Source organism: Rhodamnia argentea, chromosome 6 (assembly GCF_020921035.1).
Source record: "Rhodamnia argentea isolate NSW1041297 chromosome 6, ASM2092103v1, whole genome shotgun sequence".
Taxonomy (NCBI): Eukaryota; Viridiplantae; Streptophyta; class Magnoliopsida; order Myrtales; family Myrtaceae; genus Rhodamnia; species Rhodamnia argentea.
The window spans coordinates 7,372,061-7,514,650 of NC_063155.1; the positions used below are offsets into that span (position 1 = coordinate 7,372,061).

Consider the following 142,590-nt stretch of genomic DNA (forward strand, 5'->3'; position numbering starts at 1 on the left):
ACAAAAAATTTAGCCCCAGGAGATAAGAAGAGCAACTCTCGGGTCAAGCAGTTTCAGGTGATACGAGGCTAGGCTCATAACCACAAACTGTAGTTAATATCGGAGGGAGGCCAGGGATGTCCAGCGGCAGGTAAGTCGCCCTTTTCAGGAAGAAAAGTGTGAATTGTATTTTTAGGTAAGCATTTACCTGTAACAGATAACATTCCGGGCTCAACCTACCGATGACTGAATAAGTCATGAAGGGATTCCACAGCACGTGATTATCACGTTCATCCCAAAAGCAGATGGAAAGGTCTTCAAGCTTGTCCCCCGTCACTTCCCGTAGTCTCGTCCACTCATCATGATGTTCAACTATAGTCAAGCATCCTCTGAATCCTAGCAGCTCAAGCTCCTCAGGTTCAATCCTTGTCATGAGGCAGGCATATTCATCAGGGGCAAAATCTTGGGGGGTTAGGAGCAATTGATCATTATTATTATGGCGTACTCCAAGGCCGAATTGGCCAACATCTTTGGCACTTGGCCTGCTGCCAAAGTCGTATACATCATTGGGAAATGAAATCAACCGAAACTTCTCATGACGTACATCAAATGATATGATGAAGTCACGTCCTTTTCTAAGGGTTTTCCAGTGACTGCCAACCATCAGGTACATCTAATCTCCTCCACGAACTCGCTCCCAACGTAGTCACTTCGAAGATACTTCGTCCTTCATTAACATATATCTGCAGAACTTTGTACTGTCCTGTTGAAGGATCGGAACCGAGTCCAACTTCATGACCGCTAATATCTGTTTCTCCTGATGTCGGTAATCTTCTATACTCCCTCGTAATGGGATTGCAAACAAAAACAGGATCAAGAGCTGACGGAGAACCTACACATAGCAATACTCGGCAAGTGCCCATGGCTCGAAATCCTTTTAGCGGATCGATGCGAATCTGTCTGACCCTGCATCGCTCTATATCCACCAAAAGAAACGGTTCTGTGGAGTCATCCGCACAAAACGGTTCAAGGATAAGCCCCGGTTGCTTGCAAATGTTGCTACTCAAAAGCTGCTCGATGAAAGCCGGAGATTTTTATAGGTAACACCAGGCCTTGCAGACACATCTGCAGCGTAGGACTGAGTCGATAGGAAGCCTGCATAAAATTTCTGACATAAGCTCTGGCGAAAAGTAGGGAATGCTCTCGTTACCACTGCTGCTTCTTTTCTCTGATTTCTCCATTTAAGACGAAATATATCAATCTCTTCTTAGCTATGTTCCTGCAAGTTACCCACAAATCAGTACCCAAGCTTAAAAAAGAAGCAGAACAAGGCAATACGGAATCTTAAAAGGATCCGTGCTTTCATTTTCACCAATTGCAAAAAGAACTGTTTTACAAATGGGTTTTTCTTTTCTACTTTGTTGTTGAGTCACTGATTGATTTCAACAAGCATAAAATCTGCACAACAAAATGTTATTCTAATCTTAAGTATGTCGATGCACAAAGCAGAGGGTAAAATGCATCACACTTCCTCAAGCTCTCTTTAGTTGAACTCTTTCCCAGCAACATCCTATAGTGCGCTACATAGTAACAGTTCACATGAGATGTAATCTCTCAAACGAACTCCCAGGACGATCCCAGGTTTGGTTAAAGAGGAAGACATGAATGTTTACAAAGGCGATTGGCACCAGCGATGAAAGAAAAGTTTTAGTTCTCGGTCATGCAGTTTCAAGAGAGGCGGGGATAGGCTCAAAGCCAGGTATTGCATCGAAAATCCGAGGGAGGTTCACGGCAAGTGCTGACCTGGAGCAGATAAGAACCTGGGGTCACATGACGTGGATGTTGGGCTCTTCCCGCAAGTCCATCTTGAGGCCTCCGAGATTCTCTCCAGTCGCTTCCCATACCAGCATTTGCTGATTCTTATATCCGACCATGTTCAAGTATCCCCGAAACCGACCGTTTCGAAATGCTTGGTCAGATGCTCGACAAGCCAGCAGATACCAGGAACGGATCCCTGGAGGCAGTGATATGATCCCTTCACTACCATCATCGACGCGCAAAGTGACTTCCCTGAAGAACGACAGGATGCAGTCGGATCAACCCTGAAGTTCATCTTCCAGTGGATGGTCTTGTTCCAGGATCTCAGATTGCATACGCATATCTGTCCGTAATCAGCAATGTTCTCCAAGCGTAATCACCTTAAACCGCATTGTCTTGCCTTCGACCTTGACGTCAGTTCACAGGATTCTGTACCTGTCCCAATGGACGATCCTTCTTCTCGACTAGGCAGTTGCCGGTGCTCCCACATTACAGGATTACAAAGACAGGATCAAGCGACTAGGGAGAAACTAGACAAAGCAATCCCCGGCAAGACCCCATGACCGAAAGTCCTTGAAGCAGCTCAATTCGAACCCGGCGAAATTTGTATCCCAGGGGATCCACCCAACCCAATGGAGCAAACCCCGGAGTTCGTCATCCGGCACACACATGGAGCAACTGTATGACAAACCCTGGGTGTCTATTAACATGCCACTCGTTGAAGACGGGATCTTCCACCAGGTGACAGCAGGACTTACGCATCTGCATCCGTTGCGAGCCTCACTAGTACTTCAAATATGATATCGAGAATGAAAAACCTACTAGGAATCTGAAGTGCAATCAATGTTTTCCATCTTTGCCCGTTCCGCGGTTGAACTTCCTTTTTTCCGGTCGTTGTTCTACAGTTAGATTTCAAGAAGCCCAATAATTTCACAACGAGATACTCTAAAATCCGAAGCACAATTCGATGAGCAAATAGTTTGGTAACAATGAATTGCATCAGAACTCTACTCTTTCGTGGATTCTAAAACAGTATAGCAATTATGAAATTCCACATAGGATCGAAGTCCTGAGTCCCAACGCACCCGGCCACCCAATGTAGTATGGTAACCTTTTTTTGGTATATTATTCCATTTGAGCTTTTGGATCATAAATACAAGCCGGAACATCAGCCTGGCATGACAAATTGTAGGGAAGCAACTTCAATCATACCCACGTTTCCGAAGCGATAGCTAAAACGAAGATATCAACCTACATGAACACCCTTCAATGACATGAAAGCCGTCAATGATCTGATCAGTTCGTAAGAACGTGAACTTCCAAGAAACAAAGATTCATGTTCCGAGGAACGAGGAAAAGAAAATCACATCACTCTTTTTTCAAATGCTGAGCATGAACTCTAGCCAGCAACTCCCGTCATCAGCCCTTGGGAGCTCGTGTAGCAGACAAGAACAGAAGTAAAGTGCACAAATAAGTTCAGATCAAATCAAATGCAGGGTGCATCTACGCGATCAGCAAGATTCTTAGCTAGGGATGCCGTTGTTTAAAGCACCCAAAATGGAAAAGAACAAGAACAAGAAATAAAGTGAACAGTCATGTAAAGCATCAATCTTTTCAATTCAAACAGAGAGATTCTCAGAGGGACAGGAAGGTATCCGACAATCCTACCAGTCGAGAGACCGACTTTGCTTAACCGTAAATGATTTTGTGCCATCTAGGGAACTTTGTTTGATTCTTAATCCATCATTGTACTATCTCTTCAACTCCTTCTAATTCGCCCAGATCGATAGTATGTGTCGGAATGCAGCAAATTGATATTTAGATTTAGAAGTTTCGGGGTGTTCACTTTAACGTGGAACTCTCCTCACATCCTTTTACGCGTAGATATTATCATACATGTACCTCAAGGGGATAGTTACCTTACTTTGATCCAGTGATGAATTGATCTGATTCACCTTTTTCCCAAATTGTAGCCTGCGAGAAGCTTCTTTTGGCCGCTCGCGACCCTAGAACAGTTGCCAAAACAGTCCTTCCATACTTTTTACACAACGGTAGACTACAATGTCGGCCCCGAATCCACATAAACCTAGTACTTGCAAAGGAATCAGATCATATTCTTGTGCTTTAATGTCCTTCTCTGAAAGTTATTGAGCATACCAGGTATCCCAATCTTACCCCATCAAGCATGACTAATTTGCTCATGATTTCCAACAATTTACTCTGTTTTTTTTTTTTTTTCAAAAGTTTGATGGGCTCTAAAATTTCTGCCAGCATAAGCGGATTTGTTTCTAGATTTGATCTCCCTCATGCTACAACAACTTAATTTCGTTGTCCCTCCTTCTAGACTGAAGAACCTGGGAAGAACATAAGTGAATTCAGAAAACAACACAAACAAGCCTTCAGTACCAGCAATTGGCAATCATATATGAAAAGAGTTATTCCTAGACTACAAGTACTTATCCCTCGTTACATTTCTGCACAGGAGCTGCTTGAATAATCACAGATTTGGCCAAACGGGGGAGAAAACACTGTACTCAAAAAAAGGTCAGACTGAAGACAATAAAAAGTTTAGCCCCAGGAGATAAGAAGAGCAACTCTCGGTCATGCAGTTGCAGGTGATACAAGGCTAGGCTCATAACTGCGAACCGTAGTGAACATCGGAGGGATGCCAGGGATGTCCAGCGGCTGGTAATTCGCCCTTTTCGGGAAGAAATATGTGAAGTGCATCTTTAGGTTGGAATGGTTACCATAGCAAGCACTTACCTCTAACAGAAAACATTCATCGCTCAACCTACCAATGACTGCATAAGTCATGTAGGGATTCCAGACCACATGAGTATCATGAAAATCCCAAAAGCAGATGGAAAAGTCTTCGAACTTGTCCCCCGTCACTTCCCATAGTTTCATCCACTCGTTATGATGTTCTACTATAGTCAAGCATCCTCTGAATCCTAGCAGCTCAAGTTCGTTGGGTTCAATCCTTGCCGGGCGGCGGGCATCTTCATCACGGACAAAAACTTGTGGGGGTAGGAGCAATTGGTCATTATTATCAGGGCGTACTCTGAGGCCGAAGTGGCCACCATCTTCGGCATGTGGCCTTATGCCAAAGTCGTACTCATCGTTGGAAAATGAAATCACCCGAAACTTCTCATGACATACATCAAATGATATGATGAAGTCACCTCCTTCTCTAGAGGTTTTCCAGTGAATGGCCCCATTCCAGAATATCGGTTCAAATACTTCATCAAAATCCTGCCAACCATCAGGTACATCCAATCTCCTCCACGAACTCGCTCCCAATGTAGTCACTTCGAAGAACCTTCTTCCTTCATTAACATATGTCCGCAGAACTTTGTACTTTCCTGCTGAAGGATCGAAACCGAGTCCAACTTCATGACCGCCAATATCTGTCTCTCCAGATGCTGGCAATCTTCTGCACTCCCTCGTTATGGGATTGCAAACAAAAACAGGATCAAGAGCTGACCGAGAACCTACACACAGCAATCCTCGGCAAGTGCCCATGGCCCGAAGTCCTTTTAGCAGATCAATCTGAATCTGTCTAACCCTGCGACCCTCAATATCCACCAAAAGAAACGGTTGTCGGGAGTCATCATGCGCACGAAACGGTTCAAGTAGAAGCCCCGGTTGCTTGTCAACACTGCTATCCAAAAGCTGCTCGATGAAGGTGGGATTTTTTGTCAAGTAACACCAGGCCTTGCATACACATCTGCAGCGTAGGATTGAGTCGATAGGAAGCTTGCATAATATTTCTGATATAATCTCCAGGGACAAGTAGGGAATGCGCTCATCACTACTGTTGCTTCTTTTCTCTGATTTCTCCATTGGAGACGAAATATATCAATCTCCTCTTAGCTAGGTTCCTGCAAGTTACCCACATATAAATACAGTACTCCAAGCTTAAAAAAAGAAGCGAACAAAGACATTATAAATGACCCAACAAGGAATCTAAAACGGGATTCAGGATTTCATTTTAAAGAACTTAGTTGGCTTTTTTTTTCCTTCGTTGTGCTGTCACTGTTAGTAATAAAAGATCGTGTAAGATGTTATTTATAAATGACCAGTATGCATCACTGCCAAATATGGTAAAGCTCTGACTTGTAAATAATCCGATTATCTTAAGACACCGCTGTTATATGACGTTATAAGGATGACCTCAATTATATCATTGTTTCCAAAACCGATTAACCACTCAAACAACAAGAGCAAATATATGAATACCCATTATTAACACACTCCAAAACCATTAACAGTCACATCGACTTGCCGTTACGCAATCAACACCTTCTCTCTCTACGGATTCTCTAGAATACAGTTACAATCTTTCTAGTCAGTCACCTAATTAGCTTCCTCAGATTTCTACCTCTCTTTCTCTCTCCCTACAAACAACCATCTCTCTAGCATTCTCTCAGACACCTAATTAGTTTCCCTCAGATTTCTACCTAGTTCACCACCACACCAGGCTTACCAGCTTGTCGCTGCAATTGTCTAGAACTCTGGAGCAGGTTGAGACTACCATAGCCACCAACATTAGGATCAGGGCTGCCATTTTGTGCATGTGGGAGACAACTCAGAGAGCGCAAGGGCAAGTGAAGTGAGTGACCAGTGCATCTAAGAGGCGTGAGCTCGAGTGCACCGTGAGGTGGTGACTGGAACAATAGAGTAAGGCGTTGCGAGGGAGCGACGATAAAAAAATGCATCATCGAACTTCCATTTCTTGTTGCGATATAATTTGAAATCCTCATTCAGCCCTCGCTGCACTTTCCAGACCAAACTTTTGATATTCAAAGGTTCACCTTCCCCCATCTACAACAGTCTACACTTGTTCCTTAACCTCCACATCCACTTGATTTTAAAATTCTCGCCAGAGATCATAAACTAATTTGTGAGCTCTAAGAGCGGTATTTGACATCCCAAAAAAGCTCGATACTGTCCCATTTTTTCACACTGAAGCAACGAAATGAGAAAACTTTGCTCTCATGTCTCAACTCTGCCGGATCAATAACAAGAACAAGATGCGATTTTTTTTAGGAGCGAAAAGAAATCGGAACTTCCAAGAACCAAACATGAATTCCCCTTTGACGGAGACAACTGCAACGAAGCAGGGAAAAAAGAGCAGCAAAACACGCATACAGATCATCAGTCACACAAGCCTGCACAGACAAAAAAAAATATAGACTTTGCCAGCAAGTACAGATTGAGGGTTAAAACAAAGGACCACCCAAGAACAAGAGGGAAAAAATTCGAGCAAATTCGGATCGATCAGACAGATTCTCAACCAATACGAACATCATACGAACGAGCAACACAAGGAAAGAGAGAAAAAAACATCGAGAAACAGAGAACACAACCGTGTCAACCATGAATCTTCTCGTTCCGACACCAACTTCATACAAAGAAAAGACAGAGAGGAGTCGACAGTTCTACCGTCAAGAAACCAACTTTTGCTCGCATTCTCGAGTTTGATCGTCCACATGGGTCGCTCAAGCGCTTCGAGCTCAGGTGCTTCTCTTTCTCGTCCACGAAGACTTCATGTCCCTCTTTTTTCTTTTCTTCTGTCGATTCTACATTCTGTCTTTATTTTAGCTTTTCATTTATATTAATGTGTTGATTGTAATTGCCCTATTAAGTTTTTGTGATAACGTTTAACAAAAAAAGATTTATATCCATACTTATATATTAAGGTCAAACATGTCATTTGCCTCGTTTATTTAACTTTTTCTTAATATACCTCCCGCATCGAAAAATAAAAAAATCGAGAAATAAGGCCATAAATACAGTTCAGTCAATTTTTGACGTTGCCACCGCTTCAAAAGATTATTGTTTGAAAGTGTAATTTGCCTCGCTTATTTAGCATTCGCTCGATACCTCTCAATTAAATAATAGAAAGCCAAAAATATGAGGGCACAAATGTAATTAAGCGCATGTAGGAGAAAAAAAAAACCCATTTATGTTAAGTTTAATTACAAATTAGCAATATTCAAAATTAATTGCGCCTTCGCGTGGCGCGCGCTTGAAATCTAGTTCAATTCAAGCGATTTCTTTTTGCCATGGGCCTTCTCCCATTCTTGCGCCTCGTTATTGGGCTTTGATTCGGGCCCAAGATGCTCAATGGGCAGGCTAGGCATGGCCCATGAGCCGACCCAACTTCATTATCTAAACCCGGCCCAAAGAAAGAGAAAACCATTTGCGCAGCAAAATTCCGGAGCAGACCGAGCCTTGATTGGATTCCAAAGGTTTGTGGCCCTGCGTAGAACAATGAAGTGTGTCGAAACCTCACCCGCTTCGAGTTATTTGGGAACAATTCGCCTCCGACGTTACGTTCAGTGAAAGCACTCGTCAGACCCAGACTTAAGGCACGCGCACATAAGAAGACGACACTCGACTCCTGAATTTAGAACCGTCCTGAAGCCGAACGCGCGGCCATTGTCTCCGAAAATTTAAACCGAAATAGAAATAATGTTGAAGGCTTAGGCAATATTTAGAGGTTGGGCATCACAAATGAGAGGCATGCATGTAAATGAACAAAACACCATTTTGATGTGATGTATCCTTTTGACACTTTATGTGTGTCTGAGTCAGAAAGTACCCAAACCTGGGTGTCACTTTGTATTCTTCCTGGGGCTGTGTGGTGGTCAGGGAGAAACTTTCCCAAGTCAAATTTTTACTGCTTCGATGGAAATTTGTTGCAAAAGCAAACAGAAAGACATTTCCTTTTTCCCCATTGGGGCAGCTTCCATGAATTCAATGCTTCATTGCATATGACAGCTGTAATTACCGTTTGGACAACGACCCAGCTACATGAGTTTTAGTTTTCTTCCGACAAGAAATGCTGCATTTTCTCAAAGTCATATATGGCAAGTCAATCACTAGAGATTTTTCAGGGTATATATAGTCAGTGTGGTGTACCACATTGTGATCCTTCATCATAAGTGAGCATAGAAACATCTTAAAGATTTGAACTTTGTGTTGTTTAACGACGGCTTCGTGAGCGAGCGTAGAGCGTTTTGGAACCAAGTTTGTCGTTTAGTAGAACATTATAGCATAGAGAACCTTTGCGATAGTTGAATGATCTTTGAATTACCTATTTTGGGTATACTTTTACATATATCGAATGTGTTTTCTTTTTGGTGGTTAGGCGGTATGCAAGCCAACTTTCGCGCACTTCAACCGGTTCACCTCCGTGTGCAATTTTAAGGACACAATTCTCCACATCAACCTAGTACGTTTTGAGTGATTTTCAAATTAGCACTCTATACAAAGCGTTACTAATGAGAAAACAATCATTCCCCTCGTGTGGTGAATGGTGATCTGGCCGTGTTTGTGTTGAAATCGGCCCGTGAAATGGTTAGTGTTTGAGCATGCTCATTGACAAATCATGATATCATGCGTGACATTTCAGCAAACGGTGGACGAAATAAATTCTCTCTATAAATATCAGCGGAAGGACAATATGAGAAGGTCAACCAAGATCCCCTTTTTATGTACTCTTTGGCCTATGTTGCATCTTAAAAGCACATGGACTCCCACATAATTCATGCATACCATTCACTATATTCACCAAGTTAAAGATGATAATACTCAAGCATTCGGGACAACAAACGGCCAAAATTGCAACCATCACCCATTTGGCCTTGGGACTTAAATGGAGTGGGGTCTTCTTCAACGTGGGCTCATTGCCTTCCTCCTCATTAAGCCCCTCATGTGCCCCATCACATCAACTTCTTGAGAGGGACAAATGAGTTGGGGTTTTCTTGAAAAATCACTTTTCTCTTTTCTCACTCACTTTGAATTTTAGCTTTGATTGATTGGGAGGATGGGTAGTGACAGTGGATCTGCCATTGGGCCCTTTCTTGGAATAGTGGGTGGCTGCTTGTGCCAATCTATCTCTCTCTCTCTACAGCTTCAATTGTAGATGGCATCCACATCTTTTGTTCCCTCTCCACCCATCAAACCCCACATGGGGGGGATTTCTAGCTACAAAACAATTGCTACTGCAACTTGGGCTAGTTTTTCAGTGCCAATTGCATCTGTTTTCTCTTTGCTCTCATCCATACAAGCATCACTTCATCTTTTCCCTATCTATTGCATAATATATGCCTCAAGCCTAATGATCATTCTCTCCCTAATGCTAGTTTCCATTCCGGTGTATGGTCTATTGCTTCTTGGACACACAACACCTCTAGGATTAATTGTTCCTTATAGAGCAACTAAGCTTTACGACGACCAAACCAAGGAGCTATCGCTTTTTAAATATACGATATTAGCAAAATATCTCGATTTGAAGTGTACTGAATTAGAGGTTTGTAGTTAATACCTCACAATGGATGTCGATGTACATAGGTATCCATATAGGAGGTGCCCGGGCGTTAATTGTCTTGCAAGATGAGCGAGCATAACTAAAGCATTGGTTGGTTGGAACATGCAAGAGAAAGGATTTTTATCCCGCAACCTTTGGTGGTTATCCGGCTTTCCACAAACCACTTAATAGCACATCTAGGCACAATGAATTCTAAGAAATCTTGTTGGATGCGAACGATATTTCAAAAGTACACGTGTCATATTCTAGACATTGCTCGTGAAAACTAATGTATACCTTTAAGGTAGGTGTATAGACCATTAGACACGTGAAACAGATTGTACAGCTTCTCATAATCATAGCATAGACAGAACTTAAATGGCAATATTTGATCACTGCACCATGCGCGTATTTACTCCTTATTTTCTGCTAAAGCCAGGTGGTGGTTGTCTTGTCCATCCATTTTTAAGAGCATAGGTGGTTCCCTGTTGCCATACTATATGGATGACTTATTGCTCTGGCACTTCGTTGGGATACAGGGACCCAACACAGAAACAAGAGACAAATATCCTTAATTGCAACCCCATCTGCTTTGCTGAATCGCACGCAATAATTATCGTGGCCAATGAATCTTTCTGAAACTCTTGGTAAATCTCAACCTTTCAAACGTTATTTCACATCATTTCATAACGAGTCTTATATATTTTCTATATTCACGTGACCTCCCTTCACGTATCAGCTTAGGTTTTTGAATTGGACTTTCTAACATGGTATCAAAGTTAATGTTATTCTTTTCATGTATGCGCGTCCACCTCTCATCAGTCAATTTGATATGCACACGAGAGGGAGTGTTGAAATATTCCCACATTAGGTCCTATATCGCTGATATTAGTTCTAAAAGAAGGGGTATTGCTCCGCCTCCATTTCACGAAATAAGTAAAATAACGTTAAAATATTCCCACATCATGTCATACATACATACATACATACATACATACATATAAAACAGCAACAAATCAAAAGAATTTTATAATTTGTAATAGCCTAATATGTTCCGTGCTATTTACAATCAGTCATTCTAATCAAAGTCTTATTGATGAGTGCCCATGCTCCCGATACTAGGGGTGAGCAAATTGACCAGTTCTACCCGAGAACCGAATCAAACCACCCAAAACATATGTCCGAGAACGGGTTCAAGATTTTCGAACAAGGTTGGAATTGGTTCGGTGTCAAGTGAATACCCACTATCGTTAATGGAACCAGTTCCAAAATCGTTTCCATTACTTAAAAAGTCAAATCCTAATGTCTTTTTCCCCTAAAATCCAACCTCAACAGTCGTGACTCAGCAACAAGGCAGCACTCCTTCGCCTTTCCTCTTAGGAATTCTTGTTTTTGGCGTATAGTGATTCTTATTATTCATCTTTTACTTTGAATCGTTTCATTTCTACTCATATTAATTTGTTGGAAAAAAATGAAACGAGAAAAAGTAACAAAAGAAAAACATGTTCTCAGATAGATCCTGAAATGGGATAGGAAAAACAGTGTAGGTTCCAAAACAAATTCTGTGGCAAACATGATATGTTTCAGGTTTTAAAAATTGGGAACCAATTATAACATGATAGCTTTCATGTTCTAGGTCTTGAACCTACCCATCCCAAAACCAATCACCCCTACCATATACTTGCTGCACATGTCCATAAGGAAGGTCCCGACATTCAAAGTACCAAACACACTCTTGCCAGAATAATCAATGCATTGAAGAAGAAAAAAAAAAGCAACGATTTCTTAAAACCAATTACTAAATCAGTGTCCAAACACACTCGTTAACGACCTCCGTCTTAACTTTTTCTATATCGACTGCCTCGTTAACATAAGCGTCACCTGGTTGGCCAGTCCTTTAAACTGATCCAAAGCTCTTGGATCTCTTTCCTACCACACAATCCAGCAGTGCAATTCCTCAGCAGCCACCCACCTCACTCTGAGCCAAAATAAATGAAATCTGGAAAGTGGTTTGCACTGGCTAAGGCAGACCACATTGACACATCTTTCTTACTCTTGAGACTAGGATTAAGAGCAATGATTTTATCAACTTAGGTTAGAAAATAACCTAAACTTGAGCAATTTGGGTGTTCATCAGATTGGGTAGACCAACCCCAACCCCAGTGAAATATGTGGTTTTAATGTTGACCAGGCGGCCTGATTCATAGCCATGATGTAAGAGTGGGCAGCAACCGAAGTTCATCCACAATTTCTACGCTGCGCAGGTGGCAAGACATGATTTAGTAGTGGCTTTGTTTTCAATGTAATGTAATAATCCGTCACTCATATGATGCTTATAGAATCAATTTACGAGGTCACTAGGGATGAACTACTGTGGTTAACTAGAAGTTTGCTATCTAAATATGTAATTATAAATTCGTTAATCACTGGATGAAACTTAACAAATTCGAATTGGCGACAGTGTTTAGGACCGTCCACATGTCCTAGGCTAAATTATTAAAAAAAAATTACCAAAAAAAAGAAATAAACTTATTGCGATGGTGCCAATTCAATTGTAAACTTTTTTTTTTTTTTGGCCAATTGAATCTTAAACCTTTTGCATTTGTGTTAATCCAGTCCATACAACCAATTTTGGCAAGAAATCGCTGATGTAGCATGACCGACTCTAACGTGACACAGTTGTCGCCGACATGGCGATAACCTTCTTCTTTTTTTTTCGTTTCACTTATGGTGGATAGTCAAACCGTATTCAATGCCATCAGCATTCATTATCTTAGTAAAATGGGAGATACCTAAATGGTGAAATAACACCCAATAAAAAAGGTATAATTTCTCTTTTTTTCCCTTCCCGTTTTTGAGAAGAGGTAGAGCAATGGAGAAAGAAGGGTGGCTCACTTAAAAGAACGAAAGGAAAAGCTTTCTGTAGGGGGACCAAGCTACGACCCACGATATGGGTGGTTGGCAAGAAGACAGCTTTCTACTTGGGAGGGTGGCTGAGCATGATTTGGTGTTCGACCTATTGACCAAGGAAAAATTATTGTTGTGGTGGAGCTTTCAATCGCTCCCCTCCCATCCATTGTGAAGTTCTATTCCATTGTTAAGGAGAAACCACGACTCGCTCTATTCGTCCATGAGTCGGAGAAAACTATGCATGGCAGATCGCTCTTGCCCAAGTTAAAATTAATCTTCATAAGAAAACGGGAGCCCGGTACCAGCATGGCCGATGCCCGACCCCAGTCGAACCCGACATATGATGATTATGGAAGCGAACGCAACTCCACCGTGTCAATACCCTGTATTTTGAAGCGTCTTAATTAGTTGGTGCAATCCACCTTCTTCGTTTCTATTTCCTTTCCATTTTTGGGAAGAAGCCACAAAAGAAATCTGCAAATTATGTTCGATGTGGCACATTTACCTTGAGTTTTTTATGTGACATAAAAAAACCCCGAATTATACTCACTATGACATATTCACCCTAAACTTTTTCTTGTGACATCAAAATCTCAAAACTTATATCCGTGTGACATATTTTCCCTCTATCAAGATTCTTTCAGATGATTTTCTAGCCAAAATGATGTTGTACTTATTTCACTTAAGCCATGTTCCGATTGCCTACCATCGTCCGCGTAGGTAGATTTTGAAAATGTGTTTTGCCTATATCATGCTCATTTATTTCGTTCTTTAATGTGCGGTAAAATAGCGACCAATCTATAGCTTTACGTGTTCAGCATTTTCATGTGGTTTCTTTTAACCAGTTTCATCATGCAAACTTTTCACCCTCCACTTTTAAGCTCTAACTAGTAATTACTGCGAGTGTTGAAGCAATAACGACCGACCATGCACACCTTTATCAAGGTTCATCTTGGGAAGATTGAACTTTATCCAACAATTAATGCAAAATTGTTTTGAGGCTGAGTTCCATTCTGCTAGCATTTTGAGGATCTAATTCTTCTGCTTTTTTAGGAAGATTTTTTAGTACGATCAGATCCCATTTATATGGTTGGAAAGCCCTATTGCTACGTTTAATAGTCGAATTAAAGGCGAGGATATGATAAAATACATCATATCTCGTATTTGGTTCTTGCCAAAATAAGATAAAGTAGGATATAATGGGGATATAACCAGGATAAAAATATCTCGTGGTGAAGGTGGAATAAAGGTGGATAGGATTTTTATCTATAATATAAAGCCTATTTCTCAAGAATAACAAATTTATTAAATTAAAAAAAATAATTAAAGACAAAATAATATTTGGATGCTACTATAAAAAAAACTCAAAATAAAAAAAATAATAATTGATAAGTGCACTAGAAGTAGTGCAATTGAATTTGAAAACTTTCAAAAAGTGCAGACGAGTCCTAAAACTTGTCAAATTGGTATAATTGAGTTATTCCATTTCGTTTAATTTCATCTAACTTGATTAACATAAAACACTAATGTTGCTTTTTTATATTTTCTTTCTCCTAGTTGGCACTGACGTGGTTAAAACATGAAGAGTAATGCTAAAACTACATCAATTTGGTCAAAATATGATTTTTTAAATGCATATTATTTAAAATTACATTAAAAATTAAAGAGAGAGAGAGAGAGAGAGAGAGAGAGAGAGAGAGAGAGAGGAGAGAAGAGAAAAAAGGCAAAAGAGGGCAAGGGCCCTCACTACCGCCTCCCCACCATCACCAAGAAAGGCTGGCAACTGTGGGGGCGATGGTCCAGTTGAGCTCGTTCCTCCTTCTTTTTTGTTAATTTTGTTTTTTTAATTTAACTTAAATAATAATTAGATTAAAAATATATTTAGACCAAAACGAGGTCATTTTGGCCTTCACGTTTTAGCCGCATCAGCGCTACATATGAGAGACAGAATAATAAAAAAATTCACGTCAGCTTTTTCCATTAGTTAAATTGGACGAAGTTAGCGGAAGGATTTAATTGCACCAATTTGACAACTTTAAAGACTTGATTGCAACTTTTGAAAGTTTTAGGACTCAATTGCACTTTTGCAATAAGTTTTAAGACTTCTTGTGCACTTATCCCAAAATATAATGGACAATTTTCATTTTCTAGTTGTTCCTATTTTATTTATATATTTGAATTTCTTTCTCTTCCCCTATATGTACATTTAGTATGTATTTATTACATATTTCAGGTGCATCAGTTTAGATTATTTTTTAATAATTTTTCTATTAATGAATGATGGAAGGGAATAAAAAAGAAAGGACAGATAAGTACAAACTAAGTAAATAAAAATGAAGTAGAAGAACCTGATTTTAAACGTACAGAGGGATCTTTTTAATTCACTCCATCTTTTTCTTCTGTGTTTCTCTTGTTCCTTTTGAAGTTTCAAAACTCCTCCTTTCTAATTTTTTGTTCACGTCAAAACTCCATGAAAATGACGAAAGAGTCAAAGTTCCTTCTCTAAGCAGCAAAAGTGTCAAAACTCCTCTTTTTCATAGCTTCAGTGTTCATGTTGAAGTTTTACAAAAGTGGTGAGAGAGTCAAAGTACTCCACTCTTCGGAATTGCAAAGTTGAATAGTCACGTATTATTTATTTTACTAGATTTGGCATTCGCTGGCTAATCTCGTAGATGTTGTTGTACCTCGTTTACACTTCTTGTCATTGTTGAACCCATTTAAGATGTAAGTCATACAATAATTATGACGGATTGATGGAAGATATCACCATTTGGGCCTTTGTGATTTTTTTAGCAGTAAATTATAGAAAACCCTACCATGCGCATTTTACATTTGCAAGTTCATTTACATCGATATGTCATTCATATAAAAAAATTTATGTAATGAGATATAAAAATATTCGGCTCTATCACTACGATTCACTAAAAAATTGATAGTATATGACAAAGTCTTCGAATTTTATATCCTATCGTAAGTAGTCCTATTGTGATTAGAAATCTAGATCATCGAACACAACCTATGTGTCTAACTTTAATTGTGACAAGCGATGGGCAATTTGAAGCCTTCTACGAAAAGTTATGGTCAAATCAATAAGTAATGTTACAGCCTTTTAGTATTTATATGTTTTTGGTTGGGAGAATTACCAAAAAAAAATCTTAAACCTATTGCAATTATGTTAATTCATTCCTGAATTTTTTTTTTTTGTTAATTCAGTTCTAAACCTTTTGCATTTGTGTTGATTTCCTCCATTTTCCCGGCAGGCTCTGACCTGGCTAATTTCTAATGATATTTTATTTTTTTAAAATTATTTTTTTATTCTTTTCTTTTCTTTTTCATTTTTTTTTTTTTTTTCTCTTTTTTTCTTCCTTCTTCCTCCGGTCACCAAGCTTGGCAACAGACTAGAGGAAGAAGGAAGAAAAAAAAAGAAAAAAAGAACATAAAAATAATTAATTAATTAATTCAAAAACATTTAAAATATTATTAACAATTATTTACGTCAATGCCGGATGGTTAGATGGACTAAATTGGCTTAAATACAAAAGGTTTATAACTGAATTGATACAATTGCAACAGATTTATGACTTTTTTTTTTTATAATTGTCCCCTTTTTGTTGAGTCCTAGGCATTGTTTTCTATTTCTAAAGTCATTTGAGTTGAGTGTCAATGTTTTCATCTTGGCTAATTTCTAGTCTTTATCCGGTGAATTTGAAGGTTAGGAGTCTTGGAATTTGTCTATGCTTGGAGAGTAATTCGAAGTTGAATCTATTTAAACCCTCTAAGGATGCATTTAGTTTAACTTTGGCGGAATGCCTCTGGAAAAATGCCAACGTCTTAAACTATTTACCACTGAAACTAAGCAGCTACTGAGGCAAATAGGCCGTCGGCCACTCGCGGAGGCCTTCTCCTGCCAAGTTAGGGTTTTCATGACATTTTCGGAATTATGAAAGTCAAGCAAGAGCAAAGTTTGAAGGAAACAATTTGTACTTGCATTTCAAAACTGCAGCATTCCAAAGAACCTTCAAACCTGCCTTGGGCTAAAGGTGTTTAGAGACATTCAGAAATGCAATTACATTTTATCAATGTTCCCCAAAAAACGAACCGAACGCCAATTGCATTTGCCCAAGAAACTTTAAAGCGTCAAAACCCTTTGGGAATGCTAAATCAAACAAACCATAAGGCTTCCTTGAGGGTGAGATTTTTTTGATTAGTGAATGTCATTATTGAACCCTTGGATTATTCCGCGACTTTGCATCTCTTTAGTGAATTTCACTAAGTGTCAAGTTATATGCCATGTATCCTAGGGTGATGCGCATATTTCTTTTCACATTGGGTTAATATTACGGAAAACTCCAAACTAGTACACTTGTGACAAATTTACCCAAAGTTATTTTTTTTATCACGAAAAAATCCTAAGCTGGTATACCTATGACAAATTTACCCTAAACTATTTTTTTGACCACCAAAAATCCTAAATTAATACTTTTGTAACAAATTTACCCTAAACTAATTTTTTTGACTAAGAAAACCCTCAAACTGGTACACCTATGACAAATTTACCATCCGTTAAATTGGATTAATACCATGAAAAATCTCAAAGTGATAAACATGTGACAAATAGAGGGTAAAAATCCTAAACCGGTACACCCATAAACTACCACATGCTATTCAACTTAGCAATTTGACGGTTAGATTTAACGAAAACTAACGGAAGACAAATTTATCGGACTAAGGCTTCACTTCAAGCAAGCAATTGTTCTCTTCAACTTGGGGCAAACTTTTCACAAGTGTACCACTTTGAAATTTTTGGTTGCCAAAAAAATAATTTAGAATAAATTTGTCACAAATATATCGGTTTAGGGTTTTCCGTTGTATTAACTCTTTCGCAGTTGATTTTTCCTCTCAATCTCACACCACTCTAGTATCACATGCACTACGTGATAAAAGAGAAAGTAATAGGTAATTTTAATTTTTTATGCAAGGGTAATTTTACAAATAATAGAAAGTGAGACAAGAGCAAGTTCTCGCTTCAATATATAAATATCTCTATTTGACAATTTTCTCCTCCAATCCCGACTAGAGAAACTCTCTCCAACTTTATCTCTAATTGATTGGTTACAAGTTATGGACATCCCTCACGTGTAGCCAATGAGGCGTTGGCTGAGTTGGTGAGATCCCTGGGCCTTAGACAGTTAAAGCGATAAGGTCCCGGGTTCGAATCTTCCCGATCGCGTCTTGGGGGATTTAACTGATGGCATTGGTGCTCAAACCCCCACCATTCCAAGGAATAATCCATTGCACGTGGGAAACCTCGGTTATCAAAAAAAAAAAAAAAAGACATCCCTCACATGTAAACTCAATTGAAATTACATACGGGCGATGACTACGCTTGTAACCCACTTATAAAAATATGATTAAATGAAGTTCCCTCCAACAATGTTTGTAGGAAAATTCCACATGCAATGCATGAAATTAAATTTATATGTACTATATTTCGGTTAGTATCTCTATGTTTATTCAAAAAGTCAAGACATAAATAGAGCATTCGGGTGTAAAGTCTAATTCCAAAAAATAAAAAATAGATGAAACATCTGAATTTTGTCACTTTATTTTAGGAAGAATTACCAAAAAAAATTATAAACCTATTGAAATTGTGTCATCTTAGTTCTAAACTTTTTGTATTTGTATCAATTCAATCTATTTGGTCCGCCGGCATTGTTGTGGCGCCGACGTAAATTTTTTTAATTCTTTAATTTATTTTCCCAAAACCCTAAGGGCTGGTGAGGGTGCGCAGCCCCTTGCCTAATCGCAGGCCTCACCTGCCCTTAGGGTTTTGAGGAAAAAAAAAAAAAAAAAATCATTAAAAATTTAAAATATTATTAAAAAATCTACGTCAATGTTAACAGTACCAAGTCGGTTTCGGTCTGCCAAATGGACTGAATTAGTACCAAAAAAAAGGGTTTGGGATTGAATTGACATAATTACGATAAGTTTATGACTTTTTTGGTAATTTTTCCCATTATCTTAACAAGGTGTCATTTACTTTGACAAAGCTACACTCTTTTATGTTACTTTTGTGTTACCAAAAAAAAAAAAAAAAACAATCTATGTTACTTTTTTATTTCCTTGTTTCGATATCTCAAATTCTCAATTGAATACTAAGTTGGTGAAGACTTAAATGTTTGTTTTCTTTGGCATGAGCATACTAATGATTCTTCATTTCTATTTTATTTTGAATTTTAACATCTTAATTAGAATAATAACTTATTTTATTTCTGAATTTATTGTATTGTATTCTTGGCAAGTCATCGCTGTAACAAATGGGATCCTCGCGCTTCAATGCAATGAGAAGCGTAAGAACTTTTTAATTAATATATTCAGTTTCCTTTTTTCTAGTTTTAGGAACCTTTGACCGTACAAAACATCTTAATTAAGACTTTTTACTGGGAAAAGATATTAACTTCACATGTCAATCATCTTGATTACTTCACCAATTTAGTTAAGTGCTGGATTTCAGGCAGGCGTGCAGCACGTAATCTTCACAGTGGAAACACATGGTTGTCTTTAACCAAGATTTGTGTACTCTCCCCCTTTTGGCCAAAGTAGATATCACGTCCATGAAGTGGATTTGCTCACAAGGTCAACATTTTATTTAATATGTGGAATCTCTTGGGTTGAAATGATTGCAATTGCATGTAAAAAAACTAAAAGTGGCAGCATCAAATTCCTACTTAATTTGTTCCCCTGACTTAATTTGACCATTCAAAGTCTCTGTTCCCATGATCTTCTAGATCCTTTCTTGACATGTATTTCTCTCATTGGCCACCCTAATTTCTAAGCTGGGCATATTTTCTTCCTCTACCGAATATTCTATTGGGTTAGTTTTTTTTTTTTTTTTCAATATTGCGCCGTCCGTGTATTTCGTTTCTTAAACAACCTACGTCAGATACCATCGATATATAGTTGCAATGTGGAAAATAGACAAATTATCAAACTGTAGATATCATTCTTACACCGACAGTGGATTTAATAAGAATTCAAAAAATGGTTCATGTTTAAATGCAGTCTACGTCCAAGTTTGCCACCCTTCTCATCTGTATGTGTGTTGATCTCAGCTGCAAACACCTAACAACAGTAGTTGAGTCTTGATATGAGGTTGCACATGTGAGCACCCAGTAGAGAGAGAGAGAGAGAGAGAGAGTTTTAGCTAAGGTCTCATTTGTGAGTCAAAATTATAAGCGCTATATTTCTCTCAATTCCCAATTAGAGAAGCTTCATCTCACCATGTCTCAAATTGATAGGTTACAGATCATGGTATCACCTATATTTACATTTAATAAAGTTTGTACATGAGTGATGTACAGTTCATAGCCTATCATTCTCAAATATGGTGAGACGAAATCATATAGACAAAAACATGATCCTAGTTACATAGCCTAAAGTATTCTAAATATATATATGTATATCAATCAAGAATTTTTCTTCCGAAGAAAAATATGATCGTTCTTATTTAATTATCACTTTTTAAGACATTCCTATCTCTATTTTTCTCCCCTATTTGTGTTCTTTTGTAACTTTCAAGTTGCATTTTCCTTGCCATTTCAAAGATCGGTGAGGAAAATGTGAATGAGAAGGATTGAAACTTAAAAAAAAAAAAAAAGCAGCATAAAATCATATAAAAGGAAGATTCCAATCCTTGACTTGCTTTAAGGATATGTGCTCTTTTTTCTCCAATTGAACCCTGTCCACCCATCCCACGTTTTCTCAAAAAAGAGGAGACATGTTCTTTCATTATGAATTGGGTGGAGATAATCATTCCTGCACTCTCTCTCTCTCTCTCTCTCTCTCTCAATTATATAATAACGGCAAGAAGAAAAATGTGATCCACAACATGCACTGATTAAATATTTTGTCAAAGATCCTGTATTAGGCAATTTTTTCCTTTGGACTTGTCTACCTTAGGTGATCCATGATTGACATGTCTCTTTCTTCTGCTAATTTGGCAAGAGCTTATTAGATAAGCCAAAGCCCTCTTGTAGATGAATTAGACTCGACGTAACTTCATATAGTAACATGTCAAGCCACAGAAAAATCAGTAAATTGAACGTGCGGTCAATATCTCAACGTATCTGAATTCGACATGTTGAACATAAAACATAAAACTCGATACAAACTCCGCACGGTAATCACGTAGAGACACATGTGTTGACTTGGGTCGTGACCCATTTGTAGAATTGTAGCGACAATCCTTTCTAAGATTCTAGAGGACCCAAATCGCAATTTTCTTTTTACCCCACTTCCATCGAATTGGTTGAAATGTCATGAAAAAGCCCTTTAATTTGTGGAACCAATAGTGTCCACTAGGAACAAACGTTGGAGATGTTTTTGTGACATAGACACACACATAATTTCAACAAAAGGGATGGGGACCGTTAGGTGGAGTTAGAAGTGAGGGTAATTATAATAGTGGGGCCTGTCTTCTTGATCCCAACATAAGTGAGGGATTGGAGTTGAGATTGACACTGCATAGAGATCCCTTCTGCATCGCTCTCACTCTATAATTCCTCTCTCTCTCTCTCTCTCTCTGCCCCTTAAATTTTGCATGGAGCCTTGTGAATGTTTTTCTTTCTGGCTCCCAAGAGAGCGGAATATTCTTTCTTTATGGTTCTCAAGGGGGATTTTTCTACTAATGGCATGGACCTTTTCCCATAAATCATCATTTGACACCATACTCTTGTGCCCCTCTTTTTGCACCCCCAATGGATCTGAAAAAACCCAATAGTGGATAGCTCGTGTTCCCCTCCTTTTTTGCCTCGATTTTCCTCGGATTGTTTGTGTGGATACACAGTGGTTTTCGTTTCTACTGCCGCATTCACTTAAGTTATTTACCAGCTTCGCCTCCAGAATAAGATCTTGAGATTTCTTTTTTCCCGGTTCGGAGAGTGAATCGTTTTCATCGAAGCGTCAAAGAAGTAAGACGGTGATCTGGACTCGGGACTCATTACAAGACGTTCGGGTTTTTCACTTTCTCCCTGCCGTGATTTTGTTGCGGGACGAATTGCTATGTCGATCTTTATTACAGAGAAAAAACAAAACCAATGGTCTTAACAAGAGGATGCAGCTTAGGATTTGGGGTAACTGTCATTTAGGACTGTCTTCTAGTGAGAACATCATTGCAAAGGGACCACTTTTATAGTCTGGGGCAAAAGAGAAAAAAGAAAAGAGGGTTTCTGCATAATCACACTGCATAGTGTGGGAGAGAGGAGATCAAAGTTCCGTACTTTGTCTGAACAAGGCAAAAAGGAAGTTTAACTTCCCTCACCTCTGATTTGCTTCCTCTCTCTCTCTCCCCGCCTCTCTCTCTCTAAAAATAGCAACCACTAGACTGATTTTCCCATGAAGTTTGGGGACATCTAATATCTTTTCCCTGATATGCTCTCTCAGTCTCTCAAGTCTCAACCCTATTTTCTCTCTCCATCATTCTCAGTCCTACTGTTCATTCCACAGTGCTAAAGTTCTTATCTTTTTCTCTGATTTCTCTCCCCCCTTCCTATTCCCTTTCTTGCCACTTTTGATAGGCCTTCCTCTCTCACCGTCCCCATGATTGCCTTTCTCGTTTTGATTTCTTCAACAGCAACAGCCCCTTTTCCTCCTCCTTATTCTGTTTTTTTCTGGATTAATCTACCGTTCTTGGAGTGAGAAGATACTCTTTCTTGGGTCTGTTTCTTGATCAAATACAGCTTCGAGCTTTTGGGTGCTCCTTCGCTTGATCTTTCTGACATGGGATTCTCTTCTTATTGCAATTTGACGCTTGGTCTCTGTCTTTTCCAGTCCATTTCTCCTTAAGGCTCGAGCGTTCTTACCGGGATGGTTAATTTGGTCTGCTTTTTTTGTAGCCACTTTCTGTGCACAAGTAGTCACTCGACTGTTTCGTTGTTTGGCAAAAGGAAGTTCGAGGTCTGTTAGTGTATGCCATAGACAGTCTTTCTTGGTGGAGTCTGATGTGGTCGGTGTGCATTGAATTCGACTAATCTCGAATCTGTTATCTCTCTCTCTCTCTCTCTCTCTCTCTCTCTCTGATTCGCTCATGGCATCCTGGAGTTTCAGTTCTGGGGAGAAGGGGGTTCAGTCAGATGGGACAATGTCATCCTCTGATGCTCTTGCAAGAAGTAAAAATGCTTTCTTGAGTTGGGAACTGAGAACTCCATCTGGTTTTGGTAATAACGGCATGCTGGTCTCTGCCCACCAGGCAAACCATAGCATTGGCCCAGGTTTTGGTGAATTAGGATTTCAAGACATGGCCAAGCAAGTCCCCAGGGATCCAATCCGGGATGTCTGGTGTCCCAGAGTTGGAGGAGGAAGAGACATGAACCCAATCATGGCCTCTCCAATCCATTTCCTGTCCGATGAAGAGTCCTCGAAACTCACAAGCTTTGTCATGGACTCCAGCAGTAGAGACTCCTCACTTATTGATTTGAAACTCGGGAGGTTTTCCGATAACAGGGACCCGCCTAAATCTAGGCTCCCCGTCCTGTCGTCGTCCGAGTCGTCCACGGCACCGAAGAGGGTTCGAGCGGCCGGGCCGAATTTCCAGAACTCGTATTGCCAAGTTTATGGCTGTAACAAGGACCTTAGCTCCTCCAAAGACTACCACAAGAGGCATAAAGTTTGTGAGGCTCACTCAAAGACTTCAAAAGTCATAGTGAGCGGCATTGAACAGAGGTTTTGCCAGCAGTGTAGTAGGTTGGTCTTATTCACCAATCCTTACTTTTCTTGCAAGATTTTCTATATCATTAGCATGCTTTTAATTTATGGCACTACATCTGTGAATTCAACCATGTGGCTAGTATTTTAGTTTTTTGTGTTTATAGTTGCCTGATTTAGTTCTTGTCAGGGATCAAATAGTGCATTCATAACTCTGTACTAGTCTCTTTTGAACTCTTTACGGTTTGCTCTTTGCGGCATGAGCATGAAATGGACTTCTTTCGCCTTTGAAATTGATTTCTCTTCCTTGATCTAACTATTTATCGTCAATTCCTTGCATTTGAGCTGAAAGAATGAAAGAGAGACAAATCTGTCATTCAAATTCCTAATTTGGTTAGATGCCTCTCTCATTTGACTGAGATTCGACAAAAGATAATTTTTACTGTAAAACTAAGCCAACTCGTTCAAGAATGCAATTATATGAAATCTTCCATAGGGCATCGCCAGTTTTATCTAAAATCCCTATGACTTTCCCTTGTCCAATTGCTTCTGTACTTGTTGCTACTATAATGAGTTCAAGCTTTTGACTGTCCAGGTTTCATTTGCTGGCTGAATTTGATGATGGGAAGCGCAGCTGTCGTAAACGTCTTGCCGGCCACAACGAACGCCGTAGGAAGCCCCAAGTCGGCATTCACTCTGCAAGGGCTGGAAAACTCTTGCAGCCATATGGTGGTATGAGCATAACTTCTACACTTGAGAATCTCAACTCTTCCCTTCTCTCTCTCTCTAGGACAAGTACTGCATGTTCATGTCTTTCTCCTGCACAAACCTTCGTCACATCATCCTTTATCTGATTGTGCTATCCTATCCTTACTCATGGAGCTTTTCTCCTCTGGAGTTGTACTGACAACACTCTTACAACAAGTTTGAATTTCACTGAATGTCGACCCTGTGCTGATGATCATTTGCTTCGGAATCCATAAGAGAATATCGGTTTCTCCTACACTTGTTTGCTTTGGAATTCATCAAAAAACATTGAATTCCACTGTGGGTAAAGTGCCATTGATAGCTTTTGTTTGGATTATGTTGCAAGGCTGTGCTGTGGCCTGGTGGTCCAGTAATCAGAAGGTGGCGAAAATGATAGCTGGTAGCTGCAATTGAACACCTTACCACTCTGCTATCACGTGAAATTAACCCAAAAGATTAATTAATTTATCCCTATTGTGGCATAGATTTAGGAGTTATCTTTAGGATTCCCCTGAACACTCCTATGAAGCCGGAAAAATTTCGGAAGATGAATCCATCCTTGGATCACACACTCATCTAATTCCCTTGTCAAGATCAACCTGCGAGGCACCCTTATACAGTAGTGGAAAACAGAAGTCTTTCAGGCAATGCTGGAATGATTGTCGTTAACATGCTTAGAAACACCTGGTTCCTTTCTGCTACTATTTTGGTAGTGTACCGCCTCATGATTCTTCGTAACAACACCTCATCGACGGTTTATGCATGATTTCCAGGAAACAGGTTTCAAGGGAATGTGTTCGCGACTACGTCCTTTATTTGCCAGGACATACTCCCTAGTGGCAGCCGTCTGCCTCCTGAGAAGTTTAAAGCCGATGACTGGGGCAACCGTGTTAAAGCGGAACATGGAACTGATTACGGTACACTATCGGTAGTGCATCCCAGATCGCCTTTCCCCTCTTACGGTTTTGGAAAACAGCTGCCTCCATTCCTTGATAGTAGAGGTAATTCCACCTCGGTGAGCATTTTTGGCGAAGGCAGCCGATTTCAGCATGATGCCGAAGGAACAAATTCCGGTTCGCGTTCCTTGTTTCCTGACCCCTTGGGGAGTGAAGACTATGGCATCTTCGACACCGAATCGACGGTTCAAGGATTGCCGGGAGTTTCAGAATCTGGTTGTGCTCTCTCTCTTCTGTCATCTCACTCTCGGAATTCTTCTGGCCAAACGTCTGGGATTCCCATGGACCAGCCCCTGATCATGCACGGCGGCCATTCGCGGTATGGCATGGGCCCGGTGTCCGAAAACCTAATGGGGGTCAACTCTTTCACTCTGGAAAATGGAGTGTCGGGCAAGTTCTCTTCATCAGGAATCCATTCTGCAGAACCAAATCAAGGCTCGATCCTAATCTGTGACAACGAGAACTCCAATTACGAGATCTCGGGAGGGTTTGTACATGGATCGAGTCTTTTAGATGCAAAAGACCATCTTCCTAGCAGAGACGATGGACCGACTATCAATCTGCTTCAACTGTCTTCACAACTTCAGCGCGTGGAGCATCAAAGACAATCAATGCACGTGAAGCCGGAAAACAACGCTTTCTCTTGCCTCCAGACAACTTAAACCTTCCCAAAATGAAGCTTCACGAAGTGGCAAGGCAGTACTACAACGTCCTGGTCTTTTTCTTTCTTCCTCCTCTGTCAGGTTCCTCAAAGTCTGTTTTAGAACTCGAAAGGATGAAGCGAAATGTAGTTCCTCACACTGTCTATGCAACTCTAAGTGTTTTTCAAGCTTAAAGGTGCCGAATAACTGTTCTTTGAGCGCCGTAATCTGGCGGATAACTCAACCAGTGTGACTCCAATTGTATGAATTGCCAGATTTCGATTTCAGGGTCGAAGTTTTTTTGGATGAAATGCGCTCCACTTCCATGGATGCAGGCAATTTCCATCCCCATGTTTATCCATTTTACCGACCATTGATGCTTATATTATCATATGGAGGTCGTCTTTCTCCGGTAAACATAAATGCTCTTTGCGATTTCACCAGCCAGTTTATCCTGTGGCGGACCGTTTTTCTTTTTTCTTGTTTCCTCAGTTCATAGCCCTTTTTACACGCGAACGTTCAGCAAAACCTCGCTCCCGGTGAGACCGGCTTCTCAAGAATTAGAGCCTCCATGACCAAAAGCTGTCAAAGTTCCGAAACAAGAAGAAGCACCACCTATCTGAGAGAGTTTGCAGATCGAGAGTAGCCATGCGGCGCTCCTTCACAAGCTTGATTTTTGGATGTATACGGTTTCGTTCTTTCTTATACCATGCGAAATCTCCTGAGAAATGTCCAAAGTCAGATCAGTGCGAGGCAAAGCTTTGGATAAAAAAGAATGTGACCATGATACCATGTTGTTCACATTTCTTCCAGTCCTTCTCTGATATTACTCTTTTTCTCTTTCGCTTTCGAGATGCTGTACGGTTTACGCTAAGAGCCTATTTGGTTCAGCATTTGGCCAAGAGACTTTGAGAAAATGCAAATACCTTTGGCTAAAGGCCTTTTTCAAAATGCAAGTAGTGGGCGACGGCTGGCGGCAAAGAAAGTAGCGGGCGACCGACGGTTGCGGGGGTGGGAGGGCGAAGGGGGAGGGGGAGGGGGAGGGGGGGGCGGCGGCGGACGGCGGGCGGCGGCAGCGGGCCGGTGGGCGAACGATGGGTGGCGACTGCCGCCGGTAGATGGCGAGCGGCTTGTGGGCGGGCGGTCGGTGGGCCTACGGCAGGTGGCCGTGCAACGGCGGCAACAGGTGGCCGGGCGATGGCGACAACAGGCGGCTGGGGGCGGGGGGCAAGCGGGTGGCGGCAAGTGAAGGCGACAAAATTAAAAAAAAAAAAATTAGTTGCATTTCGCAAAAGTCTTTTAGCCCAGAGTACCTTGAGGTGCATTTGCATCTTCTCAAAATGAGCCAAAAAATGAACCAAATACCATTTGCATTTGGCCAAGGAATTTTAGAGCCTCAATGCTCATTTTCAATCTTGAACCAAACGGGGCCTAAAACAAAGGCATTTTCCCGACCAACTTTCCTGCTGGGGTGGACCGCAAATTCGACTTCAGACCACGCCTGCTCGGTTAGAATCAGGATGCTCGCAAAAGATGGAGGGGGTCTGTGAGGTTACATTGTCATGAGGGGTTTTTCCAAGTGGAGCAACGAGTGAAACTGACGATACTAAATAAAATTTTAAAATGATTGTGCTCATACAAAACGTCAAGGTCGTTGTAGTATAGTGGTAAGTATTCCCGCCTGTCACGCGGGTGACCCGGGTTCGATCCCCGGCAACGGCGTTTTCCCCTCTTTTCATTTTTCCCCATCTTTTTTCGTTTGAAGATCTGAAATTGCAGGAGTTAACTTGTGAATCGAGTTTAGTGGCAAATATATTTCGAATTCGAATAAGGAAATTGCATTCAACATCGACGGTGAAAGTACCCAAAAAAAAAATCATGAACTTATTATATCGGTACCAATTAAATTCTAAATCTTTTAATCACACTAATTTAACTATAAACTTATTGAATTCGAGTTTTATAATTTTTTTCGTTATTTTCTTTTTGGGCCTCGTCTATCCAAAGTTCGCTCTGTGTTCCTGGGGATCTGTTGAGCCCCTTCCTTGCCTTCTTAAAGTGCAAGTAAAACCAAGAGGCCGGTTAGACCAGAATAGGGTTTAAAATCGACCATGAAAGCTTTAGCAGTTAGCTACCATCTAAGTAGTATCAACACGCAACACGACACTACTCGACATATCATTTCTCAAAAAATAGAGAATTTCAACACGTTGGAACACATTGTACATTATATGTGTATTTATACATATATATATATATATATATATATGATAATCTAAATATGTCGGTGATGAGTTTCTACTTCTTCTTATGCTAGGATTTACGATTAGCTTTTCTTGGGGTTGGTTGGGTGTATTAATTTTGGGATGGCTGGGTATATGACTTAAATATATATTTTTTTGATAGATTTATATTTTGACCCATATTTTATTGAAAATACGTAAAATTGACCCAATGCTTGTCGAAATAGCGTGTTGGGATGCTGGACTCGCGTGTCGGGATGCTGGACTCGCGTGTCACTGGCGTGTCTGAAGTGCTAACCACATTTCGGTCGCATGTCGAAGAGTATCGGAAAGTGTCGAAGTGTCCGACGCAACACAAAGGCCCCCGGAGAGTGTCGGTGGTTTCTAGGCTACCATGACTAAGAGGACCAGGTCTTGGGAGGTTCACAGGTCACTTTTGCAACTGGCCAAATCAAAGATTCTCTCTGAATATTCAAAGTTATAATGAAGATGATGATCATGATAATAATGATAATGATAATAATAATAATAGGGTCAAACGTGTGTTTCTTGCAATTAGCGTGAGATCTGCAAAAGCCACCTAGAACTTGTGACCATCGCATCTGATTGCAGCACCAAAGCGGGTTAAATTGAAGACAAAAAATTTGTTCTGATGACTAAACCAATGACATCTGCTCAGTGCTAAATTTCAATCAAACCAGATCAACTTCAACATGGTGTAGTTTCTTTTCTGAACCATCTTTGTGGAATTCTAGACTGTTGATGAGTCTTCATCACAAAGGAAGTTGAGGACTTATTCCAGCTCTGATCTCACCCATCAACCTGTTCAAAAAGTCTTACTTGATACCAAAAGCCAGAAGATCTCTGATCAATCATTAGTAGAATATGCCTGAGGAAAGTGAGGAGCAGTTTGCATTCTGTTGATGACTAAATTTTAATCAAGAAGGGTCTCAAAGTGATCGCACCTGTTTCGTGTACTTTGTGCTAATGTTCATGTGTTGCGCTCCGATATCACGAGAATTTCGCTTCGCATTCAGATTGGTATGTGCTTAGGAAAAGTTATGCAGACTTGAGTGTATACACGTCGTGTATTTTCTTCTTCTTCCTCGTCCTGTGGTGATATGCGATCGCCTTAGGGTACTATACCGATCCAGTTTTTGAGTAGGCCAATGTGACAAAGCTGCAAATAAAGAATTAGATTTGGCACTTTGCACTTTGCATCTGTCAAGAGTCTGTGAGAAGCCTACATCAAAGGGAGTTGACAAAGGGTTTATTTTAATTCCAGACATTCTGCTTTAATTTGATCAGCTGAGATTGGCATCTGAAACTCTTAATCAATTGCAACCGACATATCATATGCAGAACACAAAGTATTAGACGAGAAAACGACGTTAACAATTCACACGGTGCGCAACAACACAGTAGGTGAGCCATCTTTTGAAAAATCTCAAGTTTAGGCAGCATAATTTGCATAAATAGTCAGATGGTGAATATTAGTGAATATTGGACCTGACAAAATATTCACTATTGGCATTCTGTGGAAGCCAGGAACGTTTGTGAACCTGAAGAATGGCCTGCAGAAGCAAACTCCATCACATTCTCCTTTCTGTTGTATGTGTAATCCTGTTTTCCTATGCAGGTGAGCGGCCGATTATAATTTGCTTCTTATGTTCACAAAATGTTAATCTTATTCACGCTCAACTAGTGGGAATTTTGCTGACTTTTGTTTTGGCGTCGCCTGATTGTAGGGGCTTATGATCCCCTGGATCCCACCGGGAACATAACGATGAAATGGGACATCATGTCCTGGACCGCCGATGGTTACGTCGTAAGTAATCTTCTCCACCAGATCTCATACATAAGATATACTGATAAAGTTGCAGGAGACAACAGAATAGTATTGCACAAATAAAGGGAAACTTGAAAGATGGTAAGATTGTGACATACTGATCAAGCAACAGACTAATATGTGCAAGCATTCCGGTTTTTTGTCAACGTTATCAGGCGGTGGTGACAATGACCAATTTCCAAATGTACCGACACATAATGAGCCCCGGATGGAAACTGGGTTGGGTCTGGGCTAAGAAAGAAGTGATCTGGTCCATGGTGGGAGCTCAAGCCACTGATCAAGGAGACTGTTCCAAGTTCAAGGGGAACATACCGCATTGCTGCAAGAAGAATCCCACTGTGGTCGACTTGCTTCCCGGGGTACCTTACAACCAGCAGATTGCTAATTGCTGTAAGGGCGGAGTCGTGGCGTCGTGGGGACAGGACCCTTCAGCTGCGGTCTCATCGTTTCAGATCAGTGTCGGGCTTTCCGGTACTTCAAATAAGACGGTGAAACTGCCCAAGAACATCACGCTGGCAGCTCCTGGAGGGGGCTATTCTTGCAGCCCAGCAAAGATCGTTCCATCTTCGATTTTTATGTCGCCAGACGGTCGCAGGAAAACTCAAGCGCTAAGTAAGTCCAGGATCGAGATTCTTATAGCTAATTAAAATCATTCCATTAACTAGGGCGAGAAGAAAGCAAAAAAATCTGAAGAAAGCGTCGAAACTTATGGCTCGATTGCTTAAAAACAAATAAATGCGATGCACTTGCAGTTGTCTCCTACATGTATTAGGACAGTCACTTCATCTGAAACTGTAGCATCTGCCTTCTGAATTTCCTGCTGATGGCGAACCATCTAATATGTTGCCGGGATTTGCAGTGACGTGGAATATCACATGTACATACTCGCAGCTGGTAGCGTCTAAGTACCCGAGATGCTGCGTCTCCATGTCATCTTTCTATAACTCCACGATTACTCCTTGTCCAACTTGTGCTTGTGGCTGCCAGAACAAGAACAAATGCGTCCTGTAAGCTCATTTGCTATCTTAAAAAGCGTCGAGTACAGAGATGCATTGGCATTCCGTTCATTTTCTTCTATGACTTAGTGTAGCACGTGATTTTGCATACATAAGTTTGAGTTATATTCTAGTCCAGGGGATACAAATTCTCATTCATCTTTTGATGCAGGAGTGCTCCGAAGATACAAAGCGTCGTTACACCGACAATTGACAATCCAATACTGCATTGCACAGAGCATATGTGCCCCATCAGGGTCCATTGGCACGTCGAGACCAACTACAAGGAGTATTGGCGCGTAAAGATGTCCGTGACCAATTTCAACTACTTCATTAACTACACTCAGTGGACACTCGTTGCACAGCATCCAAATCTGAACAATGTCACCCAAGTTTTCAGCTTCGTCTACAAGCCGCTCGTCCCATACAGATCCATGAGTAAGTCTCACAGAAGAAACATTTGCTTCTGTAATATGCATTTTCTTTGGTAAAGAAACACTATTCGGCAATGTTATTTAACCGCAATTTCTTCTGCAGATGACACTGGCATGTTCTATGGAATCAAGTTCTTCAATGACCTCATCATGGAGGCAGGGCCGGATGGTAACGTGCAGTCCGAGATGATTCTGCAGAAAGATGCTTACACGTTCACGCTCAAGGAGGGTTGGGCTTTTCCCCGGAAAATTTATTTCAATGGGGAGGAATGCATGATGCCGTCTCCTGATCAGTACCCACGTTTACCGAATTCTGCCCCGGCGAATCTATTTCCAGTGTCATTACGAGCTGCCCTCTTGGCCATTTGTCTTCTAGTCTTTTGCTGATGTCTCAATAATCTTAACGATCACAACGGAAGGATGACAAGAGTTTAGTACTGGGATCAAAGCGTGTCTGATTCAGAATGGATGAAGATACGAGTGAACATGATTGATAGTTACTAGGGACATGTATGAAATTGATCTGGCTATTGTTTGAAGTATAAATGAAAGATTGGGAGGCAGTTGCACACTTGTACGGGTACTATCGCGACTGTTTTGACATAGCATTAGGTCATCAGCAGATGAGCTTGTTCTGAGTTTTTAAGAATGGGCTTATCTTTCGAACATTCCTCTGCCTCGAGGGAATAAATTTTCGGGCACGGTTTGTTAGCTTCACTATGCGACCAGTCTTTTCTTGGAACTCGGACGACAAGTTGATTGGTTTTCAACCATACTCATGCTATCGATAGCCGAAATCAGTAACCTTATCAGCTCAAGTTGAACCGGTTGACTTTAGTATGTACCAGCTTAACCCTCGACCATTGCAACGCTGCAGGCTGCAGAGTATTGCATAGTGCAATTGCTGGAGCAAGAACATGTTGATGCCGTTTCTTCGTTGAATCGGTATCGGAAAGCTAGATAGTCTAATCATATGATGTCATATACTCCAGAACATTGAGTTGATATGAAATTTGGCAAGACGAAATTAGCGGTTGTGGAGAAATTCGCAACTGATCCTTATCTCAACTGTATATCATGCCAGACAAAATGTAACTAAAACTGGTATTTTGCACCTGAATTTCAGATTTGAAGACCTGATCGAGTGGCGAAATAAATAGCAATAGTCCTCTCAGTAAAGAACAGAATCCCATGGCAATTTTAGAAAATTTCACCAGAATTGGTGTGTAGTTCCTAATCTGAAATTCATGGATAAGCCCATAATAGTGAACCTGATGCCAAGATCATCGCCGCTGCATAAAGAGTGGAGGTAACTGATCGTTGACTGGAGTTCGGCAACCACGGGTAAGCATCTGGAGGTGGCATGACGCAGTCGTCGCCATTGAAGTAAATTCTACGAGGGAAAGCCCATCCTTTATCGAACGTGAAGCTGGACTTGTCCTTCCGGAATAAAAGCTCCGATTGCACATTCCCGAAAGGACCAGCTTCCATGAGCAGATCATTGTAGTACCTCACCCCCCATAACATGGCTGTATCATCTGCAAAGAAAAAACAGAAGCTCAACTCCAAAACTGTTCATCAGCTTAGCGACATTAGCAAGGTCTTTAGAGGCATGACATACTTAACCCGGCATAAGGAGTCAGCGGCTTGTAATTGAAGCTAAAGATCTGGGTGAGGTTATCGAAGTTGGGATGCTGCACGACCAGGTTCCACTGGGTGAAGTTCATTCTGTAGTTGAAATTTGTGATGGTGATCTTCACTCGCCAGTACTCCTTATAATTGAGCTTGACGTGCCAATGGACACGGACCGGGCACATGTGGCTGGTGCATTGTAGTAGAGGCGTGTTGACGGATTTGCTCCGATGAGAAACAACAGAAGCCAAGTGCGGCGAATCAGACCTGTAAGAGTGTGTGCCGGAAAGCAGATCGATGAGTTAAAAGCAGGTTGGTACAAGATCCTGAACAGAAGTCTCGAAATGACACGATTCAAAGCAAAGTAGGAGAGCTCACCGTATGCAGCTCCCAGAATCCGTCGTTTTGTGTTGGCAGCCACACGTACATGGCGGACAATTCACGACTGTATCGTTGTAAAATGATGAAAGGGAGACGCAACAGGTTGGCGTCTTTTGTGCGAGAAACTGAGAATATGTGCAGGTGACATTCCAAGTCACTGCCAAAAACAAGCATTTCAAATGTCAGATAAATTCAGAGTGAAGCATTGCGCTTCATTTGATGTTAGAATTGGCTTACTCATTGCCTGCGTCGCTCTTCTTTTATCAGGCGACACGAACCTGGTCGGCCGCACGAGCTTCGGATACCCACAAGTGTACCCTGGCCCCGGGGCTCTGAGGGTGAAGTTTTTGGGCAATCTCACAGTCTTGTTAGTAGTCCCAGCGAGGCCCACGGTGACCTGAAATGCGCTTACAGCATTTAGCGGGTCCTGAACCCATGAACTTAGCACTCCTCCTCTGCAGCAATTCGCTGTCTGCTGGTTGTACGAAGTCCCGGGCAGCAAATCGACGATGGTTGGATCTCTTTTGCAGCAATGCGGGATCGACCCGTGGAACCTTGAACAATCGCCTTGCTCCGTGGTTTGGCCTCCCAACATGCTCCAGATCACTTCTTTCTTGGCCCATGTCCACCCTAATTGCCATCCTGGAGCTTGAATATGGCGATATTGCTGGAAGTTATGGATCGTAACCGTGGCCTGTTTAAACCAGTGAAGACACATCAGGAAACCCACCCAGGAACAAAAGGTATCTGAATTCATCCTTACGCTCACCACATAACCATCCGTTGTCCAGCTCATTATGTCCCATTTGATCGTGATATTCCCGATAGGATCAAGCGCATCATATGCTTCTGCACGGCAATCAATCCAGGAAAACATGAATTTCGATCCCCAAGGGCAAAAACCCTGTCGCATCTCGATAGTCCAGTAATCTTTCGATATAAACCATAACAACAGCCTGTTAAGGAACTGCGCTTTTTCTTGTCGATATCATGCCGAATGCGCTCTAGGATCAAGTCATGTAATAGGTAAATAAAGTACATTGCCTCCGGCACCGATCATCCGAACATAGTGGTATTGTGGACGTCCTTAATGCCGCATACATTCTCTATGTTAAACATCTCTTAATCATCAAAAGTATTCACGAGGGGATCGGGGCGAATGATTCGAATTTTTGGTTTAAATTCAGAGAAAATGTTCCCGTAATATCTGAGGGATGCATATCTGCCTTTCCGGGGCTAATTTCACAAGAACATCATGAGAAACTTTTTCTCAAGCACAGTTCCTCCAAAAGTCAGCTTATCTAGGAAAGCAAGAAAAGCAATGCAGTCTGGAAAATCATGCAGTTCTCTAGTACTAGAGTCTCTCAGCTCTCTTCAAGAATCATATAACACAGAAACCAACCGAAACCGAAACCTCATGACACAGCATCAGTCGCGTTGCCAAGAACAAATGCATCAAGAAACAGCATCGGGTTTTAACGAAAGAACCGCATGAAAAGCATAAAACAGAGAACATTATCAAGCAAGAACCACCGACCTGTGGAAGAAATGCCGAAACAAGAAAGCAGAAACAGAGAGATGATGGCCGAAGCCATGGAGAGGAGAGGCCCCATCCTCGAGCAACGTTTTGCTCGCTGCAAGTTCAAGATGTTCACGTAGCCGTTCACTGGCAAAAGCCTCAATTCTGGAGGCAGAGAGATGTGAAAATGTGAAGTTGTTATAGAGATTTCATGGCTTATGCTATGCAAATGCTAGTGAGAAAGAGAGAGAGAGAGCATAATGAGAAACCATTATCACTTCTCGATACTTTACGTAAGGTAGTCACTAGTCACAACATATGAGTGTATCACCAATTTTTCGCCATAGCCAAGATATCCCGCAGGCGCTTTCTTGCAACGAATCACCCTTTTTTCTCTCTCGGGGGCCTGAAACCTTTACTCGCCACGTTTAGCCGACTGTGACCTTACGCCGGGGGGCTCGATCCCAAGAAAAGGGTGGAAAAGAAAAAGAGACGGAAGACGAAAAGGCCAAGGTTTTTTGCTTAGTCCTGCAAAAGCATAATGTGTTTTGGATAACATTCACTGATCTAGTTCATATTAATGCAATGCATCAATAATGGGGTGAACTTCAATCAACTTTAGTGTTAATTAAGATAAATAAATAAAAAGAAGATTGGAAGCTCAGTTATTTCGAACCACACGATTTCCCAATCAATGAGTGTTTTATGTAAAACATGCTATGATAGTGTGTGAATCTATGGTTGAGATTGTACCGTTCTTGACGGTACTGTCTGAGAAGTATTTCGCAAAATGATTAGTGTTGAGGGTTTAATGCTGGTTTTCATTCATTTCAGACAGGAATAAGTTTGCTTGCTAAGCAAGGAATTTTTATTCTTTCTTCTTCTGCATCATCTTCTTCCTTTTTCCCCCCCATTTGAAGTGGTGAGAGAGAGAGAGAGAGAGGAGAGAGAGAGAGAGAGAGAGAGAGAGAGAGAGAGAGATTGCTTTTGTTGCTGAACGGTTGAATTATTCTTTCCCTTGGACTGTGAATTATCATCTCCTTCTTTACTGCTGTTCACATAATTTGGGAAATCTTGATTGGTTTTGTGGTCCACGTAAAGCCATTTTTAGGTTCCCAAAAGAGCTAAGAAGACAACCGGCCACTTCCCTGGACCCGGATCCTTGGACCTAAAGAACTTATAGCTGTTGATCGTGTGAGTCTATATGATCAATTGCTCTGATGAATTCGATCTATGTGGACCTGGCTTCGGGCGAGAATTCGCCTCTTTAGAAGCATCATTTCTTGATAATTTCTCTATTGTGGCGGGATTGGAGAATATGCAGCGACTAAAGATTTGGACACATCATAAAAGGAAAAATACCAAAAAATTCCTAGACGTATTGCATTGTTACCAATTTCTAAGTTTTTCAATTGCATCAATTTAGTCATAAACCGTTTCACATCCATGCCAAGTGAGTCCATCCGGTCGGTTTAGGCCTGAAATTGCTAATGTAGACGTCGGTCATTCTACGTGGTGCAATAGGTGCTGGCGTTGACATTTTCTAATATTTTTTTAAACGAAATTTAAGTTATTATTATTATTTTTCGTTTCTTTTTTTCATAAGACCTGCGCTAGATTTGAAGGAGAACCGCCTCCCTCGCGCCCGGCAAGGTCACGAAGGCCCTCACGGCAAGCAAGGGCTTTCTAGCCCTTGCCCAATGGCCAGTGAAAGAAAGGAAAAAAAAAAAGGAAAATAATAAAAAAGAAAAGAAGAAAATCAAAATTTCATTTAAAAAAATCAAAAGATACTATAATATTATTAAAAATGTCAACGTCAACATCAATCACGTCACTAGGACAATCGAGCGTCCTAAATTGACCGAATAGACTCAATTGATACCAATGTGAAAAAGATTAATGATTAAATTGGTAAAATTAAAAGGCTTAAGATTGAATTGATACGGACGTAATAAATTTACAACTTTTTTTTACACTTTTTCCCGTCACGAAAAGAACCATTTTTTTACTCGGTGTTAACCGGAAACTCTCAAATGTCACGACCAAAAGAAAATCGAGCATCAGTAAATGGACTCATTACTTGGCCTACTTTTTCCACATTCGGTTAACCCTAACCCTGATTGTCGTTGGTCCTCACTCCATGTGTTACTTCTCCATTTGTTGTGGGAGCTCTCAATACGGGAATTACTTTGATGAAACGCTTGATCACCAGCATGATTGTGCGTGTAACCCAAGTTTACTACATAAAAAAAACAAATTATTCCAACTGTCATAACTGCTGATGAGCATCATCACTAGTGAAGACCTCCACGTTTGATGTCAATGTCAAATCATATCGTCCAGCACTAATCTCAAAATGATGCTTTCACCGAATCAGAAGTCATTGGACGCAACGTGCGTTGGACCTCAGCAAGTGCTAAAACTAATTTATCTAAATTTTCAGATGTAAAATTTGAAAATATTTCTTGAGATAAAGAGAAGAAAAATATTTTCTTTTAATTTAAAGGATAATAATAGAAAATATGAATTTCACGTCGTTTTCGGATGGTTATTATCGGGTAGTCACATATAGTAGCAAGAGCGACCCGCGTCTAAAGTGAGTCATCAAAGTTTCAAATCCTACATTGCTAGCATGTACTTCGCACAATGCTTGTTAATCATTTCGCTGGCGACATATCCCCGGTTAACAAGCACCGTACTGATCTCAAAATGATGCTTTCACGAATCAGAAGTTGTTGGATGTAACGTGCGTTGTAAGGCTGTTCTGGGCCAACGGCTTATCAGCACAAGGGCATATAAAAGCTCAATCCATTGCTCCTAACAAATGGGCCTGAGCTAGCTCCATTTTGCAACTTGGGACTGTCTAGCAATGGCCACTTGAGCCCAAAAGAATTGAAATGGGGCCTCAAAGGCCCGTGCAGTCTCCGATCGTGTGACCGTTCGACGGCCGGCCGGCCGGCCAACTCAAAAAGAAAATCGGAGAATTTCCTATGAATTAGAGGTCTCGCCCTCTCGTGGTGACCTTCATCACTCTCTCGCGAATTCTCGAGAATTCCGACTTTCTAACAAGTTCCCGCTTCATATATACAATTCTCTCGCTTTTAAGATATACCTTACAATGGTATAAACGGGTGAACTTGTATCCAATAGACTACTCAAACGTAGAGAGATTAGGGACCGAATAGTCAGCCCTCCCTATTATATCGACAAAAGGACACTACGAGTGCCAATCTTTGTGTATAGTACTCACTTTAGTGCAAATATTTTTTTTTATCACTTAAGTGCCAATTTTTTTGAAAAATAGTTATTTCAGTGCCAACTCCAGTGAGCTTCGTCGAAAATCTAACACGGCATCTACATGGCTCGCCGGAGATTCCAAGTCAGCAATAAAAAAAAAAATCAAAAGTTAAAAAAATTAAAAAAGCTAAAAAAATAATCTTAAAAAAAATTGTGTTGCGGCGGTTACGACTTGGAAGCTCCGGTCGCCATCGCCCACTATCACCAGCAATGGCTGACGAGGGTAGGGAATGTCCGACGGGGATCACCGAGTGGCCGCCGACACCCGCCAACCTCAAGTGTGGCCGCGCTAGGGTTGACGGGGCATCGCCATTGCAGATTTGGGTTCGGCTCAACCTCGCCCAATTCTGCGAGGTCCGGCCTCGCCTACCACTTGAGGACCCCGTCGGCCATCCCCCCACCCTTGCCAACCATTGCCGGCGATGGTGGGGGGCGGCAACTAGGGCTTCAAGCCCTCGCCGTTGCAACAAATTTTCAATTTTTGTTTTTTCATTTTTTTTTAGTTATTCAGGTCATTTAATTTTTAAAAAATATTTTAGCTTTATTTTGTAAAAAGATATTACACGTGTCATCCACGTGGACTTATTATTTTAAAAAAATTTACCACATGGACACCATGTGGTTTGACCTTTTTTTTAAAAAAATCCACAAAAAATTAATAAAAAATACCACGTGTATTGTTTGGCCGGAATTGATACTTAAGTAATCGTTTTTTGCTAGAATTGACACTTAACTGATCTTTTTTTCTCCGATGTGGCACTTAAGTAATCCAAAAAAAAAAAAATATTGACACTAAAGTGAGCATCGTACACAAATATTGACACACCAAGTGTCTTTTTGTCCTATTATATCTTAGTCATTGTCTGCCAGTGTCGGTGTCAACCAAGGAAACGGATCCTATGAGATGAGTGCTTTTCGATTAAGAGACACAGCCAGTTTGAACTTTAGGACGGGGATGGCCCCGATCTGGGTAACCGGCCGAAATGACGAGACGTGTGAGAATTCTTTGAAACTACAGAACGTCGCATGATGTGCGAACAATATCAAAAGAATTCCCACCATCATCGATAAGTCCAAACCGGGCATTTGTTATTGCACAAATAGCATTGTTGTCGTCGAGAGGGAGGTAACTGTGCGCAACTAAGACTGGCCTAATGTTCTCAACTTAATCGATTGATTCTTTTTTTTTTTTTTCTGTTCTTACCCACTAACTGATTTTTTATTGTATGCACGAAATTAATTTGGTTGTACTTAATGATAAAAGATATGTGAATGTATAACTCCAAGTCAAGCTCATGTAAGCTTATGTACTACTAAAAACTTCTTTAAAGGGATGAGGGGGTAGGCCTATGAACACTCAACATTTACAGAAACCAACGTCTCTATCGTATTTACGGATTTAAATGTACTTTAGTAGGTAAAGAAAACGATATTCGGCGAAAGAAGCCCCAACTTACAGAATCGAATAGCGAAGAGATTATTATATGGTCTCGAAGCATACTTGTTCTTGCGCGCTGCCAGCTACCACGTGCTTTCAGAGCCCGCGACGCTTTAGGGTCGTAACGAATCGCGCTTTGCGAGCAATTAGTCCTGATTCATGCGATTGCTAGAGCCATCATCATGGTCATTGAAAACAAATGCTAACTAGAGCACATAATTAGGGCATGCGTGTGGATCCCATTCTCAAAGTAAGAAGGGGGGTCCTCTTCTAATGGACATGAACATGAGAGATTGATTGATTGCATTTTTTTTTTAAATTATTATTGTGCTATATCATATGATTGTTAAATAATGAGACCTATCCAAGACTATAGTGACCTTGGTCTTGTGCTCCAATCTCAGATGGCAAAGACCAGCTGGTGGCTTAGGGCTCATGAATCAACGTCAAGCATCTCATAATTAGAAGCCAAAAGGGAGCAAGTGGCTAAGTTCTCTCCCCTCGTTATGGTCCACATGAGAACATTAGAACTAGGGCAAAAAGTTAAAAATAGAAAAATAAAATAACAAAGGGTTTTCGTTTTTGGACGCCGTTTGTTTCGAGAAAAAATGAATGGTTTGCAAAATATCTTCCTAAAGATGATCGCTTGTGTTACTTACAAAAATAAATAAAAGAATATTTTCATCGTCCACTAAATTTTTTTTAGACAAAGTTATTGTGGATAATGAAATCGTTCTTAATAAACTAATTGTTTCAAGCAATAAAAATATTGTTTTTTTAATTTTTTTTATTTTTCGCGAAATAAATGGATTCTTAATATTTTTTTCAACATGCTTAAAGCTGGTGTTGGAGAAGCATCCAACAAGGGAATATATGTATGATTACGATCCATGAATCATCATCTTCATAATCATTATCATTCCCATGGAAACTTTACTACGCATGCAAGTGTGTTCAGGAACCTCTCTCTCTTTTCTCTGGCTAAGAATCGATTCATCTCTCCCTTTCGAGTTCTTTAATGAAACCGATTTGTGGTACCAAATGGGGTTTTGTAATAATTGGTGATGAGGACGACGACGGCGACGATGGTGACCGGGGAATTGCTTTGTTCCCATCTCTAGGGTTCTTGAGCCTCAAGCCACTCGGGCATCGAGTTTGCGCGACCATAGCGGGCCGGATTCGTTTCGTAACTAATAGAATTTGAACGCGTGATGCCAAATGCATTTTTATTAGGTCGGTTGATCAAAACAGCCGTGGATCTCATGAGCCCATGCCTCAAAATTTCCTTGCCAAGCTACATGAAACAGATTTGGGAAAAACCTTGCTCACGGTATCTAAGCAATTCTTCCTGAAGTTTTTACAGAACTTCCCTCTTGTATCATCAAACTGTTAACCATTAATACAACACCAACATTACTTGATTCCAAATTGCGAATGAAAAATTGATTAAGATAATTTCTCGAGTGACCGTGAAAGATTGAAACTGTGACGGCGTCATGACGAATTGGTCGAGTAAAAATGCTTTCATTTTTTTTTATGACTATATGTGCCAAAGAAAGTCTTTAATATTACGATTATGACCTCACAAGTTGGACAGATTTAATATTTAATCAACTTGGGGCTGCAGGCACTATATAGTCTTGTTAAATGTGGGCCTAATCTTGCTTTGTATTGGGCAAGTTAAGATATGATGAAATTAATTAAGCACAATATATTCCTTTGGCATCCGGAAAAATTAAGCTCCCTTTCTTTGGGCCACCTCCGATCACTTTATAGCCATAGCATAAAGCAGGGCGTACTTTACACATAAACCAGATATTATAATGTGAGACGAAAAATTATCAAGTGCACCCGATCGCGCTCTAGTTCGTATCTGAACCGTTGAAGACGATGGGCTTTTTCATTTACTCAGTGATAGGACCCTCCGAACTCGATAAATTATTGAGCAAATATATGTCCAATCCGAGAAAACAGCATTAGATGACAGCAAAGCGAGTGCTTCGTTATTTTCGTAGTTCATTTGACTCTGAGTTATGTTATGAAGGCATGAAAAGCTCAAAGAAACATCAAGCGTTAAAATTGAAGTGTTTTGTGGATGCTGGTTGGAAACATGACATTGATAGCAGGAAGTCGACCAACGGATGTCATTTTCTTATTTGGCGAAGCTGTGAGTTGGATACGCAAGAGCTAGAGCACAGTTGTTTTATCTAGTACTATGGCAGAGTACATGACTTTTACTCATGCGTCTAAAGAGTGATTTAGATGCACAAATTACGTAAAGTGCTTGGTTTTGCACAAGGACAAGTGAAGATTGGATATGATAGCCAGAGTGCTATATTCTTGGCTAAGAATCATCGATTTCATGTAAGAACAAAGCACATCGACATACAATATCACATCATCCGAGAGAAAATAGAATAGAAAGTTGCAGAGCTGGAGTAAGTTGACACACAGGTGAATAGTGTAGATTTTTTTGACCAAGGCCGTGAGTGCGGGAAAGTATGAATGGTGTATAATTGAGTTGAGTCTAAAGAAGCATCTTGAAGTATTCACCAAGTGGGAGACCCGCAACTAAGCGATCAAATGAGCTTTAGTGTTTTTGGAGCATGACATCTCCCGTTCCATCGAAACCACAGAATAGATCGGCTCGCGGGGGTCGAATTTCGGTGGAGTAGAATAATATCGTCCAGGTGCACCTAAATTTATGTCCTTGTGGATGTCGAAAATTTAGAGGTTGTGTCTAAGCCCCAAATGAAGTGATGAAAATGCTTCCATGTCAAGATAGCCAAAATTAATCATCGGACTAGGGTTGGTTTTAACCCCCAGTACAGCTTTCGTACGGCCGGACGCCCTTGGCTTCAAGATAACACTTGAGACCACCACTTAGATTCTTGCATATGTGTAAACAATTCGTGGTGTTGCTAGAGAGAGAGAGAGAGAGAGAGGGAGCTAAAGGAGAGGGAATAAGAAGGAGATATGAGTGTGAATGGGAATCCAAAAAAATGAAAGGAACCAAAGAAAAAAAAAATTAAAGATTTAGGGGATAAAAGACGGTATCGGTGTTATAATTATTTTACAACATGCACTATAATGTCATTATTTTCTAAAAAGCAATTACTTAAGCGATTCCAATGATAGAAAATTTCATATTCTTTACTGGAGTCGCTGAAATGGATGCTTTCAAAATATTTTTGCAGTGAATTGATCGTTCATTTTGTCCTTAAAGTTTTGGCACGAGACACTTTAAAATTGTGTGGACCGTAATTGTGTACCGATCGACGATGTAGACCATATCAATTTTTCACAAATTGAGAATTTGGGATTTAATTGGTTCCCAAACGTTCGCGAGTATTGATCCTCACAGTTGACCATAGACAAGTACTCCATTAATCCATTTCCATAAGGCTCCAAACTCTGTCGTTCAATCTACAACAGAGCAAGGTCAGAGGAAAAACAAATGCGAAGACACGAATAATGCGAAATTTTACTTACTTCATTTTTTCTATGAAAAAATATATATCTTTGTGATTCCAAATGGACATAATGTTTGCTCCATGATCTTGGTTTTAGGAAAAAGTGTCAAAAAAATCATAAACCTATTGTATTGATGTCAATTTAGTCTTAAACATTTTATTGATTCTAATATAATCATAAATATTTTGCATTTGTGTCAATTGAGTCCATTCAATTAATTTTCGTCAGAAACCTCTCACGTGAATTAGAAGTGATCGATTCCAAGATGGATGACTCCCACCTTAGAACTAAGAACCGCCCGCTAAGGACCGGTTCCTTAAAATGGAAATTGTGAACCATCACTTGTTCCATGGACCCACCCGGTTCTTGGGTGGGCACATGAAACCGGTCTTACCAAGCATCTAAATAAATTAAAAAAGATTGTACGCGATTGAACCAATGAAGCCATTCTCAATTTTCCATGGGATAAAGAGACAGACATGATCGTTGCTCGTGCACTTGATTTCGTTGACGAATTTACGGAAAAAAATCAGCAAGCGCACCACTAACGAAGATCACATAGTGTTCTTTAATGAGTAAAGAGTTTGCCACAAAGTTCCGAAGCTTAATCCATAATCTTACATCACATATCACACATGAATCAGTTTGCCACAAATTCGCGAAAGCAAGCAAGCAAATGACATAAATCAACTTCTCAACAGAGGAAAAATGAAGTTAAACACTAATCTCCTTTTCTCAAGAGTAAAAAAAAGCAAGCAATTTCTCAAGCTTTGAGAGCTCATGAGCACCGAAAATAAACCAACTTCTCAAGCTTTCAATTTATGTCTATATTATATACATAGGTTCGGCCTAGTTGGTCCGGGTGGGTGGTTCGTACTTAGAACCGGAAACCGAATCGATACCCGTCGATTCTAGCAAATCGGAATCGAGAACCGAACTAGTACCCTATGCGAACCACCCAAAACCAACCAATTGGGTACGATTCAGTCTGGTTAGAGTGGATCCCGATTTTTTTACTCATCCTAACGTGGACGTCGACCATCTTACGTGTATGGTCAGTCCTAATGGGAACATTTTCAAATTTTTAATAAGTTTTTCTTTTTCCCTTTCTTTTTCTTTCCCTATTCTTTTTTACCAATACCGCCGATCACTAGTGGCATGTCGAGAGGGCTGGCCTTGCCTGCTAAAGATGAGGGCCGGCCTCGCCATATCTAGCGATGCTAACCCATGTGACCTCCATTGCGGCCACCTATGCCGATCCATTCGACCTTCGCGAATGGTGAAAGAGAGAGAGATGGAGAGACACAGTGACGACTTAAGTGGGCGGGGGGCTGGTGTTGACGAGGGCTAGAGGCGCAATAGCAAGGCTTCGTCACAGCCTCGACCCGGCAAGGATGACCTCGCTGAGTCTCATCCTCTCCCAAGCAACACCCGACGAGGCCTCCCCCGGGCGAGGACGGCCTCGCCAGATCTGGCAAGGGCGATGCTCGTCCTTGCCCACATGAGGCCAGCTGTCCCGCCCACCAACAAGTAGAAGAGGAAAAAAAGAAAAAAAAATACGAAGACCTGAGTGATGAAGAAAATTTTACTTACTTCATTTTTTCTAAGAAAACTAATATATCTTTATAATTTCAAATGGACATAATGTATGCTCCATGATCTTGCTTTTGGGGAAAAGTGTTGAAAAAGTACCCAACATATTGTATTGGCATTAATTCATTCCTAAATATTTTATTGGTGCCAATTAAATCATAAACCTTTGCATTTGTGCCAATTGAGTACATCTGGTCAATTTTGATTGAAAATCGCTAACGTGGACGTCCGTAATCCTACGTGGTACAGCTAGTGCTAACGTAAAATTTTGAAATACTTTTTTCAATTATTTTTATAATATTTTGAATTTTTTTATTTTTTTCCTTTCTTTTTATTTGCATCTTCTTTTTTGCTAGTGTTGCCGACTAGCCACACACCGGGAGGGCTAGCCTCACCTACTTGAGGGCGAGCGTCGGCGAGGGCAAGCCTCGCCATATTTGGCGGTGCCAACCCATGTGACCTTCATTGCTAATGCCTAAGCTAACCCATGCGACCTTCGCGAATGGCGAAAAAGCGATGGAGGGACGCAACCATGACTCAAGTGGGTGAGAGGCTGGGGTTAACGACTATTGAAGGCGAAATGGTATGGCCCCGTCGTGGCCTTGACCAAGCAAGGGTAGCCTCGCCAAGCCTCATCGTCTCCTAAGTGATGTCCAGCGAAGCCGTCCCTAAACCAAAGCGGCCTCGCCAGATCTAGCGATGGGAGCCCTCACCGACGGTCGCATTTTGCCCGGTCGAGGCTGGCTAGCCCAACCACCATAAAATAGAAGAGGGGAAAAAAAGAAAGGAAAAAAATAGAAAAAATATTTTATAATATCCATGACATGTCGGCCAAGCCACATGGGAAGGCCGACGTTCACGCCAGTGATTTTCGATAAAAAATTGACTAATGAACTCAATTGGCACAAATGTAAAAGATTTATTGACATCAATAAAAAGTTTAGAACTCAATTGACATCAATATAATAGGTTGATAACTTTTTTTTTTACTTTTCCCATTGCTTTTGAGTTGAACAAAAACAAAGAGAAATAGTGGCGGAGTTAGAATATCTGGTATGTGAGTTTTACTTTTGGCTGGGAAAAGTATCAAAAAAATTGCATTAGTACCAATTCAATCCTAAACCTTTTATTTGTGCCAATTTAGTCCTAAACATTTTATATTTATGTTTTGTCCATCCGGTTAATTTTGGTCAAAAATTGCTGATGTGGACACCAATCGTCCCACGTGGCATGGTCAATGCCGATACGAGCCTTTTTTAAAGTATTTTTTAATAATTTTTTATTATAAATTTTCTTTTTTTTTTCTCTTTTCCTATTTTTCTTTCTTTTTCTTTACCTCTTCTATTTGTTGGTGATTGGCCATGACCGGGACGGTTGGCCTCGCCTAGATGAGGGCAAGCGCCGATGAGGGCTCCCCTCGTCAGATCCGGCAAAGCCGACCTCGGCCAAGCCAAGGCAGCCTCGCCGGGCATCACTTGGGAGAGGACAAGGCCCAGTGAGGCCTTCCTCACCTAGTTAAAGCCACCCTCGCCTGGTCAAGGCCGCGATGAGGCCTCGCCATCGCGCCTCTAGCCGTCATCAACACCGGGCCCTCGCCCAAGCTAAGGAGGCCTTGCCGGTGCTCGCCCTCAAGCATGCAAGACTGGTCCTCCCGACATGCTACCAATGGCCCATTGGCAGCATTGGCAAAAAAGAAGAGGGAAAGAAAAAGAAAAGAACAAATTAAAAAAATAAAAAATTGATAAAAAAAATTTTAAAAAACTGTTTAAAAATATCCACATTAGTGCTAGCCGTACCACGTGAAACGATCGACATCTATGTCAAGCATTTCTTGTCAAAATTAGTCAAATGGACTTAACTGGCACAAATACAAAAAGTTTAGAACTAAATTGGCACCAATAAAAGATTTAAAATTGAATTGACACAAATATAGTAGGTTTAAGAATTTTTTTTATACTTTTCCCCTTTTGGCTCACGTCCCCGTTTCATTAGATTTCTAACTTTAAAAATTTTAGAGCATAATTCTGATAAATGATCAACTCGATACCAAAAAATTTTTGGCAATATCACTTTCATGTCGCAACTTTTTTTTTCCCTTTAAAACCTTCATTTAAGTGACTTCGACAGAATCACGTCAGATTTTCTAATAAGTCCCCCGATCAACTTAAACAATTGCTTTTCAATAATTGCGGCACTTAGATGGTCGTTCGAGAAATTTTAACTTGAAAGTGGGCGCCGTATTAAAGTTATGACATTGACGCCGTCTTTTTCCCTTGGAGAGATCGGCCGCAACGGATATAAACCATTATAAAAATAGGAGGGTTCACGTGAATATTCAAATCCCACTTCCATCAATCTTTTCTGTTTATAGGGTGGCAAAAAAGGAGCAAAGCTTTTTTCCACAGCACAGCTTCCCTCAGATAATTATTCTCTCAAAAAGGATTTGCATCTGCCAAAGCCCAGAAGAAAAGGGAAAGGAGGGTGTGTGTGATATGATATGATATGACTGAGCCATATCTTCAATGATTTGTGTCTAGGTTCTTATTCCCCAATCATTCAAAAGTCTCTATGCAAGTGATGATATAATTATAAGTGGCGAGCTAGGGAAAATCCCTAAAAATAAAGATAAAAAATAAATAAAAAGGACATTCTTAAATGTTGCAATTGCCCCTTAATTAAGGAATCATTTTTTTGAGAACAAGCTCTTTTGTTCCTATCATTTTTAAATGGCGTTCAAAAAAGGGGTTTCGCAAGAGATAAAGATGCGCAAAGTGAGGAGGAGAATATATGAAGAGTGAGTGGCATTGAAAAGGAAATGAGTGCTTACATTATTAAAATTGTTGGTATCGAATGACTGAGTGGGGGAGCGACCAAATACTCCCTAACCCTAACTCTAGACAACCTATACACACATGTATGTATAGGCTATTAAACTTAGGTGATTATGCTCAGGTTTTCGTGACATAACTCTTACGAGCACAAGGGAAGGAAAAAAAAAACTAATCTTGGCGGGAGAATATTACGCGGTGCCTCTCCGATATGCGCATGTATGTCTATGCGCATGTTATCCTTTCGGAATGTTCTTTTTCTTTTCGGACAATGATACAAATAATTCCTAAATTTTAGTCCAATGTACAATGTGATTTATGAACTTTTAATTTGTTCAATATGGCCCATGAACTTTATTCCAATCTACAATGTCGATCTCGACTTTGAATTTGTCCAATTTGGTTCATGAACTTTTTATTTTATTCAATCTAGTCCCTAAACTAAGCGAAAATGTCCCATGTTGCTGCCGAACTTAAATTAATGGAAAGGCAACATTTAACATTTTCATATCGTTTAGGGATTAAATTGAACATGTACTAAAAGTTCAAGAGTTACATTGGACAAATTCAAAGTCCAAAGACGACATTGTACATTGAGCAAAAGTTTAGAAAATACATTGCATATTTGATCAAAGTTCATAATTTTTATACCATTAAATTCATCGAACAACCAAATAAACAAAGTTAACAATTCTAATGGGCTGCTTCTTTAATAATAAGGTTACCTATAAATGATTTTTGAAAATGACCATGCATGTCGTGACCCTCTTTTTTTCATAAGATCTTTGGCTACGTTTGGCCTTCAGAATTTCTAATCGGGATAAGACTAGATAGGATAGGATAAGAAATTCAAAGATTTTATCATATCCGATCTACTATTTGGTGAAATAGAAATATAAAGTCCGATAACTAGAGAGGTAAGGCACAGCTAAGATCAATTTTGTTTTGCTTAAACATTATAATACTTTAGTTATCATTGAACAATGGTTTGTGCCATCTAAATTCGAGCACAACATCGATTGAGCAAACTTGACAGAACTAGATGTCTTAATTTGAAGTCAAATTTTGAGAATGACCCAATGGCCTTGCTAGTTTCATGTTGAGTAAGTAAGCAAGTGCTGAACAATGGAATTTTTCAGCCTCTTTTGACAAATTGAAAATGCACTCATGCATGTAGTCTACGAGAGCTACTTTGAGATTCGATAATCAACTTCAAGCTTTTCATAATATGTCGAGACCCCTTTCGAATGTTGAAAAAGTTTAAACAATTAAAAAACGAGGTCGTGGAGATACCGACTTTGCTTGTTGAAGACCCCAGCTTGGTGCCGATAGCTGGAGAGGCAACCCGGCATGGCGGAGAGGCGACCTATCGCGAAGGAGAGGCGGGGAGGCGAGGATTATGGAAAAAATCTGGTTCTTCTCATCTCTGCTCTCTTAAGAAATCACATATCGGTTTATCCCATCCCCTCTTTTAGGATATATTTATCCAGGCTATACCTAGGAGTGTGCGGTTCCGGGTTCCGCACATGATCTACCTAGAATCTAGAACTTACTCGTCTAATACATGTTCCTCATTTTTTTGAAAATTGGAATCTGCCATACATATCTTGGAACCTAGAACCTGCCATGTCACGGGTTCTAGAGTCGATTCCAGGTTCCACTCGGGTTCCACATGTATTCTTAGTTAAACGATTGTAGTGACTAATCACATTTAATGACCACTATCCGTTGCTAAAATTCACTAATCACAACTCATATTTAGACACACGAAAAATATGAAACATTAATAAAGTAAAGTTTCAATGATAAAGTGGTTCCAAATTACACATCCATTATTGAATTTTATGAATATTGCGGGATGACGTGAAGACATATAACAAAAAAAAATATAAAAACTTGCTCCAGTTTCTAGGTTTCGATTCTAAATTCCACCTGGAATCTGGAATCTATCTATCAGAGCAAATTTCCTAATTTTTAGAACCTAGAACCTATCCTTCAAACTTGAAACCAATCAATTCTCCGGCTCTTCAAGTTTCGGATTCTATCCGGTAACCATGCTCACCCCTAACTATACCCTTATATCCCCTTCTATTCTATCTTGAACATCTGCCAAACACAAGATGGAATAAAATATGTCATATCCTAATTTTTGTCTTGACCACGATCAAACTCAACCTTTGATCTTATTACGTATGGAGAACAGGCGCTGCCCCCCCACACATTTGTTCCGAGCTCACAGAAAAGAGCACAAGTTTTGTTCGATTATCAGGGTTTAGGTTTTCCATTTCTGGCTTAATCGCTGTCTTAAGTGCACGTAAATTAATTACGTTTCGCTTCGTTCGTCCTTAGAGCAGCTTGCGGGATTCGGCGAGTCCCCGAGCCCCTGACGTGCCCCTCACGAGCTCCATTAAAAGCCAGCAGGAAGGAACACGAAGACAACGACATCAATGGCATCTTGCCTGGTTTCCAGAATACACATACACGTACAGATTCCAAGCTTCCAAAACAATGCAACTAGCCACCATCACCGTCATTTCCTCACAAGAGCGAGCACGGACCTTGCAGCACACAGCACCGGATTCGAACCGGACAAAACCCACCTCATGAAATGGGCAAGGGTCGGTCAGTCGTTCAATCGGGACTTTTTCGGGGCATCGACCTGATCGAGAAACACGCGAAAATGGGCGCAACACACTCGAAAAGGGCCTTAAACACTGCATATACATATTATGGAAGGTTCGTGTACAAAAGAGGTTCAAAGGCAAAAGAGAACAAGCACCGTAAAGAAGCCGACATCCACATCTAGACCAAGCAAACATTTCCTTACACCGACCAGGAGAGAGAGAGAGAGACGACGCCCTTGCAGAATCCAGCACCAGCAGAAACCATATATTCCTAAGACTAAAAATCCGATGTTTGATCAAACCTAGGAGGAGAAAAAGAGAAAGAACGCAGCAAAAGGTAGTAGACAAAGGCTAGCTAAGCCTATCAGTAGTTTTGACCTCCCCATAGAAAGAGTTAACAAAATTATGGAGGAGACCCCACAATGCCAAATCCATCATCAACCATCTCAAACCCTAGGAATGGCCTTGCACACCAGGGAATGTTTCATCTCCATCGACAGCTTCAGGCGCTCGGACAAGTCCACCCCGCGATCCGGATAGCTGACCCACTTGAAGTTCTGCAGCAGCTGCGCGAGCCAGAGCTCCACCGTGGCCAGCCCCATGGCCTTGCCTGGGCAGACCCTCCTCCCGGACCCGAACGGAGCGAGCCTCAGGTCCGACCCCATGATCCCCACCCCGCCGCCCTCCTCCAGAAACCTCTCCGGCTTGAACTCGCCCGGGTCGGGCCAGACCGCCTCGTCGTGGGTTATCGCCCACATGTTCACCATGGCCGTGGTCCCGGCCGGGATGAAGTGGCCGCCGACGTGGGTGTCGTGGACGGCGAGCCTGGCCCAGGACAGGAGCGGGCCAGGCGGGTGCATCCTCAGGGTCTCCTTGACAATGGCCCGGAGATACGGGAGCCCCGGGAGGTCGGAGTCCGCGACGGCCCGGGCTGCCGAGCCGAGGGCGGCGTCGATCTCCGCCTGGGCCTTGGCCTGGACGTCAGGGTGGAGGACCATCCTGGCGAGGATCCATTCCAGGAGGATGGCCACCGTGTCAGTGCCTCTGAAGATCATTTCCTGATCAAAACATGCCCAGACAACAAAAAAACAAAAATGATTTCACCTTTCTGCTCTCATCAAAACAAACAAACACCACCACCTCGCCAATCCCTCCTTACAACGCACCATGCGAGATCACCAAGCAGGAAATAAAGAATAAACGAGCGAAAAGAACATGGCCAGCAGCACATAAACAAGGAGATGGATAAGGAATGAGAACAAGATAAAAAGGAGGTGATCATGGGCCAAAAAAAAGAAAATATTCAGATTCTCGACATCTTGGGACGTCCACAGGAAAAAAAAAAGCAGAGGAAAATGCCGTAAGCATCCATCCACAATGAACCAGAAGATGCAAAAGAAGGCTGGCCAGCACAAAGCATTCCGCATGAAAAGGAGAAAGAAAACCTAGGAAACGCATCTAAACGCCGAAGTATCCCGACCACAAGATTTTTTTTTATATTGCATGTCTGCTCTAGGAGGAATCAGACTATGACTCGAGACCATGAAGAACCGACGCTGTTCTGGAACATATGATTCTTTCTGGTAGGAAAACGAAGCGAAGCAGAACATGTAAAGTCGAGAATGGAGTTACCCAGAGAACGGCAATCATGTCGGCGTCGCTGAGACGGTTCTCCTTCTCCAGGTCGAGCAGGACGTCGACGAAATCTCCGGACCCATCGTCCTCCTCGTCGTTGCTCTGACCTCTCGCCGCCTTCCTCCTCATCCTGTGATCCTCGATGATCCGACCCACGAAGGCGTTCACCTTGTCGCGGAGCTTCCGACACCTCCCCCTCAGGCCCTGCAAGTCCAGCCGGCGGAGGAGAGGGAAGTGGTCGCCCCAGTTGAACACGCCCAGCAGCTCGTACCCTTCGCTCACCAGGCGCTCCAGCTCGAGCTCGTCGCTCCTCCCATGGCCGCCGCCATTGCGGGCGCCGAAGTCGTAGGACCTTCCGAACACGGTCATCATCACATTGTTGAGCGAGCAGAAGTGCAGCAACTTCCTCACCCCGACCTCGCCGCGCTCCTCCATCAGGCACTTGATCTCCGCCACCATTTGGAGCCCTATCTCGGCTCGGAACCTCCCGAAGGCGGCGACCCTCCTGGGGCTGAACAGGTGGGTCGCGGAGATGCGCCTCAGGTTGCGCCAGTACTCGCCGTACGGGGCGAACCCCATCGCCCGGTGGAACAGGAGCTCGTACGCCGACTCCTTCACGGGTCGGTCGGCGAAGGCCGAGCTGTTCAACATCTCCTTGGCAGTCTCCGGTTCGCTCGAGATGACGAAGCGGGTGAACCCAACCGAGAACGCCATCAGCTTCTTGGCCTCCAGAGCCCTGGAGATTTCGTCGAGGACCCGGTGAGTCAGGGACCCGGTGAAGGCGAAAACGAGGCCGAGGACCGGTACGCCGGACGGACCCGGCACGGACGTGGCAGCCTTGGCGGGGCGGGCCTTCGCGAGAGCCCAGGCGAGGCCGCCGGGCCATAGCCAGAAGGCGAAAATGGCGGCGAAGAGGACGAAGCAGAGGGAGAGCTGGAGGCTGAGGACGGGGTGGGGAGGACCCGCCTGCAGTGCGAGGAGGCTGAAGGCCTCGTCGGGTGACATGACCATGGTGGGGGCTGTTGAGGGAGACGAGGAGACTGCTAAAGATGGCGGAAGAGGAAGAAGAAGAAGAGGGAAAGGAGAGTCCAAACGAAGAAGTGGTGAACAGAGAGAGTGAGAGAGGGCGTTTATATAGGATTAACTATTAAGGGTGCGTTTGGTTTAACTTTTGGAAAAGCCTTTGGAAAAAGGCAAAGCCCTATGGCCTAAAAGGATTTGCTGAAATGCAAAGACTGTTGGATAAATTATAATTAAAAATTACTTTGGGAAGTAACTTTGGAGAAATGATGTTTGGTAAACATATTTGTGAAAAGTAATCCATTTAAGTTTTTTTTTGTTTTGCTTGTTTAAAATTGAAATAAAAAACGACGACGGTAACTTTTATATTTTCATTTTGAGAGTAATACAAAAAACATATTAACAAATTAGTTTTTATTTGTTTGGTCAAACTATTAACAAATTAGTTAGAATCTTCCAATTCCTTTTAAGATGCCAAAGGCTCGCTCAATTTCTAAACGACGCAAGGAATGGGTACGTTAAACACTTCTCGACAACCCGTATGGAAATTTTAATTAAGTGCTGATGCACTAAGCTCTTATAATAAGCATATAATAACTAGAAATTCAAGTAGAGTCGATCGGGATAAGTACGAATAAAGATTGCGCATGTAATTCTACCGGAAGCTTCGCAAGTAGTATACATAAAATCGCAATTGAACACCAGTAATCGCTGATTGGGTCACCAACTTGATCACAAACTAAAAATTGATCAGCAAAAGCAAACAACATGCGACCAAAGTTTCCATAGATACTCAATCTAACATAAATATTCCGATGACCATTCCTCGACACAAGGGTACAAGCACCAACAGTTCTTGGTCATGACCCAGCAATACCAGTCCTGTTTGTTCAGTGTAAAACCTTGCCTCCGTTCCGCGACCATCTCTAGCATCTATGAAAACCTCACTGTTCAACCTTTCTGCACCATCCAACCAACAAAAAAAAAAAAACCCTGTCTGCACCCATCAAGTTCACCCATTTTGGCTTCCTCCACCCAACATCAGCCTAAGGCACTTTTTAACCCTTGGGCCTCTCCCTTCTTTAACCAAGGGTAGAACCGTAGAGCAGACAGTGAAAGAGCGATTTGACCAATTTCCCCCCCACACCGCCACCCAGCCTTTTTTTTTTTTTTTGGCCTTAAAAAAAAGTACCATTTTTGCCAATTGATTTTGCAAGAAATTTGCCTTTTTGATTGTAGACCGTGGCCATCCGGAACCGGGGGCCCGGAAGCAGCCCGAAACCAGCCCGTTGACCGTGCATACGGTTTCGACCTATTTAATTTATAAATAAAAAAAGGGCCAATGACTCTTTCCCCCCCTCCCCCCCTCTAAACAATTTTTTTTTTAAGTTAAATAACCATCTCCTTCTCTATAAATACCTATCTTCCCATTTTCATTTTTCTCATAAATCCTCTCAACAATTCTCTCAAATTCTCTCAATTCGCTGAATTCTCTTAATTCGCTGAATTCTCTCAATCCAGCCTCAATTCTCTCAATTGAATTTCCGATCAATTCTCTAAAAAATGGCAAGTGGAAGTAGAAATACTGAAAATGCCAAGATGGCGATGGGAGATTCCGAGTATCCTATTCCTAAATATGATCCTCATGAGTATACATATTGGGATGACGACGATGATAATATCAACGTTGTTCCCATTTCGAACGTCGAGCACGTCCCAATACGAGAAAGTCTTCATCTTCCTACCGGTGTCGAAGAAATGTCGACAGCAAATGAGCCCGAACAGAAAGGCTGAGAGAATGCATCCGACTTGTGGCTACACTTTGACAATGTATATGATGAAAGCGAAAGTAAGTACAATATAAATTGTAAATATTGTTCGCAAACATACAAATTACCAAAGGAGACGGCTACGGAACATTTCTTCGGCATGTGACGAAAAAACATCCAACGCAAGCGGAGATCAAAACTGGGCAACAACAAATTTTCGGGTACGCCAATGTTAATACTCGTCTTTTATTCCGTTACAATGATGCAATTTATAAACAAACATTAGCTGAATATGTTGCCCTTGGTCATGCTCCATTTACTACTGGTGAAAATTTTAATTTGAAATATTTTATAAATACTGCGTTGGTTCCGCAAGAACCAACTATTCCGAAAAGTACTCTTAAAGGCGAACTTTTGCATCTTTATAAAAAACAAAAAAAAAATCTTTGGCAAAATTTTTTGTGAAATTCAATAGACGTGTGCATTTAGGTAGCGATATTTGGAGTGATCCTCGACAAATTCATTCTTATATGGGTGTCACATGTCATTGGATAAGTGACGACTGGACCATTCAAAAAAGACTTATTGCATTTCGAGTTTTTTATGAAAAGCATTCGACTCATAATATTTATAGAATAATTAGACAAGTTTTAGAAGAATATAATTTGATAAATAAAGTATTTTCAATTAGTTTTGATAATGTCACTGCAAATATCGCTTCCATTCCCGAATTAGAAAATATTTGTAAATCCCCTTTTGGCCGATAATTTTTTCACATTAGATGTGCTTGCTATGTTTTAAATTTATATGTACAAGATGGTTTACGAACTCTTGAGACTTCTCTCTTCCCAATAAAGGGTGTAATTAAATTTTTATGGAGTCGTATCCATTTTATGAAAGCATTGAGAAAATTTTGTAAACAACATGGGAGAAGGGCAAAAAAGTTTCCAAAAGATATTCCGACTCATTGGAATTCTACCTACGAGTTGCTTGTCCAAACTTTTAATTACAGAGATTTATTATGTATGTTTATTTCGCAAAATATTCCCGGAATTACTTTACTTCCACAACATTAGGACGTTTGCAAAAAAAAATTAGAATTTTTGAAAATTTTTAATGATGTTACTAATACTTTATCTGGTATTTATTATCCTACTATGAATTTATTTTTAATAGAGTGTGTTAATATTTGTGGTGTTTTTAGTGAATATGAAAAAGATACTGAATTAGCTCGGACTATTTTAGTAATGCGAAAAAATGGTTGTATTAGTATTTCAAAATTCCTCTTATCTATTTAGTTAGTATTATTTTTTATCCACGTATTAAATTAAATGGTTTACTAGATTATCTGAATGTGTATTATTATGATTGTTTTTTTTTTGTACGGATTCATAAGTATTATTATGATTGTTTACAATTGAAAGATGCAATAAATATTTCAAATATATAATGAGAGGTTAAATAATCTATAGTAATATTATATGGAGAATTTTGTAGTAGATATGATTTAAGTGATTGTGGATATTTACAATCTATTGTCTCACCAAGCGAATCTAGTGGTTCATTTGATAGAGGGTACAATATGCTTAAGAGTAGACAAAAAAAATAAAAATAAAAAAAGGCAACATGTAGTATTTTTGAATTAGAAAAATATTTAACCACTCAATTTGAGTTTCCCGATCTTGAACACAAGATGCATTTCCAAATCCTTGAGTGGTTGAAGAGTTATTTAATCGATTATCCAGTTCTCGTCCTCATCGCTCGCTGGATATTAACAACCCCTTCTTCAATAGTTGCAGTTGAACAAGCATTTACCACTGGATGATTAGTTTTAGATTCTAGCCGTTCAAGATTAAGTTCGGAGTCCGTAGAAGCTCATGCTTATGTCAACGATTTGACGAAGGCTAGATTTCGACACCAAGAGTTGGATCGATAACACAAATTCTTTAATGAGGATTGTGGAGATACCACCGCCACGGGTAGCAACGATTGACGATAAAGTAAGTTATGGTTATCAAAGGTAAAAGAACTACAAGGGTTTTGATTCTTCTATCCCCAAGAAGATATGTACGCCCTTAATGATAATTCATTAAGTTCAAGCCCATTTCTACTCTCTCTCTTTTTTCCCCAAATTTTATTACAATGTACAATTTGATTATAATGCATAATTTATAATTTATTATATTTATTTCATTATTTATTATTTTAAAAATTAAATTTAAAAAACGAAATCGGATCCGACTCGAGAATCGGCCTGGAACCGGCGGTTCCACCTTTTCTAGGAACAGGAACCGGCGATTCGGATGAACCGGCCACGTCTACATGGACCTATAAATGGAAAATTTGGTGAGGTGGGGTTGCACGAGCGGAGAATGTTTCAAGTGTTCTCAATGTGGTATGGAATGATATTGTGCGTGCTTGTTTAGAATGGGAAATGATTCTCTAATAACCGTAAATCTATAGGTCATCGCTGCGTGTTTTGCATAAAACAATCGTTGATTGAGAGATCATGTGATTGGAAATAAGCGACGATATTGTAACACTGTAAGTCTAGCAGCTTCCGGAACTATCCATGTAGCTACTTCATTTGGCACTTGCCTTTGTAGGGAGGATTTTGCGGGTGCTCGGAAAACTTGGTTGCCGAACTATTTGCCATGTGTTGAAGAACTTGCTCGGGGTCTTCATCGGGAAAACCGGCCGGCATCCTTCGATTGAATCTTCACGCGAGTTGATAGGCACAGAAGTACGCTCCGATCGACGCGGTTGATCGACCGGCCACTTGGGTTGCTGCTTATCCGGCTAAGCCATTTACCGAGGTCAGGAGTCGAATAATGATTGAGCCTGACGGCGGTGATGTGTTTCGAAGTAGGAGGAGGTGATATCTGCCACCTACTTGGAGACTACGTTTGAATGGTGTTTGAAACATCTCATGTATCATCTGCTCGTCTCATTGTTTGGTGGTTGTTCTTGAACTCATCCACATTTAGCTTTTCAAATCTTGTCTTTGAGCATGAGGAAACAAAATCTTATTAAAAAGCTTCAAACTGACCTCATCCTTCTTTCCTTTTTTAAATAGTCTTGGTGTCCAAGAGTCTTATAACGCCCAAATAGTATTAGATTCCGTTTGTTTTAGGGAGAATAAATTATTCGAAAAATATTGATACCCAAAAGCAGTTAGATAAAGCATTACTACCACTTCCTTTGCTGCCGACTTCTTTCAGTCCTAAACTTAAAAAATAAACGAACGAAAAATATTTTCATGGTTCACAAAAATATTTAGACATAAATTGATGCCCATAATTAAAAATTTCTCAACTGATTAACAATTTCAAGTAATAGAATGATTTTTTTAATAAAATATTTTCTAAATCATTTATTTTTGCGAAACAAACGAAGTTTTGATTGATTAATAATGTAGTATGCACGTGTTGAAATCCTAATACCCTTTTCAAGAAATTATTCTATTCACTGGCCTTAAGCATAACAAACATAAAAAAGGACATCAGTTGATGTCCGATCTTCTTCTTTTTTTTTTTTGGGTCAGAATGCCTTATCTTCTTAAATAGTTGTATTTAAGGCTTGCATGAGAACCATTCTGGTTCTCTAATTTTGTTCCCTGGAACAAAAAAAAAATATGAGAATCTTATTTGATAACGTAAATGATTTTAATTTTGATTTTGTTCCCGGAATCGGTTTTAGAGAATCAGAATCGGTTTTAAAGCAAAATCCGGAACAAAAAAAAAGTTGATTCTGGCAAAAAAATCACAAAACAAAATGAAGTCTCACATATCTCACTTTTCTATCAACCTCATAAAAATCAAAATAAAAAAATTCAAAAAAATTGGAAATCTTTTTAAAAATCATAAAAAATTTAGAAAATTCCTAAAAATAGAAGAAGCTTAGATTAGGCTAGTAACCTCATTTTCATAAATTTGGGCCTAAATTTCATATATTTCACTTATCTGCAAAAAATATCGCAGAAGATGATGGCATCCAATAGGTGAATGATAACATATATACTCGTAGCCGTGCGTCACAAAATATGACCATCTGTACGTGGAGCTAGAGCCAAACACCCACTTGAATTTAAGACTGAAACTGCAAAATGATAGTGAAAGACTTGTACTTCATATCAAGGAGGATAATTTGATTTTTTTTTGTCGGTGAATAATTTGGTTATTCGGCTGCTATGTTTGTATGTATTTTGGACAACGCAACATTTAAAGAAAAAAAATGAGTTCTTCATATGAAAACCGTCCCATGTTTCAATCGAACTTTAAACGTCATGTATTAAATTTGTGTTTCATTTATGATATGCTAAAAAAATAATGTATTTTAAATTATTTTAGTGTGCATTGAAAATTAGTCTTCAATTTAGGATGAAATTTTACAAAGTAGCTACATAGTTATTTGACTTAAATGAAAAAAATTAGGAAGAAAAACAGTTTATCGAAAACAGAAATTTTGTGCAGTTATCAAACATGTTTCTATTCCAAGAATAGAAATTTTGGGCAATTATCAAACACGTTCTCATTCTCTAAAACTCATCCAGGAATATAATCAGAAAAAGTCGTTTTAATCGGAATCGGTTTTTCCGAACAGAATGGTTACCATGCTGAGCCTTAGTGAACGGATTTGTCTTTCTTTATTGTATTTTTTTTTTTTGAGATTTGGAAATGTAATATAAAATTATCAATTTTGGATGTATTAAATTTGTGTAACACAAATTCGGAGTTTCGACATCAAATAAAATTTTAACCGTTCGCTACCCATAACTCAATCTTTTGAGTGAATTTCATTAAATCCTACCGAGAATGCATTTCGTAATGTGATCGAGGACTCGACTTGTGAGATATGTAGCCCCGGCGCCACCGCCATTAAAGCCATAGTCGCACCACCATCACCAACCACTTACCATCGTGGTATCACATTTCAACCATTAACTTGCTATTGTTGCTTCGCCACCAACGTCCTTGACAGATGCCACAACTGCCACCTTAAGTATCGGCCCAACGCTCCGGATTTTTGCAGCCATAAACTCTAGACATAACCGCCATCACGCTGAATCTCATTAGTAACACCCCGATCCCACGACCTCATCAGATCTCATCGCAAGAAATCCAGGAGGAGCGGCCCTCACAAATCTCGACGAATGCATCAACGTCAAGGCTACGCCAAATCCGATATCAAGATCTAGAGAGAGCTAGGACGAACCGACGGAGGACATGTCTTTCGGTTGCCGTCCGGGCGGCGACGGCCAAATCGACCGTCTTTCAATGGCGGCGATGATTATCAAACTACAAAGTCAATACTTGTTTTTTTTTTTTAGTAATTTCAATATTAAGTTAACAAACCGTCACGTTACAAAATCATTCGCGGGGAAAAGTTTTGAAACAACATCGGATATGAAAAAGGAAATCTAGGATGTCATTTTCCCATTCTTTTGTTAATTTTTTTTTTTTGGGGGTCCATCAACGGCCCAATTTGTATCACTGCCATTTATTTATTATGAGAGGTTTGACCAGGGGAGGCCATGGGCGAAAAGCATGTCAGTCATATTTTCCGTAATAAAAGCCAAGTAAGGGGGGATATCTGCAGGCTTTTGTTTTGGCTTGCGAGAGTAGCTAAAAGATCTTCACCAGGTTGGCGAATGAAGGAAAGAGAGAGAGACAATGGGGGCACCGACGTTCTCTCTCTCTCTCTCGGACAGTAGAGTAATCACTGCGAGCACAGCTTCCACAGTCCTTTCCTCTCGGCCTCCAACTTAGATGGGCGCAGGCCTAGGACGTACCTTTTGTTCCCCATTTGGAAAAACGAATTCCTAAGTCTACGCATACGTTTCGATTACGAGCTTACCATCTTGATCCACAAATTAAGAATTCCTCTGCAGCCTTGAGAGATTGAGAAATGACATCGAGAGGAATGTAATAGGAAACGTGCGATCTTATCACGTTTGAAAAAACGATGACTGCTTTGGGCAGCAGTTATCCATAACGGTTAATGAGCTGGATTAGCCTAGCCGATAATTCGAATTCAGTCATAATTTTTTTCGAAAATTGCATCGAGCTACTCTTATCATCCAAAAATGACTTCGACTAAATGATTTTCGAACTTTAACTCAATGTGCAATATAACTCATAAACTTTAATCCAATATACAATATCGTCTTTAATTTTTTAATTTGTTCATATGATCACTAGACTTTTGATATATATTCAATATAGTCCATGAACTGCATGAAAATGTTCAATATTGTCCCCGAATAGCGAGACAACACAATTTCATCGTCATAATTTTTTTGTGAAATTTTACTAAAGAGCCCTCTTGAAACTCCATCAAGCAATCAAATATGAAAGACCCCACGTCTTTAGCTGTCGATTTTCTTTGCGACAGTCGTGATTAATGTTTTGAAAATTAGATTTTTCTCATCTTCGTAGAGAATGTTCCACGGCCAATCCTCTAAGCTACCATTTTAGAAAACAAGATAGGAAGTTATATTTTTTTGTTGGTCGAACGGTAGGAAAATATTTAACACGACCCTTTTTCGGCATTTTTGCTCGTTAAAATGCATCATACGTTCGAAAGAAATGTATTTTTTTTTTCTTTAATTAAATCCTAAAAAGGAGAAATTGGAATTTAGTATTTTTCCCAAGTCCCGGGAGGAGGAGAGGGGCCACATCATAGGATTTTTTGCGGCTTACGAGGATTTGGTTCCACAACAAACAAACCAGACAGCAGATCTTCCAGTTCCTTCACAACCATCTAGTCCCACCTCCCCTGTCCCCATTCCCGTGGCATAATCGTAATTCTCGAGCCAAACTTGGTTCTTATGCAAAATGACATCAAAAAAAAAGAAACGCCGAGTGGCAAAATTGTCATTTCGCTTCCAAGGGAAAGAGAAATGAAAATTCAACCACCTAAGTTATTTTTTTAAGATAAAATTTCAAATAAACGGAAGCATTCTTATTTTCGCAAATAAAAGATTGAAGTAGGGGTGTGCATGGTCTGGGCCGGTCCGGTCCCAGTATGAAACCGGGGACCGGACCAGTAATCCCGGTCCCTAAATTTTTGGGACCAAGGACCGGACCAAGACTGGGACCGGCGGTTCGGTCCGATCCCCGTCCTAGCTCAATGGGACCCCTAAAATCTAACCATTGAATTATAATATGCTTCATTTGCATGTTAATTTACAATTTATACCCCCATTTGAATACAAAAACACGCTAGTCCAATTTGCTCACATTCATAATAAATGCGTGTCTTTATGGTAGGTTTAACAATGACATTGGTCTAACCGCTAACACGATAAAGATATATAAATGATAGAATCGAAAAAACCTAGTTGGCGAATACATACTTATAGTGATATTGTTCACTAAACGGATTCCACATCCAAACAATGTACAGAAACAAAATACGGGATTACTCATTGAAATGAACAGCCAAAACGCATGAACAATAAGAAATTGCTACCACTATATTAAATAAACCGATTGAATCATTTCTTTACGAAAAGAACATGCCAGTGTATACTCACCACATAATGCACTGGAAAAGACCATAATAAATAAGATATACCGCATTTATAATATTGAGGGACTGTCTGAGTTTCAAGAATGTACATCATAACAATGGAAATGACTCAAGAAATGAACATTAAAAACAAATGAAAGCTTCATTTTTTTAATTGTATATATATAAATAATTATATATATTATGGGTAGTTCGGTCCGGACGGTCCGAGCCGGTCCCATCCACACCGAACTGAGGACCAGATCGACGGGTCACCGGTCCCATTTATTGGGACCGGGGACCGGACCACCCCTCTCAAGGACCGGACCAACCCGCTCGGTTCGGTTCGGTTCGGTCCCAGGCCAATCCGGTCCAATTTGCTCACTCCTAGATTGAAGTGGACATTATTTCAAATAATGACCTTAATTCATACTTAAATAAGGATTTGAAGTGGTGATGACAATTTTAATTAAGGGCATGACTTCGTTGGCCGACTAAATATTTCGACCGATCAAGGGCATTTGACAATTACTTTATTTTTTATTTTTTTATTTTTATTTTTTGTTGCCGGTTGGCCACTAGCGAGGGCGACCCTCGCCCGGCCATAGGCGAAAAGGAAATAAAAAACAGAAAAATGAAAGAAAAAGAAAAAAGAAATAAAATAAAAAAAAAATGTAAAGAAAGAAAATGCCCATGATTAGTTGGAAGGTCATACTCTTATTCGAGACTATCATGACCATTTCGAGTCTTTATTTGAGAAAATGAAGTTACTTCAAACTCTTATTTGAAATAATATCAACTTCATATCATTATTTAAGAGAACAAGGACACTTTGTGTTCTCATTTAAAATTTTTTCATCTTTTTATTACCTCGCACCAAGCTGCGTCCTGTTTCGGTCTGCTTTGTTCGAGCAAATTTCACTATTTCTTTTTCCAAATTTTGAAAAATAGAAAGAATCATTGAAATTTCTAAAATGTTATAAAAAAAAAATCAGATGTCAATTTAAGGAGACTATTATACCCCATCGAATAGTTTCAGATAATTCGTGTTCAACAAAAATTAAAGAAAAAATTGTAGATTATGGAGCTTTTTTTTTTTTTTTTCCTTGTACTTGAACCAAGATCATATAAACTCAATTCATCGTTTTGTATGAAAGCTAAATGAAAATTCGATTGTGGTGTAAGACGAAAGAAGTTACAATACGCTAATTGTCGATCCAGATGGGTGACCCCCTCTTAGTCGGTCGGCGGTTGAAGAGGCTGGTGGAGGAATGGAATGAAATGTTGAGATGCATGTTATTTCAATGGATGGAGTGATCTTTCTCTCCCTCTCTCTACGAGAAAAAAAAAAAAAGGTGGGATCAGCTCCTCTATGCGACGAGGGTCATACACTCTTTAAAAAATGTTATGTTTGAGTTAGAACTACTTCGTTCGCCCCGATTGTACGAGCCCGTCATCGCAGCCTCACCAAGCCCGCTATAAGTCGAGAAGTCTTTCCCCCACAGGACAGCAAATATCCAAGGCACAAATTGATTGAGAGATTCGCTCACGATACGATTCGATCTTATAACAACGTTGACTCCTTTACTCATGGTAGTGTAGCCCTTCTCGCTGCCAGGTCTACAACTCTCAGCCAATCCTCGACTTCGGGAACTCTCGATCAATCCGCGAAAGACGAGCTCGGACTTGGGCGAAATCCCGCGGGTTTCGGGAGAATTATGTGTCTCTCTTCGCGGATTCTTCTTCCTAATTTTTTTTTTGGGAAAAAGCCACCAAAAATCCTAAACTATGCCCGTTGTGACACATTTACCCCAAACTTTTCTTTGCGACACAAAAAACCCTAAACTTATATGTATGTGACACATTTACCCCAAACTTGTGCTCGTGTGACACATTTACCCCAAACTTTTTGTTATGACACTAAAAACTCTAAACTTATATTCGTGTGACACATTTACCTCAAAATTTTGAGGTAAATGTGTCACGCGAATATAAGTTTAGGGTTTTTGATGTCACAAAAAAAATATTTTGGGGTAAATATGTCACACGGGTATAAGTTTAGGGTTTTCAATGTCACAAGAAAAAGTTTGGGGTAAATGTGTCACATGAGTAAAAGTTTGGGATTTTTGGTGTCACAAAAAAAAGTTTAGGGTAAATGTGTCACAGTTGACATAGTTCGGGGTTTTTGGTGGTTTTTTCCCTTTTTTTTTTTAGGGTTTTCACGTTCTTTCCCAAATGCAGCATCTCTGATATTTTTTTTCCCCCTTTTTCGCTCTCTCTTGAAGGAATATCTTCCGCACCCTATTTCCCCTTGGCAAAGAAAATCTAAGATGCAAATTCTCTTGGCTTCTTTCCCCTATTTTATACTAACGTGTTCTGTCTCTCTTGTGTAGTCATTTTGGCAGACTGAGTTGATCGGACGTGCGCGAGTGTACTGTCGAGTTGGTCTTATTCTGTTCTTTGGCGAACCCAATGTGAACTCCCCCGAATCTGAATACATGTTTTTATGTGTATCTGCCGTTTGTCTTCTTTGGCATGTTGACCAATATTCTCCAATGTCCCTGTCCTATCCTGCATATATATATTATATATATATTTGGCCTTTGTTAACTCTGGGCTGCGTTGGATCATTCGGATACTTTTACCTGTCAGGATAGGATTTGATGCAATAAGAATATGATAAGATATTGCAATATTCTTAGTTGATGTCAGTATGGGACATCGATATAGACAAGGCACCGTTTTGCGTAAACGCGAAGTTCTTCTCTCTTTCCCGTCAACCTCTGCGCCCTTGTCATCAACCCTCACGTCGGCTCGCCGTTGCCTTTTGCCGCCTCCTATTAAGCCGCCGTTGACACCAAGTGCTATCACCTTTATCGTCTCTCTCTCTCTCTCTCTCTCTGTCTCATGGCCATTAAGCTCCATGGCCATCGAGTTGAGCGCAACCGGGGAGGAGCTCCAAATCTGGACATAGAGCTCCTCCGAGGCCAAGGTCGAGTCGAGCTCTGCCATGGAATAAACTTTATGTCCGCCCATTAAGGTCCTCCACGTTGTGATTTATCGGTGAACTTCCAACTCTCGGCACAATCCTAATCGCGCCTACTAGTTTTGGGCCGCGATCTTGACATCATCCTCTAAATTTTGTCACCACCACGAGCATCGTTGGTGGCAATGAGACGAAGCTCAGGCTCGTCATTGAGCTCGACATTGGAGCGAGCTCCCATTGCCACCGTACTCTTGTGGAGACAGAGCTAGAGCCCCTCGGGGACATCCAGGCCGGCCTAGTGTGGTCACTCGTCGTCTCACCGTCGGCGGTAGACGGTGACAATGGGAAGGTCAAAATCATCGAGACATTGGTCGCTGCATTCATGGAAAAGTGTTGACGGAGGCTGTGGGTGGCGCTCATGGGCGGGTTGCGTAGGGTAGAGGGAGAGAGAAGAGAGACGAGTGTTAGGGCGATATTCGAACTTTTCCTCATCCGAACAATATCCAGACATTTCCAAATTTCGAAGTTGCCCCAGACATCACGTAAGATGAACTGGAGTTATATCCGACCAACCAAACACGGCCTGGAATTCCTTTTCTTTTGATTTTTCCGCATATATTATCTATTTTGCCTTTTGATAAGTCGAGATTCTCGACACGAGAAATGGAGTTCCCTCAAGCCTGCGAGTTCGCTCATTCTCTAGAATTCATTCCTTAACTTATCAATCATCAGCAAAAAACCAGCCTCTGACTACACGCTAGACGCGATTCCTACCCGGGCTGGGCTTGCAACGCAAAACCAACGCAGGCCGACACCTCGTTTCTGTGAGGACACAGCGACGTCGGCCACATGTGCCATAGCCCGCAATGAGACGGCTTGGCCGGATGGGAACAAGTTCGAGCCCGGAGAAGTTCACGAATCGATCGGCAAGTCGAGCGTCGGATCCGCCCTGGTAAGCCCCATGAGCTTGTCTGAAGTTGAGATCTGTCTTGATCAGTAGCTTCAGAGTTTGTTGGTTGCTGTGGTGGCAAATTTGGACTGCCCAATTGAACCGCATGCTCCTTGAAAACCAGCATTTTTCGCTGCATTACATGCGGACAGAAGCTCAAATGGTTGTTGATACCTACTCTGCATGTCTTACGATAGATTCCCTGTGTGGAGTGGTCAACGCGTATGTTGTATATTCCTGGTAAAGATCAATCTGATTCTCTAGGAAAAAGGAAGATTTGGCTAGATAGAATGTCATACAATGCAACGTCACCGAAAGAGAGAGACCTCCTCGTGGCGGAGCATATTATTAGAACAGTCGGAGTGCATTGTCAAAGCAAGCGACAAGATCAATGAAATCGCCAAACACAGACGCAATCCAACTTTATATCTGTATTCTGCGCGGACCATGAGCTAGAAACTCTGTAGCCTTCATTTACTCAAATGCAAGAACCAGGCATTGGGACACTGGCAAAACTCCATGTTTGAATCAGATGTCAGACCATCATCGACGATGGAAATGATGAATTCAATAAGTCCGGTAATACAGACTCCTAACTCTATGCAAGTCGGTATCTAATTCTCTTGTACCGCAAGGTTATTGCAGCCTTCAGCCACCGAGGGAACTCTGGATTCAAGATCTCCCTGGCAGAATCCGGGGATCTGCAGTAAAAACAGGACAATGTTAAGCAAACAACCGTCGCAATTTATAACTGAATGCACCGGAAATAAGAATATGGTCATCCCAGGTTGGCAAAAAGTGGCAGTCCATGGTCGCTGGAACCCAAGTGACGTCAGAGCGATTGGTCAGTTCACTTCACTACATGTTCAACTTTATTTCAGATAGATCTAGTCTGGGAAATCTGAATCCTTTTCCCATACGTTTTACTGAAACTTGTTTTTTAACATTACAAGGTCAGCAGTCTGGTAAGGATTGTCTCGAAACCTAAACTCTTCTACAGGTTTCCTCACCCTGAATACTGAATCTTCCGACCGGACCTGAACCAAAATTACCGGTTCGAATCACAGCTGGGTCAGGTCAGATTTCTAGGCCATCCTAGTAGATTTGACCCAATGAGTTACAACAGCATTTACAGCTGACTCCGTTTGAGAACTTAATAGTTTTTTCTTTTCAACTTCATATCAGTTCCCAATCAATGCATCATGCGAGTTAATTCATTCGTTTCTACATCATTCAGGTAGCGCCTCCATAATTGGAGTAAAGAGCTTGTAGTAACAATGCCTCAACTCCGAAAACTGAATGCAAAAAGCTAAAATTAAGTATCACACTAGTGGATTCATCAGGTACATCTTCCTGTATATGGTCCACAACAAAAGTTGTGAAGTTCAAATCTTGACTAAAAAGCAATTTGACATTGTAAACCAGAATGGCATGGCCAGTATGCCTGCCAAACACCATTTGAAACTTTCCTTGCATCTGACCTAATTGTGAGAAGTCTGTTATGACAACAATTAAAACCTCATCAACATATACATTGACTGGATTAGGCAGACCAAACAGCTGGAATGAATTTGTGAGGCCTAAACAGAAAGAATATTCACCAAATCATCTTTCCTTGAGGAAAAAGCCTACATAGCCCAACGTAATAATTTAGTAGATTAAAGATTCCTGTCTCCAGAGTTGGTTGCATATTTTGACATTTTTATCAGGCTGACAGCACAGTTATAGGTGCATATGGGGTATCGAAAGTAGTAAATAAAGCTGCAAATGACGAACAGCAATAAACAGAAAAATCCTACACTGTTATTAAGCTCGCATTGTCACATGCAAGAATTATCCAATCAGTCTATCTTGTTTGGAGAAAGGTAACACGTAAGAAGCCTTGAAATGATAAGACCATGTTGCGAAGCTGCTGCTACATCAGTCTCAGGAGCTGAACACATTATTATCTATCACCAATAATACACTTGCTAAACAGTAATAAACACGTTGCATTCGCATAATTTGCATATACTTCACTGGTTATTTTTATTTTTCTTGATATGGAAGCGAATCTCAATAATAAATACAATTGGAAGTAAAACATCAAGGATGTAGTGAACTTAGAAGCAATAATAACAAGAAAGTTTGCCCACTGGATAATATTGTATAGAAGTAAAGATATGGATATGTAAACTGTGATACATATAAATATCATAAATACCTTAATTAGAAATGTATTAAAACTAACCTATCCAGTCTACGACTTCCCAATAAAGCAACAGTTTTGGGACTGGGCATGATAAAAGATTTTCTTAAAGGCCTTCATACCTGCAACAGAATCGACAGCCTCACTAACAGATTTTACAAGAATAAACTTTGCTACAGGAGCAATGCAAGCTGATGAAATTGATACGGTAAAGTCAAAATGGAGCAACTCCATGAGACAAAATTTAAGAAGGTAACAAAGTAAAAAAACAAAGGACAAGAGTTTAGAACTAAACACAGATAAAATTAGTGCCACCGATTTAAACTAGGAAATCTAATCCTTTTTCACAATCCACCCGCATAAATATCGTTACTATTGTGTTGCATGATGACGTTTAACTCATTTTATCTGTTTTACATAGTTTTGAAGAAAGCAATGTATAAGCAACTTGACCAGAATGAGGAAGAGCAGAATCCATCTTGTTCGACATCTCCTCCATATCGGCAACAACAAACTGATACATGCTGATTTTGCATATCCCAGAGATGCAACAATTGAGTGTCAAAAACCGATCAGAAATGACAAATACATGCTGCTGCTGCGGTAACTAGAGATGTAAGATCTACATGCCAATTCTAATCTGGTTAAATCAAGGCTCTAAAGAACTGATGCCGACTTCAGAATATGCCAAATACTACGAATTCTGCGTAAAGTTCTACATACCTGTGGATGGTTCAAACAGACGTGAACCACTCACAATCCTCAGTTTGATGTATATTTGATATATACTAATGGATGAGATGCTACAACTTTCCCATCCTAACCACCCAACTCCATAAAGGACCTTATGTTTTCTGCATCATCCTTGGACTGGGGATACTTTTGCGGTTTGAAGAGTTTCCACAGTCCCACTGCATGCTGCTTCTTAGCTTCATCTCCTTCACATTTTCTGAAAATCTTTTCACACTCTGGATAAGGCTTGACATATAAGTTGTAAAATTTTAGCCTGCTAGGCTTTATCAAATTTGTCAAGCCTACTGGATCGCCTAGTCCCCCAATGGATCTTAAGTACTCAATCACATTGTATCGAGGAAGGATCTGTTTTTCAAAATTCACGCCTAAGTACTCAGGCACCTCGATTAGACACTCGACATCATAGTTCATTTCGTTTACCAAGAAATCAATCTTCCTCTCAATCTCCCCTGTCTGATACACAATCAACCTTGGCTCTTTCCATAACACTTTGAAAGCATCTCTGCGAATCAAACCATGCCTGCACAAGCAGTCGAGTCTCAATTTCACTTCAAACCCAGCTCTGAATTCACCTCCCCTGAAAATCTTCTCTTTAATCGGCTCTCGGCATTTTAAAGTCCGTAGTAGTTCCAAGCAACGGGACAGTTCCCCAAGTTCCATGCCAAGAACTCTAGGCTCTCTAAGAATCTCATCCCGAGCCACACCTTTATCAAAACCCAAATGCCTAAACTCACGCATCAGTGGCTTCAGTCGATCCTCCACACTCAATCCCATGATGCCAGGAAAAGTGCAAAACACACGATCCATCGCAGCTTTCGATATGCCGATTCCCTCCAAGAACTTGACTTTGCCCAAAATTTCACTCTCCCCCAGTGCAATAACTCCAGGAAACTCCTCCAATATCCTGCAATAAGTGCGATCCTCAACGCCTAAACCCTTCAAAACCTCGAAAATTGTACCAAATCTTTCCGGACCGACATTGAATTTCCTAGAAACCTGGAGGGTACTTATAATGCCAGCAGAAGAAACCCCAAGAAAGCCAAACTCCCGGAAAACCACCTCCCATCTCCTCAGGAAGTCATGCTCCAAAACCCCAGGACACTGACTCATCACAGAGATCACCAACCCGTTGGGAATCTTGAGCGAGGACAAAATGCTTAGTGATCTCTCAGTGTCGTGCAAGCTAGCATCGAGCAAGAACCGATTCTTCGCGAGGAAATCAGGCGACTGGGACGGAGAAAAACCATACCTTTGGAAGAGATTCGCGAGGGAGACCTGCTTCCTGTGCTGGGACTGCGAAAGAAATCGGGGGTTCGGGCTCGAGGAGTCGCCGGTTCTTCCGGAGAGATAACGACGTCCCGTTTCGCGAAATGCCAGCAACCTCAGTCGCGACCTCATCTGGTCAAAGCGGACAAGACTCCCTTTTCTTCTCGCCTGACCTCGCCGGCGCGATACTGGCCTCTTTCGAATTCAGTTGTACGTGGTGGGTTCCGAGCTCACGTTCAGCCGTTCCCACGGCGGTCTCGCCGCCAACCGCCGCCTCAACTTATTCATCGCCGCTCAAGATGCGCAGAGAGCTCAACTGAGAAACGACAGCGTTTTTCCGTTTTTTTTTTTCCCAAAAATATTCTAACTTTCATCACTATTCTTCTCTCTTTTTTTTATTATATATCTCTAATTAAACCCTCCCATTTATACCAAAAGCCTAATCAAATTCCTTTTGGATAAAATCCAGCCAAATTCGGGTGACATGGCCATTCGAGGATGCCGGAGTGTGACCTACGTGGATGTTAATTATGATTATATGAATTCATAGAAGTATAACAAAAAAAAAAAGTCCATCCAGTTATTATCTATAGTTTGCGATGGGTATTCATGCAGAAACTATTTAATTTATGTCATGTTCCGATATTCTCCGACGTTCGCACCGTTTGAATTTAGTCGGATTTCGTATTAGAAATGCTTGATTATATATTTTATTTAATTTTAGAGCTTGATAAAAAAAAGTGAAAATATATGGACTTTATGAGAACAATAGCAAAAAAGTAGATTTTTTTTAATCACTGTTTTTATTTGTATTAACCCGAATTTGAATACCAGATTTTCTGGGTATTCACAGAAAATCAGGTAGAATAGGTAATTATACCATTAGAAGAAGGCTTTGCAGACTCGACCACAGTCAATTATTTGAAAGTAGTAGCATTTCAACTCATTTTCATCATAGGTTTGGTGTCCAGCCCATTGACTGTACTTAACTATTGGGACCTCATGTTTTTGCAGCCCAATTTGTGATTCTGTTTTCTAATGATAGATAAGAAATTTAAAGGATTTCACGGCGGGTTTGTTTAGCAAAAGATAAATGGTTCGAAAAATATTTTTCTAAAAATTGAATTCTTATTTAGGCATAAATTATTGCTGAAAATAAAAATATTTTGAATCGACTAATTATTTCAAGAGCCGTAAGCAATTATTTTAAAGAAAATATTTCTCGAAAAATGAATGATTGAAAAAAAATATTTTAAAGAAAATGAGCTCTTATATCGATTAAAGAAAATGAATGAAAAAAATATTTTTACCGTCTACGAAAATATTTAGATAAAAACTGTTTTCGATAATGAAAATATTTTTATTGATTAAATTTTTTAACGAGATATGCTATTCTTTCGGAAACGCTTACATTCAAGAATCAAGAAGTTGCATTGGACCAAAAAAAAAAAAAAAAGAATCAAGAAGTTGCTTAAACCTCGTACTTCGATCGTGCCCCCAAAAACCTCCGACCGCGGAGAGAAAAACCAAAACTTTTCTGCGTTCTCTGAATTGGGCTCTTGATTTCAAAAGAGACGCACTTTGGATCCCAGGGGAAAGATGCAGAGACTCGTCTCTTTCAAGCTCGCTTCAAGCCTCTCACGAAACCTCTCGGGCACCACCGCCGCCGCCACGTCTTCGTTCCTACGCCATTCCCGCCTCTGCGACTCCTCCACCGTCGCCAGGCCGAGCCGCGCCAAGCTCGGCGTTTCTTTGCCCCGTTCCTCCTTCTCCGACAACGCTCCATGGCGGCTCCGGCCGGGAAACACCCCAGTGTCAGTGTCGGCTTATCCGAGTGCGCTTCTCGCGTCGCCGCTCAAGAGCCTCTTGAATTCCAGAGCTGGGTTTTACAGGGTTCCCTCGCCTTTCAACTCGCGATCAGGATTCAGCGGCAGTTTCGACTCCTACAGACGCGGCTGGTCAGTGGCTCCGAGTGTTCTTTGTTTTGCAATTCTTGGTTTTGGGGATTCTTGATCTTTGTTCGATGGTGAATTGGTAATGGATGCTCTGCATTTTTTTTTTGCTTGTGATTTTGTGGGGCTTCCATTACTGAACCGACCCTTTCTTTTCCTCCCGAGAGTGGATCAATGAAGAGAGATGACTCTGTTTGTCACTGTCTTGCTAGTGAAAATTGCTATGAGCTGTACTCACTTCCTTGCCATGAGCTGAACTCACTTTCAAACTAACTACATTCATTGGATTCTAATTCTCATGAGAGGGGGAATAACGGAAGGGGGAATATCCAGTCTCTTATCTTTGTTTTGTTCTGCTTCTTGACATTGGAATGTCGTCTTTATGTTCCAGAACAAGCCAAAATCGAGAAGAGAGTTATATCTGTCCAAGGACATATTCAATTTGCAACCTTCAATTGGTTATAGATTTACCATTTGCCATTTAAGTTCGGTCTCATATTCTAATTGGATCACGACTGGTCTGTTGCACCATTAGGACTCAAACCATATAAGTGGATTTCTCATCACTCGCATTGGAAATATCAGTGAATCAATTGCTTCTAGTTGGCCTCTTTGTGATCTTACGTGCAGCTTATGGTAGCTCTGGGGCATGCTTAACAATCAGAGAGTGAAGGGTATTGTGCGAGAGAAAGAAAAGGAAGATTGCGGCAAACTCCCAAGTTCTATTTTGTCTTAGCCTAGGTGATAGAGAGAAAGGAAAGGCTACTTGGATACAGTATTTTAGGTGATCGCTTGGTCTGCTGCCACTTATGGATAAGAAATTTAATGGCCACATTAGCAGAATGCTTTTTAAGTGTTTTTATTGCTCTCGTAACAAACTTAACTGAAGGTGAGGGTAATGGCATAAGCTGCTTTCGTGGCCGTACCAATGAGCGTTCTTGGACTTCCCTTGGTTAGGATTTGTGGTTTCAACCATCCAGTGGAAACGTATGGTTATGATTCAAGTTCACTTGATTGTAGACTCATGTAGCTAAAGCATAACTTTCCAAGGTATCTTTGTTTTCCAATCTGCAGGAAATCATGGTTTAGAAGGCTAACAGTTGACAATGTGGTTCTGGGGCTGATAATTGCAAATGTTGCTGTTTTTATGCTATGGCAGATTGCTGATCGTAGTTTTATGATAAAAAACTTCACTGTAAGATCTCTGTCCTAGAATTAAAGGTCTCCAATGAGATGAGACCCGAAGGCACTGATCTAAATTATAAATCTTCATTTCTCAATCTAAGTGAATCTGTGATCTTAATTGCAGATTTCGATAGACAACTTTAAGAGCGGTCGTCTGCACGTGCTGATAACTTCGGCTTTCAGCCATATGACTATGGAGCATTTAATCTCTAACATGATCGGTCTTTACTTTTTCGGGCACAATGTATGACTTAACACCTTTCATCTTCTTATTTCCTTTCAGATAAGATGCCTTTTTCTCTTAAAAGTTTTATATTTTTCTGACAATTTAAGGATTGTGTTAATTTGGATTTGGAGAACTGTTCATATTCATTTTGAAGCTTTAACAATACAAAGGCTGTAACTTTTATGCAATTTTCATTGAAGGATGGCAAGTTTTCTGGAGGGAGGGAGAGAGGCGGATAGAAATTTCTTTCTCTTCTGTTTATGTTTATGATGGGGACTTTTTTCTGAAACTTGTTAGGTAGAATTGTGCCGTTTGTGATCTCGTGCCTCAGCATATTGTTTGATTTTCCAATTTGATGCATAATATCCTGTGCCTTTACTTTTCTCTGATTAATTATGTACCTTTCAAATGGTTGTATGGTTAGATTGGGAGAAATTTCGGACCAGAATTCTTGTTAAAGTTGTATCTGGCTGGGGCTCTTGGTGGTTCATTATTCTATTTGGTGCACCATGCTTTCATGCATTCACAAGCGAAGGTAAACTGGATATATGGAAATATGTGCAGAATTATGTTGTGGGCTTGTAGTTAATGCAAATATTGATTACCTCAAACTTTGCAGGGTCAAGGAATGTTCAGCATAGACCCTTCAAGAATGCCAGGATTGGTATGTGTAAATGGAGCAACTACTATAGAGATGGACAGTAATTTATGTAAATCCAGTAGTCACGTCCCGTTCACTTTATGTTTATTCCAAGTCTTTGAATGTGAGTTTGTCGACAATCTGAAGTGGTCTAGCAAAGTTGTGCTTTACTCTGAGATAGGTGATTGCAGTTTCCAGTCCCAAAACATGGCATAGCGCTTCTTACATTTCCATACATCATGTCGAGGTGCATTATCTATAATCCGAAACAATGCTCGTAGACATGATCAGAAGTAAATCATACTTCTTGGTGCTGCAAGTGTGTGATATTATTTTCCGGAAGATCCTGGGCTCAGTTAGTAGAATAGCTTCGAAACCTGCAACTTTCCTTTAATTCGACTGGCATGTTGAATGCTTGAGTTTTATCTGACTTGTGATATCCTTTTAGGGGGCTAGCGGAGCTGTCAATGCTATCATGCTCCTTAATATATTTCTCTTTCCAAAAGCCACACTCTACTTGGACTTTATCATTCCAGTTCCTGCCATCTTACTGGTAATTCTTTCGCGGTTTTGATTAGAATGTTGTTTATTTAGGGGGTTAGTTTCGAGATCCCTCTGAATCAAATTTTAATTACTTGTTAGGGAACTTTCCTGGTCAGCAAAGATGTGTTGAGGATAATCAAGGTATGCATCGACTCTTTTTTTTTTTTCCGTACTTTCTATAGGATCAGCTAATTTTTTCATCTTAATTATCTGTCTCTTTCTATGATATTCAACATTTTGGTCAGTTAATCCCTCGATTGGATCTAGACAAACGATTGATATGTTGTAGTGTTGTGAAGATTGATGTGTAGTGATAGGTTAACTAGTGTAAAGCATGATTCTATCAATATTATAAAGAAGTATCTCCTGCAACGATGATATCAAGGGTGGTGATTTCTTTTTATTACTCAATAATTGTGAACATAAGATATGTGAGTCAATGTGATCGACATTGACTCACATTATCAATGAAGCGGTATCACTGATAGACATTCCCCTAATTTAGAACTCAGAATAGTTTGTAGAGAGATGCCCTTGGCGATGGTCGGCAATTAGTAGTCTTGCTAGTATAGCGGCATGAGGATACTAATTCTGAATTTAGAATAGCTTTCAACTTGTGGATCGTCCTTTCAAATAATAAAGATCACAAATTATGGCTTTGTAACTTATCAAGTTACCAACAAAGTGCTGGCTTTTTTGTCAAAGAAAAAGAGAGGCCGCCATGTTAGTGCACGAGCGTAGGAAACTGTCCTCTGCCATCTGAGAAAATTTTCTGAATCTGTCATGTACAAAGTGCTTGTAAACTTGTAAATTGTTTCGGACCAACAAGTCTGGAGTTAAAATCCTATATTTTTGGTTGGTTCAGGGAGACAGTGAGATATCGGGATCGGCTCACTTGGGAGGAGCTGCGGTTGCAGCTATCAACTGGGCCCGACTAAGGAAAGGGCGATTTTAAATCTTCGGCTTCTCATGTTGGTTTTGGCACGGATAACTGATTTTTTATTTTTTCCGTTCCGCTTCTTCATTTTTTTGATGGAGGTGTCAAGGTCATTGCCTCCAAGGTGTCGCTGAAAACTTATATAGCAGCCGGCAGAAACTGCTCTGGAGATTTGTTAAATTCTGAAAGAGATGACATCACAATTGACGACGAGCTCTCTGTGCTCCATGACTAATATGGTGGGAACATTATTGACGTACACAATTAGACAATCTTTGCACAATAGCTCTTCTTAGACGTCGCTGGTAGATGTTTGCTGCATGCATTGCTCGAAATATTTGTGGAGATCGTTGGTTGATTCTGCACTGGGAAGTATCAGCCTGATAGTCATTGTTGCTCGCTCTGTTAGCAGAGCACTTTGATGGGGAAGCATTTGTCAAGATGACCAATAGTACAGGCTGTGTAGGGATATGCAAAGAATATTTATTTGAATCATTAAGTAGTGAGCTCTCCGGCAACTGTCGTATTCCTTGGAAGTTCTTCACAAAGCATAGCAAGTTATTTACATGGGTCTGTTTACTAGAAACATATGACCATTCTCAGAAAAGCTATATTTACCTGCGCGCGAGCCCGAGGGATCTCATCATCTGGACCGCATGGGGTCTACGGGAAGTGAAAGGGACGCGAAACGACGCATGGGCAATATGTGACCTGGTAAATTCTCAGCAGAAAACGAAATCGTTGGCTTAAACTTAAACAGATTTAACGTCACAAACTAGCTACTCTGCATGTGGATGATATATGACCTGCAATAAATTACCTTAAGAAATGCAACATCAACATGTCGAACCCATCTGATTTTATTTATATTGGATGAACCCATGACGTAAGCAGTAACGTCAACAAAGAGCAGTTTAGATTCTCACGACACGAAACGATATGACTGACATGTCAAGACAAGTTCACATACTCAGACACAACACAAGACAAACCAGCTTTTATTTAGACTCTTTAACAGTCAGTAATGAAGTCTACTTCATGACAAACAAGGTTGGCAAGGATTTGATCCACCACCGGTCGCCCAATTTCAGTTGTTCCCATGTCCTGGCTAGTTATCCTAGACATGGATAATCCTGCGCTCGAGCTGCATATGAGAATTCGCCAAGTACAAGGTATACATGTCATAGTTTACGCTGAAACAACTTGGATTAAGTCCAGGTACCATCTTTTAGTTTTCTTTGTGCCCCATAACCTCCTAACTTTAAACCTATCCGAGTTGAAGTTGTGGAATATTCAATAATGCTCTCACTAGCAAAAGAGAAAAAGATGGAAGGAATCGAAAAGAACAGCAGATATGAAAAGAACTTTTTTAGACTTCAGCAGCAAAGTTTCTTCACAACTCGTTAGAGAGTACACTACAGTTAATCACCAAGGTCCCCACACTAAACCCCACACTAAAAACTCAAATCAATTTCCAAATTTTTTATGTGAACAGGGGAAGTCCATTCTAGGATTTAAATACGTGTGAACTGAGAGAATAGACCTGAAATGCTTCATATTCTTAATGTCTTTCAATGGTTTCGATTCAATCCTGTCGGACTCTGTACGAGCAATCACTTAACATTATGACGTGGTTATGGTGGTTAATATCTTCTCCGCAAACACATTGTTGACATCTAAGAGTTAATTTCACCTCTAGTGTTTTGTCAAGAAAATTTGCTTTATGTTACCTCAACAATGGTGCCCAAGCGCGGACGCAGAAGCTGGTACTCCTGTTGCAAGGGCAATATGCTTCATCCACCTTGATTTCTTATGTACATTACCACAGCAAAAGACCTTGCGTTTAGTAATTCCTATCAGTATGTTCAGGAGAAAAATCTTGATTTTGAAACATCAATTTCTTATGTACATTACCACAGCAAAACACCTTGCGTTTAGTTAAAAGCCGTTAATCATTCGTATTCTCTGCTATAGACCAGATTCAAGTAATCAAATTCCTTTTTTTTTTTTTTTGTTCAAGAAACACCACAGTTAGCCTATATAGGTTGCAGCAGCAACGGATCTTACATACAAAAGCCATCAACATGCCCTTATACACTACATAACAGGTGAAAGAACAATTGTAAGTTTGATGCATGGCCACATGAACCGGAAGGCAGTCTTACCTCGTTGCAATTCCTTTGATCTTTATACAGTGCTCAAACATAAATTCATAGTCTACATCTGGCAGTCCCCTTTTACAAATCCTTGAACAAACAAGATGAGTAAAATTGAGCGCAAGAGAACAAGTGAGACACTGCATTGAAGTATGTAGCAGAGGAATACAAACTAGGAGCCAGCTCTGTCAGGGTTGCTTCCATGTGGTTGCAGAACATTAGGACCAACTCTAGGAAATACTGCGCCAAATTTCTGTTCAACAGGCCCAAGGAAAAGATCAAAGCAGGTATTTAACATGCATTAGAGGGATTATGCTATCATTTACCACCCTATTCACAATAACAATTGGTAAAATCCTTCACCTAACAAGTCCATCTAACCATGTTTCACCAAAAGCCAAAAGCTTGTTTCAAAGAAGGCCTCCTTTTGGCTGGAATTGGAGCTAGTAAAACAATATCAAACCTCACCAGACTAAAAAAGTTCTGCCTTCGTCCTACAAATTTATGCAAATCGAGGAAAGGGTGATTCCATTCAATCTTGAGCTAATAAACAATTCAGGACGCAAAGGAAAGGTTAATAAGTGGATACATGTTCCTCCAGGGTGCAGATGAGTGCAAAAAGCTCATGCACAAAAGCAGCCGTTGCTCAGACAAAGAGAACCTGAGAAGTCTCACAAACAATCAAAATAAACGAAATGGTGTAGAGAAAGCATCTGTATGAGGGGTAGGGGTGTGCATGGTCCGGGCCGGTCCGGTCCCGGCATGGAACCGGGGACCGGACCGTAGTCCCGGCATGGAACCGGGGACCGGACCGTAGTCCCGGTCCCCATATTTTCGGGACCAAGGACCGGACCGGGACCGGCGGTCCTGGTCCGGGCCGGTCCCGGTCCGGTCTCGGTCCCGCCCGATGAGAACCGCTAACTATTGAAAATCTAGTCAACTTAATAAACTATGCCATGGTAAAAATATAGTGACTCGCTATGACTTTTATGATCGACGAACTTGACCAAAATGTTCGAATTTAATACCAAATCTAGCCATTACATGATAAAAACATCACCAACCGCACTCAAAAAAGCTTGCAGAGAGAAAAGATGAGCAAAAACAAGATGAAAAATAAGACTAAAAAGAGAGTTTTGAGGAGGAGAGTGCGACCGTGCAAGGTTGGGAAAAAATGGGTAGTGGACTTTTATTATTCTATTTTGTTTTCAATTTTTTTTTTGCAATTGTATATATTTATATATAAACAATTATATATTATTGGCGGTTCGGTCCAGTCCCAATACAAGAAACCCGAGGACCGGACCGCCCGGCCACCGGTCCCATTTATTGGGACCGGGGACCGGACCATCCACCTCAAGGACCGGACCAACCCGGCCGGTCCCGGGCCGGTCCCGGGCCGGTCCGGTCCAGTTTGCACACCCCTAATGAGCGGTGTATGGACTGAGTGAGTGAACCCAAGAAAGGTTTATCTAGAAGGTTGCATTGAAGCTGAAAATGAGAAAAGCGACAGAAGAGGAGTAATCGAGAAAATGCTATGCTTTCCGGGAGTGTGTTGAACTGAAGGTAACGCCTCTGTTTTCTCTGTTTTTAAGCTGGAAATAAGGAAACGCATTGGGTGGTTATAGTTTCTGATAGTGACATGTAAGATCAAAGAGAAACGCACGACGTACCCTAGAGTCCATACGATGCGAGCATCGTGTAATTGACTCATTACTCCATGTTAGTGTTGCCAATAGACAAACAAAATTTCTCTCCATGCCCCATTTGGTGTCAAACAAAATCATCCAATGTTTCCTTCTCATAACCAGCTTGGAAACAAAGAAGAGAGGCGTTACCATCAATCCAACAAACTCCCAGAAAGCATGGCATGGCCTTCTTCTCGATTACTCTTCTTTTGTCCCTTCTCTCATTTTTGGCTTCATTCTCATTTATGAACCACCCTTTGCCAGTGCAACCGTTTGTAAACCCTTCTTGGGTTCACTCACGCAATCTATACACCACTCATACAGATGCGCTCTCCATATAATTTCTCTTCTATTCATGTGTGTAGAACTTTTCAAGTAATTAAAATGTCCATGAAGCAGAACCCAAGTGTCCATTTATCCACCTTTCTTTGAAATTTCTTAATTTGAATGGAAAAAAAGGCAGAACTCTTTTAGTCTGGTGAGGTTTGATATGATTTTACAAGCTCCAGTTTAAGACAAAGGTGGCCTTCTTTGAAACAAGCTTTTGGTTTTTAGTGAAACATGGACAGATGGACTTTTTAGGGTAGGATTACCAATTTTCACTGTTGCAGTAGTGTGGTGAAATGTTATTATAATCCATATGACTTTGTTAAGTACCAGCTCCACCTTTCTTCTCGTCTATATTATTCTCTCTCCAGCTCTAATTCAAATCTGCTTGTTCCCAAGTCAATTTTCATGTACCAAGGTGGCAGGTGCTGATTTTGTTCTTCAACTGTACCAGAATTTTACCTTCATATAGCCTCTCCCATGATTATGTTCTTTAACACATATGTTAGCGATGTACCTTGTCCCACGTTGCTCAAACAAAAAAATTTTAAGAAAAAAGGAAAATTCAAGGCCTGTAAGTAGAGAAGAAAGGGGAGAAAAAGCAGTTCCTTGTCCTTTTTGGTAAGAATGTGAACATTATCCTCCAAATTAAGATTGTAACGTACTTTCACAATTTCCTTTCTTATTATGAAAATGACAAACTGCAGTGTTCATACAAGCATTGATCAAATGGTGAAGATGATATAAATTGATTCCAAATATGAAATTTTGCTTATATTAAACTTGGAGTTCTCTGATGCTTTCTTTCTGTTAAGTATAAAAGAGAATTTTTTGGGGTTAACTGGTCAAGTACATCAGGAATGTAAAAGAAACAGATCAAAACAGATTTGGGATAAAAGTCCAAGATAACATTGGAATTGCAAGGTTGACCGACTTTGTCCGGGTCAGAGCCATCAGAAGGATGTGTTACATTCAAAACAGCAACTGGACTAGCAAGGTCTGCATAGTGCTCCAGCGAAGAGGCTTCTTTTCCATGCACATCATCAGCTTCCCCATCATCAACTGAGTCCTGCTGCATAATTCTACAAGCCTTTGACTCACTATTATAATCATCATCTGGCATACCGGTACTTGAATCTCCATAAGTTCTTTCCCTGCTACAAGAATAGACAAGCAGAACTGAACCAATGTTAAGAAAAATCGACCGGCTGAATGGGAAGAACAAGAGACTCACCTCCTGGAGCTGGAAAAAGGTATAGGGACAGTGCTAGGACAGTTTCCATGGCGTATCAATCACCAAAATTCTCCGTCGCTCTCGCCTGAAAATATTGATTTGCCTCGGGCGGCTTCTGATGGTGTGAATTGATAACTATGAGAACCTGAAATAGAGTCCATAGCTACTTATGATTTAGCACATACAAGCAAGTAAAAAAAAAACGTTAACAGGGCCATAATTCTATGATTTTGACAAAGTTGCCGGGGGAAACTAACATTCTGCGGGCTCTAATGCAGGTGCTCATAGCCATCAATTCGCACAATCAGAAGCTCTCCAAGATAGAAAGATCTTTCAAGCGAGAGTGACGGAGAATTTTTGGTGATCATGCAAGGTATACAAAATAACCATATCACGACCATAACCTCGCGATTCCTAGACAAGTGACAACTCCAGTGGGACATCCATAGCTATATAATAGCAAGACTTCTGCTTCATGGACATTTTAATGACTTGACAGATTCTCTAGACAATTTTGAAGAAAATTTCCTGATTTTGTATTGAATACGGTGATTCGGTATTGAATATGTTGATTTTGTCAGTTTGTAAAGTAAAGATTTACATGGAAAGAAACCTACAATGAGATTGAATCCATTACTTAAAGAAGATACATAGATTTGACCCAGAAAAGTAAATACGTAGCGAATACGTAGACTTAACCTAGATTGTGGTACCCTCAGGGCGAGCCTTAGTGCAGCAGGAAACGGTTACTCCACTGTGATCTAAGGTCACGGGTTCGATTCACGAAACTATCCTCTCTAGAAACTAGGGGTATGGCAGCATACATGAACCCCTTCCTAGAAAGCATTTTTTCTCAATGAAAACAAAACACAAGATGAATTTTTCATGTTCTATCGTAAGTAAAGTCCTTGTTTTGGAAGAATAAAAAACTTGAACAACAAAAAATTCACGGTTCATATTGTTACCAGGATGGACATGCCCCTTCTGAACCGCGACATTGGTATGATCTTTCTAATTTGGGCACTCGTACTATCCAGGTCGCCAGAATTGGCAATCCAATCAACCCCAGCTCGATTAAGAGGTATTACATTTTTCCTTTAAGAACGTACTACAATCCAAATCGCAGATCAACTGAGCCATTGCTTCTAATCAGCTCCTTAAGAAAACAAGGCTTTTGGGAATGACTAGAGCGTAGTTTGTCCTGTTTACACAGATCAGATCCCTATAGATAGTTTGAAGACTCTGTCAGGTGTCAAATGCATATGGGACAACTTGATGAATGTACGGACGAAATTGGTTTGCGCATGGGATATGTCAAGAGGTTCAAACAATCAAAAGTAACTGCGCAAGAACCTGTTTCAAACTGATTTTGCCAAATCACCTATTTCATCTTGCCTGATGTCCTCTCATCTGCCATCAGAAATATAACAATGAGCTTGCAAGCATATGTTAGATCATATTCAGAAGCCCAAATAGAACAAATCCACCGAAAGATAGAGCTCAACTCAGAAGCAACATCATGTATTTCATCGAGGGCACCTCTTAGTATCAGGATTCCCAATTAATCTTGACAGTCAAAACTGTTTGCATATGCCACGAGTAGGCATTACAAAAAGAGCGTCACTAAACTCGCTACTCATGGGTATACACATGCATGATTTTGGTCCCCCCGACTCCACGATACGTGAAAAGATAGATGAAGTCATGCAAGAAAGGATATCAAGCAACTGAAACAGACTGCTGCTGTTATCTGGATGACAAGCAGGTACATCATTGTCCATATCCCAGACTTTTCGCAAATTTTAAAGATTAACCAAATACAAGAGGAACTCCTTGCCACGAGATCATGGCAAATGGAAAAGTTATTTTAACAAGTGTGACGTATTCAAGAATAAATACATCTGGGCCAGAATGATTTGTATAATGTAGACGATGCATTATATATAAGATATTTTATACACAATGTCACGGCCATTGTTCAGATATTATGTATACACTTGTACATAGATGTTTTTGCTGAAAAAAAATCCATGACCTATGAGTAATTTATGGCTAGAAACTATTAGTTCACAAGCATAGGTGTGAGATTCATGCTTTGATTGCTATGGAAACTTGAAGCTGGATAAGGGCAACATGTCATTATCAGCCCCACATATCGTTCTTGTTTTATGGGATCACGTCAGTCCTTGGTTGATGGACATACACTCTTTTGGAACTTCCGCATTCAGATTTGGAGCTTCATCCATCTGATCATCTTTGGCATTTGTAGAAGCCTGCAGAGAGGATTCTTGATTTGCAGGTTCCCGAGGAGGAAGACAAATATCAAAATATGATGGCAGATAATCCCATAACGAACACGATGCATAATGCAAATCAGAGCACAGAAAATAACCACATGATCAATATCACGATGTAATGACTATGAACACCCAAAAAAAGCTCAAAAGCACATAAATACTTTCTGCATAAAATAGCCAAATCCTGTTCAGTAGACCAATTTTTTGTTCTGTTGCTTTTCTTTGAATTCTTTCATCTCTTCCATCAACAATATCACATCCAGGAGGTCTAGGATATTCCATTTGGGGGTCAGCCCCCTGCTACTGCGTCTGAATTTTGGCCCAACTTGCTATCGGCATCACAATCTGCTCAATAACCACCCCTTCAAGTAGAGAAGAATAGGGAATGCTTCTTTGCTTGCCCTTTTCAGTAAGAATTTGAACATTATCTTTCAAACTGAAGATTGTAACGGACTTTCACACGTTCCTTTTCTTTAAACGTAAAATTTCTGGTACCAAATTTAATATAAAGAAGGACCAGGACGAACAGAGAATGGGAAACATACGAATTGCCAAAAGGGAGTAAATTAGCTGACGTCAAGACTCAAAACCGGAAATAAAAGTCGAAACACCACGGCAGGATACCTATGCTTCTCCAGCTAGGCAACTTGGGGCATCAGACGACGAACTAAAATAATCTCAAGAACATGACTCCAATCATGTCAACCTCCGCATGGATATATGATTCATAAACATCATACAGGCATTCATTACATGGTGAAGATGATATAGATTGATTCCACATCTGCAATTTTGCTTTCAACATGCAGTTCCCTTTCCCTTTTTTTAACTGGTCAAGTACATCAGGAGTGTAAAAGAACATATCAAAACTAAAAGGACCAATAAGAGCTCCTCAAAAGCTAAGAAAGATCAGCAATCATTGCACAAACGTTTAAAAGCTTCTAAAACAAAGAAAGTAAGAAGGCTCCAAATCTTCAATAATCTTTTCCATGAATTTCCAGCCTCTTAAAAGTTAGATTTGTGATAAAAGTTCAGGAGAACGTTGATACTGCCTGGCTGACTGACCTTCTCCAGGTTAGAGCCATCAAAAGGTTGTGAGACATCCGAAACAGGAACTGGACCAGCAGGTTCTCCATGGGGCTCCTGGGAAGAGGCTTCTTTTCCATGCATATCATCAGCTTGCCCATCAGCAACTGAGTCTGGCTGGATACTTCTAGAAGCCTTTGACTTGTAGTTGTAATCAACTTTTGGCATACCAGTACTTGAATCCCCATAAGTTCTTTTCCTGCTACAAGAATAGAGAATACGAACTGGACCAACATTTGCTAAGTAAAATCGATCAGCTAAATGGGAAAAACAAAATACTCACCTGCTGGAGCTCGAGAAAGGTACAGGGAGAGTGCAAGGCTCATTGGAAAATATAATTCGACGGAGAAGTTTCCCATCTATGACAGTTTCAATGGGTATTGATTTCCACACTTCTCCATCACTCTCGCCCAAAATATTGATTTGCCTTGGACCACTTCTGATTGTGTGAACGGATAATTATGAGAAGCTGCAATAGAGTCCATAGCTACTTATAATTTGGCTCATACAAACAATTCAAAAAAACTGTATCACGACCATAATGCCATGATTTCTAGATAAGTGAAAACACCAGTGGGAGATCTATAGCAAGGGAAAACATGTAAAACAAGCACTTGGCTTCTGCTTCGTGGAATTTTAATTACTTGACAAAATCTATGGCCGCATTGATATCTCTCTGGACAATTTTGAAGAAAATTTCCTGATTTTTTATTCAATATGGAGATTTTGTCAGTTCATAAAATAAAGATTTACATGGAAAGAAACCTACGAGGAGATCGAATCCATTTACTTAAACTGAATACATACATCTGACCACAAAAGTAAATACATACGTAGACGTCACCTAGATCGTGCTACCCTAAAGGTGACCCTTAGTGCACCGGTAAAAGGTTACTCCATTGTGACCTATGGTGACGGGTTCGAGTCACGAAAATAGCCTCTCTAGAAACTAAGGGTATGGCAGCAATCATGAACAGCGATATTGGTATGATCTTTCTAATTTAGGTACTCTTTCGATCCAGGTTACCAGAATTCTTAATCCAATGAACCCCACCTCAAACTCATTCAATTAGGAGATATTAAATGACCAAGGTATAAAGCATGCGTAACTATAGCAGTCTGTTACCTTCCCCCAACTACTTCTTTAAAATGTGCGACAACCCAAATCGAAGATCAACTAACCCTAGTACTTAAATATGGTTTTCTTGACAGGCGACGTACCTCATCCTTGTTACCATACCGTGTCTAATAGTGAACCACGATCTAGGTAAAATCTTCATATCTAAAGAAACCTAACATCTTAGTAAAATCCTAACATGTGGTAGAATTATCTGCTCAAGCTAGTGATTATGCTTTCAAAACTCCTTATTCTATTTCCATATTCAAAGTTTCATACTGGCAACCTAAATTTATGCTCACATTAGCAACATATGTCACGCTTATAACTAGGATGGAAAAACAAATTTTAGAATTCAATGACTCCGAACTTTGGTTCAAATATTGACCTAACAATGAGGTTCCTACAATATAAGTTCTTATTACATTACCTTGATGACAAATAGCACGTTTAAATTCATGAATAAGGCTAGAAAAACTAAAGAAATGCGTGCAACCTTGTCGGAATTCCTTAAGAAAAAGCACTTATTGCTCAAAAGGAGGGCATTTTGTCCATCCCCTCACAAACTCTCTCTCTCTCTCTCTCATATATTTGGAATAAGATGTTACCAATTAATCCTTACCAAGCAAAGCATGGTTGCAAAAGGGCATGCTGTAGATTATCCTAGCAAAGCATTTGTTTCTATTACAGAGCAATGTTCTAACTCTAATTGTTCAAAGACAAATTGATGCAGAATCCCATCATTGAGAAGTTTGAAAGAGGCTCGTGGGATGGAAAAGCCTTGTCTTTCCAAGGAAGGAAAAACCACACTTATCAAGAGCACTTGAGCTTGCTAGTTTACTTCCTCTCTCTTTCCTATCCTAGCATCTGTGGTGAAAAGATCGGAGGTTATTCAGAGGAAGTTCTTGTGGGGCAGTTCAGAAGAAAGACACAAAAGGTCGTTCAACAGTATGATCTTGGTCCTGTTGTAACAATGCTTTGTCTGCAAATGTCTCTGGGGACATTTAAATGGCAAGAACCACATCTGGAGACAACTCAGACAAGTCATTACAGAAAAATACACACAAAGCTAAGAGCAACAAAGAAACGATTGTTCAAAGTATGGGAGGCTTCTACATGGGGTGGGATTCTGGAAATGGAAAAGCAACGCTAGGATTCTTCCATGAAAAATGTTCTATTCATTCCTTAGTGGGGGTTCTATTCTATTTTGGCATTGTAATTGGTGCTCATCAACCCCTTTAAAGACTCAGTTTCATACCTTTAAAAGAAAGACAAGCGACATAGAAGCGATTTTTCAATCTTGGATGAGCTGAGTAAATGGTAAGATCATTTGGGATGTTGAATTGTTTGGAAACGTTAATAATAGGGAGTTGTAGGAAGTGTCTGATTTCTTTCCATGTCATAATGGATGCAAAGGTGAACCTTAAGGGTTGATTCTGTGAAATGGTCATTTACGAAAAATAAGGTGTTCACCATGTATCTTATCATCGGTGCATGAAAAACGATAAGGAAGTAAAGGATGATTCCTTCGGAGATTGATATGGATATAATCTATTTATTTATGTTTTCGTTCAGGAAGTGCCTTGGGGAAGAATCTGACTTTGGATAACATGCGAAAACGAGTGTCGGATATTAGCTAATAGGTGCTGTTGTCTCTGCAAAGAGGCAGCGAAATCTGTGGACAAGTTATCGATATACTTTGCTTGGTCTAGTATGCTTTGGAGTTTGGTTAGGTCGGCTGAAGGCATTCAGCGGGTAAGTGCAGAGATTGTGCAAGAAGAGCTAAGAGCTTGGTACGGTTTGCGCAATAACAAAGAGAACAAAAGAATTAACTCTATCCCTGTGGCTATTTTTTGGCTGATCCGGAGGGAAAAAACAGGGGATTCTTCAATGAAACAGAGCCATCTTGTAAAAGTTAGGAAGTCTTGGCTTTTCGCTTTCGACCTTTATTATACGCGGAGATTGAATCTTGATGTAAGTTGCTATTCCAAAATAAGCATAAGACATAAGGGGAATAAAGGGATAAGTGGGAATAAAATGCACGGGTTGAACAGATTTACAACACCCCCACCACAACCACAACCAAAACAGTGACCGACCTCATAATCATCTGCAGGATGGAATAATGGGATCGACGAGCCAGGATAACAAAGGAAAAGATTACAGAACTGGAGACAACAGATATCATGAAAGATAGTTTGAAGTCTACATAAGCAAATGTAGAATCGGATTACATAGTTGTATCTCCACAGCCATTCTTTCTCCCACCAACAACCCTCATTCAAGAACATGGAAGTAAACATATATCAAGTCCTGACCTGGCTGACCACAGATCGAGAGCGGCATGGGTTGATATGAGCTTGTGGATACACCACCTTGCACCAAAGCTTTATCATGTCCTAGAGTCAAATTTTGTCCTTGGCACTTCAGCTTCAGTTTCTTGCTCAAGGGTAGCTTCTCTAGCCTTCGCTTGTGTTCCAATAAGGCTAAGTAAACAGTCAACCTGTATCAGCAATATGGACATCGGAAGAATGGTAATCACGTCCATCTTCACCACCAATCACAATTATTTTGTTCTTCCAGGTTGAGCAGCTATGACTCTCACGTGGTGAAGGTGGGATACCAGTTGTCATGACGAGCAGTAGTAACTGAAGAGCATGCTAGAGGTTTGGTATTTTGAGAAGTTGGAGAACACGACATTCATGGAAAATAACGTCTTTAACCCACCACTCACATGCCCAGATGGAAACATTCACACATAGATTGCAATGGGGACTCGAGGCGAAGAAGAAATTTTGACTTTAAACAAGAATGTACCTGTGTTTAATATGAAGAGATCATTGTAATATACTTCACCGTCATCATTAGGAGATTTTCCATACCCACCGAATATGAACAGCCTTTTACCCACAAGTGCTGCACTATGACCTTCCCTTGCCTCCGGTTCCTTCCCCCTTATAATTGGTGATATCCTTGTATGAGAAGCTACAAAAAAGATTCACGTATTACATTAAAAAGAACCTGACAACTGCTATTGCGAGTTTAATGAAAAGACACGCAGATTATCAGTCGACAAGACTATATGGCTACACCAGGGGGGGAAAAGAAGACGGTAAATGTAACTCACGAGTGTCTAGCATATGCAAATCCCTGAGAAGGTATCCGTCCCATCAAACAAAAACAAATTGTCACCAACATTAGTACAGCTATGGCTGTCCCTTGGAGCAGGTGGCGTGCCTTCTATTGTGGGTTGGCTCCATGTTTGCTCCCCTGTGAGTCAGACAAAACTATGGATCGTCTCTCGTACAACTTCCACATGCCACAGAAGTTGGAAGGCAACAGAAGTTGGAAGTTCACCAAAATCCAATGGAACATGAGATCACAAATTACATTAAAAAAACAGAAGGCAACAGAAGTTGAAAGTTCACCAAAATCCATCCCTCAAGAAATTCCAGCAGTAAATATACACATCAGCAGAATGCAAATAGGAAGAAAGTCAAAATATCAGTCATAGCAGTGCCATATAACAATCACTGGACATAGAAAACAACATGAAAAATTCTCTTCCGCAAACCACGGCAGAAGAGCCAAGCCATTGATTATAATAAAATCCAACAAGCAAAGTTGCACCAAAAACACCAGCAGCTCCAAATCAGGCAGGAAAACGAAAAAAGAAAAGAAAAGAACCAATCTTTCTCTCAGCACCAAGCAAAGAATATCAATCTAAATTGATCACATTCTCTTAAAAAATGCAGCTTTGAAGTAAAACCGGAATCTCCAGAAGATAAACTCGAAGACCCACCAGTGTCAAAGACGTGAACTTGGTTGGTCTGGCAGTTGTCTTTGCCATAGCCACCGAACACGTAGAGAAACCTCCCTCCTTTGATCGCGTTGCAAGAGTGGCCCCACCTTTTTCCTGTGCCACCCGTCTCTTCTCTGCTCTGCTCTGGTCCCTGGGCTTGCGGCAACAGGACTCTCTCCCACCTCATTTTTCTTTTCCGGTAAAATCAACCGACGACACATAGGGGCCAAGAAAGCGCGAGAAAGTGAAAGCCTTTCAAGAAAAGAGTAGGATTTCGAAGTTTGCGGGCAAGAAGACTGGGGCTTAAAGGATCCAGATGGTCTCTGTGTGGAGTCATGCAGAGGGCAAGAGCATAAGACCTGAACAAATGTCGACGAAGCAGCAAAAAAACTGTGTCTTTTGTTGAAAGCCGTTTTGAAAGATGGATTTTTGCGAGGGAACGCAAGAGTTTTTCTTTTATTTTTATTTTTTCCTTGCCAAAACGATGTCATGTTATAGTGCTATCAGGAACGATACAATATCAACTGTCGATCCACACACTTTCATCATATGTTTTGCATACAACACTCATTGATTGAGAGATCGTGTGGTCATGGATAACTTACAGTACTTTTAGACTATCAGACTAGCAACTTCCGAAAGAATTTACACAATACCATTTTTGGCCCTTTATAATAAGATCAAGAAGGATGATATTAGGAAAAATTGCCCCATATATAAACTCAGTTCCAGGGCTACCACTGTCAAAGCCAAATCCAGCAAGAAAAATATGCCATTTAATTCAATGCCAAATATATTAAAATGACTGAATTTTTGTGTTCTAAAAGCGAAAATACGGACATAAATTGACTTGAGGATAAAGTAATAAAGAACATGGCATTTTGGCATTGGGATTTAGCTATTGCTCTTTTAACTTGCCTGCTTTAGTAAGCCTAAATTGTTGAAGTACATAAATAGACTTGAAATAGACAAAAAAGAAAATCTTTTGAATGCTATTAGTACTAGAGAATGATTAGAGCAAAAATTGATATCGATTCATGGAACTGAACATTGATACCGCAATAATCGAGACTCAATAATTCCCAATTTTCATCTTTTAAATTTTACTAACAGTTAATTACTGGAAAAGTTTATCTAAAATTTAAAGCTGCAAATATTTAGCTACCAAGACTTCCTTTATGTTTATGCCAAATCTAATAATGTACTTCAACAATTTGTCATGTATACCGGTTTGAAATTTCTGGCCGTTAAAAAATTAGTTTGCAGATAAATTTATCACAAATGTACCATTTTGAGGTTTTCGATGGTTAAAAACTTAGTTTGAGGTAAATTTGTCATAGGTATACTAGTTTGAGGTTCTTTGTGGTATTAACCCAACCTTTTTAGTACCTAATGTAGTCTTTAAACATTTTTTTTGTTTCAATATAATTCCTCAACTTTTGTAGTGCTTCCATTAAGTGTAAAGTCGTCTTTTGTGAATTTTCTAATGTGAATTATCAGTTCAGCGATTATATGAAGATGTTGACGTATTGAGAGAGAGAGAGAGAGAGAGAGAGAGGACGTAGAAGTTACATGTAGGACATCTGGACTAGGCATGGCAAATCCAATATTAAGTTAACGTAATATTATTAATAACTTAGCTTAAGGGGTTAATGTTTTTATTGGTATGACAACATTTATTATATTTTTATAGTTCAATAACTAAATCGAAGAAAAATTTCAGAGACCGCATTGAAGGTTTAAAGTCAGGGACCATCTACATCGTTTTCCCAAATTATAAACCTTTGTAACTTATCAACTTTTATTTGGCATGACTTAATAATATTTTAATTTATACTGATTTTTTGTTCTAATTACTTTTTATTTTTTCTAATTAAGTTACCAATGAGCTTTACCAGCTTTTATAATTACCAACTCTTGTATGAGCGTACCAACCTTACTTAAGTAGCTTACCAACTTTCTGATTGAGTTATCGACTGGATTTAACTTAACGATTCTTATTTGATGCATTTATAAATGTCTATTTTTTCGATCTTACGTTTATTAACTTTTGTAACAACTTACCAATCTTTATTTTGTAGTTTATTGACGTTTTAAAGTTGCCAACTCTTACGTAAAAGTAAAAACTTACCCAAGTTGCTCACTAACTTTTTTTCCAATTTAAGTTGGATGGCACTTTTTCCACTCTCATTATGGCTAAAACACTCCTTAGCACATTATTTTGACAATATCGACCTTTGTAGGTCCCACCTTTTCTAAGCATTCTTCATTTGTTTTTCTTCTTTCTCTTTTTTGTGCTACTTCCTTCATATCATTTATTTCTCTATTCTCTCTTTCTAAAACTCCCCTCTCATGCCAATAATAGACAAGTTTTTGACATTCCACATTGGATTCGACCAAAAAAAAAAAAAGACGTATCTCACCTGCACAAAAGAAAGTAGGCGAACACGAAATGGATTGTATGTTCATCTAGTGGAATAGGTGACATATCTCTTGTGTCTACCCAGTGGAACATGTAGCACAATCCATTTCGTGTTCGCCCACCGTAATAGGCGACATGATCTCTCTTATATGTTCACCCAGTGGAATAGGTGACATATTTTTTGTGTCTACCCAGTGGAACAGGTAGCACAATCCATTTCGTGTTTGCCCAGCGGAATAGGCGACATGATCTCTCTTATATGTTCACCCAGTGGAATAGGTGACATATTTTTTGTGTCTATCCAGTGGAATAGGTAGTACAATCCATTTCGTGTTCACCCAGTGAAATAGGCGACACGATCTCTCTCATATGTTCATCTAGTGGAATAGGCACAATCCATTTTGTGTTCGCCCAGCGGAATAGGCGACATAATCTCTCTTATATGTTCACCCAGTGGAATAGGTGACATATTTTTTGTGTCTATCTAGTGGAATAGGTAGTACAATCCATTTCGTGTTCGCCCAGTGGAATAGGCGACACGATCTCTCTCATATGTTCATCTAGTGGAATAGGTGACATATCTCTTGTGTCTACACAGTGGAACAGGTAGCACAATCCATTTCGTGTTCGCCCAGCGGAATAGACGACATGATCTCTCTTATATGTTCACCCAGTGGAATAGGTGACATATTTTTTGTGTCTATCCAGTGGAATAGGTAGTACAATCCATTTAGTGTTCGCTCGGTGGAATAGGCGACACGATCTCTCTCATATGTTCATCGGTGGAATAGGTGACATATTTCTTGTGTCTACCCAGTGGAACAGGTAGCACAATCCATTTCATGTTCGCCCAGCGAAATAGGCGACATGATCTCTCTTATATGTTCACCCAGTGGAAAAGGTGACATATCTCTTTGTGTCTACCCAATGGAATAGGTAGCACAACCAATCTCATGTTCACCCAGTGGAATAGGTGGCATGGTCCTTTTCGTGATTGCCCAGTGGTATAGGCAACACATTTCTCATTTCTTCAAATGATTTTTAAATCATATCATGCCCTGTTTCGCATCCGTCGGAAATTACAGGTAACTGACAGGCAACCATGTACCTTGAGAACCTTACTTCCAGTAGAATAGAAGTTCGAAGATCAAGGGAATTCAAGCATTATAAAGCTTTCCCTCACTTGGGTGCTTTTTGTATGCGATCCGTATGTAAGGCTCTTTTACCGCTCCGCATGAAGTAAGAAGCCTTAGCATGCATTCCTTATTGCTTGCATTTTGCCAATCATGCATTATTGCATTTGAAAATTGGGATTAAAACCCTACCAAAAATTCATCCATCATTTGCATTGTCAAAATTTAGGCTCAATTTTGTCTTTGAGCGAAACCTCTGCGAGCTTCTACTCAAAAAGGGGCATTTGTTGACACCTAAATTTTGGCTATTCTCTTTAGTCATGAATTTTTGCATAAAAATTAGGGACTAACTTTAGTCCCTAGAAAAAAAATATTCAAATCATTTTCATATAGTCTAGTTTAATTTAGCATAGGATCGGTAGCGGACATGCTTAAATGTTCAATTCAGAACCTATTTAATTTTGCTCGAGATTGATGCGGGGAATTGTTGAAAGAAAGCAACCATAGGAAAAAGAACGTTGAAAATCTGGTAAGATGGAGCATATCTTCGATATTCAAAATCAATGAGAATGCGGTTGGAGAAATATCGGCAAAAGATCAATACTCGTGAATGGGCCAACGGTGATGAACGTAGACACGTTAGTGGCAATATGGGCGAAACAGAATAGATTGCATTGAAAGAGCTCAAGTGATCTTTGTCGAAATTCTCGGAAAATCTCCACGAATCAAAACGGCTCCAACAGCTCCGTACTTTCAAAAAAGATACGAAGAGAGATTTGATTTGTTTTGAGGAAGCTCAAGTCGTCTCGGTCTATAAAAGGCATTCACGTTCCTTCTTCGTGGGGGGCTCGAGAACCGCACAGCACAAAGAGAGAAAGGCGAAGGGGCCTCGTCCAGTGTGAATAGAAAAAGGGTGTGATGGTACAAAAGGGAGCAGAAAGGTGAGGGGGGAGTCTTCCTTGAAAAAGTATCACGGTGGCAAAAAAAAAAAAGGGGGTTAGGTGAGGCTTGTCTTAAAAAAAAAAAAGTGAGTTTCGTCTAGCTAGAGAAAGAGAGAAGTGTCGGGGGAGGAGTCGTCCAAGTGAGGTTTAGAGGGAAAGCTGGACGGTAACAGAGGGAGCAGAAAAAGTGAAGCCAAGTTCAGAGAGTTTTTGACCTTAGAGGAAAAAGAAAAGAAAGCCCGAGAGGAGTCAGCCAATTGTTTTCTCCATAAACACCTCTATGGCTTCAACGGGATATGCATTCAACGCCAAAAAGGATCCATGCTGATAAAACCACGAAGCCTCTCGATTTCGCCCCGCACCGTCGCTACTTCTCTTACCCGGGCTTGTTCGAGTCAACAACCTAGCAGATCATTCATTGCGACCATCCAAGCGCCGAGCTCCCTATCCGAACCGGTCCAATCCGCAAGTCCACCATGAGCAAGCCAAATTGAGTTGCGGTTCCAAAGCCGTGCAAATCCTCACGAAAAATCAGTTCCATCCGCGACGTATTGGGTTTAAGTGGGAGGCCACGAATCTGAAATTGTTTCAGATCGGGTAAACATCCAATTCATTCATATTTTATTTCTCGTTTTTGAATTGATGCAAATATTGTGTTGATATTTCAGTTAGGCAAACTTTATCTGGTGATATCACAATATATATTAGTTGCCTATTTGAATTTTTCGACATCTTCGGCATATTTTTAGATTAGAAAACCAATTCGAATTATGGGGTGATTCCCTACCAACAACGTGCAAATTCGGACTAATCTCGACCCCGAGATTTGTCTCGATGGCACGGGGATCGAGATATCGAATCTTAACCACCAGATTTGATTCCTTGATCCAATCCGTTATCTAATTCGAATCGGAAGATATTTTCATAAATGATCATGCATGATTTGATTTGTTAAATAAAAAATAAAAAAAATCCATTCAAAACACCAAAAATATCTCATTCATGTGAATTGCATATAGTTTAGAACATTCTATTCAAGTAGATTGAACACATTCATTTTACATATGCACGTTGTTTAGGCCTAGTCGCATAACCACTATGTCATTTTCATGTCGCATTGATTAGTCATGTAATATATTTTGCCACGTCATCAAAGTTTGACATATCATATAGTTCGGCATGTCATTTCGTCATATTATTTTTTACGTGTCGTATTATACGTTATGTCATAAATTTGATAAGTCATTGATGCCATGTCGCATTCATACGTCATTTAGAATAAGGTTCATTCATTTTAAATCAGTAGACTAGTTTAGTCTAATATCATATGTCATTTAGATTAAATTCATGTCATTTTTGCATAACATGTAGGTTAGAATTCACGTTGCTTTGCATGTCATTAGGATTCAAAAACTTTAAAATAAAAAAAAACCATCATGCATTCATGTCATATTAGAATAGTCGTCACTTTTTCATCTCGTTAGAATAATTGTGTTCTCGGAATACCATCACATTCATGCATTGCATCATCCATTTAAATAAATAATAATAATTGCACCTTTGGAACTTTGAATCACAATCCTCGCAAGTTGCTGACTCAGATAATTTTCATTGAAATGAAAGGTACCGAAAGGGCGTTAATAGAAATATTAGCGTAACCAAGTTCCTGAATTCAATGAATCTTTGGTTCGTAAAAATAAAGTATTTCTCCCGATACTTTATTTAGGTGTCTAATCAGCCTACCATGAATTGATTAGTGGCGACTCCAAGTTAAATCTTTTTGTTTGTTAATTTAACCATAAGTTGCGAGTTGGTATAGTTCGGGAGGACTCGAGCTAGGTTAGTTAATTTAATTAACCTAGTAATCCATTAACCTAGAAACCAGATTTTTAGGTCGCGACAGACTTGGCGACTCCACGGGGACTGTTTAGAATTTTCAAACAAAATTTTAAACATAAGTGAACTTAGGCCCGAAAAGAATTTCATGAAGATTTTTTCAGTTTGGCAACTTTGACTGGATTCTAATTTTTTTTTAGGTGTTAAATGTTTTTGCAGAAGGGAGTTATAAGGGGAGGAGTGTCGAACCCAATTCAACACATCAAGATGTACTAGGGGCACATGAGCAGATATGTGTCTAATGGACCTTTAATGATCCAAACCTTCCAAGCAAGCTTGAAGGATGTCGCAATGAGGTGGTACACTAACCATCGGATCAACCGGAAGGATTCATGGGAAGAAGTTGCGAACCTTTTCATCAAGCATTTTAAGTTTAATCTTGATGTGACTATCACTCGAGAGGATCTAGAGAGAGCTGAGCAGAAAAAAAGTGAAACTTTAAAGGAGTATGCCACTCGTTGGAGGAATATGGGGGGACAGATTATGCCCGAACCCTCAGAACGAGACCCGATGAAGTTGTTTGTGTCCACTCTACCCCTACCGGATGAAAAAAAGTGAAACTTTATTCGTTCTCGAATGTTGGTAACGGCTGTTCGATCATTTAGCCAATTGATAGCCATGGGCGAAGAGATTGAATCTGGACTCAAGAAGGGATGGTATGGTGAATCAAGTTCATTTGGCAAGAGATTTTATGGAAAGAAGGACAAAGAGCCTATCCCGGAAGTTAACATGACTTATATGCGTAAGACACCGGCTGAAGCCCCGAACATGCAGTTGGCTCCTTAACGGACATCCGGCTATGGTCGGCAGAATCGGAGGACTAATCAACGTAAGAATCGAACCTTTACTCCACTCCCCGGGTCACTTCCCCAAGTCCTGGCTCTCTTACGAAAGAAAGGCCTGTTGTTCTACGAGCCGCAATGTCCCAATCCCCCAAAGTATTCTAGGTACGATCCCACAAAAAAGTGTGACTATCATTCTGGCGAATTGGGTCATTCGATCAATGATTGTCTTGTACTCAAGCATCGCATCCAAGATCTACTTGAAACCGGGGCATTTGCATTTCAATCAGCTAGTAAACCCAATGTGCAGAGCAACCCACTACCGGATCATTCAGGCAATATTTGAAGAATCATCGATGGAGATGGCGCCGACCCTCAACAACAATCATTTTTGAGTTTTTTTTTTATTTCCCCTACGTGGAAACTTCTACTGCTTTCTAGGATTCCCTTTTTATTTCATGTTGCACTTGAGGATTTCCATTTCAATAAGATGTAATTCGTTGATTTGATATCAATAAAATTACGGATGTTTTTCATTAAATTTTAGAATCTTGACGAAGTATCCCAAACCAACCCGATGACGATAACCAACGATTGAAAAAATTGTCATCTATGGTAAGCACTGAGAGTTGGGTTTCTCAAGAATTTTCGTCCCAAGGTGTTCAAAAAGAAATATTTAAAAAAAAAAAATTCTGGCATGCGGTCTAACCTTGTTTGTTTTTTCGATCCACCTACTATATGTTCGGGGGCAAAAGGGAACATTTTTAACTCTATGCACCAGCCTGATCATCCCAGGACAGCCCCGCACATGAATGTCGAGCATTAAAGCAAGCTAGAAATCCCGGGCTAGTCCTAGTCCGTTGGCCAGTTGTGGCAATCCATGCTTTGTCCTCAACCGATCTTTCGATCGTGCTGTATTAGCCGATAGAAGGCGGGGCAAAGCCAAGGTCACCCGACCTCAAAGGGAGTATCTCTACATAGTTCGACAAATTCTGAAGATGACATTTTGTTTTCTTCTCACAGGATCAAGAATAGAAGTGAAGCCTCCGCTAAAGGCCAAAAGTCAAACTTTCAACGTGGGACATAAGCTGGGGGCAATTCCATATATTGGGTAGCGGACGGAGCTTGTCCCAATAGAAAATTGGGCAAATTGATAGTGAATCCCAGTCTTAAAAAGGGAGTATATTTCTCCTCTACCTACTTGGCTCTGAAGGTGACACTTTACTTTTTTCTTACAAGGGCATATGACTAACCATGATGGTCGTTCTTGTTAAACAAGCCGGGGCATCTCAAAGTCTTCACTTGACTTGTTTCGTGCATGTTTCTCTTTATCTTGGGGCAGATTCGGGAACAAGCCACTTCTCGACTCAAGGAACAGACTCACCGACTTGTTTGATTCTTTTAGAAGTTCGGGGGCAATCCATGATCTCCCAATCCAAGAAGATTTTCTTACAAATTTGAATATGCTTGCATAATTTGTTCAAATTAAGAAAATGCACAAGTTTTTCATGAAACATGACAAGCTGATTCAAATTGCTACATTTTGCATACTTTAAAGATGCTCATATATTGCAAAATTCCATGCATGGTTTATTGAAAGAAAAGGTTTGATCGGACAGTCTGTTTCGTTCTTGTGAAATGATCATATTAAATGAGAGACATCAGAATAACGAAAGGCAAGCCATTTCCATATATGTCCCCGAAATTAATCCTAGTGCGAGTTGAGTGAAAATTTCCGTGCCGATAAGGTAAAGGATTATCTCGAGAAAAGTATGACGACCAAAGTGATGAGAGGCATTCATTTCTGCTATCTAAACACTACAGGTTATCCTTTGCTTAACCCCTTTGAGCGGAGATTCATTTCTTATCCCTGTCGGGAACAACCCCACATTGGGGCAATATCTCAGAAATTCAAAAATGGTTAGAATTTTTCTTGCTTTCACTTGCATCAATCTTCAAGCATATTTACTGCATGCAAATTCTGTGTTAACTTGAGTGCCTTAGAAATGATGAAGAGCATTTCTTTCTATCTCCCTACACACTATACCCTTTGTATACCCAATTTGAGCGGTAGATTCATTTCAACCCGATTGGTGATCATTCCCATGGTGAACAAATGAAAGTAGCTCAAAGCAAGCTCAAAATGATTTGGGGCAAGTGGAAGAAGCTCGGAAGAAGTCGAAGAAAGGATGCAAAAGGACTTCATCAAGCAAAGTTCTCTCTCAAAGAAGATCTCTCTCAACAAAAAAAAAAAAAAGAGAGAAGGAAGGAAAAGAGAGAAAATCCCTCTCGAAAAAAAAAAAATCAAACAAGAAGAGAGAGATCTCGAAAAATTTTGATGTGCAAAATTGCTTCTCGGAAGGAAATCACTTGAAAGGATCCCAAAAGGAGTTCGCAAATTGCCAGAGCAAGAGTCCGTGATGGAAGCCCGATAAATGATCACCAATCCCCGGTTTCCTCAAATAATAGCCCTCTTGATAAAAGTAGGCCATTCATTTCAAGCTTACCCGAACCTACGTTACAACCCTTACCGAAGTCTCTTCGGATTATGGCACTTATGTTAACGTAGAGTTTTAAGTGCTTATAAATGTTGCTCGAAGAAGTGCGAGCAAGATTTTTCTATCTCATTTTGCGGGATTCCCGACTTGTAAACCCGGAGCAATGTATGATATCAATTCTTTCAAAGCCATGACTCTCATGAGTCCATATCGTTAAACCTTTAAAATTGCATTTCGGTCCTTCAAAAGACCTCTCGGATTGGTCAGGTCATATTGATTTCGAGAATATCTAGACCCTCGTCAAGCACGATGAAGAGAGTCCGAGTGATTTTTATACCCGCATCAAGGGGTCGGGTCAAAAGCCTTTCATTGAGAGTGAGTGAAAAAAAAATCCTTTCTGATTGAAGGTCCCTCATTTAATGTGATCAAATTATCGAAAGGATGAAACTGTTTTTCTCATTGACAAATTCCCTAACGAAGTCGCCAAGCTGTCGCGACCTAAAAATCTGGTTTCTAGGTTAATGGATTACTAGGTTAATTAAATTAACTAACCTAGCTCGAGTCCTCCCGAACTCTACCAACTTGCAACTTATGGTTCAAATAATTAACAAGCAAAAAGATTTAACTTGGAGTCGCCACTAATCAATCATGGTAGGCTGATTAGACACCTAAATAAAGTATCGGGAGAAATACTTTATTTTTACGAAACATCGATTCATTGAATTCGGGAACTTGGTTACGCTAATATTTCTATTAACGCCCTTTCGGTACCTTTCATTTCAATGAAAATTATCCGAGTCAGCAACTTGCGAGGATTGTGATTCAAAGTTCCAAAGGTGCAATTATTATTATTTATTTAAATGGATGATGCAATGCATGAATGTGATGGTATTCTGAGAACACAATTATTCTAACGAGATGAAAAAGTGACGACTATTCTAATATGACATGAATGCATGATGGTTTTTTTTTATTTTAAAGTTTTTGAATCCTAATGACATGCAAAGCAACGTGAATTCTAACCTACATGTTATGCAAAAATGACATGAATTTAATCTAAATGACATATGATATTAGACTAAACTAGTCTACTGATTTAAAATGAATGAACCTTATTCTAAATGACGTATGAATGCGACATGGCATCAATGACTTATCAAATTTATGACATAACGTATAATACGACACGTAAAAAATAATATGACGAAATGACATGCCGAACTATATGATATGTCAAACTTTGATGACGTGGCAAAATATATTACATGACTAATCAATGCGACATGAAAATGACATAGTGGTTATGCGACTAGGCCTAAACAACGTGCATATGTAAAATGAATGTGTTCAATCTACTTGAATAGAATGTTCTAAACTATATGCAATTCACATGAATGAGATATTTTTGGTGTTTTGAATGGATTTTTTTTTATTTTTTATTTAACAAATCAAATCATGCATGATCATTTATGAAAATATCTTCCGATTCGAATTAGATAACGGATTGGATCAAGGAATCAAATCTGGTGGTTAAGATTCGATATCTCGATCCCCGTGCCATCGAGACAAATCTCGGGGTCGAGATTAGTCCGAATTTGCACGTTGTTGGTAGGGAATCACCCCATAATTCGAATTGGTTTTCTAATCTAAAAATATGCCGAAGATGTCGAAAAATTCAAATAGGCAACTAATATATATTGTGATATCACCAGATAAAGTTTGCCTAACTGAAATATCAACACAATATTTGCATCAATTCAAAAACGAGAAATAAAATATGAATGAATTGGATGTTTACCCGATCTGAAACAATTTCAGATTCGTGGCCTCCCACTTAAACCCAATACGTCGCGGATGGAACTGATTTTTCGTGAGGATTTGCACGGCTTTGGAACCGCAACTCAATTTGGCTTGCTCATGGTGGACTTGCGGATTGGACCAGTTCGGATAGGGAGCTCGGCGCTTGGATGGTCGCAATGAATGATCTGCTAGGTTGTTGACTCGAACAAGCCCGGGTAAGAGAAGTAGCGACGGTGCGGGGCGAAATCGAGAGGCTTCGTGGTTTTATCAGCATGGATCCTTTTTGGCGTTGAATGCATATCCTGTTGAAGCCATAGAGGTGTTTATGGAGAAAACAATTGGCTGACTCCTCTCGGGCTTTCTTTTCTTTTTCCTCTAAGGTCAAAAACTCTCTGAACTTGGCTTCACTTTTTCTGCTCCCTCTGTTACCGTCCAGCTTTCCCTCTAAACCTCACTTGGACGACTCCTCCCCCGACACTTCTCTCTTTCTCTAGCTAGACGAAACTCACTTTTTTTTTTTAAAGACAAGCCTCACCTAACCCCCTTTTTTTTTTTGCCACTGTGATACTTTTTCAAGGAAGACTCCCCCCTCACCTTTCTGCTCCCTTTTGTACCATCACACCCTTTTTCTATTCACACCGGACGAGGCCCCTTCGCCTTTCTCTCTTTGTGCTGTGCGGTTCTCGAGCCCCCCACGAAGAAGGAACGTGAATGCCTTTTATAGACCGAGACGACTTGAGCTTCCTCAAAACAAATCAAATCTCTCTTCGTATCTTTTTTGAAAGTACGGAGCTGTTGGAGCTGTTTTGATTCGTGGAGATTTTCCGAGAATTTCGACAAAGATCACTTGAGCTCTTTCAATGCAATCTATTCTGTTTCGCCCATATTGCCACGAACGTGTCTACGTTCATCACCGTTGGCCCATTCACGAGTATTGATCTTTTGCCGATATTTCTCCAACCGCATTCTCATTGATTTTGAATATCGAAGATATGCTCCATCTTACCAGATTTTCAACGTTCTTTTTCCTATGGTTGCTTTCTTTCAACAATTTCCTGCATCAATCTCGAGCAAAATTAAATAGGTTCTGAATTGAACATTTAAGCATGTCCGCTACCGATCCTATGCTAAATTAAACTAGACTATATGAAAATGATTTGAATATTTTTTTTCTAGGGACTAAAGTTAGTCCCTAATTTTTATGCAAAAATTCATGACTAAAGAGAATAGCCAAAATTTAGGTGTCAACAATCAATGACATAAGCAATTGACGTAGTTGAAGCCCAAATTTGCAGATACCCTCTTCGTATCCACTTCTTCAATTCAAAACTATTGTAAGTGAAAAAACATTCTCATATCTCTTTACTCTTCACCTTCATTCCATCGCTTTTGCTCTTTGTTATTCGTTTTCCCATTTTACGTCAAACACTTTGATTGATTGATCACAAAGATAAGAAAAACTCCATTGAAGATTTAAATTCAGGAGCTGAACCGCTCACCCAAATCCTAGTAAGGAATGTCTGCTTCTCCATCTTTGTCTTCTTGGTCCTTATCAACACCGCCATCGCCGATTCACTATCACCTACCTCGTTCGCGTGAGGTTTCTCCTTCTTTCATCCCTATCTTGGTTGCCGAGCCACCATCGTAAGCGATTGAGAGGGTTGAAGAGGTGATTACAAACTCGGCCCTCATGTCCAAGCCCTTATGCGATGAGGAGGCTCTATTGTCTGTCAATTATTCGAATCTTCATGCTCTGATCGCCGTTAGGAAGTTCAATGCAATAGCCTTTACTTCAATTGTAGATTCAAAAATCAATGAGTGCGATATAGCCTGGATGACAAGTGACAAATGCAGATCACAAAGGAAAATGTTAAATTTTTTTTTTCTACGGAACTACTAAGGCTATAACCATGATCGGATTAAGAGGGCGAAGAGAAGTAAAAGAAAACTAAACTGTGACACCATAATCAAACAAAAAGATGCTTGAAAGAAGATGGGATCCACAAGGGTTAATATTGTCAAAAATACTCTAATTGGGAGTGTTTTAGCTATGGTGGGAGTGAAAAAAGCACGACCCTTTAAGTTATTGACTATTTTTAGGTCATCAACCTTATTGGTGCACTTCTGGAGTTACCAGCTTTTGTAACCACTTTTATTTCTACATCCCATTGACATTTTGAAGTTATCAACTTGTAAATCAAATACCCGACCATAATTTGAGTTTCCCTCATTATTCCCATCAGCTATCAACTTGTCCCAAGTCATCAACTATTTCTTAAGTCACTTACGGACTTATATTGACAAATCGGCTCATGCAAAATCAATCCCTGGACTTAAACCTATTAGAAAACAATCACGACCATCATTATTTCATCTTAATTGCAAGTCAAATTTGAATTAAACATTAACAAAAAAACTATTCCCCATATTTCTGTTTATATAACTTTGGTTAAGTCAAGTCTGCACTTAATTCGTCAATTACACAATGAACTATTTCATCTCCTGGAATGCTCCCACCAAAGATGAGCGTCCACTTTGGTGTCAATCTTGATTTAGTAAGGTCAAAGCGATACAACCTTTCATTCTCATGTACGATTAGTTTCTCTTTTTGGCAGTTTTATATGACATCCTCATCCTCTTCCTCATGATTAAGTCTCCCCTGAGAGAAACTAACCTGCAAAATCTGGTCAATTTGACGAGGATGAATCATAAAAAGCCCGACACTTAAGGGATGATGATGCCATCCAATTTTTGTTAAGAGCCAAACCACATCATTATCCAATCCTATTAGTTGTCATTTGATCTTCTTTTAGCTTTTCTCAGCCTTCTTGGCGTGTTATAAATACCTCATTCAATGCACGTTTAGATTTCATACTCAGACAAAAATTAAGGCACTCAATCTTACCCTCGGCCTTTCTTTTTCAACCAAAAAGCAAGACAGAGAAAATGCCCGCTGTCATCACGAGCCACGGCAGCCATGTGCCCGAGCATGACGGGAAGATAACTTTCTACGTCATTCTGTGTGTGATCATCTCGGCCTTCGGAGGATTGTTGTTCGGATACGACATCGGAATTTCAGGTAGGAGAAACTTATTTCATTTAATATGAAATTTTTTCTGCAAGATTATATGATGCAAAGAAAGTGTTTGTTCTGTCTTTTCTATTTCAAAAGAGAAAAGATCATATCACATTTTTGCCTCCAATATAGGCTAGTTTATATTGCATTTTGACTCGTGAGCCATAAATTTCTAAGCGCAAAATGTAATTTTTTTTGTCTGAAAGCACAAAATGTATTAATCACTGCATAATTTCTCACTTTTCACAATGTTTATGTTTGTTTAATCAATTTTAGGTGGAGTGACTTCCATGGATGACTTCTTGATAGAATTCTTCCCCGCTGTGTATGATAAAAAGAAGCATGCCCATGAGGACAACTACTGTAAATACGACAACGAGTATCTCCAATTGTTCACATCTTCGCTATACATAGCTGCTCTCGTAGCCAGCTTTGCAGCCTCAAAGGTATGCTCCAAATTCGGCCGAAGGACGACGTTGCAGATCGGGTCCTTCTTCTTTGTTGGGGGGGTCGCACTCCAAGCTGGCGGCATCAACCTTGCAATGGTCGTCCTTGGCAGAATCATCCTTGGCTGTGGTGTTGGGTTTGGTAATCAGGCGGTGCCTCTATTTCTATCTGAATTAGCTCCTGCCAGAATCAGGGGGGCTCTGAACATTTGCTTCCAACTCTTCATTACAATCGGAATCCTCATCGCCGGCATTATCAACTACTTCACAGCCAACATTCACCCTCACGGGTGGCGGATCTCTCTTGGCTTGGCCGGCGTCCCGGCTGCGATCCTCCTCGTAGGCTCATTCGCCATCTGCGAGACCCCTACCAGCCTCATCGAGCGCAACCAAATCGACCAAGGGAAGGCCACCCTAAGGAGAATCCGCGGCACCGATAACATCACTGCCGAGTTTGATTCTATTGTTGCTGCCAGTGAGGCCGCAAGGCAAGTGAAGAACCCGTTCCGCAAACTCATGAGGCCATCGAGCAGGCCCCCTCTTGTCATAGCCATAGTGCTGCAGGTGTTCCAACAGTTCACCGGGATCAACGCCATCATGTTCTATGCCCCGGTCTTGTTCCAGACAGTCGGGTTTGGGAACAATGCAGCGCTGCTCTCGACGGTCATCACTGGGCTCGTGAACATGTTCAGCACCTTAGTGTCGATCTACACGGTGGACAAGGCTGGCCGGAGGGTGTTGCTCCTTGAGGCTTGTGTCCAGATGTTCATCACTCAGGTAATTCACATTGTCGTCGCAAGTTTCTTCCATCACGATCAACGCAAAATCACATCAAACTTGTGTAAATCTATTCGATTAGAAGGAGAGAGGCTGATGTGATGCATTGATACTTTCTAATCCACAAAAATTTCTTGTTGCAGACTGTGATAGGATTGCTCTTGCTATTACACTTGAAACCAGCTGGGTCTCTCAACTCTACCGAGGCGATAGTCGTGGTGGTGTTCGTGTGCGTGTACGTGATGGGATTCGCATGGTCATGGGGTCCGCTTGGGTGGTTGATTCCGAGCGAGACCTTCCCTCTAGAGACGAGGACAGCTGGCTTCGCTTGTGCGGTGAGCTCGAACATGCTCTGCACCTTCATTATCGCGCAGGCCTTCCTGTCCATGCTGTGCCACATGAAGGCCGGCATCTTCTTCTTCTTCGCCTCGTGGATCTTGGTCATGGGGCTCTTTACATTGTTTCTCTTGCCCGAGACGAAGGGCGTGCCTGTGGACTCGATGGTCGAGAGAGTGTGGAAGCAGCATTGGTTCTGGAAGCGGTACATGATCGATGATGACGAGAATGACGATGACAAAGTCGTCAAAGGATAAAGGATGGTTGTGACGGCTCGTCTCAACAAATGCCGATACGCCAAGCAAAAGGGTGGCGAGATTAGCCAAAGAAAGAAACAGAGAAAAGATCATGAAATTTTAGATGTTGACTCATGTCATAGAAAAGATCATGGATTTTTGGATCTTGAGCCATGTCATGTAATGCCTCGGTCACGGAATGTATAGTCAAATGTCCACAGATATTCGGGAGCATTGGCTTTGTCAGGGTGGCTTAGCCCTTGGAAATGAGGGTCCTCTTGTTCATGCGGGTGCTTGCATTGCTGCATTGCTTATACACGTTAGTGCACACACCACATCCAATACTTTCTTAATAAGCACTTTATTGGTCGTATGAGATGTTTGGAGGTTGTCCTGTGCCTAATGCATCGTAGCTTCGAATGATTCATGATATCATGCTGCAGAACCGGCTGGATTGCTGCACTTATTCTATTTGTCAAGATTGATCAAGAAAAGATGATGCGTCATGGTAAAATATCGTTAATCTTCACGAGATGTTTGTCAAGTGTAGAGGCTACCATTGAAATCTTACTCTCGCCTCAATGCATAATCGCATTTCGGAATGAAGCTGTGAGTGCATGCAATGCTAAAATGATGTCAAGAGAAAACCTCTCGGCTAGTGCAAGTTCCTAAGTTGTGCACTTCAATTAATTAGCGGCTGAAAACGAGGATGCATGTTCTTTTCTTTTTTCTTTTTTGATCGGAAACGAGGATGCATGTTCACGAAGCGGATAAGCTCTAATTTTAGGTCAAAACAGAGAGACTTTTTTTTTTGCAATGCTTTCTAGGAGTTTTTTGAGTTGATGTTACCGCCTGTCTCTTCTTTGTTTCTAAGCTGGTTATGAGAATGAAACATTGGATGGTTTTGTTTGACACCAAATGGGGCATGGAGAGAAATTTTTGGTTGTCTATTGGCAACGCTAACATGGAGTAACGAGTCAATTACACGATGCCCACATCGTATGGGCTCTAGGGTACTTCGTGTGTTTCTCTTTGATCTTACATGTCGTTCTCAAAAAACTATACCCATCCAATGCGTTTCCTAATTTCCAGCTTAAAAAACAGAGAAAACAGAGGCGTTACATTCAGTCCAACACACTCCCGGAAACCATGGCGTGGCCTCCTTCTCGATTACTCTTCTTTTGTTGCTTTTCTCGTTATTCGGTTTCTATACAACCCTTTCTTGGGTACAGATGCTCTCTCTACAGCATTTCCCTTGCTTTGATTCTGGGTGAGACTTCTCTCGGGTTCTCCTTGTCTGACCAATGGCTGCTTTTGCGCAGATCAGGGACTTCCTCCCCTGTGCTCTAGATGCTGATCAGATCCTTTCCCTCTCTCGGCCCATCACCGAAGTGGAGATCCGAACTACTATGTTCTCCCTAGCTACTGGTAAGGCACCGGGCCCTGATGGGTTTAATGTTGATTTCTTTAAAGCGAATTGGGATATCATTGGACCGTCGATCACGTCGGCTATTACGAACTTTTTTGAAACTGGCATGCTGCTCAAGGAGATTAACACCACTATTCTCGCACTGGTGCCCAAAATTCCTAACGCCTCGGCTATGTGAGACTTTAGGCCCATTGCTTGTTGTAATACCGTGTATAAGTGTATTACTAAGATCCTTGCCAATAGAATTGCAGTTGTGCTGCCCACTCTTATTAGCCCCCCGCAAAGTGCCTTTGTCAAAGGCCGACGGATTAGTGACAACATCATGCTAGCTCAAGAATTGTTTGCCGGCTTCCACCATGATCCTTATCTTCCCAAGTGTGCTATTAAGGTGGATTTCCAAAAGGCCTACGATACATTGGAATGGGGATTCCTTGAGGTGGTCCTCCAAGCCTTCGGCTTCCCAAGTTTTTTTACCAAGTTGATCATGCTATGTGTTTCTTCTCCATTTTTCTCGGTATCCATCAATGGTGAATTGCATGGATTTTTTGGAAGTTCTAGAGGGATACGCCAAGGAGACCCCATATCGCCATACCTCTTCACTTTGGTAATGGAAGTGCTCTCTGGTATACTCAAGGCGAAGACTAACTTTGCTGGGTTTAAGTTCTTTTGGCGCTGCAAACACACTCAGCTGTCGCATCTCTTCTTTGCGGATGATGTTCTATTATTTGCTGAGGCAAATATGCCATCTGTTGCTTTGTTGAAGGAAGGGCTGGAGCTGTTCTCGGGGTGGTCCGGATTGCAGCCGAATGCTAATAAGAGTGAAGTATTCATCTCGGGTGGCTCAACCGGACTTCGGAACCAGATTTGGGCAGTCTTGGGCTTCCGGGAAGGTACGCTGCCCTTCCGTTATCTTGGAGTCCCTATCATTGCTTCTAGACTTTCCAAGTCTGACTGTAACACTCCGGTAAACTCCATTACTGCTAGAGCCCGCTCTTGGTCCCAAAGATTCTTATCTTTTGCGGGTCGACTACAACTTATTAAATCAGTCCCGCACACCATCCATGTCTATTGGGCTACGGTTTTCACCCTCCCCATGTCAGTCTTATCCCGGATTGAAACTATTCTGAGACAATTTCTCCGGAAGGGTCCAGACTTGGGTGTCGGGGGCGCTAAGGTTCCTTGGGATTATGTTTGCTTGCCGAAGAAAGAAGGTGGACTTGGGATACGGAAATTGTTGGAGTGTAATAAAGCAGCAATGCTAAAGCACATTTGGATCTTATCTCTCGATAAAGAATCCATATGGTGCAAATGGATACACTCCAATTTCCTCAAGAGGAAGAATTTTTGGTTAGTCGCCAAACCAGTTTTTTGCTCATGGACTTGGAAGAAAATCTTGGACCTTCGGACGGAATTCTTAGTGCACTTTAGATGGAGGATTGGCGATGGGCTATCTACCTCATTTTGGTTTGATTGGTGGCATGATCGTGGCCCCCTCTTTAAGCTTTTTACGGATGGGGATATATACCGATCCAGGATACCACGTGATGTCTCGGTGCGTTCATTCTATACCTCGGATTGGCAAATGTCGAACACTTTGGCCACCATTTTGGCTTGGCCGGAACCAAGCCCTTCTTTTGTGGATGGGAGAAATGATCAATTCATTTGGCGGAACAACTCCTCGGGGTATTTTCTCTGCTGCATCCGCTTGGAATGCGATCGGACGTAGGGGTCGGGCTGTTTTTTGGCATTCCTTTGTTTGGGATAGATATATATCCCCTCGGCATGCCTTCCATCTCTGGTTAATCACTTTACACCGTCTCCCCACTCAAACATTGCTTCTGCAACACCGAAGACTTGATCATGGGGTATGTGCCTTTTGCCACTTGAGACCAGATTCTATCCACCATTTATATTTTGGCTGCTCTGTCACAAGTTCCCTCGCCCTGTATTGGGCTACCAAATGTAATCTACCTTGGCGGAACCGTCCGTGGGATGACCATATTCGCTGGTCTATGCGACTTTTTGGAGGTTCGTCCTTCTCGCATCGTATTGCTAGATTTTCTCATGGAGCTTTATGTCATATTATCTGGATGGAGAGAAACAACATCCTTTTCGGGGACAAACCTCTCTTTATCCCGGCCATCATCAAGCATCTCCACAAGGTGGTTAGTGATATGAGCTTGTCACTTGGTCTGATTGATGACATTCCCCGCAACAGGCGTATACAAAGAAATTGGGGCCTTTCCCCTTCTATCTTTGAGGATCAGCCCGTTGCTTAGATTAGCGTTTCTTTTGGCTGTTGGTTCGCTCTTGACTTCTTTCTACAGTGGCCATTGTTTGGCTCTTTAGGTCTCTAGTTCCTTCTTTTGTTGTGTCTTTCTTGACCGCTACACCTTTGCACCCTTCGGGACACTTCCAAGTGTAACGATGGGTACGAGGTTTTTGTGTTCGGTCCTCTCTGGTATTTGGCACCTTGAAAAGTTATATACATACTTACCTTACCAAAAAAAAAAAAAAAACTCTTGTATCAAATTACCAACCTTATGCAAGCTATCTAACGATATTTTCTTGATTAAAGTGCTTGATAGTGTTAGGTTATCAATTCTCATTTTGAATACCTTGCCAACATTTTTTTGGTCGTTATAAAATGAATATCCTTTTATTAAAGTTGGCCTACATATTTGACATTTTAAAATTACCAACTCTTATATGAAATTACCAACCTTATTTAAGTTGCTAACCAACTTCTTGATTGACTTACGCACCAGATTCAACTTATCGATTCTTATTTTATTTTTTTGGACGAATGTTGATTATTATTTGATGCCCATATAAATGTCTATTTCGTCAATATCAGGTTACAAACCTTCGTAACAACTTACCAATCTTTGTTTCGTAGCTTATTGGCGTACTTCTGGAATTACTGGCTTTCGTAACAACTTACTACTTTTGTTTCCACGGCTTAGTAACATTTTGAAGTTATCAACTTGCAAACACAATTTGAGTTATCAACTTGCAAACACAATTTGAGTTTCCAACTTTCTTCCCCTTAGCTATTGTTGGAAAAAAAATCAATGGAGAAAACGTCTAAACTTTTGATGCGAGACAACAGAATTACCGATGGATATTCGTTGAATCACCGGCATGCAACGAATGAATCTACAACTCCACAATGGTCCGAGTACAATCACAATGAAAGTATTCTCGTTCCATAGCGTAGATGTCGACTGCCTTCTCAAAGTAACAAAGGAATCCTTTGTGTGTTTATTTGATGGAGAGGAGAATGTATGTTTCTCTATACATTCTTTTTTCTTGAATGGGCGTCAAAGGAATGGGTATTCTCGGAAGTAAAAAACTTCCTTTATATATAAGGAGACGGTTTCGACCATATATATATATATATATAGAAGCACCTCTTCAAATGGTGTCTCTCAAACGCACTCCTTCACTGCTCAAAGACACCCCATCATGGGTAAATTGTCGAAATATAACATCTCCCACTGGAACATGATGGACTTGATAATGCTCTATCAAGTATGTAAGGCATTCAACATTCATCTACTTTAGAAATAATCCGTACAGGCAAATAGTACACTTGCACTTGGGAGCTTAGATATATACCTCTTAGGATAACATAACGGCTACCACCCATGTCCCACAGTGCCCCAGACTTATTTTGCTACATTAGTCAAAGTATTCCTATCCCTTAAAGGCTATACTTGACTACTCATAAATCACCATGTACTTATAGTTATATCCAAAGTCACATAAGACGTTACAATTGGTCGACCAATAAACACACGTGGTAGATGTAAAACAATAACAATCTTCCTTCGCACTCATGTCCCCCTCCATTTCAAAACAAATGCTTTTCTAGACACGTCTTATAAAGCCATATTCATTCATGACCATCGGTAATATGCTAAAGTAGAAACATTGATATGTTACTTAGAAAACATAGTTAGAAGTAACATATGACACAAAAATGAGATAATCAATTCATAAATTACCTCAAAGACTCACACAATGAGTAAATACGGAAAACCCAATGACCGGAAATCGTTGTTTTGCTGAATGTTGTTTCATATTCTTTTTTACTTGCTTAATTAGGATATAGTTCCGAGGCTACTCTGCAATGTACTTTTGGAAAAACTTGCATGAACTCTTCAACTGCATTTGTAGCATCCTGCAAAGTTTCTCGTGCAGTACAAGGTGCAGCCAAATAGCTTGAACATATCACTTTGTACACCAGAGTGGCGGCTATTCTAAAAAAGATTTGTTATCCAAGCACGACGAACACGCCAGAGGCAAGTTGAAAGAGCAATATCTGAATCGCAATGACAAAATGCCATATTCTTTATTATTTTATCTTTAATTCGATTTATGGCCGTATTAGTGCTTTTAGAACACATAATTCTGTCATTTGATATTTTTAGTATTGAATTAAATGTCATATTTTTCTTGCCGGATTTGGCTTTGACAATGCTACCCCTGGAACGAGTTTTATACATGGGGCAATTTTTCCTAATATGAGCCACCTTGATCTGATCCTGAAGGGCCAAAAAAGGTATTTTGAAATTTCTTTATAAAGGCCAAAAAAGAAAAACAAAAATAAACTGGAAAAGCTCTTGTGTTCCCTCGCAAAAATCCATCTTTCAAAACTGCTTTCAACGAAAAGACACAGTTTTTGCTGATTCGTCGACATTTGTTCGGGTCTTATGCTCTTGTCCTCTGCGTGACACCCCAGAGAGACCCTCTGCATCCTTTAAGCCCCAGTTTTCCTGCCCTCAAACTTTGAAATCCTACTCTTTTCTGGAAAGGCTTTCACTTTCTCGTGCTTTCTTGGCCCCTCTGTGTCGTTGGTTGATTTTCCTGGAAAAGAAAAATGAGGTGGGAGAGAGTCCTGTTGGCGCAAGCCCAGGAACCAGAGCAGAGAACAGAAGAGGCTGGTGACCCCGGAAAGAGGTGGGGCCTCACTTGCAACGCGATCAAAGGAGGGAGGTTTCTCTACGTGTTCGGTGGCTATGGCAAAGACAACTGCCAGACCAACCAAGTTCACGTCTTTGACACTGGTGGGTCTTCGAGTTTAACTTCTGGAGATTCTGGTTTTCCTTCAAAGTTGCATTTTTTCCTGAGAATGTCTTCGATTTAGAATGGTATGTTCTGCTTGGTGCTGAGAGAAAGGTTGGTTCTTTTCTTTTCTTTTTTCATTCTCTATCTGATTTGTAGCTCCTGGTGTTTTTGGTGCAGCTTTGCTTGTTGGTATTCTCTTTTTTTTAGGGGGCAGAAGAGAATTTTTCATGATATTCTGTGTCCAGTGATACGCCTGATATTTTCCTGTACATCTTTCATCGTGAACAATTACTGGAGCTGTTTTTGACTTTCCCCCTAGACGCATTCCGCTGATATTAAAATTTACTGCTGGAATTTCGTGTGGGATGGCTTTTGGGGGATCTTCCAACTTCTGTCGCCTTCTAGTTTTTGTGTCGTGATCTTGTGTTCCATTGGAGCTTGGCTGGTGTGACATGTGGAAGTTGTTGAACTATGAGAGGTGATCTCGTTTACCATTGTCTTAATTGATCATTAGTTTTATCTGACTCTCAGTGGAGCAAACATGGAGCCAACCCACAATAGGAGGCACGCCACCTGCTCCAAGGGACAGCCATAGCTGTACTAATGTTGGTGACAATTTGTTTGTGTTCGGTGGGACAGATGGGATGAACCTTCTCAGGGATTTGCATATACTAGACACTTGTGAGTTACATTTACCGTCTTGTTTTCCCCCTGGTGTCGCCATACAGTCTTGTCGACTAATAATCTGCCTATCCTTTCATTATACTCGCAATAGCAGAAGTCCCATCCTTTTTAATGTAATTCATGAATCTGTTTTGTAGCTTCTCATACATGGGTATCACCCATTATAAGGGGGGAGGGACCGGAGGCAAGGGAAGGTCATAGTGCAGCACTTGTGGGTAAAAGGCTGTTCATATTCGGTGGGTATGGAAAATCTCCTAATGACGACGATGAAGTATATTACAATGATCTTTTCATATTAAACACAGGTACATTCTTGTTTAAAGTGAAAATTTCTTCTTCGCCTCGAGTCCCCATTGCAATCTATGTGTGAATGTTTCCATCTGTGCATGTGAGTGGTGGGTTAAAGATGTTATTTTCCATGAATGTCGTGTCCTCCAACTTCTCAAAATACTATACCTGCAGCATGCTCTTCGGTTACTACTGCTTGTCAAATATTTGTTATGTAGTTTGCAGACTTCAGTATTCTATCTTCCTCGGGTAGACAAATGTGCTAGTTCATGCACTTCCTTCTCATAACCTACAGAGACCTTCGTATGGAAAAAGGCTACGACAACTGGGATCCCACCTTCACCACGTGAGAGCCACAGCTGCTCAACTTGGAAGAACAAAATGATTGTGATTGGTGGTGAAGATGAACATGATTACCATTTTTCCGATGTCCATATTCTTGATACAGGTTTACTGTCTACTGTAGCCTTTATTGGTTCAACCGAATAGTGGTTCGTTGTTGTTTCTCTCCATGGGTATCCTCTTTTTACTACTCTTTGGCCTTACTGTATTTTGTTAGACACCCTGATGTGGAAGGAACTGAATACCACCGGCGACATGCTACCCCCTCGTGCTGGACATTCTACTGTTACTTTTGGGAAGATTCTGTTTGTTTATGGGGGATACACAGAGGCCCAAAAGCTATATGATGACCTGTATATGCTTGATGTTGGTGAGTACTTTTTGCTCTGCGTACGCTTTCTGAATTTCTTTCATAGAGATTACGCAGCTATACATGTATTCACTGAAATGCAATGATGTCCGACTCAAATATATTTAATCCTCCCCAGATATGTTTGCAAGTGAGATAATTGTCTCTTCAACATAGCTGCATCTCTTTTTGGAAGAGGATTGAGTCTCCCCATCTTTTGTTCCGTTCTCAAGTCCCTGAACTTAGGAAGTTTCATTTCTGTAGTGGGCCAATTCGTTAACATACCACTGAGCCACTTTTCAGTAACATAATGACACCGAGCCCTTATTGCAGCCCGTGCTGCTGAATCAGCTGCTTTATTCTTGGTACCAACAATTAAAAACTGTTTTCCCCTACTTGCTGCATCAAAAACAACTTAAGCATGCTTTTTGTTCCTTTTTGACCCAACTCTTTTGCTTGACTGTTACCATGATTTTGCAGAATCTGCTATATGGTCCAAGGTGACTGCTGCAGGTGCTGGACCTTCTGCCAGATTTTCCATGGCTGGGGACAGTCTAGATCGGGTTCAGAGTGGGGTTCTTGTCTTTTTGGGTGGTTGCAATAGAAGTCTCGAGGCTCTTGACGATATCTACTACTTGCACACAGGTTCAAATTATATTTTGTGGACTTTCCTTTTGCAGCTCATGTAGGTTTTCAGAACCCAAGATGTATATTTGAGTTAATTTCTATTTCATTTCTAGGACTCATTTGGGAACACAAGCAAAGGCTAGAGAAGCCACCCTTGAGGAAGAAACTGAAGCTGAAGTGCCAAGAACAAAATTTGACTCTAGGACATGATAAAGCTTTTGTGCAAGTCGGTGTAACCTCAAGCTCATATCAACCAGTGCCACTATCGATCTGTGGTCAGCCAGGTCAGGACCTGATATATGTTTACTTCCATGTTCTTGAATGTGGTTTTGTTGCTGGGAGAAAGAATAGCTGTGGAGACAGAATTCTATATTTCGATTGAACATTTCTTTATGCAGACTTGAAACTATCTTTTATGATACCTATTGACTCTAGTTCTGTAATCTTTTTCTTTGTTGCTCCCGGGCCTTCGATTTCGAATTATCCCATTATTCCTTCCTGCAGATATGATTTGTGAGATAGTATATGACCTCGTTTCGCATGTTTTTTTCGAAGTCAGATTCTTCCCAAGGTATTTCCCAAGCAAAAAACAATATATATCAGCCATACTAATCTCTAAGGAAAGCATCCTTTCCTTTCTCCTCTTTTTTCATGCACCGGTGACAAGATACATGGTGAACACCTTACTTTTTGTCAATGACCATTGTACAGAATCAATGCCCTTAAGGTTCACCTTCGTATCCACTACATGGAAAGAAATCGGACACTTCCTACAACTCCCTACTAATGTTACCAATCAATTCAGCATCCCAAATGATCTTACCATTTACCCAACTCGTCCAAGATTGAAAATCGCTTCTTTGTTGCTTGTCATTCTGAATAAGCTATGAAACTGTCTTTCAAGGGGTTAATGAGCACCAATCACAAGGCCAAAATAGAATAGAACAACCACAAAGGAATGAATAGATATTTTTCATGGGAGAATCCTAACGTTGCTTTTCCATTTCCATACTCCCATCCCATGTAAACCACTCCCATATTTTGAGATCCATCCTCTCTGCTTTGTGCATATTTTGCTGTTATGATTTGTCCGAGCTGTCTCCAGATGTGGTTCGTGCCATTTAAATGTCTCCAAAGCCATTTGCAGATAAAGCATTGTTACAACAGGACCAAGATCATACTCTTAAACCACCTCTAAATATAAATAAATTGATCAGACCAGATATCACCAGGTGATACTTGCGTCTTTCATCTGTACTGCCCCAAGAGAACTTCCTCTGAATATCGTCGGATCTTTTCACCACAGACACTGGGATAGGAAAGAGAGAAAGAAAGTAAACTAGCAATCTCAAGTGCTCTTGATAAGTGTGGTTTTTCCTTCCTTGGAAAGATAAGGCTTTTCCACCCCACAAGCCTCTTTCAAACTTCTCCACGATGGGATTACACAACAATTTGTCTTTGAACTTTTCCCCTAGTGTTAGTTTCTAACTTAGAGTTAGGACTAGCAGAGTTACCATGTGCTTAGACATAGTATAGTGATATTGTGAATTTGCTGGACATATTCGGCACAACTTCACCGAATCTATATTGAAAGGGATAGTCATAACTGATTTCATTGCTTTAGCAACACTACTTTAATCTAATTGTTTCAACTCTATCAAACAGAATGTAGACCCCAAGGTAACTGTAATTTCCATAAATACCATCTTAATTAACTTTTACCATGAATTCATCTATCTAGTTCCAAAATATCCAGACCATGGGTATGTAGATAGAAATACTTTTGTTGAATCAGGTTATAGACTACTGAAAAGATTATTTGACCAAAAGAATAAATGAAAATAGGTTGTTGCTCTGTAATAGAAACAAATGTACTAGGAGAATCTAAGCTCCACTTGCAAAGGATCTAATTGGTAACATCTGATTCGAAATATGTGCGCGCGCGCGTGTGTGTCTGTGTGTGTGAGTGAGAGAGAGAGTTTGTGAGGGGATGGACCAAATGCCCTTCTTGTGAGCACTGAGCACCTTTTCTTAAGGAATTTCGAGAAGGTTGCATGAGCTACTTCTCTGGAAGAAAGGTTTGGGGAATTTGTCAGTTCCTAGTTTTTTTAACCTTTTTTTTTATGTATTTAAACATTTGTCATCGTGGTAATGTAATAAGAACTTGTGTTGTAGGAACCTCAATATTCGGTCATTTTCTGAACCAAAATATGGAGTCCTTGTGTTCTCAAACTTGTTTGCTGTCCTAGTTATAAGCGTAAGATATGTTGCTCATGTATGGGCATAAATTGTGAATGCAAATATGAAATTTCTAATATGGAAATAGAATAAGGATTAATGAAAGCATAGTCACTGGCTTGCGCCATATGTTAGGATTTTACTTATATGTTAGGTTTCTTCAGATATGAAGATTTTACCAAGATCCTGGTTGTTACGAGGCATTCACTTACTCAGCCGACAATTCATTTCCATGGCTATTAGTTGATCTGCTATTTGGGTAGTAGTACGTTTTAAAGAAGTAATTGGGGAAGGTGCGAAATGATCAATCGTACACCATGGGAGTATATTGAAGATTTGCTCCCATACCTTCCTACTGCTCGATCTATTTAGGAAACAGTCTTCTGTAGTTACCTATGCTTTATACCATGTTCATGTAATATCTCTTAATTGAACGAGTATGAGGTGGGGTTGATTGGATTGACAATTCTGGCGACCTGGATCGTAAAATTACTTAAATTAGGAAGATCATACTCATATCACGGTTCATCTCCACTGCTATACACCTAGTTCCTAGAGAGGCCATTTTTGGGACTCGAACCCGTGACCATAGGTCACTATGGAGAAAACCTTTTACAGCTGTACTAAGCAACCTTAGTGTACCATGGTCTAGGTGACGTCTACGTATTTACTTTTTTGGTCAAATCTATGTATTTAATTTAATTAAATGTATTCCATCTCATTGTAGGTTTCTTTCCATGTAAATCTTCATTTCATAAACTGACCAAGTCACCCTATTCAATACCAAATCACCATATTCAATACAAAATCAGGAAATTTTCTTCAGAAATTTCTCAAGATATTTCCGTTTGGCAGAAGAATTTGTCAAGTAATTAAAATGTCCATGAAGCAGAAGTCAAGTGCCAGTTTTACAATTTGTCCCTTGGTATTATATATAGCCATTGATCTGTCATTGGAGTTTTCACTCATCTAGAGATCGTGGGATTATGGCCGTGATATAGTTATTTGCAAATGGTGTATGATCGCCAAAACTCTCTGTCACTCTTGCTTGAAATATTTGTTTACCTTGGACAGTTCTTGTTGCTTGGGTGAATAACTATGAGCACCTGCGTTAGAGTCCACAGAATTGCTAATCAACAGGCCTTTGTCTGAGGATTTTGTGAAGTGAGTAAAATGTCCATGAAGTAGAAGCCAAGTGCCTGTTTTACATGTTTTCGCTTGCTATTATTAATATATACAGATATAGATGTCTTGCTGGAGTTTGCACTTATCTAGAAATGATAGGATTATGGTTGTGAAACTGTTTTTTTTTTAATTGCTTGTTTGTGCCTAATCATAAGTAGCTATGGATCGTTAATGCAGGTGCTCAAAGTAATCCATATAAGCAACTGGTGCCTGTCCAAGGTGAACAAATATTTCAGGGGAGAGTGATGACGAATTTTGGTGATCGATACACCATTGAAACTATCATAGATGGAAAACCACTCCGTGGGATTTTATTTTCTAGTAAGCCTAGCACTCTTTCTATGCCTTTTTCAAGCTCCAGCAGGTGAGTCTTTTGTTTTTCCCATTTAGCTGATCAATTATACATAAAGACGTTGGTTTCGTTCTGGTTCTCTATTCTTGTAGCATGACAAGAAATTATGGAGATTCGAGTAATGCTACGCCAAGCGGTGATTATATCTGAGAGTCCAAGTATCGTGACCACTCGCTAGACACTACATTTCAGTTAATCACAAAGGGCCGCACACTAAAAGCTTTATAAATTTCGATATTTTCATGCGAATAGGCAAGTCCATTGTAGAGTTTAAATCCATGTGAACCGAGAGAATAGACTTCAAAGGCTTCATATTCTTAGTGTCGACAACGGTTTCAATTCAATCATGTCAGACTCTGTATGAGCAATTACTTAACATTATCGCATGGTTACTGTGATTGATTTTTCCCGGCGTCCATAAATTCATATCACCTCTATTGTTTCCCTTAAAATATTTCTTGTTATGCTACCTCGATGGTGCCCAAGTGCGGACTCAGAACATGGCACTCATGTCGGATGCGAAGCAATGCCATGTAACACCTGCATAATGAGCAGCTAGAGAAGTTATTAGACTTCATCATTGACATATCGAACATGAGTGAACATCCCAATATTTCCCTCATTTGTCACTAGTAGAGATGCTTCCGAGGGAAAATTCACTCGGCACAGGCATTTCCCTTTCCTAATTCCTGTGTCATCCGACTGTCAAATCGCATAACATGTCAATATTTTTTTTTCTCTGTTTTCCCCTTATTTCATTTATACTGTAAAGGGTTTTCTTTCCTTATTTTTATTTAATAGGTGCCACATTAAATGTTAATAGTAAAAGGAATGGACCAACCAAACTTACCAAGATCTAGTAATGAAAGAAGCCAACCATCTGTCAAAACTTCTCTTCCTCAGCATCTTATGAGCAGTTAAATTTTTTTAAATATTTGACCACACACCTGCTCAAGCTAAGTCTCTGAGATTCTGAATCATAATGATAATGCCTTAAAGCTCTCCCATGCTTGGGCCATGGTATCTCTTAATTCTGCTGGATAGCAGAAGGAATGGCCTTAAAATGCCTTCAATCCAGGCTGGAATAGCAAGTCTGATATTAGACGATAGCAAAGCTAAGGAGGTGGAAAAAACTGAACAGAGTCAGCCGGCTGCAAGTTCGCTTCAGCAGGAAAAGGTTGTAGCAGCCCACTTTTAGACAACTCTCCCAAGCCTTTGCTTTCCTGATGAAACTGGGTTGCACATAAGGCACGATCAAGAACTACAGATCAGAGCCTGCCTGTGACCTGGGGATGCTAATGATGTTCCCGCAACTTGCCGAGTTCTACACGAGATTGCCATCCTGATGATATGTTCACATAGATTTCCGGACCTTGACCAAGAGCAATCACATGTGGAGAGTTCTGAACCTCGGTTCCACTCTGTGTATACTGAGCTTCTGTCTCTAGATACCCTGTCTCTACAGAATACTGATCAAACCAAAAAGAAGAGTGATATTCAGTTGCCAACATGCGGTCAACCAGTCGATTCTTGGCCATAACTTCAATCTCAGGTGGTAAGACTCAAATGCAGCCTGGGGTTCAGGACCAGCTGGTTGCAAAGACCTCCCATTAATCAGAAAATCTGCAAGATAATAAGAGGCTTCAAAGTTCTGGGCAAAACAACACCTTTTAAAGCCATCAACAATTTCAGATTCAAGAAGCACGGTTGTAGATTTTGGATAAACTAAACCATACCTATATGGGGTAACCACCGCTCCGTGAAATAGTCCGTAAAGACACATTGGTCAAGACATACCTGCATGAACTCTTCAACTCCATTTACAGCATCCTGCAAGTTTCTCGTGCAGTAATGATGCACCCAAATAGCTTAAACATCTCACTTTGTACACGAAAGTGGCAACCTTTCCAAAGAAGATTTGTTATCCAAGCACGACGAACACGCCAGAGGCATCATGGAACTTGGCATCGAACCGCCTCTCTGAAAACAGGACGAGCTCAAAATTCATATAGTAACTTCTCTGTTTCTTCCCTAATAGCTCAAGGAAGTGATAACATCGTTTTACCTCGTATGAGAACTTGAAGGAAAAATCGTCCACTAGATAGATGAAATTTCTTAAGCTCTTACGTTATGTGTTTTCTTAGTTTTAGTAGTTAATTTTTGGAATGAACATCATCCCGATACACTAGGTTTTACTTAAACTATGGTAGAGATCATAATCTAAAATATTTTTACCTAGAGATCATTTGAATGCTATTAGTACTAGAGAATGATTAGAGCAAAAATTGATATCGTTTCATGGAATTGAACATTATTACCTCAAGAATCGAGACTCGATTATTCCCCCATTTTCATCTTTTAAATTTTACTAACAACTAATTACTTGAAAAGTCTATGTAAAACTCAAAGCTTCAGATATCTAGTTACCAAAAGATCTTCCTTTTTGTCTATTCCAAATCTCATGATGTACTTCAACAATTTAGGCTTAGCGAAGCAGGCAAGTTAAAAGAGCAATATCTACATCCCAATGACAAAATGCCGTATTCTTTCTTACTTTATCCCTAATTCAATTTATGGCTGTATTTGTGCTTTTAGAACACATAGTTCTATCATTTGTTGTTTTTGGTATTGAATTAATGGTTAATATCACGGAAAACCTCAAACTGGTACAGTTGTGACAAATTTACCATAAATTATTTTTTTGACCGCGAAAAACCTTAAACTGATATACATGTGACAAATTTACTATCCGTTAGTTTTCATTAAATTTTACCATCAAATTGCTGAGTTGGATGACACGTGGCGGTTAACGGATATACCAGTTTAGGATTTTTAACCTCCGTTTGTCACCGATGTACTAGTTTGGGATTTTTCGTTGTACTAGCCCAAATTTTACAGAAACTAACAGAGGTAAGTTTGTCATTAGAGTACTGATTTGGGGTTTTTGGCTATTAAAAAATTAGTTTGTGATAAATTTGTCACAAGTGTACAAGGTCTTTGGTGGTGAAAAAACTAGTTTGAGGTAAATTTGTCACATGCGTACCAATTTAAGGTTTTTTTTATGGTATTAACCCAACTTTATTATTGTCTAATGTAGTCTCTGTACCTTTTTTGTTTCAATATAATCCCTCAACTTTTGTAGTGCTTCCATTAAGGGTAAAGCCGTCTTTTGCGTATTTTCTTATGTGAATTATCAGTTCATCGAATTTATGAAGAAAAAAAGGATGTTGAGGGCCACGTCCCTTCCCTAGCAACAAATATTCTTCATTCCATGTAGAAATCAGTGAGAGAGAGAGAGAGAGAGAGAGAGAAATGACGTAGAAGTTTCAAGCGGGCCACATGGACTACGCATGGCAAATCCAACATTAAGTGAACGTAATTTTAATAACTTTAGCTTAACGCGTCAATATTTTCAGTCGAATGACTACATTTAGTGTATTTTGATAGTTCAAAAACTAAATCAAACAAAAATTTCAGAGACCACGTTGAAGATCAAAGACAAGTCAGGGACCATCCACATCATGCATTGTCTTTGATTATAAAGCTCTGTAACTTACCAACTTTTATTTGGCCTGACTTGATGACGTTTTAATTTATTCTTAATTTTATTCTAATTACTGATCAATTTTATCTATTAAGTTACCGATGAGCTTTACCGGCATCTATAATTATCAACTCTTATATGAATTTACCAACCTTACTTAAGATACTTACCAATTTTTTGATTGAGTTACTAACTGAATTTAACTTACCAATTCTTTTTTGATGCACTTATAAATGTCTATTTTGTCGATCTAAAGTTTATTAACTTTTGTAACACCTTACCAATCTTTGCTTCGTAGCTTATTGACATTTTAAAGTGACCAACTCTTACGTAAAGTACGACCTTATTCATTCAAGTTGCTTACTAACTTTTTTCCCAATTTAAATTATTGACCAATTTTGGGTCATCAACCTTATTGGTGCACTTCTGGATTACCAGCTTTTGTAACAACTTTTATTTGTACGGCTTTTCGACATTTTGAAGTTATCAACTTGTATATCAAATACCCAAACATAATTTGAGTTTCCAGCATTCTTCCCATCACGTTATATTGAAATATCAGCTCTGTTATGGCAACATGCAACATCAATCCCTGGACTTAAACCTATTAGAAAACAATCACGACCATCATTATTTCATCTTAATTGCAACTCAAATTTGAATTAAACATTAACAAAAAAAAAACTATTCCCCTTATTTCTGTATATATAACTTTGGGTTAAGCCAAGTCTGCACTTAATTAGTCAATTAGACAATGAACTCTTTCATATCCTGGAATGCTTCCACCAAAGATGAGCGTCCACTTTGGTGTCAATCTTGATTTAGTATGGTCAAAGCGATACAACCTTTCATTCTCATGTACGATTAGTTTCTCTTTTTGGCATAGGAACATCCTCATCCTCTTCCTCTTGATTAAGTCTCCCCTGAGAGAAACTAACCAGCAAAATCTGGTCAATTTGACGAGGATGAATCATAAAAAGCCCGACACTTAAGGGATGATGATGCCATCCAATTTTTGTTAAGAGCCAAACCACATCATTATCCAATTCTATTAGTTGTCATTTGATCTTCATTTAGCTTTTCTCAGCCTTCTTGGCGTGTTATAAATACCTCATTCAATGCACGTTTAGATTTCATACTCAGACAAAAATTAAAGCACTCAATCTTACCCTCGGCCTTTCTTTTTCAACCAAAAAGCAAGACAGAGAAAATGCCCGCTGTCATCATGAGCCACGGCGGCCATGTGCCCGAGCATGACGGGAAGATAACTTTCTACGTCATTCTGTGTGTGATCATCTCGGCCTTCGGAGGATTGTTGTTCGGATACGACATCGGAATTTCAGGTAGGAGAAACTTATTTCATTTAATATGAAATTTTTTCTGCAAGATTATATGATGCAAAGATAGTGTTTGTTTTGTCTTTTCTATTTCAAAAGAGAAAAGATCATATCACATTTTTGCCTCCAATATAGGCTGGTTTATATTGCATTTTGACTCGTGAGCCTTAAATTTCTAAGCACAAAATGTATATTTTTTTTTTTTGTTTGAAAGCACAAAATGTATTAGTCACTGCATAATTTCTCACTTTTCACAATGTTTATGTTTGTTTAATCAATTTCAGGTGGAGTGACTTCCATGGATGACTTCTTGATAGAATTCTTCCCCGCTGTGTATGATAAAAAGAAGCATGCCCATGAGGACAACTACTGTAAATACGACAACGAGTATCTCCAGTTGTTCACATCTTCGCTATACATAGCTGCTCTCGTAGCCAGCTTTGCAGCCTCAAAGGTATGCTCCAAATTCGGCCGAAGGACAACGTTGCAGATCGGGTCCTTCTTCTTTGTTGGGGGGGTCACACTCCAAGCCGGCGGCATCAACCTTGCAATGGTCGTCTTCGGCAGAATCATCCTCGGTTGGGGGGTTGGGTTCGGTAATCAGGCGGTGCCTCTATTTCTATCTGAATTAGCTCCTGCCAGAATCAGAGGGGCTCTCAACATTTGCTTCCAACTCTTCATTACCATCGGAATCCTCATCGCCGGCATTATCAACTACTTCACGGCCAACATTCACCCTCACGGGTGGCGAATCTCTCTTGGCTTGGCCGGCGTCCCAGCCGTGATCCTCCTCGTGGGCTCATTCGCCATCTGCGAGACCCCTACTAGCCTCATCGAGCGCAACCAAGTCGACCAAGGGAAGGCCACACTGAGGAGGATCCGCGGCACTGATAACATCACTGCCGAGTTTGATTCTATTGTTGCCGCCAGTGAGGCTGCAAGGCGAGTGAAGAACCCATTCCGCAAGCTCACGAAGCCATCGAGCAGGCCCCCTCTTGTCATAGCCATAGTGCTGCAGGTGTTTCAGCAATTCACCGGGATCAACGCCATCATGTTCTACGCCCCTGTACTGTTCCAGACAGTCGGGTTTGGGAACAACGCCGCGCTGCTCTCGACGGTCATCACCGGGCTCGTGAACGTTTTCAGCACGTTAGTGTCGATCTACACGGTGGACAAGGCTGGCCGGAGGGTGCTGCTTCTTGAGGCTTGCGTGCAAATGTTCATCACTCAGGTAATTCACATTGTCTTCGCATGTTTCTTCCATCTCAATCGACGCAAAATCGCATCAAACTTGCATAATTCTGTTCGATTAGAAGGAGAGAGGTTGATCTCATGGGTTGATACTTTCTAATCCACAAAATTTTCTTTCTTGTTGCAGACCGTGATAGGATTGCTCTTGCTACTGCACCTGAAACCAGCAGGGTCTCTCAACTCTACCGAGGCGATAGTCGTTGTGGTGCTGGTGTGTGTGTACGTGATGGGATTCGCATGGTCATGGGGTCCGCTTGGGTGGCTCATTCCGAGTGAGACCTTCCCTCTAGAGACGAGGACAGCTGGTTTTGCCTGTGCGGTGAGCTCCAACATGCTTTGCACCTTCATTATCGCACAAGCCTTCTTGTCGATGTTGTGCCACATGAAGGCCGGCATCTTCTTCTTCTTCGCCGCATGGATCCTGGTCATGGGGCTCTTTACATTGTTCCTCTTGCCCGAGACGAAGGGCGTGCCTGTGGACTCGATGGTCGAGAGAGTGTGGAAGCAGCATTGGTTTTGGAAGCGGTACATGATCGATGATGACGAGAACGACGATGACAAAGTCGTCAAAGGATAGAGGATGGTCGTGGCAACTCATCTCAACATTTGCTGATATACCAGCAAGATTAGCCAAAGAAAGAAACAGAGAAAAAATCATGGATTTTTGGATCTTGAGCCATGTCATGTAATGCCTCGGCCACTGAATATATAGTCAAATATCCACAGATATTTGGGAGCATTGGCTCTGTCGGGGTGGCTTTGCTCTTGGAAAGGAGGGTCCTCTTGTTCACTTGGGTGCTTGTATAGCTTCATTGCTTGGACACGTCAGTGCACACGCCACATCCAATAATTTCTTAATAAGCACCTTATTGGTCGTGTAAGATGTTTGGAGAGTGTCCAATGTTTAATCCGTAGTAGTTTCGAATGGTTCATGATATCATGCTGCAAAACCGGCTGGATTGCTGCACTTGTGCTCTTTGTCAAAATTGATCAAGAGAAGGTGATGCGTCATGGTAAAATATCGTTAATGTTCAAGAGATGTTCGTCAAGTTTAGAGGCTACCATTCAAATCGTACTCTTGCCTTGATGCATAATCGCATTTCGGAATGAAGCTATGAGTATATGCAATGCTAAACTGATGTCAAGAGAAACCCTCTCGGCTGGTGCAAGTCCCTAATCTGTGCACTTTACTTAATTAGCTGATGAAAATGAGGATGCATGTTCACGAAGCGGATAAGCTACTAATTTTAGGTCAAAAGCAACGAGTCGTTCAAGCTTAGGATTTCCCACTTACCGTCTACGGAATTATTATGGCATTTCGATTGAGAAAAGATGCCACTTTTTTTCTTGTTGGTAAATCTCTAAAAGCTTACATGGTCTGATAACTTGTAAGTTATCGACTGTTTTATCAAGTTATCATTGTTTGTTCGATTGTGTCGAAATTATTATCTATGCAAATTAATTAGTAACTTTTATTTGCATAGCTTGACAATGATTTGAAATTTCTAATTCTTTTATGAAATTACCAGTCTTATTTAAGTTACACACCACTTTATTATGACTAAGTTACCAATTAGTTTTTGCGTAATGAATTTGTTGGTACCTACAACCTTTTTGTTTAGTGTCCAATGTAGTCTGAACTTTTTTTTTTTTTCAAATATAATCTCTCAACTTTTATGAAATTTCCTTTTGTGAATTTTTCTGATGTGAATTATCACATTAGCGGTTATATGTTTAAAATAAGGATGTCGACTGCCACGTCGCTTTTGTAGCAACAAATATTTTTTCAATCCCTTTTTCTTCTTTTAGGGTAGAAATCAGTGAGATATGTTTGTGTGTGTGTGTGAGATGTAGAAGTTACATTTAGGCGCACGTGCACTTGGCATGGCAAATCCAAAATCGACATAACTTTAATAAGATTAGCACATGGTATCAATATTTTTTCAATTGAATGACTATGTTTAGTGTATCTTTTATAGTTCAGGAACTAAATCGAATAAAAATTTCAAGGACCACATTAAATATCAAGAAAAGAAGTCATGGACCATCCACGTTATCGTCCCTAATTATAAACCTTCGCAACTTGCCAATTTTTATTTGGAGTGACTGAATGATGTTTTAATTTACACCGAATTTTATTTGAATTACTTGTTGTTGACACTTAAAATAATCCAAGAAAGACTCGTGACAAGCACGTGAGGGAGCAATAATCAGCTACAGGAAGGAATACTGAAGCAAGGTAAGTGCCAATCAAAAAGGTGCCACGTGTCGGGGTAAATTCTCGCGCCACTCCCTTCCGGAGCAAGAAAAGCGCGCGGAAGGGGGCCACGATCGAAACGGTTGGCGGTAATCCCCGCGAGGTAAAAAGAAAAGGCGCAAAGACTGGGAAACCGTCATTCACGTGGCTTATGGAAAAGAGCAAAGCGTGGGGCCAAAGGAAGAAACCGCTCGGCGGTTACCAAAAGGCCTGCCTATAAATACCTCGTAGTAGCAATATACACACAACAAACCCAAAACACTTGCATTTTCAACTAAGCTCTTAGCCTTTAGCCTAAGCCTAGCTAAAGTTTTTAGATCCCCGTCGTCGATTCAATTTCGGCGAGAATCATATCCAGAGTTAGGTGTCGTCGATTAGATTCCGACGTCTACTCACTAGGTTCAGCACCGTCGATTGAATTCTGGTGTTGCACCCTTCACCCATCTCGTCCAGATCAGTCGATTCAATTCCGGTATTGTGTCTTACAATCCCTCGTCCAGTGCTATTGATTAAATTCCAGCATTGTGTCCTATATCATCTCCCGATCCTGTCGATTTAATTCCAGGGTCGTGTCGAGACTTGTTACGCATCGCCACTATTACACATATTGGGCCGTCGAAGTTGTTTTGTAACACGCCTTTTGTGTCAATCTACTGCATTTGACACTCTCTGTCCAAAACCGACCCTTAACTCCTTTTCGGAAAACGAACGGATTACGTTCGATAAAAGATTCTCGCGTGAGTAACCCTTTTGGGCCATAGTCATTTTGGGCCTAGAACCCATAACCAACAAAGCCATGTCGAAGGATTTCGACGCGCAACACTTGTCAAATTTTCAAATTCGGTTACAAATGACCTTTAACTCACAAATTCTTAATTGAGTCATTGACCAACATTCATTTGACTGTTTCCGACCTACTTGCTTTTATATCGACCTATCGATTTTTATTTGCGTGGCTTGCTAAAGGTTTTAAAGTGACCAACCTTATTTGAGTTACCGGTCAACTTTTCTTGATTAAGTTACCAACTAATTTTAAGCTATCAACCCTTCATGTTAATTCCGGACAAAAAGAAAACCTTTATGTTAATTAGTTGCGTAAAATACAATGTTTTTCATCTTAGCAGGAAAGAGCGAGAAACGAATACCCATTTATTTGATTGTTTTTCATAGCTAGCCGAATAAAGTTAGCAACTTATATGTCAAATTACTAACCTTAATTTGAGTTGCTTGCGGACTTTCTTTCCATAAGTAATAAACTACTTCTAAATTTTCAACTCCTATGTGGGTTATTTAATAATAATAATAATTTGGTCATTTACAGATCGCCATTTTTTTAAGGACTTACCAACTTTTATTTTTATGGCTTATTAATGTTTTACATTACCAACTCTTGTATCAAATTACCAACCTTATTCAAGCTATCTAACGATATTTTCTTGATGAAAGCACTTGACGGTGTTAGGTTATCAATTCTCATTTTGAATACCTTGCCAACGTTTATTTTGTCATTATAAATGAATATCCTTTTATTAAAGTTTGCCTGCCTATTTGACATTTTAAAATTACCAACTCTTATATGAAATTACCAACCTTATTTAAGTTGCTAACCAACTTCTTGATTGATTTACTCACCAGATACAACTTATTGATTCTTATTTTATGTTTTTGGACGAATGTCGATTATTATTTGATGCCCATATAAATGTCCATTTTGTCAATATAAAGTTACTAACCTTTGTAACAACTAACCAATCTTTGTTTCATAGCTTATTGGCGTAACCAACTCTTATGTAAATTATCAACCTTTTTCAAGTTGCTTACTAACTTTTTTCCCAATTTAACTTGTTGACCATTTTTGGGTCATCAACCTTATTGGTGCACTTCTGGAATTACTAGCTTTCGTAATAACTTACAACTTTTGTTTCCACGGCTTAGTAAAATTTTGAAGTTATCAAATTGTATATCAAATGCCCAAACACAATTTCAGTTTCCAACATTCTTCCCCTTAGCTATTGTTGGAAAAATTCAATGGAGAAAATGTCTAAACTTTTGATGCACGACAACAGAATTACCGAAGGATATCGGTTGAATCACCGGCGCGCAACAAACAAATCTACAACTCCACAATGGTCCGAATACAATCACAATGAAAGTATTCTCGTTCCACAGCATAAATGCCGACAGCCTTCTCAAAGTAACAAAGGAAACCTTTGTGTGTCTATTTGATGGAGAGGAGAACATACGTTCTCTGTACGTTCTTTTTTCTTGAATGGGTGTCAAAGGAATGGGTATTCTCAGAAGTAAAAAACTTCCTTTCTATATAAGGAGAAGGTTTCGACTATATATAAGGAGACAGTGAGAAGCACCTCTTCAAATGGTGTCTCTCAAACGCACTCCTTCACCTCTCAAAGACACCCATCATGGGCAAACTGCCGAAATATAACATCTCCCACTGGAACATGATGGAATTGATAATACTCTATCAAGTATGTAAGGCATTCAACATTCATCTACTTTAGAAACAATCCATACAGGCAAATAGTACACCTGCACTTGGGAGCTCAAATATATACCTCTTAGGGATAACATAACGGCTACCATCCATGTCTCACAGTGCCTCAGACTTATTTTGCTACATTAGTCAAAGTATTCATATTCCTTAAATGCTATACTTGACTATTCTTAAATCACTATGTACTTATAGTTATATCCAAAGTAACAGAAGACGTTATAATTGGTCGACCAGTAAACACATGTGGTAGATGTGAAACAATAATAATCTTCCTTCGCACTTATGTCTCTCTCCATTTTAAAACAAATGCTTTCCTAGACACGTCCCATAAAGCCATATTCATTGATGACCGTCGATAACATGCTAAAATAGCAATATTGATCCGTTACTTAGAAAACATAGCCATAAGTAACATAGGGCACAAAAATGAGATGATCAATTCATAAATTACCTCAAGGACTCACAGAGTCGGGTAATAGGGACAATTTTACTCATATCCATTATCGGTTGAATAAAACATTTGTAATATGAATTACATGCTAAAGCACATATAGAAAAAAAAAAAAAAAGATGGGATTTGTGCGGGGGTGCCCTTTGCTCCATGAATTTAAACCCAATGACCTGAAATCTTTGTTTTACTGATTGTTTGTTTCATATTCTTTGTGACTTAGCTTAATTAGGACATAGTTCCGAGGCTACTTCGCACTGTACTTTTGGAAAAACTTGCATGAACTCTTCAACTGCACTTATAGCATCCTGCAAAGTTTCTCGTGCGGTACAAGATGCAGCCAAATAGTTTGAACATCTCACTTTGTACACCAGAGGCATCGAAATGCCTCTCTGGAAATAGGACGAGCTCAAGTTCACATAGTCACTTCTCTGTTTCTTCCCTATTAGCTCAAGGAGATTTGTTACCTCGTACAATTTAGGCTTGCTAGAGCAGGCAAGTTGAAAGAGCAATATCTAAATCGCAATGACAAAATGCCATATTCTTTATTGTATCAGTGCTTTTAGAACACATAATTCTGTCATTTGATATTTTTGGTATTGAAATAAATGTCATATTTTTCTTGCCGGATTTGGCTTTGACAATGCTACCCCTGGAACGAGTTTTATATATGGGGCAATTTTTCCTAATATGATCCTTCTTGATCTGATCCTGAAGGGCCAAAAAAGGTATTATGAATTTTCTTTATAAAGGCCAAAAAATAAAAATAAAAATAAAAATAAAAAGGAAAAGCTCTTGCGTTCCCTCGCAAAAATCCATCTTTCAAAACGGCTTTCAACGAAAAGACACAAGTTTTGCTGATTCGTCGACATTTGTTCAGGTCTTATGCTCTTGTCCTCTGCGTGACACCCCAGAGAGACCCTCTGCATCCTTTAAGCCCCAGTTTTCCTGCCCTCAAACTTTGAAATCCTACTCTTTTCTTGAAAGGCTTTCACTTTCTCGTGCTTTCTTGGCCCCTCTGTGTCGTCGGTTGATTTTCCCGGAAAAGAAAAATGAGGTGGGAGAGAGTCCTGTTTTCGCAAGCCCAGGAACCAGAGCAGAGCACAGAAGAGGCTGGTGGCCCCGGAAAGAGGTGGGGCCACACTTGCAACACGATCAAAGGAGGGAGATTTCTCTACGTGTTCGGTGGCTATGGCAAAGACAACTGCCAGACCAACCAAGTTCACGTCTTTGACACTGGTGGGTCTTCGAGTTTATCTTCTGGAGATTCTGGTTTTCCTTCAAAGTTGCATTTTTTCCTGAGAATGTCTTCGATTAGAATGGTATGTTCTGCTTGGTGCTGAGAGAATGGTTGGTTCTTTTCTTTTCTCTTTTCATTTTCTATCTGATTTGTAGCTCCTGGTGTTTTTGGTGCAGCTTTGCTTGTTGGGATTCTCTTTTTTTCAGGGGACGGAAGAGAATTTTTCATGATATTCTGTGTCCAGTGATACGCCTGATATTTTCCTGTACATCTTTCATCGCGAAAAATTACTGGAGCTGTTTTTGACTTTCCCCCTAGACGCATTCTGCTGATATTAAAATTTACTGCTGGAATTTCTTGTGGGATGGCTTTTGGGGATCTTCCAACTTCTGTCGCCTTCTAGTTTTTGTGTCGTGATCTTGTGTTCCATTGGAGCTTAGCTGGTGTGACATGTGGAAGTTGTTGAACTATGAGAGGTGATCTTGTTTCCCATAATCTTAATTGATCATTAGTTTTATCTGACTCTCAGTGGAGCAAACATGGAGTCAACCCACAATAGAAGGCACGCCACCTGCTCCAAGGGACAGCCATAGCTGTACTAATGTTGGTGACAATTTGTTTGTGTTTGGTGGGACAGATGGGATGAACCTTCTCAGTGATTTGCATATACTAGACACTTGTGAGTTACATTTATCGTCTTGTTTCCCCCCTGGTGTAGCCATACAGTCTTGTCGACTAATAATCTGCGTGTCTTTTCATTATACTCGCAATAGCAGAAGTTGGGTTCTTTTTAATGTAATTGGTGAATCTGTTTTGTGTCATTCATGAATCTGTTTTGTAGCTTCTCATACATGGATATCACCACTTATAAGTGGGGAGGGACCGGAGGCAAGGGAGGGTCATAGTGCAGCACTAGTGGGTAAAAGGCTGTTCATATTTGGTGGATATGGAAAATCCCCTGATGATGACGATGAAGTATATTATAATGATCTCTTCATATTAAACACAGGTACATTCTGTTTTAAAGTCAAAATTTCTTCTTTGCCTCGAGTCCCCATTGCAATCTATATGTGAATGTCTCAGTCTGTGCATGTGAGTGGTTGGTTAAAGACGTTATTTTCCATGAATGTCATGTCCTCCAACTTCTCAAAATACTATACCTGTAGCATGCTCTTCAGTTACTACTGCTAGTCAAATATTTATTGTTTAGATTGCAGAGTTCAGTATTCATCTTCCTTGGGTAGGAAACATGCTAGTTCACGCATTTCCTTCTCATAATGTACAGAGACATTTGTATGGAAAAAGGTTATGACTACTGGTATCCCACCTTCACCACGTGAGAGTCATAGCTGCTCAACCTGGAAGAACAAAATGATTGTGATTGGTGGTGAAGATGCACGTGATTACCATTTTTCCGATGTCCATATTCTTGATACAGGTTTACTGTCTGCTGTAGCCTTTATTGGTTCAACTGAATAGTAGTTTCTTGTTCTTTCTCTCCACAAGTATCCTCTTTTAACTACTCTTTGGCCTCACTATATTTTTTTAGACACCATGATGTGGATGGAACTGAATACCACCGGCCACATGCTAGCCCCTCGTGCTGGACATTCGACTGTTACTTTTGGGAAGATTGTGTTTGTTTACGGGGGATACACAGAGGCCCAAAAGCTATATGATGACCTGTATATGCTTGATGTTGGTGAGTACGTTTTGCTCTGTATAGGTTTTCTGAATATCTTCCATGGGGATCACGCAGATATACATGTATTGACTGAAATGCAATGATGCCAGACTCAAATTGCTAGTACTCACATGCTTACTGGCCTGTTTTAGATGAAGCTTGTGTTAGTTAATGTATTTCTGGGCGAGGTTTATTGATTGCAGTTATATATCTCAAGTATATTTTCTTTCCTTTTGGGATGCAAGCATTTCGTTGGAGTGTTAGATGAACTGCTGTTTCAAGAACAGGGCCTTTTCCTTGTCCGGTCAACTTTGCTTCATCAAGAATGGGAAAGCAACATAAGCATGCTTTTCCTTTTTGACCCAACTCTTTTGCTTAACTTTTACCATGATTTTGCAGAATCTGCTACATGGACTAAGGTGACTGCTGCAGGTTCTGGACCTTCTGCCAGATTTTCCATGGCTGGGGACTGTCTGGATCCAGTTCGGAGTGGGGTTCTTGTCTTTGTGGGTGGTTGCAATAGAAGTCTCGAGGCTCTTGACGATATCTATTACTTGCACACAGGTTCAAATTATGTTTTGTGGACGCTCTTTTTGTAGTTCATGTCGGTTTTCAGAACCCAAGATGTGTACCTGACTTAATTCCTATCTCATTTCTAGGAATCATTAGGGAACACAAGCAAAGGCTAGAGAAGCTACCCTTGAGGAAGAAACTGAAGCTGAAGTGCCAAGAACAAAATTTGACTCTAGGACATGATAAAGCTTTGGTGCAAGTTGGTGTAAGCGCAAGGTCATGTCAACCTGTGCCGCTATCGATCTGTGGTCAGCCAGGTCAGGACCTGATATATGTTTACTTCCATGTTCTTGAATGAGGGTTTGTTGTTGGGAGAAAGAATGGCTGTGGTGACAGAACTCTATGTACCGATTCAACATTTCTTTACGCAGACTTGAAACTATCTTTAATGATACCTATTATCTCTAGTTCTGTAATCCTTTCCTTTGTTACTCCTGGGTCTTCGACTTCGTATTATCCCATTATTCCTTCCTGCAGATATGATTCATGAGATCGTATCTGACCTCGTTTCGCATGTTTCCAAAGTCAGATTCTTCCCCACTGTGCTTTCCAGGAAAAAAATAAAATTAAATAATTAGATAAGTATATTTCATCCATACCAATCTCTAAGGAAATCATCCTTTCCTTTCTCCTCTTTTTTCATGCACTGGTTACAAGATACATGGTGAACACCTTATTTTTTGTCAACAACCGTTTTACAGAATTTATACCCTTAATGTTCACCTTCACATCCGCTACAACGTGGAAAGAAATCAGACACTTCCTACAACTTCCTATTATTAATTTTTGCAATTAATTCAACGTCCCAAATTATCTAACCATTTACCCAACTCATCCAAGATTGAACAAACCCTTCTTTGTTGCCTGTCATTCTCTATAAGTTATGAAACTGTCTTTAAAGGGGTTGATGAGGCCCAACAATCATAATGCCAAAATAGAATAGAACCTCCCCCCCTCCCCAACAAAGGAATGAATAGAATATTTTTCATAGAAGAATCCTAGGCGTTGCTTTTCCATTTCCAGACTCCCACCCCAAGTAGACCCCTCCTATACTTTGAGATCCATCCTCTCCGCTTTGTGCGTATTTTTCTGTTATGACTTGTCTGTGTTGTCTCCAAATGTGGTTTTTCCGTTTAAATGTCTCTAAAGCCATTTGCAGACAAAGCATTGTTACAATAGGACCAAGATCATACTCTTAAGCCAGCTCGAAATATAAATGAATTGAGCAGTATCACCAGGTAATTTTTGCATATTTCATCTGTACTGCCCCACAAGAACTTCCTCTGAAGATCCTCCGATGGCATAGGAAAGAGAGAAAGAAAGCCAGCAAGCTCAAGTGCTCTTGATAAATGTGGTTTTCCTTCCTTGGAAAGATAAGGCTTTCCAACCCACAAGCCTCTTTCAAACTTCTCAACGATGGAATTCCACAACAATTTATCTTTTTGAATTTTTCCCCTAGTGTTGGTTTCTAAATGAGAGTTAGGACTTTTGAAGTTGTTGTTCCACGTCGCATCCTATTTGCTCTTTAGATCATGTGGTCTCCCTCTGCCTATTAGCTTAAGCTTTTGGGTTGAACTTTCTAGCATGGTAGCAGAGCTAGTGTTATCCCTTTTGCGAATGCGCGTCCGCTTCCCATTAGTCATATTCCACGTGCCGCTTGTAATCCGGCTTGCACATGAGAGGGGGTGTTGAAGTTGTCGTTCCATGTCGCTTAATCCTATATGCTCTTTATAGCATGTGATCTCCCTCCACCTATCAGTTTAAGATTTTCGTTTTGACTTTCTAACAAGAATTAGTAGAGTTATCATTTGCATAGGGATAGTATAGTGATATTGTGAATTTGCTGGACATATTTGGCACAACTTTGCCGAAACTATGTTGAAAGGGAGAATCATAACTGATTTCATTGCTTTATCAACACTAGTTCAATCTAACTGTTTTAACTCTACCAAACACAATGTAGACCCCAAGGGCAAGTGTTAGGTTCATAAACACCATCTTAGTTTACTTTGACCATGATTCATCTATCTAGCTCCAAAATATCAAGACCATGGGCATGTAGATACAAATTCATTTGTCGAATCAGGTAGTAGACTACTGAAAATATTTGACCAAAAGAATTTATAAGAATAGACCATTGCTCTGTAATATAAACGAATGCTTTGCTAGGATAATCTAAAGCATGCACTTTTGCTACTATGTTCCGCTTGCCAAGGATTAGTTGGTAACATCTGATTCAAAATACGAGAGAGAGAGAGAGAGAGAGAGAGAGAGAGAGAGTTTGTAAGGGGTCGGACAAATGCTCTTCTTGTGAGCAATAAGTAGCTTTTCTTGAGGAATTTTGAGAAGGTTGCACGCGTTACTTGTCTGAAAGAAACATTATAGGAGAATTTGTCAATTTTTAGTTTTTTTAACTGTATTTAAACGTGCTATTTGTCATCGAGGTAATGCAATAAGAACTTGTATTGTAGGAACCTCAATGTTTGGTCATTTTTTGAACCAAAGCACAGGGTCATTGCGTTCTCAAACTTGTTTGCTATCCTAGTTATAAGCGCAACATATGTTGCTAATGTGTGTGCATAAATTTTGGTTGTAAATACAATATTTTGAATATTGAAATAGAAGAAGGATTTTCTAAAGCATAGTCACTAGCTTGTGCAGATAATTCTATCATATGTTCGGATTTTACTGATAGGTTTCTTTGCATATGAAGATCTTACCTAGCTCATGGTTCACTTTGAGTCATGGAATAACAAGGATGAGATACGTCACCTGTCAAGAAAACCGTATTTAACTACTATGTTTAGTTGATCTGCAATTTCGGTTGTAGTGCATTTTAAAGAACTAGCCGGGGGAAGGTAACAGACGTGAACATGCTTTATATCATGTTCACGTAGTATCTTTTAATCCAATAAGTATGAGGTGGGGTTGATTGGATTCCCAATTCTGGCGACCTAGATCGTAAGAGTACCTAAATTAGAGGGATCATACCGTATCGCGGTTCATGTATGCTGCCATACCCCTGGTTTCTGGAGAGGCTATTTTTCTGACTCAAACCCGTGGCCATAGGTCATAATGGAGTAACCTTTTACCGCTGCACTAAGGCTCGCCCTTAGGGTACCACAATCTAGGTAACGTCTACGTATTTACTTTTTGGTCAAATCTATGTATTTACTATAAGCAAATGGGTTCGATCTCATTGTAGGTTTCTTTCCATGTAAATCTTCATTTCATAAACTGAAAAAATCACCGTACTCAATACCAAATCACCATATTCAATACAGAATCAGGAAATTTTCATCAAATTGTCTAGAGAGATTTCCATGTGGCCATAGAATTTGTCAGGTGATTAAAATGTCCATGAAGCAGAAGCCAAGTGCCTGTTTTACATTTTTCCATTGCTATTATATATAGATATAGATCTCTCATTGGAGTTTTCACTTATCTAGAGATCGTGGGATTATGGCCTTGATATAGTTATTTACAAATGGTGTACAATCACCAAAAGTTAATTGTCACTCTTGGTTCAAATATTGGTTTACCTTGGAGAGTTCTTGTTGCTTGGGTGAATAACTGTGAGCACCTGCGTCAGTATCCACAGACCACAAATTTCACCCAACAACTTCTTCAAAACGTACCACGAGCTGATCCGTCAGTATCCACAAACCACAAAATACCGTTGTCCGAGTATTTTGTCAAGTGATTCAAATGTCCATGAATTGGAAGCCGAGTACCTGTTTCACATGTCTTTGCTTGATATTATAATTCAATATAGGTATAGATCTCTCACTGGAGTTTCCAGTTATCTAGAAATCATAGGATTTTGGCTGTGATACTGTTTTTTTGAATTGCTTGTATTTTCCAAACAATAAGTAGCTATGGACCTTTGATGCAGGTTCCGAAAGTTATCCATATAAGCAATCAGTGCCTTTCCAGGGTAAACCGATGTTTGAAGCGAGACTGATTGAAAATTCTGGTGATCGATACACCATTGAGACAATCATAGATGGAGAACCTCTCCGTGGGATTTTATTTTCTAGTAAGCCCAGCACTCTTCCCCTACCGTTTTCAAGCTCCAGCAGGTGAGTCTTTTGTTTTTCCCATTTAGCTGCTCGATTTTACTGAACAACTGTGGGTTTCATTCTAATTCTCTATTATTGTATCAGGACAAGAACTTGTGGAGATTTGAGTAGTGGTACGCCAAGCGGAGGTTGACCCGATTGTATGATGCTTACGCGTGACATATCCTCACGGAGGTTGACATGATTGGAGTTTTGTTATTTAGATTATTTTATACCATCAACTAATGGACCCCAACTTGCCTTTAGCTGGAGAAGGATAGGTATCTTGCTGTGGGGTTTTGACTTTAATTTTGGGTTTCGAGTCTTGGCTGTAGCTAATTGACATTTATTAAGTTTAGTATTGTAAGTTTTAACTTTGGAGATTGTTCTGTGGCTTTCACAACAATCTCATATTTAAAGGGTAATGTTCACATTCTTACTGAGGAGGACAGGTGAAGAAGCTTGGAGAAGCACCTTGTTTTTTTCCCTATTCTTCTCTACTTAAAGGTTGGTATTGCATAGATTTTGATGCCAAAAGCAAGTTGGACCAAAGTTCAGATGCAGCAGCAGGGGGCTGAGTCCAAATTGAAGTACTGTAGAGCTCCTTAATGAGACAATCAAGTTGGCATGTTAATAACTTACAATGCCTTTATGTGATTCTGTTGCTGGAAGAGGTGAAAGAAAAGCAACCAAACCTGAATTTGCTTTTTAATGCTGAATGTATTTCTGTGTTTTATAGCTCTATTTGGGTGCTCATAGTCATCAAAATGTTATAGTGATCATTGGATTGTTTTTGGCTAATCTTTGAAACTTTGGAAAACTTTGGGATACAAACTACGAAGTACCTCCTTGTCATCTAGATAGACAGTCGCAATTTGTTTCAGTTTCTTAATATCTTGTCGTTCTTGCATGGCTTCATCTGTCTTTTCCATGTATCATGGAGTCGGAGGACCAAAATTATGCATGTGTATACCCATAAGTAGCAAGTTCCATCCTTGGAAGATTCATACGTAAACACTTTTACTGTGATCAAGATTGACTAGCAATCCTGAGCCTTCAATGAAATAGTGATCTTGTTTCTGAATGGAGCTCCATCTTTTGGTAGATTTGTTCGATATGGGCATCTGTGTATGAACTAATATACGCTTACAAGCTAGTTGTCATTGCGGATTTCAATGAAGAAAAGTAGTTTCTTCTATTTCTTATTGCTTATCATTCTTACAGCGAACATAATATATAAATAGACTCTAAGACAGCTATACAATATAAAGAAAATAAAAGCAGCAAAAAGAAAAGATTTCCTACTTCCTAATTCTAATGATTCAGAAATAAAAGGAAATAAAATAATGCCATGTCCCAAGATTTTCTTCTAATTCTTCCAGACCCCCCTCAAGTGGTTGCGTAGATATCTATCATGCCCAACTTGCTGATGAGATACCTTAAGTTAGGTCTGAATAGCTCCTACTTAAGAATGTCAGGTATTTGTTGTATTGTTGACATAAATGGCATGCAAATGCTCCTGCACCAATCTTCTTCTTGATAAAGTGTTTGTCAATCTCAACATGCTTAGTTCTGTCATGTTACAATGGATTATGTGCAATGTTTATTGCAGCCTTGTTATCACAATACAGCTTCACGGGCATTTTCACTAGTACTCGAAGTTCTTCTAGTACTCGTGTTAATCACAACATCTCACAGATTCCATGGGCCATTACTTGGTATTCTATTCTTATGTTGCCTCGTGCCACCGCATTCTACTTCTTACTTGGCCGAGTAACCAATTTCATTCGTACATATGTATAGAATCCCGAAGACCTTCTATCAGTAATTGACCTTGCCCGATCCGCATCCGTTTATACTTCAATTTCTTGTTGAGTAGACATTTTGAATAGCAAACTTTTCCAAGTGTGCTCTTTAGGTATCTCGGGATCCTATACACGGCCTCGAGAGTTTTTTTTTATGGAGAGAGTGCATAAATTGGCTTACCATACTTACAACAAAGTCAGTACATGGCCGCGTGCGCGAAAAATAGATCATTGTCCCTACCAGCCTCTGGTATCCCGATGTAACAATAGGAACCTCATCCTTTTCATTTCCAAGTTTCTGATTAGGATCTATTAGAATTTCTACCGATCTGCAACCACTCATTCCAGTCTCCTTTAGAAGATCGAGGAAATATTTCCTTTGTGAGACTACAATTCTCTTCTTCGACCAAGCTACCTCCATTCCAAGGACATAGCTTAGAGTTTCCAAATCCTTGATCTCAAGCTCAGAAGCTAGACATTCTTTCAACATGTTCGTCTTGGCAATATCATTTTCGGTGAGAATGATGTCGTCCACATACACTATCAGAATTGCAACCTTCCCATCACAAGAATGATTTACAAACATAGTATGATCATCTTGTCCTTGAGCATACTCTTGTGATGTACTTAGGGTTGGTGAACTCGGAATGGGCTGAAATTTGGTCGGCTATATGGAAATGGGCCGCTGATCAAAACTCATGGTTATACCATGACTAACATCTTTTTTTTTTCGCGTTTCGGGATCGTTTTCATGGGTTTTTAGGCATTTTTCGTAGTTTCAGGGGCGTCGTCATAATTTTATGTTTTCTATTTTAAGTAAGATTAACACCGTATAAAAAGGTATTTAAGACTCCTAGTGGAGGAGTGTTGACACACGATTTTTAATCATGTTTTCTTTAGAAAAATTTTCAAAAATCCATAAAAATTCATAAAATTGAAAAATCAATTTTGGAAGCCTTGGCCAAGCTTAAGGATCCATTTTTGAACAAAAAATAATTTTCGGTATTTTTCACAATTTTTGATATTTTTGGTATATTAGAAAAATACCCAAAATCCACAAAAAATAGCATTTTCGGCCTAAAAAATATAGGGAAATATCCAATATTTTTCCTTTAATTCCCTCTTCATTTTGGCCATTTAAAAATTGAAAAATTCAACTTGGGGTCACATGAGTCTTCGCAAATGTGGACCCAAATTGAGCTAAAAAATTCATTTGAGGCACTTCTAGTCTTTTTTCCACTTAGTCCAAGTTATGACATTTGATTCCTACACCTTTAATTGCATTTTAGTCCAATCAATTTCAACTTTTGAGCAGATTGCAAATTGTGCTTCTTTGCATTTCCGATTTAGTCCACAATTTTCAATTATGATCAAATTGGTCATTTTAAAGGCAAACCCATGCGGAAATGAATGTTGACCCACAAGTTTTTTGGAGTTCTAAACACATTGGTGAGGTCAAATTAGCACAGATTAGTCATTAAGGATACTAATTGGACAAATTATACATTTGGACAAATCTTGAAAATTGGGGGCTTTGCATTAACGTAAACCAAATTTGCCTAAACTTGTTATTCTTAGATAAAACAAATGCTGCAGGTTCCAATTTTCACATCAATTTCGCGAAAATAGGTCAAATAGACAGCGAATTGGACTGAAAAGCCGAAATTGGGTCAAATGGGTCGGGTTGACTGAGCCAAGTCAACCCGTTGACTCCGTTGACCGAGAGCCACAAAAACAGCTCTGTTCTGCAAATCTCTTGGGCGCACGGGGACAGGAGAAAAACAAAAAAATCTGTTGGGGGGGATTTCAGTTGCAACAGATCCACAGAACAGAACAAAAAGGGAGATCGGAGGAGTGGGGAGGAAAACAGATTCCCTCGCGAACGAGCTTCCAGGATAACACAACAAAAGGAGAGAGAGAGAGAGGCGACGGAGGCGACGATCGGAAAGCTCTCAGGCTCGCCATCACCAAGGATAGAGCAGAAGCTTTGAAGCTTCGGCGGCAACGATACAGAGCGAGACGAGCCACGAAATCGGTTCCGCGAGCTTCGTGGAGTCCATACGAGGAGCTCGAGTCCGATCGAGCGACATCTCGTCGCCGGAAAAGGTGAGTTCAGTTTCGATCAGCCCTAGCTCACGTTAATGGCAACTCGCGATCGAAACCACTATTCTTCAAACTTTTTGACTCATATTACTTCTCATCCTTTCCTGCTCCCGTACGTGCTCTCTTTTTGCATTATTGTCGCATATATCTCACTGATTCGATCCCGAACCGTCGGACCTATATCGAGCTCATACGCACGTTTTGCCCGAAACCGATCCTCGCCAATAGCCAGGTAAGTTTCCTTGACTCTCGTGGATGCTGATTGATCAATTTTCTTTTCGTTTTGCAAATTGGATGTGCGAGTTTCAGCTTGCGTCGCCGGATTTAGGTTCGGCCAGTGTAGGTTTAAATAATTTTGGGCCAATTTCTTGCCGTAAAATTCATTTACGTCAGCTTGGAGGTCTTGAGAAGTAGAATGGAATGAGAATCGCGAAGTTTTGCGCTTGTTCGGACGTCGGAAAAGGACTTCCGGCGAGGCGCCGGCGAGAATCACCGGCGCCGATCGTCTTCCCCGATGAGACGTTGACCGGTCAACTCGAGCTGACCCAGTCAACGCCTACGTGTCGACGACGTGGCAGCCATGTGGCGGCCACGTCATCACCGTTTGTTATAACTGAATAACAAAAAATAGCAATTTGATCCGATGGTCCATGGAGTGCCACGTGTCAAGATCTCATATTTTTGAAAAATAAAAATCATTTTTCGAAATTATTCCTTTTTCGAAAAATAAAAATCCGAATTTTGTGATCGCGCGGCCCAGGTTTGGCCGCATGTCACCACTCTGATCGTTGGATCGAATTTTCGAATATTAAATAAAAATCATTTTCAGAAAAATAAAAATAGTTAGATCGAACGGTTGAGATTTGATCTCGTCATTCGATCTGGACCGTTGATCGCTGGTTGAGATCGGACGGTTACTATTGGTCTCACCTCGCGATCTGGACCGTCAATTTTGGTAATTAGATTGGACGGCAAGGATTAAGTCTCATTCCAATCTGGACCGTTGATTCTAGTCGACAGATCTGACCGTCAGAATTGCGCCACGTGGCACAATCTTGAGCGTCAATAGCCATTGGGCGGGAATTTTGAAACTTTGGGCGCCAATTTTCGGAACGGCGCCGTTTCGGGGAGTCTCGGCTCAAGCGCGGACCGGACCGGGCGAACCGACCCGTGGACCGGGTTGACCGGGTTGACCCGGTCCGATAAATAATAAAAAATAAA

The 142,590-nt window shown here is 40.2% G+C and overlaps 10 protein-coding genes, 1 long non-coding RNA gene and 1 other non-coding gene across 25 annotated transcripts; 9 read left to right on the top strand and 3 right to left on the bottom strand.

Moving 5' to 3' along the window:
- Window positions 1-493: 493 nt before the first annotated feature.
- LOC125315624 lies at window positions 494-5,192 on the top strand. The gene is made up of 2 exons (XR_007198882.1): window positions 494-620; window positions 4,994-5,192. It is a non-coding gene; the product is annotated as an uncharacterized LOC125315624 (long non-coding RNA).
- A 17,107-nt stretch (window positions 5,193-22,299) lies between these two features.
- LOC115732328 (squamosa promoter-binding-like protein 16) lies at window positions 22,300-26,364 on the top strand. The gene is made up of 3 exons (XM_030662964.2): window positions 22,300-23,764; window positions 24,321-24,457; window positions 25,246-26,364. Exons 1-3 carry the CDS (start codon window positions 23,109-23,111, stop codon window positions 26,088-26,090), a joined length of 1,638 nt encoding a protein of 545 aa, XP_030518824.1. The 5' UTR covers window positions 22,300-23,108; the 3' UTR covers window positions 26,091-26,364.
- Window positions 26,365-27,719: 1,355 nt separating this feature from the next.
- TRNAD-GUC lies at window positions 27,720-27,791 on the top strand. Its single transcript has one exon. It is a non-coding gene; the product is annotated as a tRNA-Asp (tRNA).
- Window positions 27,792-29,846: 2,055 nt separating this feature from the next.
- Window positions 29,847-32,196, top strand: LOC115743344 (COBRA-like protein 4). The gene is made up of 6 exons (XM_030678084.2): window positions 29,847-29,951; window positions 30,061-30,140; window positions 30,317-30,773; window positions 31,021-31,168; window positions 31,329-31,594; window positions 31,694-32,196. Exons 1-6 carry the CDS (start codon window positions 29,882-29,884, stop codon window positions 31,975-31,977), a joined length of 1,305 nt encoding a protein of 434 aa, XP_030533944.1. The 5' UTR covers window positions 29,847-29,881; the 3' UTR covers window positions 31,978-32,196.
- A 563-nt stretch (window positions 32,197-32,759) lies between these two features.
- LOC115745119 (protein COBRA-like) lies at window positions 32,760-35,276 on the bottom strand. 2 transcript variants are annotated; one of them, XM_048280988.1, is made up of 6 exons: window positions 35,148-35,276; window positions 34,373-34,459; window positions 33,841-34,297; window positions 33,601-33,760; window positions 33,212-33,489; window positions 32,760-33,128 (listed from the first exon to the last, which is right to left on the bottom strand). In XM_048280988.1, exons 1-6 carry the CDS (start codon window positions 35,214-35,216, stop codon window positions 32,836-32,838), a joined length of 1,344 nt encoding a protein of 447 aa, XP_048136945.1. In that variant the 5' UTR covers window positions 35,217-35,276; the 3' UTR covers window positions 32,760-32,835. The 2 variants fall into 2 exon arrangements, with proteins under 2 accessions (XP_048136945.1, XP_030536389.1); XM_030680529.2 differs by having other exon boundaries at window positions 34,373-34,452; window positions 35,141-35,276.
- A 15,171-nt stretch (window positions 35,277-50,447) lies between these two features.
- LOC115745886 (cytochrome P450 78A5) lies at window positions 50,448-53,063 on the bottom strand. Its single transcript, XM_030681508.2, has 2 exons — window positions 52,009-53,063; window positions 50,448-51,434 (listed from the first exon to the last, which is right to left on the bottom strand). Exons 1-2 carry the CDS (start codon window positions 53,020-53,022, stop codon window positions 50,823-50,825), a joined length of 1,626 nt encoding a protein of 541 aa, XP_030537368.1. The 5' UTR covers window positions 53,023-53,063; the 3' UTR covers window positions 50,448-50,822.
- A 13,468-nt stretch (window positions 53,064-66,531) lies between these two features.
- On the bottom strand, window positions 66,532-70,787 carry LOC115744445 (transcription termination factor MTERF15, mitochondrial). 11 transcript variants are annotated; one of them, XM_048279892.1, is made up of 3 exons: window positions 69,159-70,787; window positions 68,478-68,557; window positions 66,532-66,948 (listed from the first exon to the last, which is right to left on the bottom strand). In XM_048279892.1, exon 1 carries the CDS (start codon window positions 70,584-70,586, stop codon window positions 69,255-69,257), a length of 1,332 nt encoding a protein of 443 aa, XP_048135849.1. In that variant the 5' UTR covers window positions 70,587-70,787; the 3' UTR covers window positions 66,532-66,948; window positions 68,478-68,557; window positions 69,159-69,254. The 11 variants fall into 11 exon arrangements, with proteins under 11 accessions (XP_048135849.1, XP_030535500.1, XP_048135848.1 ...); XM_030679640.2 differs by having other exon boundaries at window positions 66,532-67,743; XM_048279891.1 differs by lacking the exon at window positions 68,478-68,557 and adding an exon at window positions 68,558-68,626 and having other exon boundaries at window positions 66,532-67,542.
- A 1,171-nt stretch (window positions 70,788-71,958) lies between these two features.
- On the top strand, window positions 71,959-76,430 carry LOC115745150 (RHOMBOID-like protein 12, mitochondrial). Of its 3 annotated transcripts, XM_048279895.1 has the most exons (9): window positions 71,959-71,988; window positions 72,019-72,412; window positions 73,481-73,601; window positions 73,716-73,835; window positions 74,242-74,352; window positions 74,437-74,481; window positions 74,906-75,010; window positions 75,100-75,141; window positions 75,866-76,430. In XM_048279895.1, the coding sequence occupies exons 2-9, from the start codon at window positions 72,054-72,056 to the stop codon at window positions 75,953-75,955; spliced, it is 993 nt and encodes a 330-aa protein (XP_048135852.1). In that variant the 5' UTR covers window positions 71,959-71,988; window positions 72,019-72,053; the 3' UTR covers window positions 75,956-76,430. The 3 variants fall into 3 exon arrangements, with proteins under 3 accessions (XP_048135852.1, XP_048135853.1, XP_048135851.1); XM_048279896.1 differs by having other exon boundaries at window positions 71,980-72,412; window positions 73,716-73,808; XM_048279894.1 differs by having other exon boundaries at window positions 71,981-72,412.
- A 27,632-nt stretch (window positions 76,431-104,062) lies between these two features.
- On the top strand, window positions 104,063-106,248 carry LOC115742305 (sugar transport protein 8-like). Its single transcript, XM_030676526.2, has 3 exons — window positions 104,063-104,195; window positions 104,469-105,415; window positions 105,559-106,248. The coding sequence occupies exons 1-3, from the start codon at window positions 104,063-104,065 to the stop codon at window positions 106,006-106,008; spliced, it is 1,530 nt and encodes a 509-aa protein (XP_030532386.1). The 3' UTR covers window positions 106,009-106,248.
- Window positions 106,249-112,146: 5,898 nt separating this feature from the next.
- LOC115741142 (RING finger protein B-like) lies at window positions 112,147-114,846 on the top strand. The gene is made up of 6 exons (XM_030674892.2): window positions 112,147-112,488; window positions 113,021-113,170; window positions 113,311-113,478; window positions 113,757-113,909; window positions 114,021-114,173; window positions 114,633-114,846. The coding sequence occupies exons 1-6, from the start codon at window positions 112,302-112,304 to the stop codon at window positions 114,839-114,841; spliced, it is 1,020 nt and encodes a 339-aa protein (XP_030530752.2). The 5' UTR covers window positions 112,147-112,301; the 3' UTR covers window positions 114,842-114,846.
- Window positions 114,847-123,308: 8,462 nt separating this feature from the next.
- On the top strand, window positions 123,309-125,300 carry LOC115742313 (sugar transport protein 8-like). Its single transcript, XM_030676537.2, has 3 exons — window positions 123,309-123,441; window positions 123,720-124,666; window positions 124,814-125,300. The coding sequence occupies exons 1-3, from the start codon at window positions 123,309-123,311 to the stop codon at window positions 125,261-125,263; spliced, it is 1,530 nt and encodes a 509-aa protein (XP_030532397.1). The 3' UTR covers window positions 125,264-125,300.
- Window positions 125,301-130,784: 5,484 nt separating this feature from the next.
- LOC115742321 (rab9 effector protein with kelch motifs-like) lies at window positions 130,785-138,202 on the top strand. The gene is made up of 9 exons (XM_030676549.2): window positions 130,785-131,142; window positions 131,673-131,822; window positions 131,985-132,152; window positions 132,429-132,581; window positions 132,693-132,845; window positions 133,227-133,391; window positions 133,487-133,657; window positions 137,296-137,482; window positions 137,567-138,202. Exons 1-9 carry the CDS (start codon window positions 130,956-130,958, stop codon window positions 137,613-137,615), a joined length of 1,383 nt encoding a protein of 460 aa, XP_030532409.1. The 5' UTR covers window positions 130,785-130,955; the 3' UTR covers window positions 137,616-138,202.
- Window positions 138,203-142,590: the final 4,388 nt, after the last annotated feature.

Coding starts and splice junctions, on each gene's coding strand:
- LOC115732328 (XM_030662964.2), top strand. CDS start 23,109: ATGGCATCCTGGAGTTTCAGTTCTGGGGAGAAGGGGGTTCAGTCAGAT. Junction 23,765..24,320: donor TTTTGCCAGCAGTGTAGTAG/GTTGGTCTTATT, acceptor TTGACTGTCCAG/GTTTCATTTGCTGGCTGAAT. Junction 24,458..25,245: donor ACTCTTGCAGCCATATGGTG/GTATGAGCATAA, acceptor CATGATTTCCAG/GAAACAGGTTTCAAGGGAAT.
- LOC115743344 (XM_030678084.2), top strand. CDS start 29,882: ATGGCCTGCAGAAGCAAACTCCATCACATTCTCCTTTCTGTTGTATGT. Junction 30,774..31,020: donor CAGGAAAACTCAAGCGCTAA/GTAAGTCCAGGA, acceptor CGGGATTTGCAG/TGACGTGGAATATCACATGT. Junction 31,595..31,693: donor CGTCCCATACAGATCCATGA/GTAAGTCTCACA, acceptor TTTCTTCTGCAG/ATGACACTGGCATGTTCTAT.
- LOC115745119 (XM_048280988.1), bottom strand. CDS start 35,216: ATGGGGCCTCTCCTCTCCATGGCTTCGGCCATCATCTCTCTGTTTCTG. Junction 34,298..34,372: donor GGACAACGGATGGTTATGTG/GTGAGCGTAAGG, acceptor TGGTTTAAACAG/GCCACGGTTACGATCCATAA. Junction 33,129..33,211: donor GACTCCTTATGCCGGGTTAA/GTATGTCATGCC, acceptor TTTTCTTTGCAG/ATGATACAGCCATGTTATGG.
- LOC115745886 (XM_030681508.2), bottom strand. CDS start 53,022: ATGGTCATGTCACCCGACGAGGCCTTCAGCCTCCTCGCACTGCAGGCG. Junction 51,435..52,008: donor ACATGATTGCCGTTCTCTGG/GTAACTCCATTC, acceptor TGTTTTGATCAG/GAAATGATCTTCAGAGGCAC.
- LOC115744445 (XM_048279892.1), bottom strand. CDS start 70,586: ATGAGGTCGCGACTGAGGTTGCTGGCATTTCGCGAAACGGGACGTCGT.
- LOC115745150 (XM_048279895.1), top strand. CDS start 72,054: ATGCAGAGACTCGTCTCTTTCAAGCTCGCTTCAAGCCTCTCACGAAAC. Junction 73,602..73,715: donor TTATGATAAAAAACTTCACT/GTAAGATCTCTG, acceptor TCTTAATTGCAG/ATTTCGATAGACAACTTTAA. Junction 75,011..75,099: donor CAGTTCCTGCCATCTTACTG/GTAATTCTTTCG, acceptor ATTACTTGTTAG/GGAACTTTCCTGGTCAGCAA.
- LOC115742305 (XM_030676526.2), top strand. CDS start 104,063: ATGCCCGCTGTCATCACGAGCCACGGCAGCCATGTGCCCGAGCATGAC. Junction 104,196..104,468: donor ATACGACATCGGAATTTCAG/GTAGGAGAAACT, acceptor AATCAATTTTAG/GTGGAGTGACTTCCATGGAT. Junction 105,416..105,558: donor TCCAGATGTTCATCACTCAG/GTAATTCACATT, acceptor TTCTTGTTGCAG/ACTGTGATAGGATTGCTCTT.
- LOC115741142 (XM_030674892.2), top strand. CDS start 112,302: ATGAGGTGGGAGAGAGTCCTGTTGGCGCAAGCCCAGGAACCAGAGCAG. Junction 112,489..113,020: donor AGTTCACGTCTTTGACACTG/GTGGGTCTTCGA, acceptor TCTGACTCTCAG/TGGAGCAAACATGGAGCCAA. Junction 113,479..113,756: donor TCTTTTCATATTAAACACAG/GTACATTCTTGT, acceptor CATAACCTACAG/AGACCTTCGTATGGAAAAAG.
- LOC115742313 (XM_030676537.2), top strand. CDS start 123,309: ATGCCCGCTGTCATCATGAGCCACGGCGGCCATGTGCCCGAGCATGAC. Junction 123,442..123,719: donor ATACGACATCGGAATTTCAG/GTAGGAGAAACT, acceptor AATCAATTTCAG/GTGGAGTGACTTCCATGGAT. Junction 124,667..124,813: donor TGCAAATGTTCATCACTCAG/GTAATTCACATT, acceptor TTCTTGTTGCAG/ACCGTGATAGGATTGCTCTT.
- LOC115742321 (XM_030676549.2), top strand. CDS start 130,956: ATGAGGTGGGAGAGAGTCCTGTTTTCGCAAGCCCAGGAACCAGAGCAG. Junction 132,153..132,428: donor TCTCTTCATATTAAACACAG/GTACATTCTGTT, acceptor CATAATGTACAG/AGACATTTGTATGGAAAAAG. Junction 133,658..137,295: donor ATCGATCTGTGGTCAGCCAG/GTCAGGACCTGA, acceptor CCTTTGATGCAG/GTTCCGAAAGTTATCCATAT.